The sequence below is a fragment of the Pseudophryne corroboree genome, chromosome 10 (genome assembly GCF_028390025.1).
Source record: "Pseudophryne corroboree isolate aPseCor3 chromosome 10, aPseCor3.hap2, whole genome shotgun sequence".
Lineage (NCBI taxonomy): Eukaryota > Metazoa > Chordata > Amphibia > Anura > Myobatrachidae > Pseudophryne > Pseudophryne corroboree.
The window spans coordinates 147,012,277-147,156,455 of NC_086453.1; the positions used below are offsets into that span (position 1 = coordinate 147,012,277).

At 45.6% G+C, this 144,179-nt stretch overlaps 1 protein-coding gene across 1 annotated transcript; it reads right to left on the bottom strand.

Moving 5' to 3' along the window:
- Positions 1-4,338: 4,338 nt before the first annotated feature.
- Positions 4,339-120,470, bottom strand: LOC134965099 (rho GTPase-activating protein gacU-like). The gene is made up of 4 exons (XM_063941649.1): positions 120,384-120,470; positions 6,296-6,364; positions 6,008-6,220; positions 4,339-5,107 (listed from the first exon to the last, which is right to left on the bottom strand). The coding sequence occupies exons 3-4, from the start codon at positions 6,069-6,071 to the stop codon at positions 4,389-4,391; spliced, it is 783 nt and encodes a 260-aa protein (XP_063797719.1). The 5' UTR covers positions 6,072-6,220; positions 6,296-6,364; positions 120,384-120,470; the 3' UTR covers positions 4,339-4,388.
- Between the last annotated feature and the right edge of the window lie 23,709 nt (positions 120,471-144,179).

The following is a 144,179-nucleotide window of genomic DNA, read 5'->3' on the forward strand; positions in this document are numbered from 1 at the left end:
CACTTCTACAAGTGCCTTGCTGACAGGGACACCACCCCCATGTCAGCGAGGCACCTGTGATTGGACAGCGGATCCAGTGCATGATCTGCTGTCCAATCCCACACATGCGGCGCTGGAGGCGGCGGGTCCCGGCGGTGAGTGTCGCTGGAGGTAGGCGGGAGTGCGGCTCTCCCCCGACCTCCTCCGTCTTCCTGCTGACCAAAGCGCCGTGATGTGCGGCTCTCCCCCTCCTCCACCCTCCCGCTGACCTGAGCGGCTCTCCCCAGCAGCAGCAGAGGTACTGTTTGTGTGTGTTGTGTGTGTGTGTGTCCAGCAGCAGCAGCAGCAGGTAGGGGGGGTCGTCCAGCAGCAGAGATAGTGTGTGTGTGTGTGTGTGTGTGTGTGTGTCCAGCAGCAGCAGGTGTGTGTGTGTGTGTGTGTGTGTGTGTGTGTGTGGGGGGGGGGGGGGGGGGGGGGGGGCAGCAGCAGCAGAGGTAGTGTTTGTGTGTGTTGTGTGTGTGTGTGTGTGTGTGTGTCCAGCAGCAGCCGGTAGGTGGGGGTGGGGGGTCGTCCAGCAGCAGCAGCAGAGGTAGTGTGTGTGTGTGTGTGTGTGTGTGTGTGTGTCCAGCAGCAGCAGGTGTGTGTGTGTGTGTGTGTGTGTGTGTGGGGGGGGGGGGTGGGGGGTGTCCAGCAGCAGCAGCAGGTAGACGGGAGGGGGGGGGTGTGCAGCAGCAGGTAGTGGTGTGCGTGTGTGTGTGTGTGTGCAGCAGCAGGTAGGGGTGTGTGTGTGTGTGTGTGTGTGTGTGTGTGTGTGTGTGTCGGTCTCGTGCGGGTCTCCCCAGCAGCAGGTAGGGGGGTGTGTGTGTCCTACCAGCTCAATATCTTTTCCCCGTATTTAATTAACCCCCAGCCTGCCACGCTGTCACTTGCACCTGTTACACGTGACTTCTGCACGATACCTGCTCTCATAGGTAGCCTATTGGTCCACCGCGGGCACCGTATATACGAACGTACGGGACCCATCACCTCCGATCATTAAACGATGGCACATATGCCTGGAGGTAACAGGTCCTGTACGTTCGTACATACGGTGCCCGTGGTGGAACAATAGGCTACCTATGACAGCAGGTACCGTGCCGAAGAAGTCACGTGTAACAGGAGATGCAGAAGCAACTGACAGCGCAGTAGGCTGAGGATTAATAGAACATACGGGGAAAAGACATCGGGCTGGTAACAGGTTTTACCGCTATATTACTGCTTAGTACATCCCGCCCTCACTCTCTCTCTCTCTCTCTCTCTCTCTCTCTCTCTCTCTCTCTCTCAGTTTGTAAGTATAATGTTCATTTTTACAGGTACCCCTACCCTATTGGATTCTACTGGACAAGTGGACGTGACCGGCGTGGGATGTAGGTAAGTATGTGTGAGTGTGTAAGTGTGTTTTAATAAATTTTTACTTTCACGGTGTGTGAGTTGTGTTTTTATTTGGGTATTTTTTTTGTAGAACTACAGGTACCAGCGGGCCCGTTATTTCCCCGCATGCTGGTACTTGAGGTTCTCCAAGTACCAGCAAGCGGGGGAGGCTTGCTGGGCCTTGTAGTTCCACAACAAAAAACAATATTCTTTTTTTTACACACATGACTATCAGCCCGGCACCCACCGCCCAGGGGTGCTGGGGACAGCCTCGGGCTTCACCCCAGGCCCTCGGGTGCCTGGAGGGGGGGTGACCCCTTGATTTAAGGGGTCCCCACTCCTCCAGGGAACCCCGGCCAGGGGTGACTAGTTGGGGGGGGGTAATGCCACGGCCGCAGGGACCTACATAAATGTGTCCCCCGGCTATGGCATTATGTCCCTGGCTAGTGGAGCCCGGTGCTGGTTTTAAAAATACGGGGGACCCCTACATCTTTTGTTCCCCGTATTTTTGGAACCAGGACCGGACTAAGAGCCCGGTGCTGGTTGTCTAAATACGGGGAACCCCTGTTCAATTTTTCCCCCAGTATTTAAACAACCAGGACCGGCTCAAAGAGCCCGAGGCTGGTTATACTTAGGAGGGGGGACCTCACGCATCTTTTTTTTAACATTTTTTAACCCATTCAGACCCTTCTCCATTAAGTTAATGGAAGCCCTGGACAAAAAAATTGCATTCATGCCCTCCTCCCACTCCCTTCCCAGTCCCAAACACTATTTTTATTTTTTTTCTATAAAAATGTACAATATACAATAAGTATGATGAGCAGGCAGGCAGCGGGCATTGGCGGCATCGGACTGAGATGCAAATTAGTGTCGGAGGGCTGGGTCAGTTGATGGTGGGCGAGTTTGTAAGCCATTGGCGGTGGCAGCGGGCATTGGCTCGGAGGTGGTAGGGGTCATCGGCAGGATGCGGCGTACATTATGGCTGTAGTGCCTCACCAGCCACTGACCTCACCGCACGCCACTGGTGTGTACATACGTTAGACAGAGTAGTGTACACACCAGTGAAATATTTCTGACCCAAACAGCAGTCCAGTGTGTTAACCAGTAGTGTGGTTTATAAAGTGTTGTCAGCTCGGATTCGGTTTGATATACCGAAGAACGGGATGCCGGCGGTCAGAATACCAGCAGCGGCATCCCGGCCATCAGAATACCGATAGCCCCCCAAAAAGTACCCTATACCTCCCCTGTCCCCTACCCTAACCTTAATCATACCTTGTGGGTGCCTAACCCTAACCTTCCTCTGTAGTGCCTAACCATACCCTCTCTTCTCTGCTGCCCTAACCTAACCCTCCCCGTTTGGTGCCTAACCCTAACCTCCCCTTGTAAGTGCTTCCCCTTCCCGGTACCAAACCACCCGCTTCCTTCCAGTCACTACACCCTAACCCTCCATCTAATGCCTAAGCCTAACCTCCCACCCCTCCACGGCATGACGCAAGCGCGTCCCACTGGAAGAACATTCAGGATTCCGACTGTCTGTATTTTGACGCCAGGATTTCGATCTCCATCAGTATTTTGATGCCGGAATTATGCCACGGATAGGAATTCCGGTGTCGGTATTTCGGCCACCGGGATCCCGTCTGGCGCCATTGTAACTACATCTCATAAATATAGCGGTACTCACTGTGGTTACACTGATTAAGGCATGAAGCTGAGCTTGTAGCAGAGCGGGTTTGGTTAAGCTCACCAGCCAGTGACTGAACACAGGGGGGTATATTTACTAAGGTCCCGATTTTGACCGAGATGGTGTTTTTTCTTCAAAGTGTCATCTCGGGAATTTACTAAACTCAAATCACGGCAGTGTTGAGGGCATTCGTATTTTTTTGGAAGTCAAAGGGAAAAAATACGAATGAATACACCATCGGTCAAACGCGGCTGTTTAGGTATAGAACTCGGTCATTTACTAAGCATTCGTATTTGAAATCTCTTCCGTGAAAATGCATGTGCGGCCGTGTAAAAATACTAATCGTACAAAAAGCCTAAAAAAAAGTAGACCTGCTTTTGAGAAGCGTGTTTACATGTGTTGCCAATTCAACATTACTCACACCTGACTTTTTGGTCCTTTAAAAGGGTCCCAAACACATTTTTCTCCTCTCTCACTCTGAAATGGCTGCTACTGTGTGTAGTACTGCTTTCTTGTTTGCTGGGGGATACCTGACACTGCTCCATGAGGCTACAATAAACCCAGGCCAGGAAAATGTACATGGTCAGCAGGTTGTACAGGTTCCGCGTAGGCTGGACATGGCTTGTTTTTTTAGTGTGCAAATAAACGTTAACAAATTGCCTGTTGACCAATTTATACAGATAGTCCGAATAAATGTAAATTACATTTTCTGTCTGTTTGCCCTTGTTAAACTTAACCTATACCCTGAGACAGCACTCTCTCGCTCTGTCTCAGGCCTGCACAAACTCCTGGCTGTGTTGCACTTTATGCCTACTGGCAGCTTGCAGCCTGTGACTGTCGATGTCATTAGTATCTCACAGGCCACCATTTCTATATGTTTAATTCAGGTGTGTTAAAATATATATACACGTCTATGTCTAAGTGGTGCTTCTGTAATGTAATAGAACACAGTATTGTATTGATTACAGGTCATGACACTCACCTTAAATTTGTGAAGGTCCACTCATGTTTTGTATGTCTTGGATGGCCACATAGATGCCTCTCTCTGCTTCCCTACCCAGGAGTCGCAGTGGCATGCATTCAGGGTATCTTTCTCTGAGCTTTTGGCCATGCACAATGTGCTGGGTGCCATAGATTACACACACATTGAGCTATGGCCACCTAGGGGCAGCCAATATATTTTGACCAATAGACATCTTGGCCTATACACTAATGTGCAGGTGGTTTCTGTAGCTAATGAAACAAGACACATATTCCATGTGAGCAATTTATTACCTTCAACACAGGCATTTTTTGGGTAGGAAATCAACATAATATTCTAATTCACAAAATATTCGCTGCGGGACAGATTATTATTATTATTTTTTGTGCTGGGTGCCGAGGATTGGCCTGGCTCGTTGGTCCTGGTTCTACTTGAGCGTCTAACTGGGGATTGAACTGGGGTCTGGTTTGATGTAGTTGTCCCCGAGCTAGAGCTGACTTGGTGTGATGCTAACACATTAAAGCTTTGACTGAGTATATTGAGGCTTGCAGTCAGTTGCGTATGAGATACAGTGTTGCTTGCTATTATTCGGGACAGGTTGTCGTTGATAATTTGGTTGTTTTGGATGAGCTGAATTAGTGCTTGTTGCTGCCGCTGTTGTTCATCCATAATGCGTTGGAAATTGGATTGCATTTGGTAGTTGTCTGCCCTCATCTGCTCCATTGAGTTGGCAATTCTGCCCACCTGAACGATAAGTCTGCCTGAGTTGCGACTCAGTCTAGGCAGATGATGGGGCAGACTTGCCAGGTATTGGCTGTGGGTCTTCAGGCACGCATAGTTTTGCGCCTGTTGTGTGGCCCAACTGTTCCAAAACTCAGTCTCCATTTGTGTCTGGGGTGGTGTTGTGATCAATTGGGGGCTGTGGGATGTTTGGGGTGGTTGAGGTATGTCCTGCGGCGTGGTTGGCTGGGTCGTATCTATGGCTTGCAGGTCTAGAGTGTAGGTGTCCTGCTGGTCAGTTTCCTGCTGGTCATCCACGGTCATGATGACTGGTTCTGTATGGGGTTGAAGATAGACACTATTTAGAGATTATTTTGCATTGGTCTTACTTTAGGTTTTCGTCAACATGCATTACTACATAATATTCATGTTTGAATTGAGAATTAGATTGTGGCCTAAACTATGTAGTTGCCCTTTTTGTACAAATATGTGGCTTAGTTCACTACTCATTTTGGTAAAGTTTGAGCTAATTATTGTACTATGAGCCATAATTAATGTGCGACCACGAATAACGCAAAAATATAATTAAAAAACATTTACATATTGGGTATGAAGCTTCCTTTGGAACAACACACACAATACAATAAATGTGTTGACCAATACACTCATACATTGTTCAAGCCAGTCAGTGGTCTGCCCAAAACGTTAACAAATATAGTGGTTTAAAATGTACACATTAACAATGGGTGAAAAAGTATTAAGGTGCCCTATGTTTAGAACTGGTGATGTTGGCCATGGCAAACAATTGGATGAGATTTAACATTTATGTTGGTTATTTTAGGAAAAAATTATGTCAAACAAATGTGTTGATGTGGCCAACATCACATCTGACAATTAACCATCTAAAAATACCTTAACACCATGTGGTTGTTGTTGATTATTGCAAGGATGACTGGTCATTTGTGTTACATTTTTTGCTCTGCACTAACAGTGGTGCAGATGTATAAACCTGGAGAAGGCATAAGGTTTTGAAAAACCAGTGATATGTGCAAGGTGATAAAGGCACAAGGCAAACAGATCAAATATGTAAATTAACATTTGAGTTTCTTTTGTACTGCTGCCTTTTTCACCTTGCACATATCAGTGTTTTTTCACTTCCTTATGCCTTCTCCAGGTTAATAAATCTACCCCACTGTTTGTTAACTTATTTCCACGTAATTGTTATGTTTACTCACCAGACAACTGAGGGGATTGTGGCTCCTCACTTTGTGGGCTGGCCAATAGAGCTAGTGGTGGCATGGCCGACACTGCAGAGATGCGCCGTTGGGGTGGTGATGCTGGTGCTGGAGCTTCTGCCTCAAGACGCCGTCTCTTGGGTGGCCTCGTAGCCACAGTAACCGAGCCCTGTGATGGGCGCCTTAGTGGAGAGGGATTTGCCGAAGAAGAGCCTATGTGATAAGATAAACATTAACATTTTGTGTTTCTATGTGTTTGCAGATTATGTGTTTACAGTAAAATCTTACCTGCATTGGCACCATCTGCATCTCTTGGCAGTGTGGGATGAGGCCTGGCTGTGCTGCTTCTCTGGCGTACTGTAAAAATATGAAGAATGTCCTTATGAACATACTATTTTGTGGATATGTTTATGCAAATTCCTTATTGTGATGTAAACATATGTGGTACCTGCTGAGAAGTAAACTAAACAATGCTTATGCTTTTCTGCCTGACTTCATTGGGTGTGAATCATTTAAATTTGAGTATAATTTGCAATCTAATCCATAAACTAACGCAAATAACTGTAAAAAAAAAACTACTTAAAACCAAAATGTCGTAGCTTGACACAACCACAATATTGCACGCTAAGCACCCGAATTTTGATGCTAACAATAAAACACAAGCCACAAATATCTGCGAAAACTTGGAAACATCACAACCAAATATGCCAGAAAAAAACACATGAAGCACACAAAGGACAACCCAGAACAACACACAATAAACATAAATGCTATGAAATGAATTTTTAATAATTTAAAAATACACTTCTTTAAAATATACCTACAAACATTTACTTTTGGCATAAAACACCAGAAAAAGGACAAGGCAACCACAAAAAAACAACTATACAAAGGTTTAAAAAATACATAATTGAGAATAACACTACATCAGGCCTGGCCAACCTGTGGCTTTCCAGATGTAGTGAAACTACACATCCCAGCATGCCCTGCCACAGTTTTAGCATTGCCTAATATCAAAACTGTGGCAAGGCATGATGAGACTTGTAGTTTAACAACAGCTGGAGAGCCACAGGTTGGCCAGGCCTGCACTACATCACCAACACATTAGAATAATGAACAAACTGACAACCACAATTAGCTACAAGACATTTCAGTCAACTAAGGACAAAGCACAGATGTTGTTTTTAAATAAAAAAAAACAACAACTCACCATCCGGCCTTGGCCGATCCGAATCCCGGACATAAGTGGCCCCAACCACTTCTGGCGGAATGAGTGCACACACAGGCTCCTCCCAATCACGGTAAGATGCACGGAAGGGGTGTCCATCCCCGGTTTGGCGGGCTGATTTAGCCTCCTTGGCCATCTTCGCCTTGACACGGCGCTTTATGTCGTAGAAACGCTTACGACACGTGTCCTCGGTCCGCCTCACCACACCCTCACTATTCACAGCTGCAACTACCTTCCCCCACGGAACACTCTTCCTGCGTGACGACACCTTTGCAGCATCATGGCCAAACAACTGCCGATGATGCCTCATCAGCTCCCGCACCAAAGCCATATTTTCAGCGTAGCTGAATTTTACATTGCGGCCAGTCTTTGTAGTGGTGCGTGGCTGCGGAGCCACAACACCATCACTATCACTGGAGGCCGCAGCAACAACCTCCCCCTCCTCCTCACTAACCTCCTCCACCTCACTAACCTCCTCCCTCTCACTCACCTCCTCCACCTCACTCACCTCCTCCACCTCACTAACCTCCTCCCTCTCACTAACCTCCTCCCTCTCACTCACCTCTAACTGGGACATAATCAGGACAAACAACAAATAACACTGAGAAAAAAAAAACAGTAAACACACTCCTCCACTACCACTACACACCACACACCAAACACACACACACACACACACACACACACACACACACACACACACACACACACTCACTCACTCACTCACTCGCTCACTCACTCACAAACAATGACAATAGACGTGAAATAAAAAACAATGACAAAAAACTAGACAGACTTTTAAATAGCTAGACAACAAGTATGACAAGACTACTTACATACACAGTACAGCACTCAACAATCACAAAGAACCTCCTCAAAACCGCCAAAAACTCCAAACTACTCACCAACTCCTAACACACCTTCCTCTCACCTCTCCACTAGCTAAACCCACGAGGTTCGGACGGTTTGGGGCGTTTTTATAGTAATGTGCACAGACACTTCTCCATCACGAATCAAACCAATCACGGACGAGTGACAAAAACGAAACTAAGGAAAAAAACGCGTTCGTGAACGGACAAACACTGCCGTAGCCAAAATGTGACGCATTCGTAAAAAAAACACATAACACGGCCGCAAACCCACTAAATCGGCCGCATTCTACCTTACAAAACCATGAATGACATCGACATCGTAAAACACGAAAAATACAAATACGACAGCTTAGTAAATGAGGCGTAAAATTTTCAAAAAGTTGCAAATACACACATTCGATGTCATTCGTGATGAATCTCCCTCCAAATCGGGACTAATACGAATTTTAATAAATATACCCCCGGATGTGGTCAGCGGTGCAGGATGCTGGAACTGCGGCAAAGCAGGTGAAGCAAGCAGGTTTCTTGGAGCTAAGTCCCTATCCCACTATGGGGTATATTCAATACCTGTCGGATCCTTTCCAATGGAAAAGGATCAGACAGGTCAGTATTCAATGCCGGGTTTGGCCCGTTCCCGACAATGTCAATCCGACTTTCTTTAAAGTCGGATTGACATTGTCGGAAATCAGGGCTAAAATCTGTCCGGTTTGGCCACGCTTCTGTGGCAGCCCGCTATTTGCACCAGTAATACATTGTGTCCACCTGAGCCCAACACTTATTTGCTCTGATGTCAATTGTTCCTGTCTCACTAAAGAAGCTCCCAGTTTACATAAGCATAGTGGACATGATGGCATGATGTTACATCACTGTCAGTACAGAGAAGAGAACAGGAAGAAGAGAAGCTGAAAGAATTAGATCAGAAAGAGAAACTGATAGAACAATAAGAAAGCAGAGCGAAGACTAAGAGAAGTAGAGAAAATGATACAAGAATAAGAGAAGATTAGAAAAGAAAGAGAGAAGCATAGAAAGTTAGAAGATAATCTGGTTAAGAGAAGCAAAGAAAATAGTAAGAAAAGCAGGGAAAAGTAGAAGAGAGATCACCTGGAATTTCTCTTCCTTGTTCAGGCACCCGCAACCTCGCTACTCTCCCATAATACCTGCCCTCCAAATTAATCTCACCTCAATGCTATAGCAACCCTGATAATCTCATTCACATATCTCTCACAAACTCTCCCCCTTACTGCAGCAACCATGATAATCTCATTCACATCTCTCCCACAAACTCTCTCCCTCTCTCTCACCACAGCAATTCTGATAATCTCATTCACATCTTTCCCAAAAACTCTCTCCCTCTATCGTGTGCCCTCTGGAATGCCAGATTTATCTGGAACAAATTGGTCCCTACCCATGACCTTTTAATCTCCAACTCCCTGACTCTCCAAGCCATTACAGAAACCTGGATTTCCCCATCTGACACCACTTCTCCCACTGCTCTCTCCACTGAAGGCCTCACATTCACCCCCTTCCCAACTGGGAGGTCAACATTGTGGTGGTGGTCAACTCAACCCTTTCAGTCTCTACATTTGAGGTCTATGCTATAGACCTCTTCCACCCTTTAATTTTAGAGTAGCTGTTATTTACCATCTCCCTGGCATTCCTAACAAATTCCTCATTCACTTTGCTTCCTGGCTCACTCACTTCCTCTTTTCAGACATTTCCTACATTATTTTAGGTGATTTCAACACTCTAATTGATATCACCACAAAATCCTCTGTCTCTAAACTCCTTAACCTCATATCATCGCTTGGTCTCTCCCAGTGGACCTCCTCTCCTACCCATGTGAGTGGGTACTCACTTGATCTGGTCTTCTGATCACTCACTGTTGTGATATTTCTGACTTCTTCAATTCCCCTTCCCCCTCTCTCACCATCACCTGCTCTCTTTTAACTTATCCCTCTCTTTTAACGTCTCCATTTCTACCTCCTATGGCACCCATCATTAGGCGTAACATTGAGGCCATTGACACCATTTCATTATCTTCCCGGTGGGTTGGGATTGAAATGCCGGCGTTTGGGATGCCGTTGGTCACAATCCCAACAGGGGAAGGTAAGTATACTCACCTTTCCCAACTGGCCCCCTAACCCTTACCCTCCCTTCTAGCAACCTAAACCTAACCCTCCCACCCCCACAGCCTAACCCTAACCCCCACTCGCTGCAGCCTAACCCTTCTTGGGGGTGCCTAAGCCTTACCCCCCTCCACACAGCCTAAACCTAACCCCCCGGTCTGCAGCCTAACCCTCCCCCTGCAGTCTAAACCTAACAACTTCCCCATGCTCATTCAGGATCCCGGTGGTTGGGATAGGTGACACTATTCGGGATGCGAGTGTCGGGATTCCAGCGTCAGGATTCTGACTGCCAGGATCCCTAATGCCGGGATCCTGACCGTATCCCCTCCCGGCTTAACTCACTTCTCTCTCCTATTCTTGCTGTCTCCTATTCTGAATAAGCCACCTCCCTATAAAATGCCTCCCTTACATATGCTCTTGACTCTGTTGCTCCAGCAACCACTATTCCCCAGATATCTGAAAAAAATGTCACATACTGCCGAGCAGATTTTCTTCATTTCATATGTATGCTCCCATACTACAGTGCTGCCCATTCTCTCTCTAAACAGTCACACTTCAAGAACCTCATCTCCTCCCAGTCTTCAAACCCAAGGCGTTTCTTTGAAACTGTCAACTCTCTCCTCTACCCACCCCCACCTTGACTTCCTTGTTCACACACTGCCCTTGATTTTACAATGTACTTTACGTTCAAAATTTATTCCATACGCAAGGACATCACTTTCCAACAGACCCTAAACATGCCCTCTCCTTTTCCTGACCACCCCTCCCCATCCATTTTACCAACACTGGCTTCTTTTTTCCATGTATCTGGAGATTAAGTAATGTCTCTCATTCGGTTGTCCCCCCTCCACCTCCCCACCAGACCCTATCCCCTCCTGATTCCCCCACTACCTCTCTCCTTTTGCCTGTTCCCATCTTGCCCACCTCCTCAATCTTTCCCTCTTTACAGACACTGTTCCCTCTGGGTTCAAGCATGCCTTTATCTTCCTATTCTTAAAAATCCTACCCTTTAATCCTAATACTCTCTCCATCTATCGACCCAATGCTCTCCTCCCTTTTGCTTCCACAACTCCTTGAGCGTATTGTCTACAACTGCCTAACTGCCTCTTTTTTCTTCCTTCTGCCTGCTTGAACCATTTCAGCCTGGCTTCTGTCCTCTTCACTCCACTGAAACTGCCCTCATGCAAAGTCTGCAATAACCTCTATGCTGCCGAATCCAAGGGTCACTGCTCTCTGCTTATTCTCCTTGACCTCTCTGCTACTTTTGACACTGTAGACCATCCTCTCCTCCTGCAAATTCTTTGTTTCACTGGTCTGCATGATACTGCCCTCTCCTGGCTGACCTCCTACCTCTCTGACTGCTCATTCTCTGTCACCTCTCATGACTCCACCTCTCCCACACTTCCCCTAACAGTAGATGTCCCCCAAGGTTCTGTTCTTGGACCTCTCATTTTCTCTCTCATCGTCTTTGGTGAGCTTATTCTCTCTTTCAATTTCCAATATCATCTCTATGCTGATGATTCTCAAATCTACCTGTCCTTCCCTGACCTCTTCACCTCTCTCCTTACTTGTATCTCCAACTGTCTCTCTGCTATCTCTTCTTGGATGTCCAAGTTCTATCTTAACTTAACATGTTCAAGACAGAACTGATCATCTCCCTACCCTCCCACATAACCACAATTTCTCTAACGCTCTAGTGGATGCTGGGGACTCCGTAAGGACCATGGGGTATAGATGGGATCCGCAGGAGACAGGGCACTCTAAGAAAGAATTAGGACTACTGGTGTGCACTGGCTCCTCCCTCTATGCCCCTCCTCCAGACCTCAGTTAGAATCTGTGCCCAGACGGAGCTGGGTGCATTTTAGTGAGCTCTCCTGAGCTTGCTAATAAGAAAGTATTTTAGTTAGGTTTTTTATTTTCAGAGAGCTTCTGCTGGCAACAGATTCTCTGCTACGTGGGACTGAGGGGAGAGAAGCAAACCTACTAACTGCGGCTAGGTTGCGCTTCTTAGGTTACTGGACACCATTAGCTCCAGAGGGATCGAACACAGGAACTTAACCTTGGTCGTCCGTTCCCGGAGCCGCGCCGTCGTCCCCCTCGCAGAGCCAGAAGACAGAAGCCGGCGGGTGAAGCAAGAAGACGTCAAAATCGGCGGCAGAAGACTCCTGTCTTCATATGAGGTAGCGCACAGCACTGCAGCTGTGCGCCATTGCTCCCACACTAACCCACACACTCCGGTCACTGTAGGGTGCAGGGTGCAGGGGGGGGGGGCGCCCTGGGCAGCAATTGAGTACCTCCTGGCAAAATAGGGCATATATACAGCTGGGCACTGTAATATGCATGAGCCCCCGTCATTATTTTTACACAAAATCGCGGGACAGAAGCCCGCCGCTGAGGGGGCGGGGCTTCTTCCTCAGCACTCACCAGCGCCATTTTCTCTCCACAGCTCCGCTGAGAGGAAGCTCCCCAGGCTCTCCTCTGCAGAAGCACGATAGAAGAGGGTGAAAAAGAGAGGGGGGGGCACATAAATTTGGCATAAAAACAATATATACAGCAGCTACTGGGTTAACACTAAGTTACTGTGTGATTCCTGGGTCATATAGCGCTGGGGTGTGTGCTGGCATACTCTCTCTCTGTCTCTCCAAAGGGCCTTGTGGGGGAACTGTCTTCAAATAGAGCATCCCCTGTGTGTGTGGTGGGTCGGTACGTGTGTGTCGACATGTCTGAGGTAAAAGGAGGAGATAGAGCAAATATGTGTGTGAGAGGGTGTCTCCGTCGACAACGCCGACACCTTTTTGGATATGTGTAAGTGCTAAGGTGAATTTATTGCACAAAAGATTAGAGAACAGACAGGAAATCTACCCATGTCTGTCCCTATGGCGCAGAGACCTTCAGAGTCTCACAATGCTCACTATCCAAAATAATAAACACTGATATCGACACAGAGTTTGACTCCAGTGTCGACTATGATAATGCAAAGTTACAGCCAAAATGGCAGAAAAGTATTCAATATATGATTATTGTAATAAAAGATGATTTGCATATCACTGATGACTCATTTGTCCCTGACACAAGGGTACACATGTTTAAGGAGAAGAAAGCTGAGGTAAATTTCCCTCCTCTCATGAGGAAAAAGAGCGGGAATCTCCAGACAAGAGACTGCAGCTTCCCACAAAGAATTCTCAGGCAGTATCCTTTCCCCACTAGGCCCAGGATGTGATGGGAATCTTCCCCTAGGGTGTCACGTTTGCCCAGAAGGTAGCCCTAGCTATTCTCAGGGATCCTTCAGATAGCGTGCACATTCTGGTACACTACTTAGACCGGCGATTGTGTCGGCATGGGTTTATAGCGCTGGGGCGGCGTGGACAGGTACCTTATATATATATATGTATATAGAGAGATATGTATATATATTAAAGATGCTGTCTTAAGAGATATATATAATCAAACATGCCCGAAGAGACATGAGTATACTGGGTCCTAGAGCAAAGCTATGTCGATTTCTGCTTGACGTGTCCTGTAGAATATGCAATGGACAGATGATGCCAACTTAAGTGGCATATGGAAGGCTGAGGACTGTGTGGAGAAGGGTTCTCGGACCTGGTCTCCACGGCTATAGCTGGTAATTCGGATATTTTGCCTTATATTCCTGCACAGCCTAGGAAAGCACGTCATTATCAAATGCAGCTTTTCGAACAAAGAAACAAGAAAGTCCGAGGTGCGTCCTTTCTTGCCAGAGGAAAGAAGCTGCACAACACAGCTAGTTCCCAGGAACAGAAGTCCTCCCCGGCCTCTATGAAAATCCACTGCATGTCGCTGGGGCTCCATAGACGGAGCTAGGCCCGGTGGGGGCACGCTTTCGTAAGTTCTGCAACAAGTGGGTTCACTCCCTGTTAGATCCCTGGGCAATAGATATTGTGTCTCAGGGATACAAGCTGGACTTTGAGAAGATGCCTCCTCACTGACGGCCCTGCCGGCTTCCCCCCATGAGAGGGAAACAGGGTTAACTGCAATTCACAAATTGTATCTTCAACAGGTGGTGGTCAAGGTTCCCCTCCTTCGACAAGGAGGGGGTTATTATTCGACCATGTGGTAGTCCCGAAACCAGACGGTTCGGTCAGACCCATATTGAATTTAAAATCCCTGAACATATACCTGAAAAGGTTCAAGTTCAAGATGGAATCGCTAAGAGCGGTCGTTACTAGCCTGAAAGAGGGAGATTTTATCGTGACTCGGGACATAAAGGAGGCATACCTTCATGTCCCCATTTATCCACCCCATCAGGCATACCTCAGAATTGCGGTACGGGATTGTCATTACCAATTTCAGACGTTGCCGTTTGGTCTTTACACGGCCCCGAGAATATTCACCAAGGTAATGGCGGAAATGATGGTGCTCCTGCGGAAGCAAGGTGTCACTATTATCACATACTTGGACGATCTCATAAAACCGAGATCAAGAGAGCAGTGGCTGAACAGCGTATCACTTTCTCTGGAAGTGTAACGGCAACACGGCTGGATTTTATATATTCCAAAGTCGCAGTTGGTTCCTACAGCTCATCTGCCTCTCCTAGGCATGATCCTAGACACAGACCAGAAAGGGGTTTATCTCCCGATAGAGAGAGCTCAGGAGCTCGTGACACTGGTCAGGGATCTATTAAAACCAAAACAGGTGTCAGTGCATCACTGCACTCGAGTCCTGGGAAGGATGGTGGCATCATACGAGGCAATTCATTTCGGCAGGTTCCATGAGAGGACCTTCTAATATACAACGCCCTAAGTCAAGCGGAGACCCTGCTTCGCAACCAATCGGTGCTGATCCGATCAGACAACATCACCGCAGTGGCTCATGTAAACCGCCAAGGCGGCACAAGGAGCAGGGTGGCGATGGCGGAAGCCACCAGAATTCTTCTGGTGGGCGGAGAATCACATACGAGCACTGTCAGCAGTGTTCATTCCGGGAGTGGACAACTGGGAAGCAGACTTCCTCAGCAGGCACGACCTCCACCCGGGAGAGGGGGGACTTCATCAAGAAGTCTTCGCGCAGATTGTAGGTCGGTGGGAACTGCCACAGGTGGACATGATGGCATCCCGCCTCAACAAAAAGCTACAGAGGTATTGCGCCAGGTCAAGAGACTCTCAGGCGATAGCTGTAGACGCACTGGTGACACCGTGGATGTTCCAGTCGGTTTATGTGTTTCCTCCTCTTCCTCTCTTACCCAAGGTGCTGAGAATCATAAGGAAAAGAGGAGTGAGAACAATACTCATTGTTCCGGATTGGCCAAGAAGGACTTGGTATCCAGAGCTGCAAGAAATGCTCACAAAGGACCCATGGCATTTGCCTCTAGGGCAGGATCTGTTGCAGCGTTTGACGGCATGGCGGTTGAACGCCGGACCCTAGTAGAAAAAAGGGATTCCGGATGAGGTTATTCCTACGCTGATAAAGGCTAGGAAGGACGTGACGGCTAAACATTATCACCGTATACGGCGAAAATATGTTGCTGGGTGTGAGGCCAGGAATGCCTCTACAGAGGAATTCCAGCTGGGCCGTTTCCTTCACTTCCTACAGTCGGGAGTGACTTTGGGCCTAAAATTGGGGTCCATTAAGGTCCAGATTTCGGCCCTATCCATTTTCTTTCATAAAACACTAGCTTCTCTACCTGAAGGCCCTCATTCCGAGTTGTTCGCTCGGTATTTTTCATCGCATCGCAGTGAAAATCCGCTTAGTACGCATGCGCAATGTTCGCACTGCGACTGCGCCAAGTAACTTTACTATGAAGATAGTATTTTTACTCACGGCTTTTTCTTCGCTCCGGCGATCGTAATGTGATTGACAGGAAATGGGTGTTACTGGGCGGAAACACGGCGTTTCAGGGGCGTGTGGCTGAAAACGCTACCGTTTCCGGAAAAAACGCAGGAGTGGCCGGAGAAACGGTGGGAGTGCCTGGGCGAACGCTGGGTGTGTTTGTGACGTCAACCAGGAACGACAAGCACTGAAATGATCGCACAGGCAGAGTAAGTCTGGAGCTACTCTGAAACTGCTAAGTAGTTAGTAATCGCAATATTGCGAATACATCGGTCGCAATTTTAAGAAGCTAAGATTCACTCCCAGTAGGCGGCGGCTTAGCGTGTGTAACTCTGCTAAATTCGCCTTGCGACCGATCAACTCGGAATGAGGGCCGAAGTTCAGACGTTTGTAAAGGGAGTGCTGCATATTCAGCCCCCTTTTGTGCCACCAGTGGCACCTTGGGATCTTAACGTGGTGTTGAGTTTCCTGAAATCTCACTGGTTTGAGCCACTTAAGACCGTGGAGTTAAAATATCTCACGTGGAAAGTGGTCATGCTATTGGCCTTAGCTTCGGCTAGGCGTGTGTCAGAAGTGGCGGCTTTGTCATGTAAAAGCCCCTATCTGGTTTTCCATTTGAACAGGGCAGAATTACGGACTCGTCCGCAATTTCTGCCAAAGGTGGTGTCATCTTTTCATTTGAACCAACCTATTGTGGTGCCTGCGGCTACTCGTGACTTGGAGGGTTCCAAGTTACTAGATGTAGTCAGGGCTTTGAAGATTTATGTAGCCAGAACGGCTGGAGTCAGGAAAACTGACTCGCTGTTTATCCTGTATGCATCCAACAAGCTGGGTGCTCCTGCTTCAAAGCAAACTATTGCTCGCTGGATCTGTAACAAGATTCAGCAGGCTCATTCTGCGCGGCTTGCCGCCTCCAAAATCAGTAAAAGCCCATTCCACAAGGAAGGTGGGCTCTTCTTGGGCGGCTGCCCGAGGGGTCTCGGCATTACAGCTTTGCCGAGCAGCTACTTGGTCGGGTTAAAACACCTTTGCAAAGTTCTACAAGTTTGATATCCTGGCTGAGGAGGACCTTGTGTTTGCTCATTCGGTGCTGCAGAGTCATCCGCACTCTCCCGCCCGTTTGGGAGCTTTGGTATAATCCCCATGGTCCTTACGGAGTCCCCAGCATCCACTAGGACGTTAGAGAAAATAAGATTTTACTCACCGGTAAATCTATTTCTCGTAGTCCGTAGTGGATGCTGTGCGCCCGTCCCAAGTGCGGACTTCTTCTGCAATACTTGTATATAGTTATTGCTTAAATAAGGGTTATGTTATGGTTGCATCAGGTTTGTCTGATGCTCTGTTGTTGTTCATACTGTTGACTGGGTATGTTATCACAAGTTATACGGTGTGATTGGTGTGGCTGGTATGTATCTTACCCTGGATTCCAAAATCCTTTCCTTGTAATGTCAGCTCTTCCGGGCACAGTTTCCTTAACTGAGGTCTGGAGGAGGGGCATAGAGGGAGGAGCCAGTGCACACCAGTAGTCCTAATTCTTTCTTAGAGTGCCCTGTCTCCTGCGGAGCCCGTCTATTCCCCATGGTCCTTACGGAGTCCCCAGCATCCACTACGGACTACGAGAAATAGATTTACCGGTGAGTAAAATCTTATTTTCATTATCTATTGATGGCACAACTGTCTCTCTAGCCTCCAAGTACGCTGTCTGGGAGTTATCCTTGATTCCTCCCTCTCATTCAAACCATACATTCAGTACCTCACGCAGTCCTTCCATCTCTAAAATATTTCCAAGATCAGACCCTTCCTTACATTAGATACTACTAAGACCCTCATACACTCACTGGTCATCTCCAAGTTGGACTACTATAATCTCCTCCTATCTGTCCTCCCTGACAAATGCCTCTCTCCATTCCAATCTATCCTCAATGCTGCTGCACATCTCATCTTCCTCTCCAAACATACTATGTCCATCTCCCATCTCTTACCCTGGCTCCTCTTCCCCTTCTGAATCCAATTCATGCTTCTCACATGCACTTACAAAGCCCTCACACATTCCACACCCATTTACATATTTGACCATATCTCCCTTTACACTCCCACCCACCCTCTTCACTCCACAAATACATGCTGTCTCTCCTGCCAACTAATTACTTCCTCCCATTCCTGCCTACAAGATTTTGGCTGTGGTGCGACCTACTTCTGGAATTCTCTACCTCTCCATAGGAGACTCTCCACCTCTCTACAAAACTTAAATGGACTCTCAAGCCTTAATTTTTCATCATCAAAACCACCCATCTCATTCTAACCCTCTGTTCCATGTTCACTGCTATCCCATCTGTGTCACCCCTGTCTGTCTGCCCCTCCCCATTACAATGTAAGCGCTCACGAGCAGGGGCCTCTCCCCTCATGTGCTTTTCCCTCTCTTAGACTATTTTCTACTCCCTACACCGGCACCTAACCCTCAGTTACTGCCAACAAGAGGATTATTTTACTGTCATGTCCCCTGATGCAGAAATGTATATATACCATGTACTTGTTTTACATTATCTTGTACTGTAAGTCACTGTTTTCCTGTTTGGCTCATTTATTTAAGTTCTTTGTTAGTCACTGCGGAACCTTTGTGGCGCCATGTAAATAATCGATAATAATAATAATAGTAGAAGAGAAACTGACAGAATAATACGAGAATCAGGGAGTAGTAGAAAAGAAGCGGAGAAGAGTAAGAGAAGCAGAGAGAAGTAGAAGACAAACTGGGAGAACAGGAACTGAGAGTATATGTGCATCTCTGACTTAGGCCCTGTGTGCAGCCACAATGACAGCCGGATCACAGCCACATCAACGGAATCAGTACGGAAAGCCGGCAGGCGGGATCCCAACGTTCGAAATACAGACATTGGGATCCCGATTGTGAAGAAGCCCTCCTAACCCTAACCTTCGCTACCTGCTGCCTAACCCTAACCTCCCCCTTAGCACCGAACCCTAACCTGCCCCCATCAGTGCCTAAACCTAACCTCCCAGTCCCGCTGCCTAAACCTAACCCTCCCAGGCCGCAGCCTAACCCTAGCCCTCAGAGGGGGGTGCCTAACCCTAACCCCCCTCCCTGCACCCTAACCCTTCCGGGGTGCTGTCTAACCCTATCCCTCCGCCTGCAGCTTAAACCCAACCCTCCCTTCCCGCGGCTTACCTCCTCAGCGGCGTGGTGTGAGGACATTCTGCATCCCGGCTGTCAGGATTCCGACGCTGGGATGACTACCTGTTCGGGATGCCGGTGTTGGCATTCCGAATAGTGTCGGGCTTCTGGTGGTATCCCGACAGGCAGGATCCTGACTGCATCCCACATCAACTACTGTACCACCAGGGCTCTGTGGAGGAGGCAGCCTGATAAACTAGGTAGTGGTGTGTACCGGGGGCCCATGTCACCCTGACCCTCCTTCCCCCCCAGTCCGCCACTGCCTGTGTGGTTTTAGAGTATGTATTGATTGTGCTTGTGTTTTTAGAATATTGGTGCCCGCAATTCGATATTGTGTTCTTTATCAAAATTATTTTTTATTTTATCTTGTGTCTCATTCATAATTGCTGTATTATTATATGTTTTTCATTATTGATGTTCTTATGTGTTAGTCATTATCAACTTTCTTATGTCTTCGGGGGTCATTGAGATCTGATTGCTGGTGGTCATTCCGAGTTGTTCGCTCGTTGCCGATTTTCGCTATATTGCGATTAGTCGCTTAATGCGCATGCGCAAGGTTCGCAGAGCGCATGCGCTTAGTTATTTTACACAAAAGTTAGGTATTTTACTCACGGCATAACGAGGAATTTTCATCGTTCTGGTGATCGTACTGTGATTGACAGGAAGTGTGTGTTTCTGGGCGGAAACTGGCCGTTTTCTGGGCGTGTGCGTTTCTGGGAAAAACGCGGGAGTGTCTGAAGAAACGGGGGAGTGTCTGGGCGAACGCTGGGTGTGTTTGTGACGTCAAACCAGGAACGAAACTGACTGAACTGGTCGCAATGGCTGAGTAAGTCTGGAGCTACTCAGAAACTGCTAAGAATTTTCTATTCGCAAATCTGCTAATCTTTCGTTCGCAATTCTGCTATGCTAAGATACACTCCCAGAGGGCGGCGGCTTAGCGTGTGCAATGCTGCTAAAAGCAGCTAGCGAGCGAACAACTCGGAATGAGGGCCGCTGTTCTGAGATTTTTGCTGACCTGCGATTTTTGCTGACCTGCGTTCAGATATTCGCCGCCTGCAGGAGGAGTGTATATTCGCTGTGCAAGTGTGCGGTGCTATGTGTACGCCTAGCTGCTAAAATTCAGTGTGTGCAGTCTCTGCGCAGCCCAGGCATAACCACTCTATCCCAAACTCCTCTGGATTTCCCCCTGACTGTATTCTCCTTCCATAACTCTAGACCCTCTTGACCTTGCTATTAACTCCTGGACGTTTCCTGAATTACTACCTTACTGCTGGTAATCATCCTCTCCTCGCGCATGAACAAAAATGGTAGTACATTATAATAATTTAACAGTGGCATGCAACAATGTTGCAAAAAAAGGAGTATGTTAGCTTTTTTTGCAACATTTCTACATGCCACTGTTAAATTGTTATTTATGGAACACAGAGGCTAATTCAGACCTGATTGCTAGGGTGTGCTTTTTGCATCCCTGCGATCAGTAAGTCGCCACCTACAGGGTAGGGGGAAATCGCTGTGCAGGGGGGCGATCACATGTACAGGAGAGCTGCATAAACAGAAGTTTGTGCAGTCAGTGCACAGCCCAGGACTTACTCAGCCGATGCAATGATCGGGGCCGAAGCTGACGTCAGGAATCCTCTCTCCAAACGCCTGGTCCCTCCTGTGTTTTTCCAAACACTCCTCAAAACCAGTCAGTTGCCACCCACAAAAATACCCTCTTCCTGTCAATCTCCTTGCGTTCTCTGGTGCAATGGGATTTTTCGCACCATCCCATCGCTGCCCAGTGCTCCCCGTCGCTGCGGACCATCGCGCCTGCACATTGCAGTGCATACGCATGCGCAGTTCAGACCCGATTGCCGACTGTGCGAAAACGCTTAGCAGCGATCAGGTCTGAATCACCCCACAGTACACTAGTACTGTAGTACAGTATGCTACACTTAGTACTTTACTGTTCACCTGCCCCTGCAGGACACACCTCTGAGTGTAAATAGATACACCGATAAGTGGAGCTAGACACACCCTTTTGGGGGAAGCATGACACGCCCCCTCAATGGTGCTAGTCATGCTCCGCAGGCTGCATTATACTGCAAACTGGAATCTCCCTGAAACAAATTTTCAAAAGTAGGCAGGTATACCTCTACGGCACGTGCCTTACCCTGACAGTATACTGACACCGCTGTTGAGTACAGACTAGGTGGCATTAGAACTGGCGATGCAAAATCATGGGCGTTCTTGGGTGGTGACTGGGAGGTGTCCTGAGGTGAACGCAAAGAGGCCATCTAATGGGAATGTTAGGGGAGGACTTTTTTCTTTTATAGGTATCACATACTCTGGATGGTCAAACTTAAAGCTGTGATATGTATCTCCCACTGAAAATGGCATTAATTGAATGCAAATTTTTTACTGAATAAAAAAAAGTCACTGGTTCAGGTTGTACTCATGATAAATAGTTGCACAACCTAATATCACGGCTAATTGAATCTTGCTCTATACAGTATGTGATAGGCAGTTATTCATCCCAAGAGACATTAGCCGATTCCAGAGAGGAATTTGAAATAAAGAATACAGGAAGATTTTTGGGGGGTAATTAATCTAATGCAATTAATATCATAAAATAATATTTAATAACACTGCTTTTTTTATAAACAATTAAATGTAATTGGATTAACTTCATAACTTAATGTTGCCCAAGCAGCCATAGCCTATGTCAGTGAACATGAGGAACAGTGACTGGTGTAATATGTTTTACCGGTGTTTGTTATGCCAGCGGTCATAAGATAGGGGTTCGGTAAGTATACTTACCTTTCCCACCAACCCCCTAACCCTCCCAGCATACGCACCCCCAGCCTAACCCGAACTCTCCCCAGTGGTGTCTAAACCTAAACCCCCTTCCCGCAGCCTTAACCTAACCCTCACCCCACAGCCACAAACGCTAACCCTCCCCGGTGGTGCCTAAACCTCACCCCTCCTCCCAGAGCCGGCCCTAACCAATATGATGCCCTAGGCAAGATTTTGGCTGGTGCCCCCTAGCACCACCGCTGGTTCTGCCTCTGACCTTGCACCTCTTTCCCAGCACCATCACCCCTCACCCATAGCAGTCCTAATTTTGGTGTTTGTACCCCCTATATTTTAAATAGGAACAGTTCGCACATTTGGCACACAGCCCAAAAAGGGGTGTGTTTTTCCTGGCAAGGGGCATGGCCACAATAGTAACCTCAATTCAAATTACGCCACACAGTACTGCAACTTTATTCACATTTGATCATGCGATAGTGTCAATAGTGTCAATAATTCACATTACATCCCACAGTAGTATCACTTTACCTTATAAACGTTACTCCTCATAGTAGAGCCCCTTATTCACATTACATCACACTGAATTGCTCCTTATTCATATTACACCACACCCTATTGCTCTTTATTCACATTAGACGACACAGTAGTGCTCTTTCTATACGCAATGCCACATAGTAGAGCACCTTATACACATAATGCCACACATTAGTAATGCATTTATACACATAATTCCACACCGTAATGCCCCTTACACATATGAGACACATTATTAATGTCCTTATAAACATAATGCGCCTTACACATTATGATGACCTTTATTAATGCCCTTTTACACATAATGTCCCTTACACATATGCCGTACATTATTAATGCCCTTATACACATAATGACACAAATTGTGCCCCTTACACATTTGCTGCACATTATTAGTGCCCCTATACACATAATGACACACATAGTGCCCTTATACATATGTTGCACGTTATTAATGCATTTTTACATTACACACATAATGCTCCTTACACATATTCCGAACACTACTGCACAACCAACCAACTCACATGCACACTGCCGCTAACACTGTGACCTCTGCCTCTGATTGGATACAGATGTGTCCTCATAATTCTTGCCTCAATGTTAACGTCGGCACCTTTTTTATGAAAATGCATCTTATTTGCATTGCTATGTGGCTAGGATGCACAAGCTGCTTCTGCTGTTTAAAATGATATGCAGCCTGCCTATATACTGTGTGAGACTGTGGCTGTATCTGCATATGAAATGCTACACACAGAATATAGGCATGCCGCATATCATTTTAATCAGCAGAAGCTGCTGATGCCCCTGGGCATATCAAATGCCCTAGGCAATTGCCTAGTTTGCCTATGCCTATGGCCGGCTCTGCCTCCTCCCCGCAGCCTAACCCTTCCAGGTGGTGCCTAAATCTAACAGCCCCCCACCCTCCCGCAGCATAACCCTAAATGTCATACTTACGATCGGGATGCCGGCGGTTGGGATTCCAGCGTTGGGATTTCCAGTCATGTTGGAGTCCTGGTGCTGGTATTCTGGCAGCATGCCAGGATTCTGGCGCTGGGATTTAGACTGCATCCCGAATGTATCCCACAGTGACACCTGTAGGCTGTAGTGTAAGCATTGACATGTCATTGTATTTCAAAAGAGGGGCATGTAAATCATGCCAACATAAGATACACAATGAAGTCTTTTTTTCTTGTTTAGAATAACTGCTCCATTTCATGCACCTGAGAAGTATTACTAAATTGATTAGCTGCTCCCATTTTTATTGCTGTTCTAAGAGGCATGGATGGGACTAACATTTGGGGGTAAGCTGGTCTTTGTAGTGCCATTTGGTTCTCAATTTAGATATCATTTTGTATGTGCTATTATCATGTAGCATAATAATAAGCAACTATATTGAGTGGTGCTATTATAATGTAGCATTAGGGACCGCCAGAACAGAGATGCCTTGACGCGGCATGGTTGCTTAATCATATCTTTGCAAATATATGCAACTAAGATCTCTGAATTTCTATTATCATGTAGTGTGCTGGGAGAAAAATGGTTTCATTGAAATTAGATCACATGCATGCTGCATCTCTGCAGTTGTTAAAATGCATGCAGTAAATGTGAACTAACAGCAGGGCAGCTTTGCAGCATGTGCATTTCACGGAATACATACAAAATGTTGGTGTATGGGATACTGGCAGTCAAATGGCATCCCAATGCACAGGATCTGGACAGGGGTTAGGTAAGTATGTTTACCCTTTCCCTTACCCCTCTCACCCCCCGCAGCCTAACCTTCCCCAGTGGTGTCTAAACTTAACCCCCCATCTCCGTGGCCTAAACCTGTCAAAGTCGAAAAATATTGCAGTACACACATCACGTACAAACTACACACAGATGGCCTCCGTGCGTGTACCTGTTCTGCCGTGCGTGTGCATATTCGCAGTTTCCGTATGGTCGCTCCCGCGGTCCTGCGCATTAGCGTGTAGTATGAGTATTTACGGTAGAGTTTGTGGACGCATGGAAAAGCTATCAAAACACATTACATAATAAATCCAAATAGTGCAATGGACACACAGTCTCCCTGCACCACATCAGCAAGTTACAACAGTTTAAATGGTATCAGAACAAAGGGATTCACCTTTACAGGATAGGAGGGGACAGAACAAGGTTATAAGGTGGTGTTTGGTATCCAGCTGTAGGGTATTTTAAGGGTAATATTCCGGTGTTGGTTTGCAGAAGATCGCACGTTCCTGCGAATAGTTATGTGCAGGAGCAGAATATAGATATAAACTGTATTTACTGTACATTAGGTATGTGGCGGGAATCCAGAGGAGACCACCCACAAGTGCATCTAGAACAGACATCGCCACCTGTTCAAACCAACCTATGACCTCTCCTGTACAGTAAATCACCATCCTTGTGTCCAATGCACAAAGAAATTACAGTATCCATTGTGTTAAGTTTTGGAAGATTGTATAAAAGGAGCCAGCTGCAGGCCTGGTCACACAAGACTCTAAAAGTTATCTATCTAGATGACCGAGGACCAGACTGGGTAGCGCGGCGAAAACCAAACAAGTATGTACCATTGACTGTAGCCATTATTCTTTGTATTGTATTGCTTTGTTATTGTAACCCCCTTTCAGTGATAATATGTTGTGGTGTCGGAACCCGGCATTTTAAATACAATCTGGTGTCGTGTTCTCCTTTCCCTGCTAAGGTTTAAAGTGTATTACTATCCCATGCATTCACGGTGTATCTTTGGGTGTGTACGCACTGAGTGTACTTTGTACAGCCAGCGCGGTGTTTGTACGCAAAGTCCGTACACGGTACGGGACTCTGTACGCCAATGGTGTAATAAGTACGTAGGTTGAGGATTAAGTATTGCGGCCGCAGCGGCTCCATTTAAAGTGTATGAAATGTCTTTTTAAAGTGTTGCTTTTAGTCCTGTATGCAAATCAGCATTTACAACCTAATCATCCCTTCCCCGCAGTCTAACTCTAACCCTCATCCCGCAGTCTAGACCTATCTCCCTTCCCCAGCTCCCATGGCTAAAATCCAGGTATACTTACGTTTAAGATGCTGACGATCAGGATTCTGGTGTCGGTATTCCAAGTGTTGTTGGAGTTCTATCACCAGGATTTTGGACATCTATCAGGATTCCAGCACTGGTATTTAGAGCGCCAGCATACCGAGTGCTGGCATCCTGATCGCATCCCGTATTTCATATGTACTTGGCTTCACAAGGCTGTTCTGGTTTACCCTAATCATGTCTAAATAAATGTAATATGTAAGGCTGCAGTCAACTTAATTTAAAATGATATTGATGATCGCATGCATAATATATCTAATCTTAAATCACTGTATTATGACATTATTTTAAGTTAGCTGCTCTTGCCTGCTATATTTTAAAGTCTATCAGAGGTCAGATGACTAGAGCCATTATAGGAACCGTGTGCCTAAGGCGGCACATGTGCAGTGATAGTAAATGTCCCTTCATGTTCAACATGCTTTCTCTCCTTAGGTGTGATATGCGATGCCAGTGGTCACTTGACCAACCACAGCATCCCTGTTAGAATGCAGACAGGGGATAGTGTAAGTAATTTACCCCTCCCTGTCCCCTACCCTAACCTGGCTGGGGTGGCAGCTAGGGCTAAGGACATAGTGGGTGTCAGCTACCGCTAATCTCAGGGGGTGGCGACTAGGGCTAAATACACAGTGGGTATCAGCTACGGCTAACCCCCTCTCTGGTGTGCAACCCTAACCTCTTCCCCCCTCCCCAACCCTCACCCCAATACTTACATTTGGGATCCGTCGGTCGGGATTCCGGCGTCGATCCCCTGACCACCGGCATTCAGAGCAGTGGCAAGCTGAGTGCGTCCCTTCTATTCAGTACATCTACTACTCTGGAACATACATGCCTTCTTTTTGTTGCTCCTTTCCAGGAGAATCCGGGAGCGGAGATGCATCTGGCCATTTCAGGGCACAATCAGGTTACTCACCTCATTAGGCTGCGTAATAAATGAATGGGGCTAAAATGATGTAAACGTAGAAAAATAGAAATTGACAGCAGATAAGAACAACTTGCCCCATCTAGTCTGCCCATGTACACACAAACACTTACACAATAGGTACAAAATAAAATTAGAGCGTTCCAGCCGCACTGGTGCAAACAAAGCCGGAAATTGTAAATACAGAAGTTGGGAGTAGTATAATACTGAGTGCTACTAAACAGAAAAATGTGTATATAATACTTTCCTTCCGGAGTGGTTCAGAAAAAAAGTTTCTTCCACTTCTTGCTTTGGTCTTTCAAACGTTTTACCACATATTTGGTAACTGCGTATATTTTATAATACTATATCATTAAAATATAAATACAGTATTTTAAATAAGCAACACTGGGCCTTTTTCATGTTTGTTAGCAAACCAAAAAAAGCACACTTATGGCCAAAACCATGTTGTACTGCAGGTGGTGCAGATGTAACATGGGCACAGAGAGTTAGATTTGGGCGGGGTTTGTTCAAACTGAACTCTAAATCGTAGTGCAAAAATAAAGCAGCCAGTATTTACCCTGCACAGAAACAATATAACCCACCCAAATCTAAATCTCTCTCTGCACATGTTTCATCTGCCCCACCTGCAGTGCAACATGGTTTTGCCCATTAGTGTGCTTTTGTGGATTGCTAACAAACCTGAATAACCCCCACTGTCCTTAACAAATTCATTCATAACATGAAATTATCTTATTACAACTGTAGTTTGCAATGAGAGAATAGTAGGCAATAATAAATAAATAAATTACTATTATAGGAATTCTTTAAACTAGAGATGTGCACCAGACACTTTTCAGGTTTTGTGTTTTGGTTTTGCATCTGGATCTCCGTACGTGATCTGGATTGGTTTTGCCAAAACCACCCTTTCGCGTTTTGGTTTTGGTTTTGGATCTGGATTTTTGAAAAAAACAAAACAAAACAAAACAAAGCAAAACATAAAAACAGCTAAAATCACAGAATTTTTCTTTTATTATTATTATACAGTATTATTAACCTCAATAACATTCATTTCCATTCATTTCCAGTCTATTCTGAACACCTCACATCTCACAATATTGTTTTTAGGCCAAAAGGTTGCACCGAGGTTGCTGGATGACTAAGCTAAGCGACACAAGTGGGCGGCACAAACACCTGACCTATCTAGGAGTGGCACTGCAGTGGCAGACAGGATGGCAGTTTTAAAACTAGGCCCCAAAGAGCGCATAACGCAAAGAAAAAAAAAAGAGGTGCAAGATGGAATTGTCTTGGGCCCTTCCTCCCATCCTTATGTTGTTTAAACAGGACATGCACAGTTTAATAGACCCATCATTTCAGCGACAGGTGATCCCCCTGGAAAAAGCTCACCAAGTTCTCCGAATCATAGCTAGCTACAAACATATCACCTCCATATTTGATGACTTTTCACATTATGAGAAGAGGCAAGAAGAAGAGGACAGTGTCAATAAGGTGTTTAAAAATTAGAGAGGCACACGCAATCAGGAACAACACACAGGCTTTCACCTCCACTCCTATCTTGGGGCCCAATTTAGACCTGAATGCTGTGCAGTGATTTTTGCAGCCCTGCGATCAGATAGTTGCCACCCACTGGGGGAGTGTATTTTAGCTATGCAAGTGTGCGAACGCATGTGTAGCAGAGCTGCACAAACTGATTTTGTGCAGTCTCAGCGCAGCCCAGGACTTACTTAGCCTGAATTGACCCCATGGTGTGGAACAGAAAGGACTTCAACCAAGCAAATATATAATTACCACATTACTGGACAAACTGAAAAACTAGGGGCCAAACCTACGAATTTGTACCCCTTCTCCATTTTCAGGGATTACGATAATCTTGGATAAAATGCTGGGATGCAAATAAACTGGTGTATACCACAGGATCAAGATTGGATATTTTCCCCTCCACGGAGTCTGGAGACTTATTATGTGGAAATCCTGTGGGTTTCTTTTTTCCCATTTTTTTTATTGCATTTTTATTGACATATTTTGTGGCAGATGCCTTATTTTGTTTTTCACAGCTCCCAGTTACACGCATGTGAGCATACCTGTATGTCCCAGTTACACGCATGTGAGCATACCTGTGTGTCCCAGTTACACGCATGTGAGCATACCTGTATGTCCCAGTTACACGCATGTGAGCATACCTGTATGTCCCAGTTACACGCATGTGAGCATACCTGTGTGTCCCAGTTACACGCATGTGAGCATACCTGTATGTCTTGTTTATTTTATTCATATTTTACTTTGAAATAAAGCAGCCCCTTAGATGTTTAAGCAGCCCCTCGTGAGCTCCCACAGCAGCCCCGGATCAGGCAAGCTGAGTTCGGGTGGGTATGGTACAGTACTAATCAGGACTGTGAGGTACATTTTTTATTATTGAGCCACTACTGTAGTGGAGCATACAACTCTAGTCCAAACTAATTTCATATTACAAGTAGGACTGTGGGAGGAAGCAATGCTAACCTCTGTGCCACCAGCCTGGCGAGCCAGATATCTTCCTGGCTGTAAGCCACCATAAAACTCCATACTGGGCCCTTATTCAGTAACTGTTTGTGCCTCACAGGAGCTCCTGGCCCATCTAGTGCTGCAGTGCAATAGAAAGCTGATGCAATGCAAGATCACTGAAACTCTGTTCTTCTAACACCACGAGGTCTTGCGATAACCCTACACAGCCATTATGTTGTACAATTATTAAGGAGAAAACATTTACAAAATAAAGGAAAAGAACCCTGTACAACAAATGTGCATCTTGTTAATAATCCCAAAATGTGGAAATTAATAATAAATCAAAATTAAGGTTGACTAATTGGCGCCATTCATTTGAGTCCCTAAGATGAAGTAATTGAGAAGAACCTCTCTACTGGGTACACAGTGCACACTAGAAGATATATCTACTAGAGATGAGTGGGTTCAGACAGGACAGCCCTGGAATTATATGGCAGTGCCTCTGGACTTTTGCAGAAGATAGACAAGCACCCCTGGACTTATACAGCAGATAGGCAGCACCCCTGGACTTATACAGCAGATAGGATGCACCCCTGGACTTATACAGCAGATAGGATGCACCCCTGGACTTATACAGCAGATAGGCAGCACCTCATGACTTATACAGCAGATAGGCAGCACCTCATGACTTATACAGCAGATAGGCAACACCCCTGGAGAATTACACAGTAGGCAGGCAGCAGCACCCCTGGACTTAAATGGCAGTGGGGCAGCACCCCTGGACTGATAGGGCAGAGGGACAGCCCCCCTGGAATGATGTGGCAGACAAAGAAAAGAATTGCAAGATGGAAGTGTCCTTGGGCCCTCCCACCCACCCGGGCCCTCCCACCCAGCCTTATGTTGTATAAACAGGACATGTACACTTTAACAAACCAATCTTTTCAGTGACAAGGTCTGTCACACAACAGTAACTAAAATGATTGGTTTGTTTGGGCCCCCCCAAAATAGAAGCAATTAATCTCTCCTTGCACAAACTGGCTCTACAGAGGCAAGATGTCGTCCTCATCCTCTGATTCTTCACCCACTTCAGTGTTAACATCCTCATCCTCACAGAGAAATAATTCCACACCGAAGAGGTGGATTTTTAGTTTTTTGCCCAGGCATGACAATGGGCTTTTTCATCCCATGGCCAACAACTGTCTCCACTGGTGCCTTATTCAAACAAACCACATCACCATCACAATCCTCATCGTCAACTTCCTCCTCAGCACCAGCGACACCAATATCCTCCTTATCCTGGTGTACTTCTACAGTGACATCCTCAATCTCAATATCAGCGACTGGGCTGGGGGTGCTCCTCCCAGCACTTGCAGGGTGTGTTAAAATCATGGTAGGAGCCTCCTCTTCCCATACAGTCTTGGGAAGGTCACGCCTAGATATCGCAACCGCGGACACACTTGGACTCTCTTTGGGGATTTGTGATATCTCTGAACGCACAGTTGTTTTTTTCTGTGCTGTAACAAGCATTATTTTTTTATTTTCTAGAGGGAGGAGGGCTTCCATCTTTATAAGAACCTGAACCACCAGTCATGAACATAGGCCAAGGCCTTAGCCTTTCCTTGCCACTTCATGTCGTGAATGCCATATTGCCAATTTTACATTTCTTATCAGATAAATTCTTTTTTTTTTTTTTGGGGGGGGGGGGGGTTATTTTTGCTTCTTGGATTTTACATTAACATTGGCCATCGGCCTTAGCAGACAACATTGATGGAATTTTATCGTCAATGTCATGACTGGTGGCAGGAGCAGCTTCACCACTAGTTCTAGGAACTATTTTTTCCTCCAAGTATTTGTACTCCATTTCACAGGACAGCACCCCTTTATTATTACAGCACACAGAACACTGCCCCTTTATTTTCACAGCACCCCTGTATTTTTACAGCATACAAAACAGGGCCAGTGTACCTTTATTTTCACAGCACCCCTTTATTTTTTACAGCATACAGGACAGGAGCAGTGTACCTTTATTTCACAGCACCCCTGTAATTTTACAGCATACAATATAGGGCCAGTGTACCTTTACAACACCCCTGCATTTTTTACAGCATACAAGACAGGGCCAGTGTGCCTTTATTTTCACAGCACCTCTGTAATTTTACAGCATACAAGACAGGGCCAGTGTACCTTTACAACACCCCTGCATTTTTTACAGCATACAAGACAGTGCCCCTGTACGGCACAGTGACAGGACAGCAACACCCATGTACAACACCCCTAACAGCACAGGACTGCACAGTAAGAGGCCATCACCGCTAACAGCACACAGGACAGCACCACTAAAGAACATACACTGAACCTACCCAACGCCACCACCCACAGAAAGACAGAGGTCTGTCTCCCTCACTCTCCAAGTCCGGAGTGAAAATGGAGACGACGCGCGGCTCCTTATATGGAGTCTAAAACCCGCGAGAATCCGACAGCGGGATGATGACGTTTTCCCTCATTCTGGGATCCGAGTCTGGTGGGAAGTCCGGGGGGGTTTCGGATCTCGCTCATCTCTAATTTGTACATTTATGTGCGACTGAGTCTGAATCTCTGATATGAGAATTTGCGGATTTTTCTCATGCAAAGTCCCATTGTGCTTAATCTGCACAATTTGTATATGTGTAAAACCAATTCCTGTGTGGTTATTGTCATAGCCCAGTGTCAAAGCGCGTTTTTACAGAGGGGGGAACTCGTGTGCAGACTCTGGGTGGGCCCCCTCCTCTTCATGGTGCTGCAGACTCTGGCATTGTGCCAGAGTCTACTATGCACATGCAGGTCTCCGGAAACATGGACCCTGCCGTGTTGCAGAGACTAAATTGCTACTGCGCATGCATGGCGGCCATTTTGCCGGCAATTGTTTACTGCAGCTGGAGATAATAGGGAGCAGCGCGTTGTGGTTAATGGATCTTTTTCAACTTGGACTGAAGTGCTAAGTGGTGTGCTGCAAGGCTCAGTATTAGGACCACTATTGTTCAATATTTTCATTAACGACCTAACAGAAGGTCTAGAGAGCATGGTGTCAATTTTTGCAGATGGTACCAAATTGTGTAAAGTTATAAATGCGGAGGGGGATGCTGAGTCGCTTCAGAATGACTTAGTTAAATTAGAAGCTTGGGCAGCGTAATGGAGAATGAGCTTCAATACAGACAAGTGTAAGGTAATGCACTGTGGTAACAAGAACAAAAATAACACCTACCTACTAAATGGGGTAAAATTAGGGGATTCTGTACTGGAAAATGACTTAGGTGTCCTCATAGATAGCAAACTAAGCAGTAGTACCCAAAGTAGGACTGCAGCAAAGAAGGCTAATAAGATATTAGCATGAATAAAAAGGGGAATTGATGCTAGGGACGAGAGTATTATACTCCCGTTATATAAATCACTTGTGATGCCACACCTTGAATACTGTGTACAATTCTGGGCACCTTACTACAAAAAGGATATCCTGGAGTTAGAAAAGGTTCAAAGGCGGGCGACCAAACTAATTAAGGGTATGGAGACGCTGGAATACGAGGAAAGGCTTGCAAGACTAGGCATGTTTACACTGGAAAAGAGGAGATTAAGAGGGGACATGATCAACATTTACAAATATATAAGGGGACAATATACAGATCTTGCGCAGGACCTGTTTTTGGTTAGATCAACACAGAGAACTCGTGGACACTCGCTCAGGTTAGAGGAGAGGAGATTCCGCACAATACGGCGTAAAGGCTTTTTTGCGGTAAGGACGATACGTGTTTGGAATTCCCTGCCTGAGGGAGTTGTAATGGCCGACTCAGTCAACACCTTTAAGAATGGATTAGATAAATTCCTAATGGATAAGGATATCCAGGGTTACGGGGCATAGTCACGCACTATGGTTATTATAAAAAAAGAGGGGTTAATCAGAACGGCAGTCATCAACTTCAGTCAATATTTTATACAAAATAATCGTGCATAGGAGACCACAAATAGGTTGAACTCGATGGACAATTGTCTTTTTTCAACCTTAGATACTATGTTACTATGTTACTCCGTAATGGTAAGGAATAAAACATGAGTGCAATGTGTGCGGTGTGGGCTCCCCTGGACTAACACATTGCACCGACTATAGAAACATCAACGCCTGTCTCTCTCTCTCTCTCTCTCTCTCTCTCTCTCTAGTACACTGCAAGTGGATTTTCCAGGCATCCAAGGTGTGTACAAGATACAAACTTACAAGAAAGATAATGTATGCTACTCCTCTCAGTTATGTTGGGCATCTTGTGCCTTATGGTGTATTAGCACTAGGCGTATGGGGACACATCATTATGGGTGCATTGTGTGTATGGTGTTGGCACCCCTGGACCCAGGGGCCCGTGTGCACTGCGCACTATGCACCCATTCAATATGCTTATCTCCACGGGCATAGCTATACCTTTGGAGGACCCATAGCACAATTTCCACAGGCCCTCCAGCGCACCCCCCCCCCCTCCCTCACCGCGCTATACTACTCTTAGATCTAAATCTAAACCACTCAGGCAGAAACAACTTCAAGCTCAACTCCCCCCCCCCTCCGCTTAGTAAACTCCCTGGAGTCGGCAGGCGGACACTCACCTTCAGTCCCCGTTGGCTGCTTTATGTGCACTGCAGGCTCATCTCTGCTCTCCCGGGCTTGCTCCTCTCTCTCCTCACTGACACGTAAAGGAGGCATAGCCATGGTCCGGGGATGTCCCTGACTCCCTGCAGGCTCAGCCATGCCTCCTTCCAGCATCAGGGACAGTGATGAGAGATGCGCTGTCCAGGACAGCAGATGTGCCTGTAGTACACTGCAAAGAAATAAAAAGCAGCTGGCAGCACAAATAGGTGCAGGGGGAGGGCCAAATAGGTGCACGGAAATCACTGGGAAAATTGCGCACCTGACATTTTCACAAGGTCTGTGCACATGCAGTAGAGAAATCATCTGAAACATGTTCTTGGAGACCTGGGCAGTGCCAGTCTACTCCATAACTGCGCTGGCAAGAGGAGGGGTCACATGGATACTGTATGTGGGCCTCCTCCATTTCTTAACCACTTCCCTGACATGTTCACATCTCCTGTGTAAAATAAAAAATATTTAAATCGTATATAACTATTTCTTAAAAAATGTCCCCAAAGTTGTTAATGTTTTAAATGACCAAATTATGTAAATGATATCTATTTAATCCGTATTCAGTATGAATCTGCATATTTGTTATAACATTATACTGAATCAGGTTTAAATAGCTATTTGTTGTAGACAATTTGATAACACAGTTTTTGGAAAAAATATGCTAGCCAGTTAAGTGGTTAAACCACCCCTGTGTAAGGGTGTAACTGAAAGGTATCTTTTATGTAAAGAGGCTTTAATAAAGGTTATTTTCACCTGATAGTAGTGGTGCCATTTATAGTTAATAAATAACTCCATAAGATGTAACAGAAATAGACGTTACTTTAGTGGAGAGGTCTAGGCAGTTTTTTGTTTGAATAAAAGATAAAATTATTTTGAATGAAATAGCTAACTAAGAAAGAATCAATGCTTAGCTGATATTCTGGAATTCTTGACCTACTACCATGAATTTAACCTCTGTATTACTAATGAAAGATTCTACATTGGGCCTAACTCAGGCCCTCATTCCAAGTTGATCGCTTGCTAGCTACTTTTAGCAGCCGTGCAAACACATAGTCGCCGCCCACGGGGGAGTGTATTTTTGCTTTGCAAGAGTGCAAACGCCTGTGCAGCCGAGCGGTACAAAAACATTTTCTGCAAAACAAGACCAGCCCTGTAGTTACTTATTCTGTGCCTATGATTGCTGCGACGAAGGCCTAGGAATTGACGTCAGATACCCGCCCTGCAAACACCTGGACACGCCTACGTTTTTCCAAACACTCCCAGAAAACGGTCAGTTGACACCCATAAACTCCCACTTCTTGTCAATTTCCTTGCGATCGGCTGTGCTAATGGAATCGTCGCTAGAAGCAGTGCAAAACAACGATGCTCTTTGTACCCATACGCCGCGCCTGTGCATTGCGGCTCATACGCATCCGTAGTTTTGCCATATTTAAAAATTATCGCTACGCAGCTAGCTATCAACTCAAAATGAGGGCCCCAGACCTGATCGTAGCAGCAAATTCGTTAGCAGATGTTTTTGTACCGCTCGGCTGCACAGGCGTTTGCACTCTGCTACGATCAGGTCTGAATTAGGCCCATTGTCTTAAAATATGTGATCATCATCACAACACGAGTAAAGAAACTCTCATTAGACCCCATCCTACTTGCAGCTAATTAAATTTGTCCCATAGACACACCAGTCCATAAGTCCATAAGTCCATAATATGCATCAAGCTTATTCTACCTGAACAATAAGCCCATGTGCCCAGAACAAAACCAAAGGATGGTGTAATTCATGAGTTAGATTGCCACCATGGCCCTAACTGTGTGGCGTTTACAGGGGCGGATCCAAAAGAAAATGATAGGGGGGGGCACCATGGAAGGGGCAAATACATTTGCGTGCGGCTTCGGTGCATGTGAGGTGGCGCTTCTTATACAATGCCCACAGTTGTAGCGCTCATTATGCAATGTCCACTGTACTGGTAGTGCCCCTTATATAGACCCCATAGTAGTGGTGCCCCTTATGCAATGCCCGTATTAACCCCAGTAGTAATGTTGCCTGTAGTAATGCCCGCAGTCATTTAGTGAGTGTGGCCAATTAAAATGAGACGTGATACACAGACATATGCCCCCAATAGTGCAGTGCCAAATCCACAATTGCACCCACAGTGCCAGATCCACAATTGCCCCCACAGTGCCAGATCCACAAATGCCCCCACAGTGCCAGATCCAAAAATGCCCCCACAGTGCCAGATCCAAAAATGCCCCTACAGTGCCAGATCCAAAAATGCCCCCACAGTGTCAGGTATACAAATGCCCCACAGTGCCAGTTAAACAATTGCCCCCACAGTGCCAGGTAAACAATTGCCCCACAGTTCCAGGTATACAATTGCCCTCACAGTGCCAGGTATACAAATGCCCCCACATCAGGTATACAAATGCCCCCACAGCAGGTATACAAATGCCCCCACAGCAGTGCTGCAGCTGCTTACTGCTGCTGCTTCTCTGCCCGGCTCTGAGGGTGTCAGGAGGAGAGCGCGGCTATGTCTGGCGCCGGTGGCGTGTAGGACTTCAAACTAGCCGCCGGTTCGTGAGAAAATCCTGATTGGCTGCCGGTCCGTGAGTTCTGATTGGCTCACGAACTGGCAGCTGGTTTGAAGTCCGCTACACGCCGCCAGATAGCCGCGCTCTCCTCCTGACAGCTGAGACACGCTGCTGCCGAACTGAGCGGCAGCGTGTCTCAGTGACACAAATGACAGGGGGGGGGCACGGGCCCGAGTGCCCCCTTCCCCCACCTGGATCCGCCACTGGGCGTTTATATATCCTCCTCTTGTTTGCGTGGGGTTACTCAGGATACTCTGGTTTGCTCCTACAATCCACAAATTTACTGGTACAGCGAAGTCCGACTGCCCAGTCTCAGTTAATCCTATTAAAGGCCAAGATAAACATGGACCCATCTGTAGGTTAATTGGCTCCTGACAAAAAATATCCCTAGTGTGTGTGTGTGTGTGTGTGTGTGTATATGTACATGTGTTTGTTTAGGGTAGGGGTGTGCACCGGGCCATTTTTCAGGTTTTGTGTTTTGATTCTGGATCTGGATTGGTTTTGCCAAAACCACCCTCGTGGGTTTTGGTTTTGAATCTGGATTTTTTTTCTCGAAAAAATCATCAAAACAGCTAAAACAACAGAATTTGGGCCTGTTTTTGTTCCTACAGTATTATTAACCTCAATAACAGAGGCGGATTGGCCACCAGGTTTACAGGGAAGATTCCCGGTGGGCCGACGCACCTGTGGGGCCTGTTTTGTTTGAGGACATGTGGTCCTTTTTATAGACATAATGAATAAGATGCAAAATAATTTGCATATATGAAAATTACTTTGCCACTTAGCCTGTGATTGCAGATGATCTAGTGCACAGGTTCTCAAACTCGGTCCTCAGGACCCCACACAGTGCATGTTTTGCAGGTCTCCTCACAAAATCACAAGTGAAATAATTAGCTCCACCTGTGGACCTTTTAAAATGTGTCAGTGAGTAATTAATACACCTGTGCACATGCTGGGTTACCTGCAAAACATGCACTGTGTGGGGTCCTGGGGACCGAGTTTGAGAACCCCTGATCTAGTGTATGCTCTGTCTGCCCGCTTGGCTGACATATAAGATTGAGTGAATACGGTTGGTGTAATAAGCAAGAAAATATATCTTTCTAAAGAATTATATAGTTTCCTAAATTCTAAAGGTGTATCATATAATGTGCTCATAACATTTAATTTTATTTCTTTTTAACTTCCCCCTTGATGCTGGACATGCCCACTATCTGGAAAGTCTTGCGGGGAGAGTGCTGCTGCCATGGCCCATGGCTAGACTTACACCTCTGGTGCTGCCCATGTGTGGCCACTAGTACAAATTTTTCCAGGGCCGCTTTTTGTTCCCAATCCGCCCCTGCTCAATAACATTAATTTCCACTCATTTCCAGACTATTCTGAACACCACACAGCTCACAATATTGTTTTTATCCAGTTTAGGCCAAAAGGTTGCACCGAGGTAGCTGGACGGAGCAGCAGCAACCCTTGCATGTATATACTGGGAGGACAAAATATTAAAAAAAGAATGTTTAAAAAAAAAGACGCATTAGGCAAGGCTCAAGATTTCAGTTCACAAAAGGATGTTTAAGGCAAAGAAGAATAAAAAAGACAATATTTTAGATTACATTTATTTTAATTTATTTTAATTTCATTTATTTAGAATAATATTGTTCATTTCCTCAAAGATATCTTCGATATGCAGAAACTTCACTATATGATTGTGGAGAGTTTATTTATATTCATTTAATTTAAATGTATCTAATTTAAATTTATTACTAATAATATTAATTTGAATTAATTACAATGTGGTGATAAGAAGAGTTATGAAAATAGGACAATAAGTTATAATAAGAATATGAGCTACAGACACCATACCCTGAAATTGACGGAGCATGCCTGGATGTATTCTGGGAGGATACAGCACAAATATAAAAAAAGTTGTATTTTATTTTGGGTGGACTGACAGAACACCCCTTGATGGACGGAGCATCTGCAGTCCATGGATGTATACTGGGATGACACAGCACAAAATATTAATCAAAACTTATATATTATTTTTATATCACACACTGCGGTTACAGTGTCGCACAAATGAGTTAAAAATATGTAGAAGTATTATTTATATCACACACCGGCGGTTACAGTGTTGCACAAATGAGTCAGAAATATATATAATAATTACACACTGCGGTTTACTACACTGACAGCGTCTTACAATGCGTTTATGAGTAGGAAATAATATACTGCGGTCTGACCGGCAGTGTCACAGTACTTATGAAATAAAAATAAAAATTGTATAGTACACTGGGGTACAGCACAAACAAAAAAAAGATATATATATATTTTTATAATTATAATTTTAGGATTTTGCTTTTAGCGTTTATTATTTTAATTTTACACTCGGGTGAAGCCTCTGGATGGACGGACAGATCACCCCTTTTTGATACAGCAGACAGAGCACCCCATTCAAATACATAATAGAAATATATTTTTTGCTCTGGATCACACACAGAGGATATATAGCAGTAGTGTAAGGCAGTACTGGTAGTCGTCACTGAGTGACGCACCAATAGAAATATATTTTTTGCTTTGGATCACACAGAGAGGATTTATAGCAGTAGTGTATGGCAGTACAGGTAGTCGTCACTGAGTGAGGCACCCATAGAGATATATTTTTTTGCTCTGGATCACACACAGAAGATATACAGCAGTAGTATACAGCAGCCACACTACTAGTAGTCAGAGTGATGAACCAATAGAAATATATTTTTTGCTTTGGATAACATACAGAGGATATGTAGCAGTAGTGTACAACAGTACACAGCCCCTTAGACAGAGAACACCACCTGGCCCTTTACACAGCCACTGTATGCTATATGCAGTGCACTGTCTACTATGCAGAGACCTAACACAGTGACAGTCACAGCACACCTACACAGGCAGCACCCCAGGTTAACTCAACTCTCCTGCTGCAACCCCTTTGCTCTCTCCTGCCCCCCTTCCCTATCCTGCCTATCCAATTACATCACAGAATATAGCACAGAATACAGCACAGAAAGAACATGTCCTTACTGTACACTCTCCAAGTCCGGAATGAAGATGGCGCGATCATCAGGACTGTATATAGAATCCAAAACCCGCAAGATCCGACAGGGGGATGTTGACGTTTTTCCTTGTTTTCGGATCCGAATTAGGCATTAAAAACCGAGCCTGACTCGGATCCGGGCTCGGATACCCAAGTTCGGACAGGTTCAGTTCTCACTGAACCGGCTCATCCCTAGTTTAGGGCAGACTAAATGGGCCAAGGGGTTCTTATCTGATGTCAAATTCTGTTTCTTTGAAATGTCATGTGTCTGTTCTTTCCCCATCTATTTCAAACTGACAATGCATGTATTATTGTAGCAATACAACATCCGTTGTGAGATGAGCATATTTTTTTTCTTTATTATGGGCACAAATGGATAGATAGCAGGGACATGCAGTCAGGGGAGGCAGGGGAGGCAGTGCCTCCCCTGTCATAATGATTAAAATAATAAAAAGAAGATATTTATAACAGAGTCTGTTATAAATATCTTCTTTTATTATTTTAACCATCCCCCCCCCCCTCCCCAGAAATAGAAAATCCCTTCATCGTAGGGTGGGAGGCAGCGGGAGAGGTGCCTCCCGCTGCTAACATTAAAGTCCGGGCAGCGGGGGGTGGGCAGGGGGCAGGACGAATCAATGGGCTGTAAAAGCCCATTGAAAATGTATGGGGAAGCGGCACCAGTACAGGTGCCTCCGAGAGGATCCAGCCCCTGCCAGCCACTCTGCAGAGTTTGGCAGCGGAGAGCGGCTTCCAATTTCAAAAATGCGCCTCAGCGTAATTTTTGAAATTCAAGATGGCCGCCGCTAGCCAATCGCGGCTCACCGTGTCATCGCCCCGCCCCTCAACTGGCTTATATAACCCAGCGGCGAGGTAGCGGCGGCCAGTCCTGCGGCGGGGAGGGAGCAGTCAAGAGCTCCCGAAGACCGAAGACGCCGGAAGCCCTGGGGAGGCGGCGCCCATGCAAAAGAGCTTAAAGGCCACTGTCCCCCCAGGTGAAGATGCCAGAAGTCCTGGAGTGGGCGCGGCCATGCAAAAGAGCTTAAAGGCCGCCTCCCCCAGGTGAAGGTCCTGCACAATAAAATACTAAAGCATCAGGTGTTGTGTTTTTATTTTAATATTTTCTTTACAGGTGGACAACGGGTGCTAGCGGGCCCTTAATGTCCAGGCATGATGGCACTTGTGGTTCTCCAAGTGCCGACATGCTTGGGCAGGCTTGCTGGGACCTGTAGGCCGACTGTAAAGAATAATATTAGTGTGCCATGAACCCCGCACCCACCGCCACCAGGGGTGTGGGGCATAGCACTGGGTTTTCAGGCCAGTGCTGGTTGTTGCTCAGGAGGGGGGACCACATTTAAATTTTTGGGGTCCCCACTTCCTGAGGAATTCCAACCCTGGGCTGGTTTGGGGGGGGTGTTTAATGCTATGGCAGGGGGACCCCACACTGAGTGTCTCCCCTGCTATGGCATTACTCCCCCTGGCTGGTTCAGCCTAGTGCTGGTCTTTATAAAAGAAGGGGAACCCTGTGCTTTTTTTTTTCTGGGGGGGTGGGGGGGGGGGAGAGAGGTGGCGCCAGTGCCTCACCAGTGCTTTTTTTTTCTGGGGGGAGGGGGGGGAGAGAGAGGTGGCGCCAGTGCCTCACCAGTGCTTTTTTTTTTCTGGGGGGAGAGGGGGGGAGAGAGAGGTGGCGCCAGTGCCTCACCAGTCACTGCCCTCCCGCACGTCACTGATAGATACTGTATGGATGGAGCAGGATGGTCAATGCAGTAAGAAGGGTATTAGAATAGTATTTTGGTTTCTGGACTGAGGTATTCTAAAGAGCTTCATAGGAGGATACCTCGCATTTCATTCACAATCTGATAACTGAGCGTAATATAAGCCATGCATAACAGCCAGACGCTTACCACACTTCCCCTTATTTCAATGTGATGACTTTTGCTTTAACTAAGCACATTTTTGGATTATGCTGTTCCTCCATTAACTGTGCTGCACTGCAAAAGGTTTTACAGCTTAATGGAAGCAGTGTTACAGCTAAGGGGTATATTCAGTTAGTACCAAGTTTTCCGACAGTCGGAAAATCGGCACTAATTCGACCTGTGGCTATTCAATAGCAGGCGTTTTCAACAGTTTTTTGGTCCATTTTTGCCATGTCTTTTTGTTGTTGTTTTTTTTTGTCGAATCGGCATGGGTGAAAACGGTCCAAATAACTGTAGAAAACGCCAGCAAATTCAACAAAACAAGTGGATTGGCGGCGAATTCACTGATCCATGTGGTTTTCGCCCGTGCAGATTTTTTCACTAGTTGAAAAAATGGCAGGGGCATTGAACAGGTCGAATGTCAATTCAACCTAAAAACGGACGAAAAGTGCAGTTTTTTTGACTGGTCGAAAAATAAAATGGCACTAATTGAATACCCCCCTAAGCCATGCCACACTCCATCAATAATAGTAGAACTGTAACAATGATACATTATAAATTAAGATATCACCAATGTCCATATACTGTACTGCAGGGGCGGATTGGTAACACAAAGCGGCCCTGGATAAATCTGTACTAGTGGCCTCGCATGGGTAGCACGAGGGGTGTAAGGTCTAGCCATGGGCCATAGCAGCAGCACCCTCCCCCAAGACTTTCCAGATAGTGGGCATGTACAGCATCAAGGGGGAAGTTAAAAAGAAATAAAATTAAATATTATGAGCACATTATATGATACACCTTCAGAATTTAGGAAACTATATCATTCTGTAGAAAGATATATTTTCTTGCTTATTACACCAACCGTATCCCAATCACTATTCACTCAATCTTATATGTCAGCCAAGCAGGCAGACAGAACATGCACTAGATCATCTGCAATCACAGGCTAAGTGGCAAAGTCATTTTTATATATGCAAATTATTTTGCATATTATACATTATGTCTATAAAAAGGACCGCATGTCCTCAAACAAAACAGGCCCCATGGGTGCGTCGGCCCACCGGGAATCTTCCCTGTAAACCCTATGGCCAATCCGCCTCTGCTGTACTGTCATGTGCTGCTAAAATGGTAATTGAGATCCAACTAGCAGTATTTTTAGAAAATAGAATTAAGATGTGTGGGGGAGGGTATTTTTCAAATATGACAATAGGCAGCTCATTGGTTGGATTTCCTACGAGGCACTTGCTGGGAACGGTATAGCTGGCCCCCCTACATCAGAGCCCCAGTAGGATGCTGGCTGTCAGTGATGTGATAGTGGAAGGGGGCCACCAATGTGTGTGTGTGTGTGTGTGTGGGTGTCCATAATATTGTGCCTAGGGGCTCTGATCCATAAAGCCACCCCTGAGGCAGCTACTACAGCGACTTTTCAAACTCAGAACCCAAAAAATATTTTGGAAAGGGTATGCTACGATGAATCAGTGACGTGCGGTGAGCTAAAAAGATGAGGGTATTTTTCAGGGATATTGAATGGGAAGGTTTGTTTTTAGGAAAAAATACTACAGAGAAATGGGAGGTACTAAAATTCCTGCTAGCTAAAAATACACTCAAATTTATTCCTACGAGCAGCAAAAAAAGGAATAAAAATCATATGTGGCTTAACAAAAAGATAAAGGAACTTATGGGCAAGAAAAGGCGAGCATTTAAAAAATACAAATCTGACGGGGAAGCAGAGTCATTTCAGCACTATAAGGAATGTAACAAAATATGCAAAAAGGAAATAAGAGCGGCTAAAGTAGAAACTGAAAAACTAGTAGCAAAGGAAAGCAAAGCTAAGCAAAAATTCTTTAAATACATTAATAGCAAGAGATTAAAGAAGGAGAGTATAGGCCCTTTAAAAGACAAGTTGGGAGTCTTAAGCAAAAATGATAAGGACATAGCGGACACACTAAATTAGTTTTTTTCAACAGTATTACTAGAGAGGACCCAATTCAGGGACTAACACATAATCTCAATAATGAGAATATCCCACTGATAGGTACTTATTTAAGCGAGGAAGTAGTCTGTGAGCGATTAAAACATTTAAAGATTAATAAGTCACCAGGTCCCGATGGTATTCACCCATGGGTTCTAATGGAGCTTCACTCTGAACTTGCAAAACCGCTATTTTTGATCTTTAAGGATTCAGTAATATCAGGTATGGTTCCCAAAGACTGGCGTATAGCGGAAGTATTGCCTATATTCAAAAGGGGAAGTAAAGCTGAACCAGGTAATTATAGAGGCAGTTAGTCTTACATCTATAGTGGGGAAAGTATTGGAAGGTATTCTAAGAGATAGTATTCAGAAGTTCCTTGAAGTCAATAATGTCATTAAAAGGAATCAACATGGGTTTATGAAGGACAGATCCTGTCAAACCAACTTACTTGGCTTTTATGAAACAGTAAGCGCAAACCTAGATCAGGGTAAAGAGGTGGATGTAATCTTTTTAGATTTTGCCTAAGCTGTACCACACATGAGACTTATCTACAAGCTACAAGAATCAGGGCTAGGAAGCACAATATGCACTTGGGTCAAAAACTGGTTAGATAATAGGGAGCAGCGCGTTGTGGTTAATGGAACTTTTTCAACTTGGACTGAAGTGCTAAGTGGTGTGCCGCAAGGCTCAGTATTAGGACCGCTATTATTCAATATTTTCATTTACGACCTAACAGAAGGTCTAGAGAGCATGGTGTCAATTTTTGCAGGTGATACCAAATTGTGTAAAGTTATAAATGCGGAGGGGGATGCTGAGTCTCTTCAGAACGACTTAGTTAAATTAGAAGCTTGGGCAACGAAATGGAGAATGCGCTTCAATACAGACAAGTGTAAGGTAATGCACTGTGGTAACAAGAACAAATATAACACCTACCTACTAAATGGGGTAAAATTAGGGGATTCTGTACTGGAAAATGACTTAGGTGTCCTCATAGATAGCAAACTAAGCAGTAGTACCCAAAGTAGGACAGCAGCAAAGAAGGCTAATAAGATATTAGCATGCATAAAATGGGAAATTGATGCTAGGGACGAGAGTATTATACTCCCGTTATATAAATCACTTGTGAGGCCACACCTTGAATACTGTGTACAATTCTGGGCACCTTACTACAAAAAGGATATCCTGGAGTTAGAAAAGGTTCAAAGGCGGGCGACCAAACTAATTAAGGGTATGGAGACGCTGGAATACGAGGAAAGGTTTGCAAGACTAGGCATGTTTACACTGGAAAAGAGATTAAGAGGGGACATGATCAACATTTACAAATATATAAGGGGACAATATACAGATCTTGTGCAGGACCTGTTTTTAGTTAGATCAACACAGAGAACTCGTGGACACTCTCTCAGGTTAGAGGAGAGGAGATTCCGCACAATACGGCGTAAAGGCTTTTTTACGGTAAGGACGATACGTGTTTGGAATTCACTGCCTGAGGGAGTTGTAATGGCCGACTCAGTCCACACCTTTAAGAATGGGTTAGGTAAATTCCTAATGGATAAGGATATCCAGGGCTACGGGGCATAGTCACGCACTATGGTTATTATAAAAAGAGGGATAAAACGTAACGGCAGACATCAGCATCAGTCAAAATTTTATACAAAATAATCGTGCATAGGAGACCACAAATAGGTTGAACTCGATGGACAATTGTCTTTTTTCAACCTTAGATACTATGTTACTATGTTACTATGTAAATGACTCAGGGGGCACTGGCTAGCCCCAGAGCCATATTTACACACAATACATACTTTAAATACAACTTTAAAGGGGCAGGAAGAGGGACCCCTGCACGGTGAAGCCACGAGCGACCCGAAAAGGGGGCGTGGTGTGCCATGGAAGGGGCGTGGCCTCAACCGAGTGGGCGTGGCTGAGCGCCACAGGCCCGTTTTCGGCATTTTGGGGGCGTGCCCAGCGCTTCCGGAGCAGCTGGGCAGCCCCCTACTCCCCTCCCAGCACTGAATAGATGCCGTGCTCTGCAAAGCAGCGGGTGATCAAAGCCTCCCCCAACTGCCCCCCCGCCCGCTGGACACTGCGACCCGCGGGAGGGACAGCGGGACAGTGTCCGAATAGCGGGACTGTCCCGCTGAAATTGGGACAGTTGAGAGGTATGACAATATATGAGCCATAGGGAACATCTGGGTATTATACACAAGTGCAGCAGTATAAACTCCTGGAAATATGACGAGTTTTGATCAGAGATGAGCTGATGTGCCTCACCTGCCATAGACTTTTGGGTATAAAAATGATTGGAATAATGCAAAGGAAATATTCCTAACATATTGTTTGTATCTTTTTCCAGATACTTTCACCATGGATCTTCAATCTGTGGCCTTCCAGTTGCTGTGGAACTACACATCCCAGCCTGCCCTGCCACAGTTTTGCTATTAAGGCATGCTAAAACTGAGGCAGGGCATGCTGGGATGTGTAGTTCCACACGGCTGGATGGCCGCAGGTTAAAGAACGATGCTTTACAAAGTCAAAACTCTGGCACAAACGTTAGTATGACAGGAAAGGCTCTGCCTCACCTGCCTCTCCCACTACACGTCACTGGCTATGATGTACCCCAAATAATAGCATAGAGGTGCAGTCTAGTGTATGTAAATAGCATAAAATTTATATATTTCCACATCATAAAATATGCTCATTGACAAGGTCGCTTGCTAATACAGTATATACATATTGGTTACTTTTATCTTCAACTATTAATATACTTTAATGTTTACATGTTGTGTGCATTAATATTACTGTGTTATATGATTTAGGATACTATTTAAATCCGAAAAATATACAAATGGAGTAGACTTCATGGCAATTTATGTGCTGCACTGTGGTGCTGCAATGTACAGTATGTGTGCTTCTTATACATTTATAAATAGTACTGTACTATTCTGCAACACCACTAGGTGGCTATTTAGTTTAATATCACATATTATCCTCTTATCGTTTGTTGTTTATTTGTCACATGGTATTTATTGATTTCTAATGTTTATAATTGACCGACTATTTCTGATCTTCTGTGCTTATTTTTAAATACATTTCGGATCCGGTAGGATTTAATATTAATGTATGTATTTAATTATAGACATAAAAGGTTATGGATATTAAGGATATGGTTTTGTATTACTATAGAGCAAGAATTACATAGTTTTCAAAGGAAATGGAGCTAACCCTATACTTCTAGCGGGATATCCGGACTCTGGGTCGACACCACTTAGGTTGACACCCATTAGGTCGACACCCATTGATCGACAGTGACTAGGTCGACACTAGAAATAGGTCAACGCGACCATTAGGTCGACATGAACAAGGTCGACATTCAAAAAGTCGACATGGAGTTTTTACATTTTTTTTCTTTTTTATAAAAACTTTTTCATACTTTACTATCCATGTGGACTACGATTGGGAATGGTAGCCTGTGCTGAGAGCAGCGGTAGCAGAGCGAGGCACCTTGCCATAAGTATGGCAAGCGAAGCGAGCCATGCGAGGGGACATGGTGGACTAATTGGGGTGCCCGGTCACTTTACGAAGAAAACCATGAAAAACTCATGTCGGCCTTGTTTATGTCAACCTAATGGCCGCGACGACCTATTTCTAGTGTCGACCTAGCCACTGTCGATCAATAGGTGTTGACCTAATGGGTGTCGACCTAGACACTGTCAGCCCTGAGTCCCGTAACCCTTCCAGTATGCAGAATAAGAAGAGTAGTTGCACTGGGTCTGGGACTCCAGGTCGACAACAAAAAGGTCGACACACCTTAGGTCAATGCCAATTGGTCGACACACCTTAGGTCGACATGGACAAAAGGTTGACAGGAACAAGGTCGGCATGGAAAAAGGTCGACATGAGTTTTTAATGTTTTTTTGGTGTCGTTTCCTTCGTAGAGTGACCGGGAACCCCAATTAGTGCACCGCGTCCCCTCGCATGGCTCGCTTCGCTCGACATGCTTTGGGCATGGTGCCTTCGCTCTGCTCCGCTTCGCTCGGCACAGATTACCGTTCCAATCGTAGTCCACGTGGATCGTTAATTATGAAAAGGTTCCAAAAAAGAAAAAAATTGTGAAAAACTCATGTTGACCTTTTTCCATGTCGACCTTGTACCTGTCGACCTTTTGTCAAAGTCGACCTAAGGTGTGTTGACCAACTGGCGCCGACCTAAGGTGTGTCGACCTTTTTGTTGTCGACCTGGAGTCCGGATACCGTTGCACTATGCATACAGAATCCAAAACCAGATACAGGCACTGTGGCATGAGAACTCCAGTTTATTCAGATTATATACATGCTAGTCCTTGCACAATAGCAATGGCGGAATTGTGGGAGGCAGTGGAGTCGGCTGCCGCCGGGCTCCTGACCGCAAGGGGGCACATCTCCACTGTCTCCCGCTGCCTGAGGACCGCGCTGCTATTGCAGACGGAGGAGCTGTGTCAGTGACACGGAAGCTGCCTCCTGTATTTACAGAGAGATGGCACTGGCTGCAGCTAGGGGGAGCTCCAGAGCACAGCTCCTCGCGGGCCCTTCTAGTTAAGTAAGCCAGCCGAGGGAAGCTCTCTGCTCCTCCGTGCTCCGTGAGCCTGATGATAGACAAAGGTAGGCACTGTGTGGGGGGTGGGGGAGAGGTAGATTTGCGGGGAAGCACTGTGTTTTGTGTGTGCTTGTTTTTAAGTGAGGTGTGTGTGTGTTTTTAAGGAAAGTTGTGCATTCAAGTAAAAAAGGCATGTGTGTGTGTGTGTGTGAGTGATGTGAGTGAGTGATGTGAGTGGCATGTGTGTGAGAGGCATGTATGTGTGTGTGTGTGTGTATAAGTGAGAGGCATGTATGTGTGTGTAAGTAAGAGGCATGTGTGTGTAAGTGAGAGGCATGTGTGTGTGTGTAAGTGAGAGGCATGTATGTGTGTGTAAGTGAGAGGCATGTGTGTGTGTAAGTGAGAGGCATGTGTGTATGTAAGTGAGAGACATGTGTAAGTGAGAGGCATGTGTGTGTGTGAGAGGCATGTGTATGTAAGTGAGAGGCACGTGTGTGAGAGGTGTGTGTGTGTGCGTGTGTGTGTGTGTGTGTGTGTGTGTGTGTGTGTGTGTGTGTAAGTGAAAGGCATGAGTGGGTGTTTAAGTGAAAGCGGCGTGTGTGTTTTTAAGTAAAGGAGGTGTGTGTGTTAAAGTGGTGTGTGTGTTTAAGTGAAAGAGACGTGTGTGTGTTTAAGTGATTGAGGCGTTTGTGTGTTTTTTTTATATATATCTAGTGTTCACGCTGTCTTTCACAGGGCGCTGCGCCCTGCCCCTTAGACAGCTGAATCCCGCCCTGCCCGTTTTTTGCGCCCTGCCGTTTGCTGCCTGCCGGACCCCGCCACGCCGCTGGACCCAGCCGCGCGCCGCAGGACCCGGTAAGCACATGAGAGTCCCCCTGGGCTAAATTAACCTTGTAAGTATTTTGCAGCTATAAACTTCAATCTCAGTGCTCTCTACCTGGTGCAGTGTGCCTCAGTGCTCTCTACCTGGTGCAGTGTGCCTCAGTGCTCTCTACCTGGTGCAGTGAGCCTCAGTGCTCTCTACCTGGTGCAGTGTGCCTCAGTGCTCTCTACCTGGTGCAGTGTGCCTCAGGGCTCTCTACCTGGTGCAGTGTGCCTCAGTGCTCTCTACCTGGTGCAGTGTGTATAATGTGCTCTATCTGGCGCAATATGTATAACGTGCTCTACCTGGTGCAGTGTGTATAGGAGGTTCTACCTGGTGCAATGTGTATTAGGTGCACTACCGTGTGGTGTAATGTGAATTGCCACTATTATGTGGCCACGCACCTTCCCCACAAAACAACGCCCCTAGATTTTTGCTGCGCGCCTTCGGCGCGCACTGTCCATGTTTTAGCCTATAGGACCGGGAGCACCAAGCATTATAGCATGTACCTAAGTTTGCCCATCTAACTTAAAAATGTGCCCTGTCGAATGGAAAAATGTGCCCTCCCTGTGATCAGCACCTAGTGTTCACTCTAGGCTGTTTTAGCAGGGCGCCGCGCCCTGCCCATTTTTTAGCAGGCAAAACCCGCCCTGCCCCTTTTGCGGCACCCTGCTAGAACAGCCGCCCGCTTCCTGCCCTCCAGGCGTGTATAGATGCCGTGCGCATGCGCGCGGCATCCATTCACGCATTGGGAGAGGGCTGGGGGAAGCCCAGCACCGACGGAGGTGCTGGGCACGCCCCCAACAGTGACGTCGCCGGCCACAGACGCTCTCTATAGTAGCGTCTGTGGGCCGCCCCGCCCCTAAAATGACGTAGGCGTGGCCACGCCCCCTAATTTGCGTGGCCGCGCCCCCGTTTCGGGCACGCGCGCGGTTACGCCGTGCGTGCGCACATGTGCCCCCGGAGTCCGGCGCCCTGCCCCTTTTCACTCCTAGAGTGAACACGAAGCACCCTGCCCTAAAAAAAATCCCAGAGTGAACACTAGTTATATCGGCACACCGCTGCGCCAAAGCATCTCCATCGAGACCCGCTGGCGGGTGAGGGAGCACTGTAGGTGTACTATAAAGGTATGCTGGTGTCTGTTTTATTGTAATGACTGACTTGGTGTGCGTTCACTTTGTATGTGTATCTATATTACTATTGGGAAAGGTACCTGAGCACGCTGCTACTGTTCACCCTTAGTGCCGGATAGCTACATATGGTATGTGTGTGTATATGTAGGGGGGCACCAACATTTATCATGCCTCCGGGCGACTGGGACGAACTTACGCCACTGCACAATAGTAACACGTAACACTGCCCTTACTGTAAATCATGTTCAGCAATGAGCATACAAAACAAGGAGATGATGTGCAAATAACTATACAAGTGTCGAGTCAATATTAGCGCTGCTACAATCAGTGCCGTTTGGTTATAGCTGGGGAGTTGTTTCCTGAGACTGCAAAAATTGTCTGTTTGCCAGTGTCATTTGTTTGTGTTCCAGGAAGATTGCTGATGTGACTCCTGTCTATAGGTAACTGAGGGTCATCCATTCTAAATGAGTTAGTTTCCAGACAGGCTGCCTTATTTTTGACTATTTATTTCTTTCGTTTGCACCTGCAAGGAAAAATAATGTTGGTTCTGGGCAGACGTTGGAATGGTACAATATGTAAGGGTAGTTTAAATATGTGAAGTAACTTAAATATAGTAATTTAAATATAATATGGATGGCTGAGAGATGTTTTCCTGAAATATAAGAATGTAATGGACTGTGATGAGCTGCAGATGTCCAAGAAACACATTGACCTTTAATTCAGAGGTCAGCAGCTGTGTATGTAGTAGGATTATGTGTACTTATTACCTTTTTAAAATGTTGCTTCAACATGATGGTTATTAAAATAATCCAAGAAGATATGCTTTTTACAAACTAAGGGGCATATGTACTGAACCTAATTCAGAGATGTAGGGAAACCCAATGGTTTACATACGTCTCCGATGGTGGGGCACCTGTGTATACATAGGACCTGTTCTGGGCATGTGCAGAACAGGTCCTGCAATGTTGCACGCAGTGCCCCCTGACCATGCAGACTGATTGAGAGGTTGCCGCTGTTTGTAACATAGTAACATAGTTTATGAGGTTGAAAAAAGACCATTTGTCCATCGAGTTCAACCTATTCTGATCTCCTGCTCTGTATTATTTTCAGGACTAGTTTTATCTGTTTGATAAAGTTGGCCGTTGTGTTGTATTTCCTCATTTTATTATAAACTATAGTACGTGATCTATCCTCCATAACCCTGTATATTCTTATCCATTAGAAATTTATCTAGCCCACTCATGTGGTTGGTGGTCCGTGCCGACCTCAGTTCTGTGAGTTCAAAGGCAATGGTCTGCATCTTCCTCTTAGCTGGATTAATTGGGGAGCTCAGAGGACACTGTACCCCGGCCGGAGCACACTGACATCGCCAGCTCTTCCTCTTGTGCAGCAGCAGAAGGAAGCCTGAATGCAAGCAGGACAATGTACAGTGCAAGCAGAGACACAGGAGTATCAAGTTTCATGAGCTGCTGACTGAGCTTCCCGACAAAGGAGAGATATGAAGGAGAAGAAAACTGTAATTGACCCAGGGATACCAGCTTCTCCCCCATTCCCCCCATACACAGCAGGCTAGATTGATGTGTCTGGATCTTATGTAATCTGTTATCTGATGAGAGCATTCAGGACTGGAGAGAAAAACACACAGAGTGTCCTCGAGTCCTTTTCCAGTGTGTAAGTAGTACAGAGGCTGCTGCTATTCTTGCATGTGGCAAGATAGATGATACTGTAGATTTTATTTTTCCTATGTGTATTTTAAGGTTAAGTTGTCTTTGTTCCACTGCAAGAAAACTTTATAAAATAGTTGTCTCTTAATTACATGGAGCTATAAACAGTACCCAGGCATTAGTAACTATTAGTTTAAATCTAACAAATACCACTGGTTTAAATTTAATATACACAATGTAATATATACACTTGCCCCAGAGCACACTGCTGCATTTGCAGTGCACTGTACAGTCCCATAGTGAGGGTGGGCAGGATGACAAGGGCTGCAGTGCTGACAAGATGTAGAGGGCCGGAGGAGTGGGGGTGGACCCCCCTATCTTAAGTGCCCCGGGCCCACCAAGGCTTATACCGGCAATGTTTTTTATTGAAATATTGCGGCCTTGACATAAAACCATCTTTTTAATACAAAAATTATTTACATTGGTAATAATAATAATAATAATAACAATAACAATAATAATAATAAAAAATAATAAATATTTTCAATTTTAACAAACCTAGGTGATATGTTCAAAGACACATAAAAAATACTTCTTTAATCACCAACAACATAAACCAAAACTGTTTTTACATGTTTAATAGTTTCATTCACTCTCCCAGTCTAACCTCAACTCATACCCCATTCATCCTCATTCTCTCATTCTTTCATACCTGGACAAACCAACATAAAATAATAAATGAACAGAGGATACTCATAGCTCGTAGACCGTATGCAAACAATTTTTCAAAATCTTCAAACAATCAACATCTAATCAATAGAAAGAAAAAGTGGAAAGACAGCTAGCCACAAAACTTAAGCCACAAGGCTTAATCCGGCCCTGGTCTTCCTGGCCTCAGCTATGGAGCTGTGAACTGTGTTCATCTCTGAATCAGGACCCAAATAACCATACTTACCTATAATTTTCTATGCAGAATAACGAATAATTAAATATATTGAAATACCTGAAATTATGCATGTGAATATGTTGTAATTGGTTTCTCCATTTCTGGTTATCCAGGACGTGGATGACTTATATCTTGCTTCACCCTATTTTGAATTATGTAAAGTTGACTATTTAATTGCTAGGATTGTTCAAAAGAGTCGTATCGATATATACTGTACTGTATAAATGCGAAAGCCCTCACTGACTGACTGACTGATCACTAATTTTCTTACTTCCCGATATGTTAGGAAGCGGAAATTCAACATAGGTATTCTTCAGGTGGGAAATAGGAAAACAACGTAATGAGAATTTTAATAAATCTCCCCTAAGGGGATGAAAAGGGGGTTGACATAATGACATAATTAACGATACGTGGCTTGCGTTGCGTGAACGATAAAGCCCAAACGGACAATCGAATCAAAATTGCTAGGGGGAGGATTTCAAAATGCAGAGAGATTTATAGTTAAGAAGTGTTTGTCCTAGATTAATTCTCAGTGTAAAAATAATGTATACTACGTACCAGGGCCGTTTCTTGGGGCAGGCGAGCAGTGCAACTGGGCGCCCGCCGCGGCACTAACTGTGGCTTCCTGCTTCCCCCTCCTATTTCTCCCAGAGTAACCTGCTCGGGGGGCGGAGTTTCACGGAATGATGCGGTTGCGTCGTTACGTCACGATGCAACCCCGTCACTCAGCGAAACTCCCCCCCCCCCCCCCGAGCGGAGTACAGAGGGGGATCCTAGTTAGGAAGAGGGAAAGGCCGGCGCGAGGAGCGACTGGTGAGGCGGGCCGAAGAGCAGTAATCGCCTCTGTAAGTATTCTCTCTCTCTCTCTCAATGTGTAAAATGGGGACACCTGCCGTAATGTGTGAAATGGGGACTCTTGCCTGCCGTAGTGTGGGGATATAATGTATCAAGGGCATTGCAGTGTGTGGTATAATATGGTGCAGGGGGCATTACTGTGTGGGGCTTAATATGGTAGAATTTTTTTTTCCTGTGGTGGTCGTGATCTGTTGGAGCAGGGTCAAAAATTGGATTGTGAGGTAGTCTTTTCAGACGAGGCCATGCCCATCTAAATGAGGCCACACCCATTTAGATGAGGCCATGCCCCTTGCCGGGTGCGTGCGCAAGGTTGTTTTTTTTATCTAGGTGCGTGTGTGTGTGGGGGGGCACATTTTTTAATGTCATGGGGGGGGCGCATTTTTAAATCTCGCACTGGGAGCCAAATTGGCTAGAAACAGCCCTGCTACGTACATTCAAAAGCAGTCCGTATTTTCACTGCATACAAAAGAAAATAAAAATGTATCCCTTGCATTGCAACATGGTTTGGTAAATTTTCTCTTTAATCTCTATTTGCTCCAGACTCTGCAAAAGATGCTTAAACAGGAGCTTCTCACGCTCAAACCTACACGGGTCTATTCATGTAATAGTCAACTATGGCGAGTGTCCTCTACCCATATATCATATTGATACAATATGTAATAGTTCTAAGGGCGTTACCGAATAAGTCACGATCCGTTTTCAGCTGACAAAAACAGCTGGATATTGTTGTTAATGACCGATGGTCATTATCACAATATCCAATTAGAGGGCATTTTCATTGGGCAGAAACGGACCCACGATCGTGCGATTACACATGGGATCGGGGATAAGTCCTCTGCGCATGTGCTGTGAGTTCTATCCACCGGGAGGAGTTGGGAGGCAGAGCAAATCTGCTGTGAAGGGGAGTGGAAGCAGTCAGACTCTGCATGAAACAGGAAGTGGGCATCCAATACTGAGTTGGACCAGTCTGGTCTGGGTGAGGGAGAAGACACATATGGAGGGGAAACCCCATTACCCATCCACTGCTAGTCCTGCCAAATTCAGCATACAGTGCATCCAGAAAGTATTCACAGCGCCTCACTTTTTCCACATTTTGTTTTATTACAGCCTTATTCCAAACTGGAATAAATTCAATTTTTTCCTCAAAGTTCTACCCACAATACCCCATAATGACATGAAAAAAGTTTTTGTTGAAATATTTGCAAATTTATAAAAAAACAACTAAGAAATCACATGTACATAAGTATTCACAGCCTTTTTTCAGTACTTTTTTGATGCACCTTTGACAGCAATTACAGGCTCAAGTCTTTTTGAATATGATGCCACAAGCTTGGCACACCTATCTTTGGGCATTTTCACCCATTCCTCTTTACAGCACCTCTCAAGCTCCATCAGGTTATATGGGAAGTGTCGGTGCATAGCCATTTTCAGATCTCTCCAGAGATGTTCAATCGGATTCAAATCTGGGCTCTGACTGGGCCACTCAAGGGCATTCATAGAGTTGTCCTGAAGTCACTCCTTTGATATCTTGGCTGTGTGCTTAGGGTCGTTGGCCTGCTGAAAGATGAACTGTCGGCCCAGTCTGAGGTCAAGAGCACTCTGGAGCAGGTTTTCATCCAGGATGTCTCTGTACATTGCTGCATTCATCTTTCCCTCTATCCTGACAAGTCTCCCAGTTCCTGCCACTGAAAAACATCCCCACAGCATGATGCTGCCACCACCATGCTTCACTGTAGGGATGGTATTGGCCTGGTGATGTGTGGTGCCTGGTTTCCTCCAAATATGACGCCTGGCATTCACGCCAAAGAGTTCAATCTTTGTCTCATCAGATCAGAGTATTTTGTTTCTCATAGTCTGAGAGTCCTTCAGGTGCATTTTGGCAAACTCCAGGCAGGCTGGCATGTGCTTTTTACAAAGGAGTGGCTTCCGTCTGGCCACTCTACCATATAGGCCTGATTGATGGATTGCTGCAGAGATGGTTGTCCTTCTGGAAGGTTCTCCTCTCTGCACAGAGGAATGCTGTAACTCTGACAGAGTGACCATTGAGTTCTTGGTCACCATCCTGACTAGGGCCCTTCTCCCTCGATCGCTCAGTTTAGATGGCCGTCCAGCTCTAGGAAGAGTCCTGATGGTTCCAAACTTCTTCCATTTACGGTTGATTGAGGCCACTGTGCCCATTGGGACCTTCAAAGCAGCAGATATTTTGCTGTACCCTTCCCCAGATTTGTGCCTCAAGACAATCCTGTCTCAGAGGTCTACAGACAATTCCTTTGACTTCATGCTTGGTTTGTACTCAGACATGCACTGTCAAGTGTAGGACCTTATAAAGACAGGTGTGTGCCTTTCCAAATCATGTCCAATCAACTGAATTTACCACAGGTGGGCTCCAATTAAGCTGTAGGAACAGCTCAAGGATGATCAGTGGAAACAGGATGCACCTGAGCTCAATTATGAGCTTCATGGCAAAAGGCTGTGAATACTTAATGTAAATGTGATTTCTTAAGTTTTTTAATAAATTTGCAAAAATCACAAAAAACTTTTTTCATGTTGTTATTATGGGGTATTGTGTGTAGAATTGTGAGGGAAAAATGAATTTATTCCATTTTGGAATAAGGCTGTAACATAACAAAATGTGGAAAAAGTGAAGCGCTGTGAATACTTTCCAGATGCACTGTACCATTACCAAGCCACTGCCATTGGCTCCCTCCGCCCATCCCCTGCAACCAGCACATTATTACGTGAGAACCACTAGTGTCCTCCCCAGCCATCATGTCAATACACGGACACTGCTCCCCCACCACTGCCTGCCAAAGTCTGCTTCTCTACACAGAGGTATCTATGATTGGCAGCTGTGAATGGAAAGTTCAAGGAGGAGGTTGCGAGAATTCAGTCTCTTCTCCCCTCTGCAGTCTCCTTGAGCCATCCTAAGGTGGAGATTTCTTTTGAAGCGAAACTGATAAAGCAGATTTTTTCTTGCTTCTATGAATCGATCTCCACGCCTTTTATATTTATATTATATGGAAGGTGTAAGTTTACATTTGGAGAAATGTATTTGCACTGATTCTTAGAATTATGCCATTGGACTGCTGTGGAAAAATGATGTGCGGGAGGAAGGATCGCACTAATCGCCTCTGCCGCCAGATCTGCCTCAAACTTAGGAGCTGTTATGAACCACAGGTAGTGGTTCATTCCTATTTTATGTTTATAAAGTTGTCTTGCATGCCAGGATTTCCTGTTGCTCTGTTTTAGAATACTCTTGTCTGCTGCCGCTGGTGAGTCTGTGTAATTGCAGCTTGTTCCCATGTGTTCAGCCTCACCTGGCTGCTAATTGCATTTTGTCAGTTTGGAATCATGCAACAGGGCAGCTGCATGGGATTATTAATTAGGCCTCTCTGTTATATGCTGGCTGACTGCAATTCACAGATGCTGGTGATAATCCTTGGTTTGCAGTCTGCTTGAAGTTTGAGCTGGTTCCTGTCAGTCCCTGTGTTGATTCCTGTGTCAGTCCCTGTGTCGATTCCTGTGTCTGATCCCGTGTCCTGCTGTGAGGCGTTCCTACCCTGAGTTCCAGTGGCTTTGCCTGTCCCTGGTCAAGTCTTCTGGCTTCCTGGTGTCCACCGGTCTGTCGTTTGGGATTCTGCCTGTCCTCCAGTTCTGAGAGTCGGTGTCGGCAGCATTAGAAGTTCCTGTCCGTTTGCCAGTATTCGTACCGGTTCCGTGAGTAGCGGCTCTCCCGCGTCCGTTGGCCTAGGCCGCTGTATTCCATTATTGTTTCTGTCCCTGGTGTTTTGCAGAGGGTTCTGCTTATGCTGTCACCGCCGGGACACAAAGGTATTGTGTCGGCGTGTGATCAGCATTTCCTTTGTTGTTCTTTTCCTTTGGCGGTTTCCCCGCACATACGTTAGGTTTTTAGTTAGCTTGTAGCCCCTGGCCTGTTTGCTTAGTTAGAGGTCCTCTTGTTATCATTCTGCCTCGGATTTCCCTTTGTCTCTCATTAAGACCGGGGGGCACCGGAGTTGGGCAGACATAATCCGCCCTTCAAACGTGGCTGCCAAGGGCTCAAGAAACCATAGTCTCGCAAGGGATTTCCGATAGAACGGGTGAGACAACAGAGTTAGGGCGCCAGGGGCTATTCCCTTTCCATTCCCCTTTCCCAGCGTTACGTCCTGGTGCTCTGGACTCACTTCATGAACATCTCCCTTGTTCTGAGCACCAGGAACCTAACAGGAGCACATGGTTCCCACCCTGTGCAGTGCCTGTCAATTTTTTGATGGGGTAGCATGACCATGTCTCCATGATTAGGCCATACCCCCTAGAGTACCTGAGGATGGGGCTTGCTCTATACAGCCCTGGCCTTACTCTCAAAACAATACAAGTAGTGTGCAGGATGCATAGGCACACACCTGCGATTACTCAAACTACAGACATCCCAGTTACTTAACCAGTGGTGTTGGTTTATTGATAGATAGCAAGTATAGTTATACCCACTGTCACTTGGCACTGGTGATGGAGCATATCGTCCTACAGCTCACCAGTCAGAAAGAGTACACTGAAGACCAGTAGCGGTATAGGTTGCTTGAACATCTTTATAGCAGGTACTGTATTAACCTCTCATAGGAGCTAAGCAGAAGACTACTCTCTCCCACCATGTCACATTACACAGTCTCACATACTCCGTAGAGATCTCAGTGGCCATCTTGGAATAGGGCATAAAGTCTCCCAGGAGAACAGGAAGAACAGGAACACTTAGTAAATTTAAATAATTAAACATGCAACCTGTTCCAACTAATAAAGTCTCTATCCTTACTTGGCCTATGTTGCTCTGAGTCTAGGAATTTAGGTATATGGGAGCGTGAGGGAAGATGAGCCAGTTGGCAAGTGTACATTTTTGCTGTCATTTGACCATAACTTTAGGATGCACCCATCATTTCTATATGACTCTGATTGAGAGAAGCACAATGCCCAGTGGTAAGCATGTTTTGTGTGTGTGTGTGTGTGTGTGTGTGTGTGTGTGTTTTTTTTATTTTTACAAGAAGGAGTTTTTAGCATGTCAAAGTAATTTTTCTACATGTTAGGTATAATAAGTGTAATGTCAAAGCAAATTTATTCAGGTCTGAAAATATACCGTAGATAGTATACATGTTATTGATTTGCTAATGTGTAAAACCATGTGAATCATATCAAGATTAGCCTAAATTACTTATACCGCTTTTATACCAAATACCACGGGTCACAGCCGGGAGCCTGAAATGGGTGCTACCCGGCTGTGACGAGCCTCATGCCCCCTTCCCACCATAGATTCCAACCCGGCATATTGCTGGGTTGGTGACATTGCCGATGATGCCATAGGGGTGGCACTTTGAGATCACATGATCTTCAAGCTCTGCCCATACATACACTGTAAACGGGAAGCCGGGTCAATGCGACCTGGCTCCCGTTTACACAGCACAGTTTGCCCGGTTTAACCCGTGTTCAACCCTGCAAACTATCCGAGTTGGAATACGGGGTCACTCAACCCGGATTATTCCAACTCGGCCCTCTTACACCAGCCAGCAACACGGGTTATGCACGTTCATGTGCAATATCCTGTGTTTTATGCTGGCGGTGTAAAAGGGGTATAAAGATAGGTAGTTTTCCTAAAATAGCGGCTATGGGTTAAATTGAGCCAGTTGGAAATTGAGGGTGACAAAGTGACTGCAAGATTTCTCAGAATAATCTGGGCGAGCACGGAAACAGAGACCCTCTTTTGCATTTAGGGAAAGTAATATGGCATTTTCCAACAAAGGGGGAAATTTATCAAAGCTTAAAATAGATAAAGTGGAGAGAGATAACGTACTAAGCAATAAGCGTCTGTCATTTTACTGGCTCTGTTTGAACATTGACCGTTAGGCGCTGATTAGTTTGTACTGTATCTCACTCCAATATATCACTCTAGCAGCTTTGATAAATCTTCCATTTGTGATTTGCTGAAGAAACTACCTCAACTTCAAAAGGCTGGAGGAACGGCAAGGAGAGAGCACAACTTCATATTTCCCTACATTTATGGGTGGAATGTTACTCCAATTTATCACTCCAGCAGCTTTGATAAATCTTCCCTATGTGATTTGCTGAAGAAACTACCTCAACTACAAAAGGCTGGAGGAACGGCAAGGACAGAGCACAACCTCATATTTCCTACAACGTTTATGGGTGGACTGTTGAATAGTTGTTGTTACCTTTAAGAAAATAAATAAGACTGTTTGGAAAAGGAAAAGGCAAAAGTAAATATTTTTTTCAATTATGCTCATGTTTAAATTTGAAAAAAATCAATAGGCCAATTTAGCACCAGATAGTTCAATTTACCCATTGACTTGGATAATACGTGATATTTTCACCAGATCTTTGTCATAGATGCATTCTCATCATTTCTACTGACAAAAGACATCCTACAATAAATGTATATGTTTTTGTTTTACTACTGTCTCATCTTTCCTTGCCTAGGGGCAAAATAAGTAAAAATTGGCTCATCGTACCCCCCTCTCTCCCCTTATGTAGGAGACCATCAACAATCTTGTTTGTGCTTTCCTTATTCTCATGATTCCCTTAAAATCTGGTATTGTATGTGCTTGAAGTAGCTTAATGGACTCAATGGGCTAAATTTACTAAGTGGCAGTTTTGGTGTCATTTAGAAACCGCAGGAAATTGCCATTGGATTCTATGTCTAATTGATAGCAGTTAATAATAGAGATGTGCACTTGAAATTTTTCGGGTTTTGGTTTTGGGTTCGGTTCCGCGGCCGTGTTTTGGGTTCGACCGCGTTTTGGCAAAACCTCACCGAATTTTTTTTGTTGGATTCGGGTGTGTTTTGGATTCGGGTGTTTTTTTCAAAAAACACTAAAAAACAGCTTAAATCATAGAATTTGGGGGTCATTTTGATCCCAAAGTATTAACCTCAAAAACCATAATTTCCACTCATTTTCAGTCTATTCTGAACACCTCACACCTCACAATATTATTTTTAGTCCTAAAATTTGCACCGAGGTCGCTGGATGACTAAGCTAAGCGACCCTAGTGACCGACACAAACACCTGGCCCATCTAGGAGTGGCACTGCAGTGTCACGCAGGATGGCCCTTCCAAAAAACACTCCCCAAACAGCACATGACGCAAAGAAGAAAAAAAGAGGCGCAATGAGGTAGCTGTGTGAGTAAGCTAAGCAACCCTAGTGGCCGACACAAACACCTGGCCCATCTAGGAGTGGCACTGCAGTGTCACGCAGGATGGCCCTTCCAAAAAACACTCCCCAAACAGCACATGACGCAAAGAAGAAAAAAAGAGGCGCAATGAGGTAGCTGTGTGAGTAAGATAAGCGACCCTAGTGGCCGACACAAACACCTGGCCCATCTAGGAGTGGCACTGCAGTGGCACGCAGGATGGCCCTTCCAAAAAACACTCCCCAAACAGCACATGACGCAAAGAAGAAAAAAAGAGGCGCAATGAGGTAGCTGTGTGAGTAAGATAAGCGACCCTAGTGGCCGACACAAACACCTGGCCCATCTAGGAGTGGCACTGCAGTGTCACGCAGGATGGCCCTTCCAAAAAACACTCCCCAAACAGCACATGACGCAAAGAAGAAAAAAAGAGGCGCAATGAGGTAGCTGTGTGAGTAAGATAAGCGACCCTAGTGGCCGACACAAACACCTGGCCCATCTAGGAGTGGCACTGCAGTGTCACGCAGGATGGCCCTTCCAAAAAACACTCCCCAAACAGCACATGACGCAAAGAAGAAAAAAAGAGGCGCAATGAGGTAGCTGTGTGAGTAAGATAAGCGACCCTAGTGGCCGACACAAACACCTGGCCCATCTTAGGAGTGGCACTGCAGTGTCACGCAGGATGGCCCTTCCAAAAAACACTCCCCAAACAGCACATGACGCAAAGAAGAAAAAAAGAGGCGCAATGAGGTAGCTGTGTGAGTAAGCTAAGCAACCCTAGTGGCCGACACAAACACCTGGCCCATCTAGGAGTGGCACTGCAGTGTCACGCAGGATGGCCCTTCCAAAAAACACTCCCCAAACAGCACATGACGCAAAGAAGAAAAAAAGAGGCGCAATGAGGTAGCTGTGTGAGTAAGATAAGCGACCCTAGTGGCCGACACAAACACCTGGCCCATCTAGGAGTGGCACTGCAGTGGCACGCAGGATGGCCCTTCCAAAAAACACTCCCCAAACAGCACATGACGCAAATAAAAATGAAAGAAAAAAGAGGTGCAAGATGGAATTGTCCTTGGGCCCTCCCACCCACCCTTATGTTGTAAAAACAGGACATGCACACTTTAACCAACCCATCATTTCAGTGACAGGGTCTGCCACACGACTGTGACTGAAATGACGGGTTGGTTTGGACCCCACCGAAAAAGAAGCAATTAATCTCTCCTTGCACAAACTGGCTCTACAGAGGCAAGATGTCCACCTCATCATCATCCTCCGATATATCACCGTGTACATCCCGCTCCTCACAGATTATCAATTCGTCCCCACTGGAATCCACCATCTCAGCTCCCTGTGTACTACTTTGTGGAGGCAATTGCTGCTGGTCAATGTCTCCACGGAGGAATTGATTATAATTCATTTTAATGAACATCATCTTCTCCACATTTTCTGGAAGTAACCTCGTACGCCGATTGCTGACAAGGTGAGCGGCGGCACTAAACACTCTTTCGGAGTACACACTTGTGGGAGGGCAACTTAGGTAGAATAAAGCCAGTTTGTGCAAGGGCCTCCAAATTGCCTCTTTTTCCTGCCAGTATAAGTACGGACTGTCTGACGTGCCTACTTGGATGCGGTCACTCATATAATCCTCCACCATTCTTTCAATGGGGAGAGAATCATATGCAGTGACAGTAGACGACATGTCCGTAATCGTTGTCAGGTCCTTCAGTCCGGACCAGATGTCAGCATCAGCAGTCGCTCCAGACTGCCCTGCATCACCGCCAGCGGGTGGGCTCGGAATTCTGAGCCTTTTCCTCGCACCCCCAGTTGCGGGAGAATGTGAAGGAGGAGATGTTGACAGGTCGCGTTCCGCTTGACTTGACAATTTTCTCACCAGCAGGTCTTTGAACCCCAGCAGACTTGTGTCTGCCGGAAAGAGAGATCCAAGGTAGGTTTTAAATCTAGGATCGAGCACGGTGGCCAAAATGTAGTGCTCTGATTTCAACAGATTGACCACCCGTGAATCCTTGTTAAGCGAATTAAGGGCTCCATCCACAAGTCCCACATGCCTAGCGGAATCGCTCTGTGTTAGCTCCTCCTTCAATGTCTCCAGCTTCTTCTGCAAAAGCCTGATGAGGGGTATGACCTGACTCAGGCTGGCAGTGTCTGAACTGACTTCACGTGTGGCAAGTTCAAAAGGTTGCAGAACCTTGCACAACGTTGAAATCATTCTCCACTGCGCTTGAGACAGGTACATTCCACCTCCTATATCGTGCTCAATTGTATAGGCTTGAATGGCCTTTTGCTGCTCCTCCAACCTCTGAAGCATATATAGGGTTGAATTCCACCTCGTTACCACTTCTTGCTTCAGATGATGGCAGGGCAGGTTCAGGCGTTTTTGGTGGTGCTCCAGTCTTCTGTACGTGGTGCCTGTACGCCGAAAGTGTCCCGCAATTCTTCTGGCCACCGACAGCATCTCTTGCACGCCCCTGTCGTTTTTTAAAAAATTCTGCACCACCAAATTCAAGGTATGTGCAAAATATGGGACGTGCTGGAATTTGCCCATATTTAATGCACACACAATATTGCTGGCGTTGTCCGATGCCACAAATCCACAGGAGAGTCCAAATGGGGTAAGCCATTCCGCGATGATCTTCCTCAGTTGCCGTAAGAGGTTTTCAGCTGTGTGCGTATTCTGGAAACCGGTGATACAAAGCGTAGCCTGCCTAGGAAAGAGTTGGCGTTTGCGAGATGCTGCTACTGGTGCCGCCGCTGCTGTTCTTGCGGCAGGCGTCCATACATCTACCCAGTGGGCTGTCACAGTCATATAGTCCTGACCCTGCCCTGCTCCACTTGTCCACATGTCCGTGGTTAAGTGGACATTGGGTACAACTGCATTTTTTAGGACACTGGTGAGTCTTTTTCTGACGTCCGTGTACATTCTCGGTATCGCCTGCCTAGAGAAGTGGAACCTAGATGGTATTTGGTAACGGGGGCACACTACCTCAACAAATTGTCTAGTTCCCTGTGAACTAACGGCGGATACCGGACGCACGTCTAACACCAACATAGTTGTCAAGGCCTCAGTTATCCGCTTTGTAACAGGATGACTGCTGTGATATTTCATCTTCCTCGCAAAGGACTGTTGTACAGTCAATTGCTTGGTGGAAGTAGTAAAAGTGGGCTTACGACTTCCCCTCTGGGATGACCATCGACTCCCAGCAGCAACAACAGCAGCGCCAGCAGCAGTAGGCGTTACACGCAAGGATGCATCGGAGGAATCCCAGGCAGGAGAGGACTCGTCAGAATTGCCAGTGACATGGCCTGCAGGACTATTGGCATTCCTGGGGAAGGAGGAAATTGACACTGAGGGAGTTGGTGGGGTGGTTTGCGTGAGCTTGGTTACAAGAGGAAGGGATTTACTGGTCAGTGGACTGCTTCCGCTGTCGCCCAAAGTTTTTGAACTTGTCACTGACTTATTATGAATGCGCTGCAGGTGACGTATAAGGGAGGATGTTCCGAGGTGGTTAAAGTCCTTACCCCTACTTATTACAGCTTGACAAAGGCAACACACGGCTTGACAAATGTTGTCCGCATTTCTGGTGAAATACTTCCACACCGAAGAGCTGATTTTTTTGGTATTTTCACCAGGCATGTCAACGGCCCTATTCCTCCCACGGACAACAGGTGTCTCCCCGGGTGCCTGACTTAAACAAACCACCTCACCATCAGAATCCTCCTGGTCAATTTCCTCCCCAGCGCCAGCAACACCCATATCCTCCTCATCCTGGTGTACTTCAACACTGACATCTTCAATCTGACTATCAGGAACTGGACTGCGGGTGCTCCTTCCAGCACTTGCAGGGGGCGTGCAAATGGTGGAAGGCGCATGCTCCAGTGTTGGGAAGGTCAGGCATCGCAAACGATACAATTGGACTCTCCTTGTGGATTTGGGATTTCGAAGAACGCACAGTTCTTTGCGGTGCTTTTGCCAGCTTGAGTCTTTTCATTTTTCTAGCGAGAGGCTGAGTGCTTCCATCCTCATGTGAAGCTGAACCACTAGCCATGAACATAGGCCAGGGCCTCAGCCGTTCCTTGCCACTCCGTGTGGTAAATGGCATATTGGCAAGTTTACGCTTCTCCTCCGACAATTTTATTTTAGATTTTGGAGTCCTTTTTTTACTGATATTTGGTGTTTTGGATTTTACATGCTCTGTACTATGACATTGGGCATCGGCCTTGGCAGACGACGTTGCTGGCATTTCATCATCTCGGCCATGACTAGTGGCAGCAGCTTCAGCACGAGGTGGAAGTGGATCTTGATCTTTCCCTAATTTTGGAACCTCAACATTTTTGTTCTCCATATTTTAATAGGCACAACTAAAAGGCACCTCAGGTAAACAATGGAGATGGATGGATACTAGTATACTTATGGATGGACCAGCGACTGCCGACACAGAGGTAGCTACAGCCGTGGACTACCGTACTGTGTCTGCTGCTAATATAGACTGGATGATAATGAGATGAAATTAATATATATATATATATATATATAATATCACTAGTACTGCAGCCGGACAGGTATATATATTTATTATGTAATGACTGATGACGGACCTGCTGGACACTGTCAGCTCAGCAGCACCGCAGACTGCTACAGTAAGCTACTATAGTAGTATGTATCAAGAAGAAAGAAAAAAAAAAACACGGGTAGGTGGTATACAATTATGGATGGACCAGCGACTGCCGACACAGAGGTAGCTACAGCCATGGACTACCGTACTGTGTCTGCTGCTAATATAGACTGGATGATAATGAGTTGAAATTAATATATATATATATATATATATATATATATATAATATCACTAGTACTGCAGCCGGACAGGTATATATATTTATTATGTAATGACTGATGACGGACCTGCTGGACACTGTCAGCTCAGCAGCACCGCAGACTGCTACAGTTAGCTACTATAGTAGTATGTATCAAGAAGAAAGAAAAAAAAAAAACACGGGTAGGTGGTATACAATTATGGATGGACCAGCGACTGCCGACACAGAGGTAGCTACAGCCGTGGACTACCGTACTGTGTCTGCTGCTAATATAGACTGGATGATAATGAGATGAAATTAATATATATATATATTTATATATATATATATAATATCACTAGTACTGCAGCCGGACAGGTATATATATTTATTGTGTAATGACTGATGACGGACCTGCTGGACACTGTCAGCTCAGCAGCACCGCAGACTGCTACAGTAAGCTACTATAGTAGTATGTATCAAGAAGAAAGAAAAAAAAAAAAAACACGGGTAGGTGGTATACAATTATGGATGGACCAGCGACTGCCGACACAGAGGTAGCTACAGCCGTGGACTACCGTACTGTGTCTGCTGCTAATATAGACTGGATGATAATGAGATGAAATTAATATATATATATATATATATATATATATATATATAAAACATCACTAGTACTGCAGCCGGACAGGTATATATATTTATTATGTAATGACTGATGACGGACCTGCTGGACACTGTCAGCTCAGCAGCACCGCAGACTGCTACAGTAAGCTACTATAGTAGTATGTATCAAGAAGAAAGGAAAAAAAAAAAAACACGGGTAGGTGGTATACAATTATGGATGGACCAGCGACTGCCGACACAGAGGTAGCTACAGCCGTGGACTACCGTACTGTGTCTGCTGCTAATATAGACTGGATGATAATGAGATGAAATTAATATATATATATATATATATATATATATAAAACATCACTAGTACTGCAGCCGGACAGGTATATATATTTATTATGTAATGACTGATGACGGACCTGCTGGACACTGTCAGCTCAGCAGCACCGCAGACTGCTACAGTAAGCTACTATAGTAGTATGTATCAAGAAGAAAAAAAAAAAAAAAAAACACGGGTAGGTGGTATACAATTATGGATGGACCAGCGACTGCCGACACAGAGGTAGCTACAGCCGTGGACTACCGTACTGTGTCTGCTGCTAATATAGACTGGATGATAATGAGATGAAATTAATATATATATATATATATATATATACAAACAAATATAGAAAACCACAGCACTCGCCACCCCAGAAGCGGGGTGCAGTGTCTGCACTCACCACTCATAGGGTGGGGTGCGTGCAGCCCATGGCCACCTACCCAAATACATACAAAATAGAGAATTCAGCACTCACCATAGCAAGCTCACTTGTCCTCACAACATCAATAAATAAATGATGGGGGTTTAGTTGGTGGATTGGCCAATGCACGGAAGCCTGCATACCGATTTTCAAGGTACCCCACCTTCATGCAGGTCCTACACTATCACAAAGCCTAAAGAATTAAAACCTGGCAACTGTATCACATATAATAAAACTGCAAATATGCCCACTAGGTTTAATGTATGCCTGCCACATATCTAGTGGCTTTTAAAGGCATACTAGTCACCTGACACAGCCGATAAATTACTAAGGAGCAGCTGACACAGGTTTAGAACAATTAAGATTACACAGGGGTGCATGAACAGGCCTGTGACCATGGTTAATAAGAGTTAACTCTTATTAACCATGGTCACAGGCCTGTTCATGCACCCCTGTGTAATCTTAATTGTTCTAAACCTGTGTCAGCTGCTCCTTAGTAATTTATCGGCTGTGTCAGGTGACTAGTATGCCTTTAAAAGCCACTAGATATGTGGCAGGCATACATTAAACCTAGTGGGCATATTTGCAGTTTTATTATATGTGATACAGTTGCCAGGTTTTAATTCTTTAGGCTTTGTGATAGTGTAGGACCTGCATGAAGGTGGGGTACCTTGAAAATCGGTATGCAGGCTTCCGTGCATTGGCCAATCCACCAACTAAACCCCCATCATTTATTTATTGATGTTGTGAGGACAAGTGAGCTTGCTATGGTGAGTGCTGAATTCTCTATTTTGTATGTATTTGGGTAGGTGGCCATGGGCTGCACGCACCCCACCCTATGAGTGGTGAGTGCAGACACTGCACCCCGCTTCTGGGGTGGCGAGTGCTGTGGTTTTCTATATTTGTTTGTATATTTTGGGGTTAATCTTTGGTTAACTCTTATTAACCATGGTCACAGGCCTGTTCATGCACCCCTGTGTAATCTTAATTGTTCTAAACCTGTGTCAGCTGCTCCTTAGTAATTTATCGGCTGTGTCAGGTGACTAGTATGCCTTTAAAAGCCACTAGATATGTGGCAGGCATACATTAAACCTAGTGGGCATATTTGCAGTTTTATTATATGTGATACAGTTGCCAGGTTTTAATTCTTTAGGCTTTGTGATAGTGTAGGACCTGCATGAAGGTGGGGTACCTTGAAAATCGGTATGCAGGCTTCCGTGCATTGGCCAATCCACCAACTAAACCCCCATCATTTATTTATTGATGTTGTGAGGACAAGTGAGCTTGCTATGGTGAGTGCTGAATTCTCTATTTTGTATATATATATATATATATATAATATCACTAGTACTGCAGCCGGACAGGTATATATATTTATTATGTAATGACTGATGACGGACCTGCTGGACACTGTCAGCTCAGCAGCACCGCAGACTGCTACAGTAAGCTACTATAGTAGTATGTATAAAGAAGAAGAAAGAAAAAAAAAACGGGTAGGTGGTATACAATATTATATATATATTATATACAATTATATATATATATATATATTAAACTGGTGGTGATTATTAAACTGGTGGTCAGGTCACTGGTCACACTATCAGCAACTTGCAAGTAGTACTCCTAAGCAGACAATCACAATATATATTATACTGGTGGTCAGTGTGGTCACAATGGCAGTGTGGCACTCTGGCAGCAAAAGTGTGCACTGTACGTTATATGTACTCCTGAGTCCTGCTCTCAGACTCTAACTGCTCCCCACTGTCAGTGTCTCCCCCACAAGTCAGATATACATTATACAGTCACACTATCTATCTATCACTTCAGCAAGTAGTAGTACTCTTCCTAATGCTCCCCAAAATTACTACTGTGTCTCTCTCTACTCTAGTCTCACTCTCTTCTTCTCTTCTCTATAAACGGAGAGGACGCCAGCCACGTCCTCTCCCTATGAATCTCAATGCACGTGTGAAAATGGCGGCGACGCGCGGCTCCTTATATAGAATCCGAGTCTCGCGATAGAATCCGAGCCTCGCGAGAATCCGACAGCGGGATGATGACGTTCGGGCGCGCTCGGGTTAACCGAGCAAGGTGGGAAGATCCGAGTCGCTCGGACCCGTGTAAAAAAAAATGAAGTTCGGGCGGGTTCGGATTCCGAGGAACCGAACCCGCTCATCTCTAGTTAATAAGCAGCGGTTTTGGGGGGTAATTCAGAGTTGATCGCAGCAGCAAATTTGTTAGCAGTTGGGCAAAACCATGGGGGTAATTCCAAGTTGATCGCAGCAGGAATTTTTTTAGCAGTTGGGCAAAACCATGTGCACTGCAGGGGAGGCAGATATAACATGTGCAGAGAGAGTTAGATTTGGGTGGTTATTTTGTTTCTGTGCAGGGTAAATACTGGCTGCTTTATTTTTACACTGCAATTTAGATTGCAGATTGAACTCACCACACCCAAATCTAACTCTCTCTGCACATGTTATATCTGCCCCCCCTGCAGTGCACATGGTTTTGCCCAACTGCTAAAAAATTTCCTGCTGCGATCAACTTGGAATTACCCCCCATGTGCACTGCAGGGGGGCAGATATAACATGTGCAGAGAGAGTTAGATGGGATACAGTCATTAGGTCGACACAGCTTAGGTCGACAGTCATTAGGTCGACCACTGAAGGTCGACATGCATTAGGTCGACATGGTCAATAGGTCAACATGGTTGTTAGGTCGGCGTGTGCTAGGTCGACAGGTCAAAAGGTCGACATGAGTTTTTCCCATTTTTTCCCATTTTTTAGATTTTTTCATACTTAACGATCCACGTGGACTACGACTGGAACGGTAACCTGTGCCGAGCGAAGCAGAGCTAGGCACCTTGCCCGAAGCTCGCTCGCCATGCGAGGGGACACGGTGCACCAATTGGGGTTCCCCGTCACTTTACGAAGAAAACGACGCCCAAAAAAGTAAGAAAAAACATGTTGACCTTTTGACCTGTCGACCTAGTACATGTCGACCTAATGACATGTCAACCTATTGTCCCTGTCAACCTAATGCATGTCGACCTTCCATGGCCGACTTAATGACTGTCAACCTATGTTGTGTCTACCCAACGACTCATACCCAGTTAGATTTGGGTGGGTTATTTTGTTTCTGTGCAGGGTAAATACTGGCTGCTTTATTTTTACATTGCAACTTAGATTTCAGTTTGAACACACCCCACTCAAATCTAACTCTCTCTGCACATGTTATATCTGCCCACCCCCCTGCAATGCACATGGGGGGTCATTCCGAGTTGATCACTAGCTGCCGTTGTTCGCTGCGTAGCGATCAGTGAAAAAAATGGCTAATCTGCGCATGCGTATGCACCGCAATGCGCAGGCGGATCGTATGGGTACGAAGTCCATTGTAGTTTTGCACTGGTTCTAGCGATGATTCCAATTGCACAGCCGAACGCAAGGAGATTGACAGGAAGTAGGAGTTTCTGGGTGGCAACTGACCGTTTTCTGGGAGTGTTTTGAAAAACGCAGGCATTTCCGGGCGTTTACTGGGTGGGTGTCTGACGTCATTACCGTGTCACTCGTCGCAGCAATCATCGCACAGAATAAGTAACTACAGGGCTGGTCTTGTTCTGCACAAAATGTGTTTGCTGCCGCGGGCCTGCACAGGTTTTCGCACTTGTGCAAAGCGAAAATACACTCCCCCGTGGACGGCGACTATGCGTTTGCACGGCTGCTAAAAGTAGCTAGCGAGCGATCAACTCGGAATGAGGGCCCTGGTTTTGTCCAACTGCTAACAACTTTGGTGCTGCGATCAACTCTGAATTCGGCCCATGGTGTCTAATCTGAATCTGCCATTTCTAAATGACAATCTGCCATGGTGTGTTCTATTTGACAGTAGTTTAAAATTAGAAGATATTCTATTCATATTCATGTAATGGTGTTTTTATAGAAACAACATTCAGCTGACATAATAGAAACATACCACTGTTAAATAGAAGCTATTCCATTCACATTCATTTACTTGTGCTACTCGGTTATAGGAAGAACCATTCAATTGATTCATAGAAGCAGATCACAGTGGACTAGAAAGTATTCTATTTATATTCATTTTTTTGTGTTACTGTATTTGTTACAGAAAGCACCAATCAATTGATACCATAGAAACAGACCACAGTGGATTATTCAATTGATATCATAGAAACAGACCACAGCGGATTATTCGATTGATATCATAGAAACAGACCACAGCGGATTATTCGATTGATATCATAGAAACAGACCACAGCGGATTATTCAATTGATATCATAGAAACAGACCACAGCGGATTATTCAATTGATATCATAGAAACAGACTACAGTGGATTATTCGATTGATATCATAGAAATAGACCACAGTGGATTATTCGATTGATATCATAGAAACAGACCACAGCGGATTATTCAATTGATATCATAGAAACAGACCACAGTGGATTATTCGATTGATATCATAGACACAGACCACAGTGGATTATTCAATTGATATCATAGAAACAGACCACAGTGGATTATTCGATTGATATCATAGAAACAGACCACAGTGGATTAGAAGCTATTCTATTCACATTCATTTAATGGTGCTTTTGCAGAAACAGTCACCTAACATAGAAACAAAAGTTGTCTTGTTTCTCGATCTGTATTTGTCTATTTGAGGTATTTTTTACATTTAGTCTTTTATTTTTTTAAATGCTGTATGTGATTTTTGTGTGTAGTGTTCACTCTAGGCTGTTTTAGCAGGGCGCCGCGCCCTGCCCGATTTTTTAAGGGCAAAACCTGCCCTGCCCTTTCTGCGGCACCCTGTTAAAACAGCCGCCCGCTTTCTGCCCTCTCAGCGTGTAAAGATGCTGCGTGCGGCATCCATTCACGCTGTCAGAGAGCGCTTGGGGGAGGCCCAGCACCTCCGTAAGTGCTGGGCACGCCCCCAACAGTGACGCCGCCGGCCGCCCACGCCCCCGTCTGTGGACTGAACCGCCCACTTGCATTATATGCACGTGACCATTCCCCCTATTTGCATGGCCACGCCCCTTTTGGCGCACGTGCGGGGCTTTACCGTGCGCGCTTGTGCCCCTCACGGACCCGCGCCCTGCCCTGCCCGTCCCCTAGAGTGAACACTAGTGTGTGTGTGTGTACTGTGATTGTGGTTTTTTTTGTGATTTTGTTCTATATTTCTGTTTATGTATTACTGTTGAAGACCAGTCATGTCTAGTTAGAGACATTATAATCCTACATATCTCAATTGGAGGATATTCCTGTCGGTCAATTGTTACCTGTCAAAATTAATCCATTTGTCTATTATTTTAGCAAACACACCTGTCTGATGCTAGTCATTTGTTTTTGACATGTTTCCTGGCAGTTTTATGGCTGTTTTCAAAACTGCTGCTTGATATTCTATTCTTTCTGTCCTCTAAAACATTGACGTTGCTTTGATATTCAATTCTGTTATATTCTATTCTAAAGTGCTGTATGGTTTGACACGCAAATCAGTGGATAGCAAAAACCGCCACTAAAATGCAATGTAGTTCATCATGTCTGCGATGCTGGCGGGAGTCAGTTCCTGACAGTGTTCTGGACATAATTTAATATGCTGCAAAGCTGCTGTTCAGTGGAGAGTCATTCCGAACAGGTGGTGAGGGTGCAGTACTAGTACTACTCTGTACTTGGAGACGAGGTAAGTGGCAGCACGAAGCAGGGGCTAAGTGATGGCAGCCCTGGTCTGCATCCTCTTGAGTGTGTGAGGAACTAAGCAATCTTCACAGCAGTGGTGCTCACATAGCCAGCTCGTCATCGACAGTGGGCGGAGAGTACAGGTCTGTGCCCACAAGTTAGTTGCCCCAGGACCCCCACTAGCGTTTATCTGGCACGGATGGTGCATTGTACAATATATACACATTACAGTCACAGATTTTGCAAAAGCCTTAAGCAGATACTGAAGGAATTATTTTTTCTGCGGAGACAAAATATGTCACTACTAACTTATAGACCAATCAGTAAGTTGCTATTTTGCATCTACCATCAGGAAAGCGCAAACCTTACCCCTGTCGATATCAAATGTCCGATTAGCTTCTAGCCACCATGTATCGAGCAAAAGTAGTATATAAAATGACATTTAGAAGCTAATTGGTTACTGTGGGCAATTTCTCCCCTTTATCTTTCTGAAAGGTCTGACAAATCTCCCACTAGTAGGAGTGCTACAGTAATTTATATACTAGCTAGACTTTGTATCATACAGACTGCTTTCCTGACCTTTCTGATCATACAAACCTCCTCAAATTGGTTTACTCATTTCTATCACATTTAATAAAGGGACAGTTGAAATGCTGTAATATTGGAAATTACTTCCAGTGTGAATTATAGGAAAGAAACAAAACCTACACAATCTTAAAACCTGTTACAGTTTGAATACCTCTCGATAGTTACATTGTATCAAAAGAACCACAGATGATTTATTAATTGGTAAAGATTATTTACATCTAAAATAACCTAAAGGATAAAAAGGAGCTGTACATGAATAGTAATTATATCTTAAGTGATGATTGCTTCAAGAAATGATGTAAAGGTTTATTTTGGAAGTCAGCAAATTCTATTAATTAGAAAAAGTACTGATAATTATCATTAATATGAATTATGGATGCGATAGTTAGAAAACTTGTTAGAATACTTATTGTTACAAAATAAACATGCATAATATACATTTTATAGTCACATGGCAAACATTGTTAAAACATATATAATTTAAAATACACATTGTAACATAATTATACCTTTTTTTTAAGGGAGTGCATTTGTTTTTTAGATTCACCAACTTAACTGGCACCAGCTGAGCTTTAACTGACATGGTTGCATATCATGTGACTTTGCCGTTTAGCTGCGTCACCCAGTTTTTAAAACAGAAATCTATTTTGCACATGTGAACAACGGATTTCTTCTATCATCCGAGCCCCCCAGGCAGGTATGTAACAGTCTGTGACTGCCAACATCAGTGGCAGAATATTGCCCTAGAATGCTGTGCAAATGGCACCAGTGACAACAGTTTTCTTTAATTATCTAATACAACAACCTTTACACTTTAATCTACTGATGCTGGAAATGGGATACACTTCATATCTGGTACTAGGTGATTCATAGCGCCCTACGGGCGCTCTTCACACCGTCGTATGGAGCTACGCACACTTAACCCTTGCACACCCTTGTGGCATGCAATATTTGTTATTATATGGAGTATTACCTCCAATCATAATTGTGTGAGTGGTTATATATTGCACAGACAAAGGGCGTGAGATGGTTAAGGGGTTGTATCTACTTGCAACAGCGTGAACAGCGAACGCAGGGCCTGATGAATCACCTAGTAGGTGCTGTGGTTGGGGCAGTGGCGGGTGCAAGGGAGACGTGGATGGGGGTCCGGGGGTGCCGCGGGTGGGGGAGGGGTAGTTGCGGGGATGCCATGGGTGGGGGAGGGGCTGGTGCGGTGGTGCCATGGGTGGGGGAGGGGCAGGTGCGTTGGTGCCACGGGTGGGGATACGGAGCCACCGTGGTTGCGGGGGTGCCGCGGGTGGGGTAGGGGCGGGTGCGGTGGTACGGCAGGAGCAGGGATGCGGCAGGTGGGGAAGGAGGTCCAGAGCCACCATGGGTGGTGGAGAGGGGGGGTGTAGGGGTGCTGCGGATGGGGCCCAGAGGTACTGCGAGTGGGGGAGGGGCGGGTAATGCTTCTCCTGCTTCTCCTCCTGGAAGCACCTAAGCTGCTGTCCTCCCTTTGGCAGTGGCTCTCCCGGAGACTCGCACAGCAGCCACGCAGCCAGTCACTATTGTTAGCACCAGTGTCCCAACGCGCCGCATTACAGAGAAGAAGATGCACTCAATAAACTACAGATCCCAGCAGGCTTTAGCGCCGTAATACTTCAATAGTGAATGCCTGGCAGAACTGACTAGCTGAATCAATGTAAAAGGTGAGAGTGCTGTGTAGTGTCAGTGACACTGCACACCCACTGCACTGCACAGCACTGTCACTTTTTACTTTGATTCAGCGTCCAGACATTAGCTTCCACAATTTCACCCACTCTATCCATTACATTAGCCATCTCGGGGCTTCCATGTCGGAAGCCCAGGAGCTGTGATGTGGAGTCAGGGCCTCTGGGGATCTGGGCGCAGCTGTGGCGGGGAGGCACTTCTGGGACATCACACGCAGAGGAGGCTCCGGGGCTCAGAGAGTATGTGGCGCAGGCAGGGCTATGAAAGCCTTCCGCTGCGCCGCTTTTATGCACATCTATGTCGGTGGCCGCAGCAGCTTTTGTTCCACCTGCGCTGCAGCTAGGGAGTGGGAATTGTTGATGCCGGAGGGTGCAGGTGGACTGGCAGCAGGATATAGGACGCTGCAGTAAAAGGATTTGTTTTTTCCCTATCTACAGCGCAGAGACTTGCTGCAGATGCAGTGGCATACCCTCCAACGGTACCTTTTTGGCAGGTACAGTACCTTTTTTTTATGTTCTGTACCGATTTTTGGCTATCCAAACTTCCATTGAAAGTATAGGAAAAGTGGTGTGGCCACGCCACTTTACCCATGGGCACACCCCTTTTTGAATTTGTAGCGATTTTCATGTGTAAATTGTTGAAGGGTATGTTGCTGCAGATACAGTGGGGCTATTTTGGGCTGTGGACCTGGAGCTACAGCTCCATCAGCCCCATTGTTAATCCAGCTCTGGGAACACACAGCAGCCAAAGGGCAGAGCCTCCCATTGGATGTAACCTGTGTGGGAGGGCGTTTCTCACCCAATCAGCTGTGGACTGGCTGTGATACACCTGCTGCTTACCCAATGAGAGCTCCTAGCCACGCCCAGCATTGTCCACACAGCCACAGAGTGACAGATCTGGGTTATTATTTCAGCAGTGTTTCCCCTAGAAAATCCTCAAAGCCAGATGAAATGATGAAGCAGCTGTAGGGTGGGAGCACGGACTGGGAGGTTTGTGTACCAGACTGAACCAATCCCAATCACAGGAGGCAAGCTGCAGCCCACCGCGCAGACTCCCCTGTACCAATGTTTGGTTGGGGAGGGGTGGGAGGGCTAGTCTGCAGGGCGGGGCTCCTTGCTTCAGTTGGTTGGCTGGGGCCTGCATTATTAATGGCTGTGTCTGTGCTGTCACTTTCCTCCTTGCTTAGCTAGCGCTGGCCATCTCAGCAGCATTCCTGGGAATATCATGCCCAAGAACAAGTCCAGGTCCAGGCTCTAGGGGGAGCTTGCCTCCAGTGCAGGGTGGGTCAGGGACTAAGTGTACCTTCTGCTGGTATGGCTCTGTACAGTCAGCATCTCCGCTGCACACAGTGCCCCCCACTGGCCGGTGCCAGTGTATCCGCAGGAGACATGGGCACTCTAAGACTTTAGATGTGTGTGAACTGGCTCCTCCCTCTATGCCCCTCCTCCAGACCTCAGTTATAGAACTGTGCCCAGAGGAGACGGACAGTACGAGGAAAGGATTTTTGTTAATCTAAAGGCAAGATACTGATAAAGCCTAATGATATCCTCAGAGGCGGAACTACCGGCAGTGCAGGCAGTGCACTGCACTGGGGCCCGCCTCTGTCCAGGGGCCCAAGCATGTAATGAGTCAAACTGACTCATTACATGCCGCTGTGCGCTGCAGGCAACCGCTGCCCGCAGCGCACAGCCGCCCGGAGATAGGAGCTGAGCAGCGGTACAGACGGGGGAAGGAGGAGGGAGCCGGAGGACGGAGCCGCAGAAGCGCTTTGTTACTGGTGGAGGCGCTGCTGCTGCTGCTCCTCTGCTTCCCTATAGGCTGTCTTCCGAGAACAGCCTATAGGGAAGCAGAGGGGCAGCAGCAGCAGCGCCTCCACCAGTAACAAAGCGCTGCTGCGGCTCCGTCCTCCGGCTCCCTCCTCCTCATTCTCTACTGCCCGGGAATCGTCGTCTGACGCAGCTGCACCGAGGAGCCTGAGGGTAAGTATAATTCTTCTTTCTTTCTTTCTTTCTTTCTTTCTTTCTTTCTTTCTTTCTTTCTTTCTTTCTTTCTTTCTTTCTTTCTTTCTTTCTTTTTCTTTCTTTCTTGTGCCTGCCTTCCGCAATGTGTAAAAAGGGGGGACTACCTGCCGCAATGTGTAAAAAGGGGGGACTGCCTGCCGCACTGTGTAAAAAGGGGGGACTGCCTGCCGCAATGTGTAAAAAGGGGGGACTACCTGCCGCAATGTGTAAAAAGGGGGGACTGCCTGCCGCAATGTGTAAAAAGGGGGGACTACCTGCCGCAATGTGTAAAAAGGGGGGACTGCCTGCCGCAATGTGTAAAAAGGGGGGACTGCCTGCTGCACTGTGTAAAAAGGGGGGACTGCCTGCCGCAATGTGTAAAAAGGGGGGACTACCTGCCGCAATGTGTAAAAAGGGGGGACTGCCTGCCACTATGTGTAAAAAGGGGAATCTGCCTGCCGTAATGTGTAAAAATGGGGACGCTGTCTGCCGTAATGTGTAACAAGGGCACGCTGTCTGCCGTAATGTGTAAAAAGGGCACGCTGTCTGCCGTAATGTGTAACAAGGGCACGCGGTCTGCCGTTATGTGTAAAAAGGGGTAATCTGCCCGACGCTATGTGTAAAAATGGGGAATCTGCCTGCCGTAATGTGTAAAAAAGGGGGGCTGTCTGACGCTATGTGTAAAAATGGGGAATCTGCCTGCTGCTATGTGTAAAAAGGAGGAATCTGCCTGCCGTAATGTGTAAAAATGGGGACGCTGTCTGCCGTAATGTGTAACAAGGGCACGCTGTCTGCCGTAATGTGTAACAAGGGCACGCTGTCTACCGTAATGTGTAAAAAGGGCACGCTGTCTGCCGTAATGTGTAACAAGGGCACGCGGTCTGCCGTTATGTGTAAAAAGGGCACGCTGTCTGCCGTTATGTGTAAAAAGGGCACGCTGTCTGCTGTAATGTGTAAAAAGAGGAATCTGTTCGCTGTAAGGTGTAAAAGGGTCTCTACCTGGTGTAGTGGTGCTACTGTGCGGCGTAATTTGAATAATGGAGACTACTGTGTTGGTATTATTTTGTGGCCACACCCCTTCCCCACGAAGCCACGCCACTATGTATTTTTGCGCGCGCCTACGGCGCGCACTGCCCCCGGGGTGGACTTGGATGGGGGGGGGCCCAAAGCATTTTGTCGCACCTGGGCCCACCGCTTGCTTGTTCCGCCACTGGATATCCTATATTATACACGCTAAAAGGTTAATGAACACAGTACGCAATTGGCGTATGGAATACCGTAAGAGTACGCACGTAGCGTAACAAACGCTTAGCCGTGGACGAGACGCACGAGCGGCACGTTCGCTCACGGCTTAAAACTTAAAGGCAAGCACGCTATAGGCTGCCGGTTACCGTAATGATACGCTATCAGCGTAGCGGACGCTCGAGACCACGAGGAGATCACGAGCGGCGCTGACGCTCACAGAGTTAAACCTTTGTAACAGTGATAAGGTGTAAATGCAACACAGTGTAACCTTGTTAGTTTAAAAGCTGTATGATCGACTCTTACGCTCTGAGAACCCTTTAGCAATATAATAAACACTCAAATACCGGTCTAAGGGTCTAACACCTTTTAAGGGAATGAATGAACGTTCAATCGCAAAAGAATACACAATACAAGTTATACACTACCAAACTAACATAAAATACCTAACCGAGTTACTACACATTAAAATACAACAAAGACATAATTACATTTAAAAGGGGGAAAGGAGAGAGAGAATGGCTTACAACAAAATAGGAGATAAATATGGTTGCAGAGAACTTACGCACAAGGGGAACAATCGCAAGTGCCTTTCTGGATATCCAGCTCCCGATTATCAGTGATGAGAACCGTTGAAAAGAGTAGAGAGCTGGCCCAGGTCGGCTTGTCTTTATATACACTTACACACAGGCCCTCATTCCGAGTTGATCGGTCGGTATTTTTCATCGCATCGCAATGAAAATCCGCTTAGTACGCATGCGCAATATTCGCACTGCGACTGCGCCAAGTAATTTAACAATGAAGATAGTATTTTTACTCACGGCTTTTTCATCGCTCCGGCGATCGTAATGTGATTGACAGGAAATGGGTGTTACTGGGCGGAAACACGGCGTTTTATGGGCGTGTGGTTGAAAACGCTACCGTTTCCGGAAAAAATGCAGGAGTGGCTGGAGAAACGGAGGAGTGGCTGGGCGAACGCTGGGTGTGTTTGTGACGTCAAACCAGGAACGACAAGCACTGAACTGATCGCACAGGCAGAGTAAGGTTGAAGTTACTCAGAAACTGCAAAGTAGTTTGTAATCGCAATATTGCGAATACATTGGTCGCAATTTTAAGAAGCTAAGATACACTCCCAGTAGGCGTAGGCTTAGCGTGTGTAACTCTGCTAAATTCGCCTTGCGACCGATCAACTCGGAATGAGGGCCACAGTACAGTACAATGGTCCCTACATTCTTATTGTTCATTAGACACAGGAATCCGTCTCCGCATTATAACAAAAGGTCACAGGTTGGTTCATACAGGTGGGCTGTGACTATTTCAAACTGCTCAGGTGGGAGGGAAACTGGGTTTCCCGCCGCATGGGTAATAAAGTGCAAATATAGTAAATGTCCATAAACTTCTTATGTCCATAACTATACGCACGAGCGAGTAATCCGCATCAAACCAACACCGGAATATTGCTAATTATATTCTCTTCCGATGGATACTAAACACCACTGTGTAACCCCTGTCTGACCCTTCGTATCAAACAAAGAGGAATCTCTTTGTCCCCGAACATGCTATATTAACTAAACTTTCAGATTCTATCAAAGGGACCATAATCTACAAAATACATTATATGACTAAATTATGTTACGATTGAGTCGCCCGCTAGACGCACACAAACTCTACCGTAAATGCGCATACCGCGCGCCTGCGAGTGCACGCGACCGTGAGTATACGCACGCACGGGAGAGCTCATGCTCGTGCAGCGGGCACACGCATGAGGTGCATATATGGCAATGTGCAGCGTGATATTTTTCTGACTTTGACAGTCCACCCTTTGGCAGTCACCAATAACTGCCACTTCCTAAAACAGTTCAAAAAGAGAAAAATATATGTCATGTATAATACATTTCTATGATTGGGTAGGGGAGAAGAGAAGAAGGTGGGAAAACGGTATGACCTAGTGAGATAGTAGAAGCATTTGTGTATGAATCCATGTTTGGGGGGTCATGTATCATCATGCCGTACGTGTTTTAAATCAAGCTTCGAGGTATTGCGAAGTATACATTTGAATTCCTTCTTATCCCGTGGTACGGGTCTGTGGATGGGCTGTCAAACTTTACCGAGCTCTTTTCGGCTTTTGGTTGCAACAAAATGGGGGGGCACATTTTAGTTGATGATACATGAATGGGGGGATATGTGAGAGCTGATATCTGTGCCTATATTCCCTATCGACTATGTGTGTTATTACCTGAAGGTTGTAGAAATGAAGATAAAGAGCAATTATGGTAAATGCAGTCATAAACTATGTGAGTTTAATATACATTTGCCGATTGAGGTCTTGTCTTGTGTCTTGTCTTGTCTCGATGTACATGTTGACTGTAGTCTCCCGATGCTTTTGCTATAAACGGTGTGCAAAAAGCTTTTTCAATGTCCATAGACTTACAAAAAATGCTGGGCTAGCGTAAAGTTAAAGTTACTAGGGATATGGGGGGTCTATGGCATAGTCCATCAGTTGTCTGTGTAAAAGGTTGTCAAATTCTTCATCCAAGCGGATGTCTTTGTACCTTGGAGAAAAACAAAGGAGAAACGGGTGAAAGAAACGGACCGTGGAATCACATTGTCATCACAACATTGTCTCAATGGTTGGGTCGTAAATCAAATCAGTCGTTGTTATTACAGTATCTTCACTTCTTAAACTCATCACTCGGGCGCTACGTTTACACTTTGTTAAAACCCGAACGCATCTAAATATCAGACCGACCAATATGATGACACCCAGAATACACAAAAGAAATTTCCCTACATCCATGATAATACCTTGGGTCCATTCTCCTAAACCAGAGAACCAATTTCGTGGGTTCAACCATGTCACCCAACCGGTCAGCTCATTACCCACAGCGGCAAGGGTGAGATTGTGTTTCCTTTGGAACTCCCATTTTAATTGCAAAATGTCATCCATCTTTTGGTCTATGACCTCGGCTGGGTCCTCTGTGCTGTTTGTAATATACGTGCAGCACTTTATTCCATACTGAGTCGCTAGGGTAACACAATACCCGCCTGTCACAGCCGTGAGATAATTGAGAATCATCCTATGCTGAACCAGTTCTGTTTTGTAGGCTTGTAACTCTCTCCCAGTATACCTGAATGTGTCATCATACATTTCAGTGATATTGTCTAATAAATTTGCAAGCGCAGATATATATTTATAATTTATCACTCCTCTGGCGGTACGAGTGATATCTAACGCGATTAGGAATTGAATCCCGGTGGATTCATGGATCATGTCAGAAGCCGGATGCTCTGTTCTTTCTATCAGGTGCCGTTTAACGATGTGTTCGTAATGAGTGTGAGTATAAGGAGCTTGGGCACTGCGGTGAATATCCTTCATTTTAGTGTGGGATAAAGTCATTACCTCAGGCAGTACTTTTCCAATATAACATAACCCTTCTGAGTTTGGGGCAAGCCACTTATACGCCTTCCTCCCGCATATGAAGTATGCATCATCGGGGAGAACATATGGGACGGAATAGGACATTACCATATTACAAATTTTCCATATGAAATCTCCTAACCCTAATTCTCCCATCTGTTTAGTACACGTATCTGTTTGTACGATATGTGCACAGTATCCTGGTGATACTTCTCCAACTCTCATGATCCTACTTCCTAGGGTATACCTATATCGGAAATATTTTCCACTACCGGCTATGTGGCGTATAAGTTCTGTATCTGTAGGCATTCTATCGGCTCTGTATGAAAAGGTCATGGTTTGGTTGTTCCATGACACTTCCCAATTTCCCGGCTTTCGGGGATTGGAAATGTTAAAACATACTAGGGATCTATCCACACGATATTGGTGGAGCTTCAAACTAGGAGGACTGGAGATATTAAACCTCCTGTCCACCGGCCTCCCACCACTTAGCTCAAGTACCTCCCCTATAGTTAGAGGGAATGGTACTAACCCTGATTTGCTATGGCCTTGAGGTACTTGAGAGCATACCCAACAATCTGTCTGATTTAACACTTTACCCACTAAGGAGTGATAGTCACTCAATGGATGCCGGTCCATGTGGATATTAAAACTGGATTGGCATTTCTTGATACACCCATCCTCAACTACACTGTCACAGAGTCTACAGATACAGTTCTCTTCAGCTAACAATCCTTCACAATTCCTTCTATTGTCAATGCTACCAGATCGTTTTCTGATACTCGCCTTTACTTGGTGATTATGTTGTTCTTGGAAATCTACGCCTCCATCTCTGTCATCAGAACCCATTCCAGAACCTCTCTCGACCTCCATGGTACTCTCGCCGGAACAGACTGCTCTGGTCAACATCATGGTCAACAGGAAAATCCGGATCACAGTCTCTTGGGGCAAGTCCATCTTATAGGAGGAAATGGAGAAGAATGAGAAGGGGGAAAGAAATAATTGAGGGAGATGGGATGGGAAGTGGAGAAAAACAATAAAAGGGATCAGGGAATCGACAACTGCCTCCGATCTTATTATTCTCAATGCTCAGGTGCCGTCTGAGTCCTCCAGAAACAGACACTCCAGTGATACAACTTCCTCTACCGTCTGTTCTTTATCACGGGACCTCTCTGGATCAGCAACCTTCTTACAATGGGACGAATGAACCCAAGTCTCTCTCTCGGCAACCTTCAATGCTGTCGTGCTAATCAATAAGACTTGGTATGGTCCTTCCCATCTGTCAATAAGGCAACCTGAGCGTAGAAAATTCCGTATCATTACATAATCCCCAGGTTCAATGTCATGACAAATACTATCTGGCAGATCAGGAATCACCAACTTCAAATTGTCATTCTGATTCCTTAGCTGTTTACTCATCTTAACCAAATACTTTACAGTCACTTCATTATTACACTTCAAATCATCCTGAGGGTTAATCATAACATGCGGTTGTCGACCAAACAGAATTTCAAAAGGGGACAGATTAAGAGGGGACCTGGGAGTGGTTCTGATGCTGTATAATACAAGGGGCAAAGCTTCTGGCCATGTCAATCCTGTTTCCGCCATAACTTTGCTCAATTTATTTTTAATAGTGCTGTTCACTCTTTCTACTTTCGCACTCGCCTGGGGGCGGTACGGAGTGTGCAGCTTACTATCAATTCCCATCAACTTACACATTCCTTGAAAGACATCACCTGTAAATTGGGTACCCCTATCACTTTCAATTATTCTAGGGATACCGTATCTACACACAAATTCCTGTACAATTTTCTTAGCAGTAAACATTGCGGTATTTGTGGCCGCAGGAAATGCTTCGACCCAATTTGAAAACACATCTATACAAACTAGTACATACTTCAAATTTCGACAAGGGGGTAATTGTATGAAATCAATTTGTATTACCTGAAAAGGGCCGCCTGTAGGTGGGATATGAGATGGTTCTGTTGGTATTGCCTTTCCGATATTCTTCCTCAAGCAGGTGAGGCATGTCATTGCCCTTTTTCCCGCATGGGAAGAAAATCCTGGGGCGCACCAATATGCTCTTACCAACTTGCACATCCCTTCCTTGCCTAGATGAGTCAGCCCATGTGCTGCTTCCGCTAAACTTGGAAGGTATGCTCTGGGTGCCACTGGTTTACCCTGCCCATCTGTCCATAGTCCTGAGGACTCCTGGCCATATCCTTTTGCCCTCCAAACTGCCTTTTCCTGTGTGGAACACAAATTTTGCATTTCACACAATTTCTGTGTGTTGACGGTATTAAATACCATCAGTTGTGTGGTGTCTGTCTGTCTGGGGGTACCAGCTGCTAACTTAGCAGCTTCGTCTGCTCGGCTGTTACCAAGTGATACCGGGTCTTGGCTATATGTATGTGCTTTACACTTGATAACAGCCACTCTGTCAGGTTCCTGTATCGCTGTTAGAAGCCTTTTGATGTGAGCTGCATGCGCTACCGGTGTACCAGCTGCCGTCGTGAAATTTCTGAGGCGCCATAGGGCTCCGAAATCATGGACTACCCCGAAGGCGTATCTAGAGTCGGTATAGATATTGGCTGTTTTGCCCTTAGCCAATTCACATGCTCTGGTTAGGGCAACCAGTTCAGCAACCTGGGCTGAGTGAGGTGGGCCTAGCGGTTCTGCTTCTATGGTGCCTTGGTCATCTACGACTGCGTATCCAGTACACAAGTCTCCCGAGTCCGTCTGTCTGTGACAGCTACCGTCAGTGTAGAAAGTAAGATCTACATCTTCCAGTGGGTTGTCACTGATGTCAGGCCTTGCCGTGAAATTTTGGGTCAAATATTCCATACAATCATGTGAGTCAGTGTCTGTACCAAATCCTCCTTCACCATCACTCTCATCCCCCACCCTTTGTGCCTGTCCAGGCACACCTGGGAGATACGTTGCTGGATTTAGTGCACTGCATCTCTTTATGGTGATGTTTACAGGGGCCATTAGTGCTAATTCCCACCTTGTAAACCGTGCGGATGAGACATGTCTGGTTTGGGCAGAATTTAGTAAGGCTGACACTGCATGAGGTGTATGGATTGTGAGGTTGTGTCCTAGCACTACATCTTCGCTTTTCGTTACTAGCAATGCTATCGCAGCGACACTTAGCAAGCATGTGGGGAGGGATCGCGCTACCGTATCTAGCTGAGCGCTGTAGTATGCTACCGGCCTGCTGGCATCACCGTGCTTTTGGGTTAGGACGCCTGCCGCGCAACCAGCACTTTCTGTTCCGTACAGCTCAAAGGGTTTCCCATAGTCTGGCATACCTAATGCTGGTGCCTGCGTTAGGCACTGTTTAAGTCTCTCAAATGCCATCTCGGATTCGTCTGTATGCGAAATCCGATCAGGTTTGTTTGATGAGACCATCTCCTGCAAAGGTAATGCTAGAATGGAAAAACCTGGGATCCAGTTACGGCAATACCCACACATTCCTAGAAACGTTCTGATCTGTTGCTGGGTTTGTGGCAGAGTCATGTCTCGAATTGCTTGAATTCTATCAGCGGTCAGGTGTCTCAGTCCTTGTGTCAGACAGTGTCCCAGATATTTTACTTTAGTCTGGCATAATTGCAACTTGTCTTTGGAAACCTTGTGTCCTGTGTCTGAAAGATGAAACAGGAGCTGTTTCGTATCTTTCAGGGACGCTTCCAGTGAATCTGAACATAGTAGTAAATCATCCACATATTGGATCAATACTGATCCACTCTCTGGTTGGAAAGACTGTAAACAATCATGCAAAGCCTGTGAAAATATACTTGGACTGTCTATGAAACCTTGTGGTAATCGAGTCCATGTGTATTGGACTCCTCTGTATGTGAATGCAAACAAATATTGGCTGTCAGGGTGCAGAGGTACCGAGAAGAAGGCGGAGCAGAGGTCAATAACAGTGAAAAATTTCGCAGTGGGAGGGATTTGCATAAGGATGACAGCTGGATTTGGCACTACGGGGAACTGACTCTCAACTATTTTGTTAATCCCCCTTAGATCCTGTACTAGCCTGTAACCCTTCCCCCCACTCTTTTTCACAGGGAAGATGGGACTATTGGCAGTGCTGGATGTTCTTACGAGAATGCCCTGTTGTAGCAAGCGCTCTATTACGGGGTACACTCCTAATTCCACCTCTGGCTTCAGAGGGTATTGTGGGATTTTTGGAGCTATCCTACCATCTTTTACTTGCACAACGACTGGAGCTACGTTTGCCATTAATCCAGTGTCTTGTCCATCTTTAGTCCAAAGTGACTCTGGTATTTGGGATGTCATTTCTTCTACCTGGGATGAACTCCTATTTATCATAACGGTATGTGACATTAATTTTGATGGGGAGTCTAGCATGTCTCGTACTTCCTGAGCGTGATTCTCAGGTATGTCTAAGAATACACCTTCAGGAGTACAATAAATGACGCACCCCATTTTACACAATAAATCTCTTCCCAGGAGATTAGTCGGTGCCGATGCAGCCAGCAAAAAGGAATGCTTGGTATGCAAGGGCCCTATTGTAATCTCTGCTGGTTTGCTAACAGGGTAGTGCTGTACTACTCCCGTCACTCCCATGGCTGGAATTGTCTTACCAGTGGTTCTCATTCCCACTGTCGAATTTATCACTGATTTGGCCGCCCCCGTATCTACAAGGAAATTTAATGATTTACCAGCTACATCAATTGTGATCTCGGGTTCACTTCCAAGACTTGCAATCAATTTCACTGGCTGCAGATTACAGGTGTGGCCACACCCCTATTGGATATGGTGACCTCCCTGAATCGCGCTGGCAGCAATTACTTGTGGTGGGGGTAGATGGGAACTATCAGAGATTTGCCAGTCTCTTCTTGGGGGATACCTTTTTGTTTCCCCTGCATGTGGTTCATAGCTCCGCCCTTTCGGTCCTTGATTCCAATGTCTCGTATCAGGTCGTTGTCTAGGGGATTGATATGAATTTTGTATTTGTCTTGCTTTACAATCACGTGACATGTGTCCCTCTCTGTGACAACTATAACATTTTATACCTCTTGACTTACCCACAGGGTTATTTGGCTCTGCAGAATTTCCTAGCTCCCTAATATACTTTTGACATGCAACTAAATCTTTCCTAGGATCAGGGAATTCAGACATCATGGATCTTAATTCCGCTCGGGAAAAAGGACAGTGCATGGCGATGTTTCTGACAGGAGTTGCTCCTGAAGCTTCAGTTTTCCCATTTGGCACTGCTATTACCCTAACGGGATTAAGTCCAATAACATCATTCTGAGTAGATTCTACAACATGTGGTGAAATGGTTTCAGCATAGTGTATGGTGCCGTACTTACCAGTCGATACGACCTCACCTGTCCCTCCGCTAGGGGCCTTTGCTACTAATCTTACGGGTTGGGTCGTGCCCACTGCTGTTTCTGATATGGTGGCTGCTAGGGAGAGTGCTGATATTGTTGTGGGCTCATCCTCTTGGTCACAATCCTGGGGAAAGTTCAAAACAGGGTACAACTTGCACGGATTAGTGTTAGCATTAATTACTTTGGTTACATTATCTTTAACTTCTTTACATTTAACATGACCCTGAGTGCCATTCTCTGCAACCAATTTCTCTCCAGGTATGTATGGTGGTGGGGGTGCAGTGGCTATCAGTTTCCTGATAGGGTTAGATCCAGTGGCTTGCGCCAACCCCCTTTGTATTTCACCTTCCTGTTGCCACAATGTTAAATAATCATAATGTCTAATACGCCTTTTTGAAGATTTAATCAGGCAAACTCTTCTCCTTAAATTCTGTAATACTTCTGGGTTAAAACTACCTACCCGGGGAAACTTTTCCCCGTCATGCACAGTCATCCTTTCCCATTCATTGCACAACATTTCTGTGTGATGACCATATTTCTCACACATGATATACCTTGCCGACCCGATTGGTCGGTTTACCAAATCAACCTGAACCTCGGTTGATCGCCCCTTACCTGAACAACTGGCCCCCATCTCTGCAGGTGCTGCTTTCACTACCTCTGACTTCAAATCAGGGTCTTCAGCAACCCTTACAAAAACCAAGATGTCCGGGGTAAGGCTGCGGTGGGGGTTTTGCAACGAGGTCCGCCCACTTAACTCCGCCCACGCTGGCCAATACGGCGACCAAAGTTCCCAGAGGTTCCGTACCCAACCTAGGGCACCTAAGTACGTCTACTTGCTCGGGCGTGTGGGAGTGTCTTACCCTCCCCAGCAAGTATCAGTCGCTGGAATGTCCCTGAGTGATCAGGCTACTTCCCTTAAAATAAAAAAATTACACAAATCACGTTAACAATGTGCAAGTAGCGTTCTTCTGAATTCAAGACACGCTAATGCACACAATTACATGCGGTACAATCGTATCTGCACACAAGCAACTAATCTTATGTGCGGAACGATCAGTGGAATCGAAAATTTTGGCTGCGAATTCCTTCAGCAATGAGCTTCTTTGGCCTATATGGGTCTCGCACCAACCCTCTTCGGTTGTGCTTCTCTACTTCTAGTCTGCTGTACCTGAACCTCCTGGTCCTTGACCTCCTGGTCTGTTATGTACAGCAGACTCTACTGCTCATAAATATGTCGAGATTAACAAGGGACGCCTCCCAAGCCACCCCACGCTATCACTCTCGCTGGTGTACCTCTTTCTACTGGCCTACGGTTCCCACTTCCGTAATAAAAGAGAAATCTTATATATACACACTCTTACATTCGAACACTCTTATTTCTGTACAGAATTCCTTTCATTCAGTAATAGTCTAACCCAGAAGAATTACAACAGAGAAAGTCTTTTTCTTTTAACTTTAAACTTTTTGATTTGTGATAGATTTGTGTTATTTTCGCGTTACTTCCTTATCGCCTATTAAAACGATACTATCGTGCGGTTTGTATTATGTGGGCGTATCCGTACGCTCCGTTGCGTAATATACGCTCCGTGCGACGACCCTTGCGTTGCGTACGCCCTGCCCTTGTAAGGACACGTGTACGCAGACCAAGTACGTCCACAGTAACACACTACACGTTTATCAATGTGAATGATCTTTAACAGTAATCCTTCACTGAACACCACTCAAATCTCCCTTGTATTCTAGGCGAGATTGTGTGCGTGCCTTTTACAATTATTCCCTTAAATATTACTTTTTATCTTTTAACTATTAATAACAACAAATGTCTCAGCACGTTATCACTAGTGTGTGGCAATCAGGAGAATGAGGTACGGACAAATAATGCTAAACACGAAATACAGGTGTGTGTGCTTATGCGTGCGTTCGCAAAACAGAAACTAAACAGGTTTTAAAAGACAATAACGTACTGTTTCTACCTTCCGGTTCCGGATTCCTTCAGCACTCCTTACTAAGCGAAGCAGACGCTTATCTGGTCAGCACTACGAGGAATATTACCTCCCGCCTTTTGCTGACCGATAATGTCTGCTGAAATTACCTAGTGCAGATATGTGAAGAGCGGGCGAGTCCCCAATTGATAAAGCCTAATGATATCCTATATTAAACACGCTAAAAGGTTAATGAACACAGTACGCAATTGGCATATGGAATACCGTAAGAGTACGCACGTAGCGTAACAAACGCTTAGCCGTGGACGAGACGCACGAGCGGCACGTTCGCTCACGGCTTAAAACGTAAAGGCAAGCACGCTATAGGCTGCCGGTTACCGTAATGATACGCTATCAGCGTAGCGGACGCTCGAGACCACGAGGAGATCACGAGCGGCGCTGACGCTCACAGAGTTAAACCTTTGTAACAGTGATAAGGTGTAAATGCAACACAGTGTAACCTTGTTAGTTTAAAAGCTGTATGATCGACTCTTACGCTCTGAGAACCCTTTAGCAATATAATAAACACTCAAATACCGGTCTAAGGGTCTAACACCTTTTAAGGGAATGAATGAACGTTCAATCGCAAAAGAATACACAATACAAGTTATACACTACCAAACTAACATAAAATACCTAACCGAGTTACTACACATTAAAATACAACAAAGACATAATTACATTTAAAAGGGGGAAAGGAGAGAGAGAATGGCTTACAACAAAATAGGAGATAAATATGGTTGCAGAGAACTTACGCACAAGGGGAACAATCGCAAGCGCCTTTCTGGATATCCAGCTCCCGATTATCAGTGATGAGAACCGTTGAAAAGAGTAGAGAGCTGGCCCAGGTCGGCTTGTCTTTATATACACTTACACACAGTACAGTACAATGGTCCCTACATTCTTATTGTTCATTGGACACAGGAATCCGTCTCCGCATTATAACAAAAGGTCATAGGTTGGTTCATACAGGTGGGCTGTGACTATTTCAAACTGCTCAGGTGGGAGGGAAACTGGGTTTCCCGCCGCATGGGTAATAAAGTGCAAATATAGTAAATGTCCATAAACTTCTTATGTCCATAACTATACGCACGAGCGAGTAATCCGCATCAAACCAACACCGGAATATTGCTAATTATATTCTCTTCCGATGGATACTAAACACCACTGTGTAACCCCTGTCTGACCCTTCGTATCAAACAAAGAGGAATCTCTTTGTCCCCGAACATGCTATATTAACTAAACTTTCAGATTCTATCAAAGGGACCATAATCTACAAAATACATTATATGACTAAATTATGTTACGATTGAGTCGCCCGCTAGACGCACACAAACTCTACCGTAAATGCGCATACCGCGCGCCTGCGAGTGCACGCGACCGCGAGTATACGCACGCACGGGAGAGCTCATGCTCGTGCAGCGGGCACACGCATGAGGTGCATATATGGCAATGTGCAGCGTGATATTTTTCTGACTTTGACAATACATACCAGCCCACACCATACACACCGTACAACATGGCATATACTAAACCAGTTAACAGTATGAACAAAACAGCATCAGCCAGAGACTGATCTCAACTGTAACATAACCCTTATGTAAGCAACAACTACATACAAGCCTTGCAGAATTTGTCCGCACTGGGACGGGCGCCCAGCATCCTCTACGGACTAGGAGAAAAAGATTTACCGGTAGGTTTAAAATCTTATTTTCTCTTACGTCCTAGAGGATGCTGGGGACTCCGTAAGGACCATGGGGTTTATACCAAAGCTCCAGACCGGGCGGGAGAGTGCGGATGACTCTGCAGCACCGATTGAGCAAACATGAGGTCCTCATCAGCCAGGGTATCAAACTTGTAGAATTTTGCAAAAGTGTTTGAACCCGACCAAGTAGCTGCTCGGCAAAGCTGTAATGCCGAGACGCCTCGGGCAGCCGCCCAAGAAGAGCCCACCTTCCTAGTGGAATGGGCCTTTACCGAATTTGGTAACGGCAATCCAGACGTAGAATGAGCCTGCTGAATCGTGTTACAGATCCAGCGAGCAATAGTCTGCTTAGAAGCAGGAGCGCCAACCTTGTTGGCTGCATACAGGACAAACAGTGCCTCTGTTTTCCTAACACGAGCCGTCCTGGCTACATACATTTTTAAGGCCCTGACTACATCAAGGGACTTGGAATCCTCCAAGTCACCCGTAGCCACAGGCACCACAATAGGTTGGTTCATATGAAACGACGAAACCACTTTAGGCAGAAATTGAGGACGAGTCCTCAACTCTGCTTGATCCACATGGAAAATCAGATAGGGGCTCTTGTGAGACAAGGCTACCAATTTGGACACCCGCCTCGCAGATGCCAAGGCCAACAACATGACCACTTTCCGAGTGAGAAATTTTAATTCAACTGTTTGAAGAGGTTCAAACCAGTGTGATTTAAGGAACTGTAACTGTTAAGGTCCCACGGTGCCACTGGGGGCACAAAAGGAGGTTGGATGTGCAGCACTCCCTTTACAAAAGTCTGGACTTCTGGAAGAGAAGCCAATTCCTTCTGGAAGAATATAGATATGGCCGAAATCTGCACCTTAATGGAGCCTAACTTAAGGCCCATATCCACTCCTGTTTGTAGAAAATGGAGAAAACGACCCAGCTGAAAATCTTCCGTAGGAGCATTCTTGGCTTCACACCAAGATACATATTTCCTCCAGAGACGGTGATAGTGCTTCGCCGTTACCTCATTCCTAGCTTTGATTAGAGTAGGGATGACTTCCCCCGGAATACCTTTCCTAGCTAGGATTTGGTGTTCAACCGCCATGCCATCAAATGTAACCGCGGTAAGTCTTGGAACACACAGGGCCCCTGTTGCAACAGGTCCTCCCTGGGATGAAGAGGCCACGGATCTTCTGTGATCATTTCCTGAAGATCTGAATACCAGGCCCTTCAAGGCCAATCTGGGACAATGAGTATTGTCTGCACTCTTGTTCGTCTTATGATTCTCCATATTTTTGAGATAAGTGGAAGCGGAGGGAACACATAGACCGACTGAAACACCCACAGTGTCACCAGAGCGTCCACCGCCACTGCCTGAGGGTCCCTCGACCTGGAACAATACGTCCGAAGCTTTCTGTTGAGGCGTGACGCCATCATGTCTATTTGAGGAAGTCCCCAATGACTTGTTACCTCTGCAAAGACCTCTTGATGAAGACCCCACTCTCCTGGATGGAGATCGTGCCTGCTGAGGAAGTCTGCCTCCCAGTTGTCTACTCCCGGAATGAAGACTGCTGACAGAGCACTTACATGATTTTCCGCACAGCGAAGAATCCTGGTGGCTTCTGCCATTGCTGCTCTGCTCCTTGTCCCGCCCTGGTGGTTTACATGCACCACGGCTGTGACGTTGTCTGACTGGATCAGAACGGTTAGGTTGCGAAGAAGATTCTCTGCCTGTTGCAGGCCGTTGTATATGGCCCTTAATTCCAGCACATTGATGTGTAGACAAGCCTCCTGGCTTGACCATATTCCCTGAAAATTTTTTCCTTGTGTGACTGCTCCCCATCCTCGGAGGTTCGCGTCCGTGGTCACAAGAACCCAATCTTGAATGCCGAACCTGCGACCTTCTAGAAGGTGAGCACTCTGGAGCCACCACAGGAGAGAGACCCTGGCCCTGGGAGACAGGCTTATCCTCCGATGCATCTTTAGATGGGACCCTGACCACTTGTCAAGAAGGTCCCACTGAAAAGTTCTCACATGGAACCTGCCGAACGGAATGGCCTCGTAGGCCACCACCATCTTTCCCAATACTCGAGTGCATTGATGAACTGACACTCTTTTTGGTTTCAGCAGGTCCTTGACCATGTTCTGGAGTTCCTGGGCTTTTTCCATTGGGAGAAAAACACTCTTTTTTTCCGTGTCCAGAATCATGCTCAAAAATGACAGTCGAGTTGTCGGAACCAACTGCGACTTTGGTAGATTTAGAATCCAGCCATGTTGTTGTAGTACTCTCATGGAGAGAGACACGCTTTTTAGTAACTGATCTCTTGATCTTGCCTTTATCAGGAGATCGTCCAAGTATGGGATAATTGTGACCCCCTACTTGCGCAAGAGCACCATCATTTCCGCCATTACCTTGGTGAAAATTCTCGGGGCTGTGGAAAGCCCAAACGGCAACGTCTGAAACTGGTAATAACAATCCTGTACAGCAAATATCAGGAACGCCTGATGAGGAGGATATATGGGGACATGAAGGTATGCATCCTTTATGTCTAATGACACCATACAATCCCCCCCTTCCAGGCTGGAGATCACTGCCTGGAGAGATTCCATCTTGAATTTGAACCTCTTCAAATATAGGTTCAGGGATTTTAGATTCAGAATTGGTCTGACCGAGCCATCCGGCTTCGGGACCACAAATAGGGTTGAATAAAACCCTTTCCCCTGTTGCACTAGGGGAACCCTGATAATCACTTGCTGTTAACACAGCTTTTGTATGGCAGCTGAAACTATTTCCCTCTCTGGGGGAGAAGCTGGCAAGGCCGAATTGAAAAATCAGTGTGGAGGCACATCTTCGAACTCCAGCTTGTAGCCTTGGGATACAATTTCGACCACCCAAGGATCCAAATCCGACTGAACCCAGACTAGGCTGAAGAGTCGAAGACATGCCCCCACTGGTGCGGACTCATATAGCGGAGCCCCAGCGTCATGCGGTGTGCTGTCGGGGAACGTAAGGCAAAAAAAGAAGACTTACCCGCGGTAGCTGTGGAAACCAGGTCCACGAGGCCCTCCCCAAATAAAACTTCACCTTTGTAAGGCAAAGCCTCCATATGTCTCTTTGAGTCAGCATCACCTGTCCATTGATGGGTCCACATGGACCTTCTAGCAGAAACTGCCATGGCATTGGCTCTTGAACCCAAAAGCCCAATATCTCTCGCTGCCTCTCTCATATATAACGCTGCGTCCTTGATGTGACCTAAGGTCAACAAAATACTATCTTTATCTAGGGTGTCAATGTCAGATGACAAGTTATCTGCCCAAGCTGCAATTGCGCTACCCACCCCTGCCGACGCTACTGCAGGTCTGAGCAGGGCTCCCGTAGTCGCATAAATTGATTTTAAGGTAGTTTCCTGCCTGCGATCCGCAGGATCCTTTAGGGCCGCCGTGTCCGGGGACGGTAGTGCCACCTTTTTGGACAAGTGCGTCAAAGCCTTGTCCACCGTGGGCAAGGATTCCCACCGTAACCTGTCCTTTGAGGGAAAGGATACGCCATAATAATTCTCTTGGGAACCTGCAATCTCTTGTCTGGAGTTTCCCAAGCCCTTTCAAATAAAGCGTTCAGCTCATGAGATGGGGGAAACGTTACCTCAGGTTTCTTTTCCTTATACATGCGCACCCTCGTGTCAGGGACAGAGGGGTCCTCTGTGATATGCAAAACATCTTTTATAGCAATAAACATATATTGAATACTCTTAGCCACTCTTGGGTGCAACCTTGCATCATCATAGTCGACACTGGAGTTGGAATCCGTGTCGGTATCAGTGTCTGCTATCTGGGAAAAGGGACGTTTATGGGACCCTGAAGGGTCTTGTGACACAGTAACAGCCAAGGATTGACTCCCTGCTTTGTCCTTGGACTCTGCTTTGTCCAATCTCTTATGTAATAAAGCCACATTAGCATTTAAAACATTCCACATGTCCAACCAATCAGGTGTCGGCTGTGCCGACGGAGACACCACCACCATCTGCTCTGCCTCCTCCCTAGACGAGCCTTCCGCTTTAGACATGTCGACACACACGTACTGACACCCCCACACACACTGGGATATATGAATATGGGGACAGACCCACAATAAGGCCCTTTGGAGAGACAGAGAGAGAGTATGCCAGCACACACCCAGCACCACTAGATACTAAAACAAAGTCCCAGCCTGTACAGCGCTTTATATATAGAATTAGCACCAAATAAATGTGCCCCCCCCCCTCGTTTTTGCCCCCTGTTACTTGTTCAGCAGGGGAGAGTCCGGGAGCAGCTTCTCTGCAGCATGCTGTGGAGAAAATGGCGCTGGTTAGTGCTGGAAGATCCAGCTCCGCCCCCTCGACGGCGGGCTTTGGTCCCGCTATTTTTATTATACTGGCAGGGGATTTATTATATACTGCCTCCGCAGTATCTATATACGTGTGCCAGTCTTATGTGAGGTAAAAATTGCTGCCCAGGGCGCCCCCCCTGCGCCCTGCACCCTTGCTGTGCCTGTGTGTGTTGTGGGAGCAATGGCGCGCAGCTCGACCGCTGCGTGGTACCTCATGAAGATCTGAAGTCTTTTGCCGCCTTTGAAGTCTTCTTGCTTCCTATACTAACCCGGCTTCAATCTTCCGGCGCTGTGAGGAGGACGGCGGCGCAGCTCTGGGACGAACAGCAAGGACGACACCTGTGTTCCGACCCTCTGGAGCTAATGGTGTCCAGTAGCCTAAGAAGCAGAGCCCATCAGTCCAGGAAAGTGGGTCTGCTTCTCTCCCCTCAGTTCCACGAAGCAGGGAGCCTGTTGCCAGCAGTGCTCCCTGAAAATAAAAAACCTAACAAAAGTCTTTTCAGAGAAACTCAGTAGAGCTCCCCTATAGTGCATCCAGTCTCCTCTGGGCACAGGATCTAACTGAGGTCTGGAGGAGGGGCATAGAGGGAGGAGCCAGTTTACACCCATCTAAAGTCTTAGAGTGCCCATGTCTCCTGCGGAGCCCGTTTATACCCCATGGTCCTTACGGAGTCCCCAGCATCCTCTAGGACGAAAGAGAAATTGGGCATGGGGGGGGGGTAGTATCCTTCTTTAAAAAGCTGTCTGTGGGTAGAGACGTGATCTTTGAAATATTCTATTAACAACAACAATGTATCTGTATTTGCTGAAATTGTCTAGAATTGAAACCAAAACACAAAACATGAAAAGTGCCCGCCACACATCTCTACTTATGACCTTGTGCTGTATATTGTCACTGTACGACTTGCTCACTTCTTATATTCTTATTTTGTAGTAGTGGGTATCTTGCTGCATATAATCATAATTTCATTGTACACTCTTGAATTCCAGGCTCCCCCCATTTAATCTATTTACATATATGTGTGTGCATAGCATACTACTGCTATGTTTTATTACACACTTTCTTTAATTAGTTTCCACATCTTAATTTTACTCAATCAATCCTAATACACCATCATAATCCAATTGAAGATCATTTGACAATAGATGGTGAAATGGGACAACACCTTCAGTAGACTTCACACCTTTTTGTGCATTTTGCATGTCACGCTTCACCTATAGTGATGTCTATGTAAAGCAGGGGTGGGCAATTATTTCAGCTGAGGGGCCACTTGACATTTCCTGTCAGTATCCGAGGGCCACATACAAAATAGCAGCTCGCCCCACTTGCCAAAAATATAGGGATGTGGCTTCATGTGGAAGGGGTGTGGGCAAAAAATAATACAGATTCATATTAGGCTGCACAATAGTCTCCATTATTCAAATTGCGCCACACAGCGCCACTTACACACATTACACCAGGTAGAGCCCCTTTTACACACATTACGGCAGGTAGAGAGCCTTTTTACATGTCACGCTTCACCTATAGTGATGTCTATGTAAAGCAGGGGTGGGCAATTATTTCAGCTGAGGGGCCACTTGACATTTCCTGTCAGTATCCGAGGGCCACATACAAAATAGCAGCTCGCCCCACTTGCCAAAAATATAGGGATGTGGCTTCATGTGGAAGGGGTGTGGGCAAAAAATAATACAGATTCATATTAGGCTGCACAATAGTCTCCATTATTCAAATTGCGCCACACAGCGCCACTTACACACATTACACCAGGTAGAGCCCCTTTTACACACATTACGGCAGGTAGAGAGCCTTTTTACACATTAACATTTTATTTAGGATAATTATTGTGCAGCAAGCAAATTATCCAGTGTCTTATGGCCCCTGGGGAAAGGTGTGACACGGTGACAGAACACGGTGGGGGTGACACGGTGACAGAACACGGTGGGGGTGACAGAACACGGGGGGTGTGACACAGTGACAGAACACGGTGGGGGTGACACGGTGACAGAACATGGGGGGGGTGACACGGTACCAGAACATGGGGAGGGGGGGTGACAGTGACAGAACACGGGTGTGTGACACGGTGACAGAACACGGTGGGGGTGACACGGTGACAGAACACGGGGAGGGGGGGTGACAGTGACAGAACACGGGTGTGTGACACAGTGACAGAAAACGGTGGGGGTGACACAGTGACAGAACACGGGGAGGGGGGGTGACAGTGACAGAACACAGATGTGTGACACGGTGACAGAACACGGGGGTGTGTGACACAGTGACAGAACACGGATGTGTGACACGGTGACAGAACACGGGGGGTGTGACACAGTGAAAGAACACGGGGAGGGGGGGTGACAGAACACGGTGGGGGTGACAGTGACAGAGCACGGGGGTGACACAGTGACAGAACACGGGGGGGTGACATAGTGACAGAACATGGGGGTGACATGGTGACAGAACACGGGAGGGGTTGGTACAGCGAGAGCTAAAGATCTCTCCCCCAAACCTAAAAACAGTCTGACGCCTCTGCCCGCACACACAAATATACACACACACACACACACACACACACACACACACACACATACACACACACACACACACACACACACTTTCTTTCACTTTTCCCATTAACTTACTGATCTGGCTGGCAGTGGCAGGAAGGATGGATCTGTAGCAGGGTAGAGGCTAGATCCAAGTGGCCTAAGGGACCTTTTCCGTCAGGGGGAGGAGCCACGACACAAGGGGGGAGGAGCTATGCCAGCGGTACAGTTGGTCTAGTATCCACACCACCAACTATTACCTTTAGTAATTAGGTGGCGAGCGAATCGGAGCGGAGCGAGCCACTGTGCCCGAAGCGTGGCGAGCGAAGCGAGCCCGCGAGGGTACTTTTCGGGTACCTTGTTCGGCCGCAGCTCCTCCCCCTGGTGACGTGTCTCCTCCCCTAGGTACGTCAGAAGGTCCCTTCTCCCACTCCAATATAGAACCAACCTCTGTAGCAGTCTGGCTCTTGTCCCGTGTAGCTCCGCCCCCTGAGGTCCCGTGTAGCCCCGCCCCCTCATCTGCACGTAACCCCGCCCCCTTCTCGGCTGAACACAGCCGTTGTCACTGGGGACTCTGGAGGAGGCTGCTACAACGCAGCAGCAGGGGAGAGAGGCGCCGCTGGCAGTTTGGAGGTACTGCAGTGCAGAGCAATGACAAGCAGCTCAGCCGGTCGGGCCGCTTGTCATTGCTCGCTGGTGGGAGGCAGTGGGCCGGGCAGGATCGGTTTGCCCACCCCTAATGTAAAGGCTTCTTGTACTGCGTTATACTTATTGGAAGAGTCCTTATCACAGGAAAAAAAAAGATCTTCCCCATAGCAGTTGACAATAATAAATCATTCAGTACTCAGCAGTCTTTTGTATACAGGGCAAAACTAGAATTGCAATCTACTATTACCAAGATGCTCCTCTAAATTAGCCAAATGGACAACTGCCAATTGTACAAATCTCGGCAATCACATTGAATGGGCTTGGTTTGGGTGGACCAAGGGCTTGTATATCTTGTTAGACATTTTCCAATTATATTGTTGGCACATATGCAAATTTTCCCAATCATTGAGAGAGAGGAATGAATTTAAGGAAATGGTGAGCATTTGCATTATCTTCCTTTGGGAACTTTGATATAAAAAAATACACAACCCTGTGTAATGTGTTATATATTGCTGATAACAGAGAGCTTCAAGATGTTCGCGTTTCCACACTTGGGCCTGGAAAGTAAAAAGAACTGTAGAATTCCCTAATAACCATTCAGCTGTTTAGCGCCAATGATAAGGAAGAAGATTTACTTATTTATTAACAGTTTCTTATATAGTGCAGCAAAGTCTGTTGCGCTTTACAAGTGGAAACAATGATAAGAGAAAACTGGATAATAACTAAAGTAGGAAGGCCCTGCTCGCAAGCTTGCAATCTATAGGGAAATAGGCATTGATGCACAAGGATAGGTGCTATCTATTGAATAATTGTCCACCAGGTTGCAAAGGTTCTTGGTGGGCTGCATGATATTATTATTATTATTATTATTATTATTATTATTATTATTACAGGTTCAGTATCCTTTATCCAAAATTCAAAATCACACATTTTTGGTTCTTGTATCATCCTTTATTTATATGGCGCCACAAGGGTTCCGCAGCGCCCAATTACAGAGTACATAAACAAATAATCAAATAGGAAAACAGCAACTTACAGTTGATGACAGTATAGGACAAGTACAGAATAAATAAACATAGTTACATCAGCAGATGACACTGGAATATGGCCACACAGCAATGATGAACCAGGGTCAGGAGGAAGGAGAAGTGAAGAAAGAGAAAATATGTGAAGATATGTGTGTACTGTAAAGTGGGGATGTAATTGTATATGAAAGCTTATGAAGGTTATGTGAGCGGTCCTGGAATTTGATAAGCTTGCCTAAAGAAGTGAGTTGACAGGGAATGCTTGAAGGTTTGGAAATTAGGGGAGAGTCTTATTGTGCGTGGTAGGGCATTCCACAGAGAGGGTGCAGCCCGAAGAAAGTCCTGTAATCGTGCATGGGAGCGAATGATGAGTGTGGATGAGAGACCTAGATCTTGTGATGAACAGAGAGGTCGTGTTGGGAGATGTTTTGGGATAAGTGAAGAGATGTATGTTGGTGTAGTTTGGTTAACTGCATTGTGTGTGAGTAAAAATATTTTAGATGTAATACAGTAAAATACAGGTAACCAATAAAGGGACTGACAGAGTGGATCTGCAGCCGGTGAACGTCTGGCGAGGAAGATTAGCCTTGCCGCTGCATTCAGAATGGACTGTAGTGGTGAGAGTCTCTTAGTGGTAAAACCAGTAAGAAGACTATTGCAATAATCAAGGCAGTAGATTATGAGAACATGGATTAGAGTATTTGCAGTGTCTTGTGTAAGGTATGGTCATATTTTTTCATATGTTTTTAGATGCATTTAATGTGATTTTGATTTTTCCAGACTGAATGTGGGGATCAAAGGACAGTTCAGAGTCAAGAATGACACCTAGGCAGCGAGCTTTTGTGGTAGGATTGATTGTAGAGTTCTCAACAGTGATAGCGATATCAGGTTGGAAACTACTATTGGGTGGTGGAAATATAGGGCCTGTTTCATACCTGATCACTGCTGTGCGTTTTTGCACAACGGGCGATCAGGTACTAACTGTGCATGCGTATGCACCACAATGCGCACGCCTGTCGGACAACAACAAAGGGCATTGCCGGTCAGCAACGGGATGGTGCAAAAAATCTGATCGCACAGGCGTTCGCAAGGTGATTGACAGGAGAAGGCCATTTGTGGGTGGTAACTGAGCGTTTATTGGGAGTGTCCGGAAAAATGCAGGCATGCCCAAGCTTTTTCAGGCAGGGTGTGTGACGTCAGCTCCGGCCCCAATCAGGCTCTTCTCATCACACTGTAGGAGTAAGTCCTGCGCTGTGCACAGACTGCACAACATGGATTTTTGCAGCTCAACGTTCACATGGGATCGCACACTTACATGGCAAATTTACACTCCCCCTGGAGATGGCATCTATCTGACCGCAGGACAGCAAAGTTAGCAGCCCAGCCATCAGGTCCGAATCACTCCCCTAACTAACTCTGTTTCGGAGTTCAGCTAGCATCCCGCACGCCGCCGAACTTGGACTTCATTACATCCCAGCACAAGTTTGAGGTGGCGAGATGACATCCAAGATGAAATGGCAGAGATACCAGTAGAGAAAGATTACAGATGTTAGTTAAGGTTGGGATTAGGGAAGCCAATCCCAGGCCATTTTTTCAATCCCGGGTATCAGGATTGAAAAATGGGCAATCCCGGGATTCCCGAGATACCTGAGATAGGCTTTTAACTATGTTGCCACTCCCTCACCCCACCATGCCCACCCCGCACACATAACTAACCGTATAGCGCGAGCGGGCGGGTGGGGAACTCCACATTCTCTCTCCCCAGCGGAGGCTGATGGCACAGCGTGACCTCATGCTGCGCCTGGAGAGCCAGAAGGAGGAAGCAGGGCAGCGTCTGAGCGTCCTGTGGACGCACAATGCTGATCCCTCAATCCCCTAGATTGCAGGTTCCAATCCCGGGATTGAATCACGGCAGGATGAGAAGAGTGTTGATACTTCACTTCATTTGTGGAATCAAATGAAGAGAATGTGCCAGAAGGTTCAGGTAGGGAAGTGCACTTGTCAATCTCAGGACACACTTAAGCAGATTATTGTATAAATAGGTATATTGGCGGTAATATGTTCTGCTGCAGGAAAAATATCATGTCATGTACTATTGGTGTAATAGTTGAGGTCCACTTGTTTTTTGTATTGAGGCCTATTACTGTTATGCCTGCAATGAGCCAGGACAATAATAAATCTTTGTTTCTTTCTTTTATTTTACAACATTCTGGATAACAGGATTATGGGTAACATATCCCATACCTGTACCTATTTTTGGTCAAAACGTATACCTTATGTATAATGTTGTTTCTCTAACTTTAATTCTTAAAGTATTACAGACTAGAAAACGCTGTAGTCAGGTAGGAATAATGCATTTAAAACATTCTTACGTCACAAACAAATCTTTTTTTTTTTTTATTACGTTTTGATTCTCGTACCATCATGCTCAGATGGACCAGCAAAACAAGCCAGTCCGTCGCACAAACACACTGTTCACACAATGATCAATAGGCCTCTATAGTACTGTATATCCAGCACATTTTTCTCTTGTTACCATCCAGAAAAACATATGATCTTGCGAGTGACAATTTCAGCCCTGATTTAAAGGCCCAAATATAATACAGGCAATTCTGGTAGTTGCTGGATTTAATGCAGAATTGTTTTTTTAAGAGAAAACCAAGTAGATTTTTTCTTAAAACTAGTCACCTCTTTAAACCTAGTTTCTGTATTGGCAAAATCATACCAGTGCCAGACAAATTGCAGGCTATGTGGCCATAGTGGGTTTGATTTGAGCCTGAAGTTTAGATGTCTTGGGATTTTCTGCATTACATTTCAAAACTTCTGAAAAGATTAGAATTTGTCAGTATGGTAACACTCATCTGTCCAGAACACATCCTTATTCCTAAACCTACAGTGACGCACAAGGACGGCTTTTGTAGTCTGAGGAAAACATATTGCCAGTTCCTGCAAGTGTCTCTTTATGTTACAAATGCTACCATGCCAAAAATCACCTGCATGTTCTCTAGTCGGTCTTTTATCAAGCAAATAGGTCATCATCACTGCACATATACTGTATTATACAGGCAGAAATAAATATAGTCAGCCAAGCATGAAAAAAGAAATACTGTACCTCCAATTGTGGACCCTATTTTATAGTGTGATAGGATGATTTTATCAAGGCATGCTGTGATTCTGCACAGGTTTTTTAATGTAATCTAATAAATGGTCAAAAAGAAAGTATTCATAGCCAGCTATGCTGGAACAAGGATGTCTTCAACCAAGACATTTTTTTTGACTAGTTGGTGGTGCTATAAAAATAGGATAAAACAATCGCAGTGCGCTACCAATGGTGGAGCAGCCTACCACTGACACAGAAACCTTCACCAAAATTCCAAGGTATACATAAACAAAGAAAAATGGAAAGTGGTGGGCGCAACACCATATAATCTTACATATAAAATAACGATGGACTGGAGGATTCTCTCTTAGTCCAGCAGCAAGGGCTTAGTGGGTCTGAGGTGAATTCTCTCTGTATGTCTTCCCAAGGTATGGTGTTTATCTCGGTATGAAGAGACAGATCATAGAGCAGACCAGTTTGACAAACGACAACAGATTTATTCACACTAAGCACTCACAATTTGACAGATAAAACGAGCATGTAACCACATCAAAGTGGATATAGGGGTAGCTGGCATCTGGTATTCAAGTTACCCTCCCAAAAGGTACTGGAAACTCCGGAATCCACAGCACATCGGGGGAGAAATGACAGCCCAGGTCAGACAGCAACAACCCTTCACAACCAAACGCCACCAGCTTAACGCGTTTCGGACTATACAAGTCCTTCCTCAGAAGCATAGTGGCAGTCTCTAAGTTGGAGGTATTTATACCCACACTAAACATCCTTAATTGGCTTGAAAAACGTCTCCTTGCTGCCGAAATCGCGTCCGTCACCCGCGGCCGGAAGTTCATCACCGGAACCGGAAGTGATGCGTTCCACCGGTAAAACAGGAAGTAGTTTATGCGTTCCACCATCGTAAATGCGGCGGAAATCGATGTAACACATCAGGAAGTTGATTTTCATCATTTCAAACAAATGTTGAGAGTTCATAATTCATTAAAGTCCCGCATATATAAAAACAAAGAGACATAAGAGACAAAAAATTACAATAAAAAATATATTAAAAAGTTACATTAAAAAAGGAATAAATAAAAAGTTATTTTGAATATAAAAGTATATATAAATAAATATATACAAAAATATAATTAATATGGCAGCGAAAGGAGCATAAAGAGAAAGAGGTACAGTACATAGCAGCATAGAACTTCACAGGAACCATTTTAATTCAAATTCCCCATTCAGTCCTTCAGGGGTTAAAGTTTTTAAGGTATGAATCCATTTCATTTCAGCCTTAGCTAATCTGATGTCATCATCTCTATTTCTCCAAGATGGGAGAATAGCTTGAATGCCCTATAAGGATTTAATAGCTCCTGGACTAGAATTGTGTACCTTTTTGAAATGAGCTGATAATGTATGGGTTTCTAAAGCTTTTTCTTATATTATAGGTATGCTCTGCTAAACGAACCTTCAGGTTCCTGCTGGTTTTACCAATGTAGACTAAACCGCATTTGCACTCTATGGCGTATATGACGTTTTTTGTGTTACAGGTTAGAAACTCATTTATAGAGTAGGTCTTATTTTTAACACAGAAATCTTTAATTTTACTGGGGCCCTTAACGGTTTTGCACATCGTGGATAAACCACATCTGTGGAAACCTATGGTTCTAATACTAGATCTTTTTACGTCGTCTATAGCACTTCTTACAAGTTTATCCTTAAGACAGGGAGCACGTCTATATATAAAGACTGGCATTTTTGGAAGTATCCCACCTATAACTGGATCTTGTTGTAAAATCTTCCAGTTTTTCTTAAAATGGTTTCTATCTCTATATGCTGGGAGTTAAAATTGGTAATAAATGCAAAGTTAATATCATTTTTCTTGTCCTTCGTGTTATTCAATAATACACTCTCTCTTTCTCTATTAAGGGCTTTTTCCTTAGCTCTTTCTATATGTTCATTATTGTAACCCCTTGCTAAAAATCTTTCGCCCATGTCTCCCATTTGTTCCTTACAGATAACTTCTTCCGTATAGTTGCGTTTAATCCTCAAAAACTGGCCATACGGAATCCCGTCAAGCCAGTTTTTGTGGTGGAGACTCTGTCTGTCTATATAACTATTGGAATCGGTCTCCTTTCTAAACATTTTGGTTTGTAGAACACCTTCCTTAATATATATATCAATAAGTCCAAAAAAGAAAGTTCGGACTTACTGATATTAAATGAAATGTTAATGTTAAACATATTAGTATTTAGTGTATCACAGAAAATAGACAGATCACTCTCTGTTCCACTCCAAACCATAAATACATCATCAATATAACGATTCCAGGACACCAGACCCACACCCAGCCCGCCGCCCTGCCACACGGCGCCCTCCTCCCAAAATGCCATGAACAGGTTGGCATAGTTGGGCGCGAATCTGGTGCCCATCGCAGTACCCACCAGCTGTAAGTAGTAGGTACCATCATAATAAAAATAATGGTTGGTTAGGATAAACAGGATACTTTTCAGTAAAAACGTTCTAATTTCCAATTATAATTCTGATCTGTCTAAAAAATAAGAGACAGCCTCCAAACCATGATTTGTATCGATTATAGTGTAAAGAGTGGAAACATCTCCACTAGCCATTACAAAATTCTCTTTCCACTCTAGATTACCTAACATTCGTAGGACATCTCTGGTATCCTTTAAGAAGGCTTTCGTCTTTTTCACTAGATGTTGGAGATATGAGTCCACTACTGCAGATAAGTTTGAAGTAATACTGTTTACCCCAGACACGATAGGTCTATCCGGTGGGTGGAGGGGGTCCTTATGGATTTTGGGCAAGACATAGATGGTTGGCACTGACGGATATGCAATATTAATGAAATCTGATTCTGATTGCCTTAAAGCCCCACTTTCTACCGCTTCCTTAGTGAGGTCGGCCAAATATTTTTTTATTCTCGTTGTGGGGTCATTCCTTATTTTTTTATAGGTATTACCACTCGATAGTTGCCTCTCTATCTCTGCCATTTAAGTACATTTATCCATAAGGACCACCGCACCACCCTTGTCTGCCGGTTTTATAATAAGGTCTTTGTCGTCCCTTAATGACTTCAAAGCTAAACGTTCTTTATGGGTAAGATTACATCTTTTTCTTTTTTTCTGTAACACATTTTACACCTCTTCATTAACAATTTTTCCAAAGCAGTCTATAAAACTGCCCTTGCAGTGTCTTGGATAAAATGTAGACTTGGGCTTGAATGCTGAATGGGAAAGATCTCCATTTTCGGCATCTGATGAGTTGTAACCTTCCCTCCCCACAAATAATTTTTTTACTGTTAATTTCCGAGTGAATTTCTCGAGATCAATATAGAACTGGAAGGGGTCATTTTTACTGGACGGGGCATATTTAAGGCCCTTTTTTAAAACACTTGTTTCGTTTTTCGTAAGTTCCTTTTTACTTAAATTAAAAATTTTCATAGTAAGCTCTTCCTGATTTTTAACAGTAGTGGTTGTGGAGATATTCTTAGTTCTCTTTTTAATCCCAGCCTTTTTTCCTCTTTTAGATCTTTTTTTCTTCAAAACCTCCTTCTGTCCCCCCTTGGTCCCCAATCTAAAAAAGGGGTATGTACTTCCTCATCATCTCTGACAAGGGGTTGATATCTATTTCTACTCAGAGGGGAATCTTCCTTCCCCCATCTATCCCTAACATTTCTTTCACCCTCTCTCCACCTCCTATTAGATGGTTGATCTGATCTCCATCCATCCATCCCTCCTATTTGGTCTCCAATTATCCCTTCTAAAAGGTTTTCTTTTTCTCTCAATTTTTCTCCATTGTGGGGGAGGGGTATTCTTTTTAACTTCAATCATCCCACCCGTTTCTATGTTATTCGTATCTGTAGTTGTACTATTTTTCACATCCTCCCTATCCCTCCTAAATTTCTTTACTTTCTTGAAAAATAGTACAACTACAGATACGAATAACATAGAAACGGGTGGGATGATTAAAGTTAAAAAGAATACCCCTCCCCCACAATGGAGAAAAATTGAGAGAAAAAGAAAACCTTTTAGAAGGGATAATTGGAGACCAAATAGGAGGGATGGATGGAGATCAGATCAACCATGTAATAGGAGGTGGAGAGAGGGTGAAAGAAATGTTAGGAATAGATGGGGGAAGGAAGATTCCCCTCTCCGAATAGAAATAGATATCAACCCCTTGTCAGAGATGATGAGGAAGTACATACCCCTTTTTTAGATTGGGGACCAAGGGGGGACAGAAGGAGGTTTTGAAGAAAAGGAGATCTAAAAGAGGAAAAAAGGCTGGGATTAAAAAGAGAACTAAGAATATATCCACAACCACATCTGTTAGAAATCAGGAAGAGCTTACTATGAAAATTTTTAATTTAAGTAAAAAGGAACTTACGAAGGACGAAACAAGTGTTTTAGAAAAGGGCCTTAAATATGCACCATCCAGTAAAAGTGACCCCTTCCAGTTCTATATTGATCTTGAGAAATTCACTCGGAAATTAACAGTAAAAAAATTATTTGTGGGGAGGGAAGGTTACAAGACATCAGATGCCGAAAATGGAGATCTTTCCCATTCAGCATTCAAGCCCAAGTCTACATTTTATCCAACACACTGCAAGGGCAGTTTTATAGACTGCTTTGGAAAAATTGTTAATGAAGAGGTGGAAAATGTGTTACAGAAAAAAAGAAAAAGATGTAATCTTACCCATAAAGAACGTTTAGCTTTGAAGTCATTAAGGGACGACAAAGACCTTATTATAAAACCGGCAGACGAGGGAGGAGCGGTGGCCCATATGGATAAATGTACTTACATGGCAGAGATAGAGAGGCAACTATCGAGTGGTAATACCTATAAAAAATTAAAGAATGACCCCACAACGAGAATAAAAAAATATTTGGCCGACCACACTAAGGAAGCGGTAGAAAGTGGGGCTTTAAGGCAATCAGAATCAGATTTCATTAATGTTGCATATCCGTCAGTGCCAACCATCTATGTCTTGCCCAAAATCCATAAGGACCCCCTCTACCCACCGGGAAGACCTATCGTGTCTGGGGTAAACAGTATTACTTCAAACTTATCTGCAGTAGTGGACTCATATCTCCAACCTCTAGTGAAAAAGACGAAAGCCTTTTTAAAGGATACCAGAGATGTCCTACGAATGTTAGGTAATCTAGAGTGGAAAGAGAATTTTGTAATGGCTAGTGGAGATGTTTCCATTCTACACTATAATCGATACAAATCATGGTTTGGAGGCTGTCTCTTATTTTTTAGACAGATCAGAATTATCATTGGAAATTAGAACGTTTTTACTGAAAAGTATCCTGTTTATCCTAACCAACAATTATTTTTTATTATGATGGTACCTACTACTTACAGCTGGTGGGTACAGCGATGGGCACCAGATTCGCGCCCAGCTATGCCAACCTGTTCATGGCATTTTGGGAGGAGGGCGCCGTGTGGCAGGGCGGCGGGCTGGGTGCGGGTCTGGTGTCCTGGAATCATTATATCGACGATGTATTTATGGTTTGGAGTGGAACAGAGAGTGATCTGTCTATTTTCTGTGATACATTAAATACTAATATGTTTAACATTAACATTTCATTTAATATCAGTAAGTCCGAACTTTCTTTTTTGGACTTATTGATATATGTTAAGGAAGGTGTTCTACAAACCAAAATGTTTAGAAAGGAGACCGATTCCAATAGTTATATAGACAGACAGAGTCTCCACCACAAAAACTGGCTTGACGGGATTCCGTATGGCCAGTTTTTGAGGATTTAACGCAACTGTACGGAAGAAGTTATCTGTAAGGAACAAATGGGAGACATGGGCGAAAGATTTTTAGCAAGGGGTTACAATAATGAACATATAGAGAAACCTCAGGAAAATGCCCTTAATAGAGAAAGAGAGAGTCTATTATTGAATAACACGAAGGACAAGAAAAATGATATTAACTTTGCATTTATTACCAATTTTAACTCCCAGCATAGAGAGATAGAAACCATTTTTAAGAAAAACTGGAAGATTTTACAACAAGATCCAGTTATAGGTGGGATACTTCCAAAAATGCTAGTGTTTATATATAGACGTGCTCCCTGTCTTAAGGATAAACTTGTAAGAAGTGCTATAGACGACGTAAAAAGATCTAGTATTAGAACCATAGGTTTCCACAGATGTGGTTTATGCACGATGTGCAAAACCGTTAAGGGCCCCAATAAAATTAAAGATTTCTGTGTTAAAAATAAGACCTACTCTATAAATGAGTTTCTAACCTGTAACACAAAAAACGTCATATACGCCATAGAGTGCAAATGCGGTTTAGTCTACATTGGTAAAACCAGCAGGAACCTGAAGGTTCGTTTAGCAGAGCACACCTATAATATAAGAAAAGCATTAGAAACCCATACATTATCAGCTCATTTCAAAAAGGTACACAATTCTAGTCCAGGAGCTATTAAATCCTTATGGGGCATTCAAGCTATTCTCCCATCTTGGAGAAATAGAGATGATGACATCAGATTAGCTAAGGCTGAAATGAAATGGATTCATACCTTAAAAACTTTAACCCCTGAAGGACTGAATGGGGAATTTGAATTAAAATGGTTCCTGTGAAGTTCTATGCTGCTATGTATTGTACCTCTTTCTCTTTATGCCCCTTTCGCTGCCATATTAATTATATTTTTGTATATATTTATTTATATATACTTTTATATTCAAAATAACTTTTTATTTATTCCTTTTTTAATGTAACTTTTTAATATATTTTTTTATTGTAATTTTTTGTCTCTTATGTCTCTTTGTATTTATATATGCGGGACTTTAATGAATTATGAACTCTCAACATTTGTTTGAAATGATGAAAATCAACTTCCTGATGTGTTACATCGATTTCCGCCGTATTTACGATGGTGGAACGCATAAACTACTTCCTGTTTTGCCGGTGGAACGCATCACCTCCGGTTCCGGTGATGGACTTCCGGTCGCGGGTGACGGCCACGATTTTGGCGGGAAAGGAGACGTTTTTCAAGCCAATTAAGGATGTTTAGTGTGGGTATAAATACCTCCAACTTAGAGACTGCCACTATGCTTCTGAGGAAGGACTTGTATAGTCCGAAACGCGTTAAGCTGGTGGCGTTTGGTTGTAAAGGGTTGTAGCTGTCTGACCTGGGCTGTCATTTCTCCCCCGATGTGCTGTGGATTCCGGAGTTTCCAGTACCTTTTGGGAGGGTAACTTGAATACCAGATGCCAGCTACCCCTATATCCACTTTGATGTGGTTACATGCTCATTTTATCTGTCAAATTGTGAGTGCTTAGTGTGAATAAATCTGTTGTCGTTTGTCAAACTGGTCTGCTCTATGATCTGTCTCTTCATACCGAGATAAACACCATACCTTGGGAAGACATACAGAAAGAATTCACCTCAGACCCACTAAGCCCTTGCTGCTGGACTAAGAGAGAATCCTCCAGTCCATCGTTATTTTATATGTAAGATTATATGATGTCCATTTTTCTTTGTAGTTGGTGGTGCTCCCAGAAGTCAGTGAATACAATTGTAAAGAAAAGAGAAGGAATGGTGACCTCTTTGTGGGATGCTCTTGCAAAAATATATAAATAGAAACAATATCAGATAAAGCAGTATATGAGTCCGAGTTTAAGAGAATACTCTAACTAATAAATTTTTTTTTTATCTAAGATAAAACATTTTAGGGTATATATAATAGGGATAGAGTTTGCCGGAGGTGTGGGATGTCAGCCGAGAATGGCCGTATTTATAAAGCGATAATCATTTACAAGATAAAAATACGGACATTCTCTACTGACATTCCTTACCATCGGCAAACTCAGATCCTATTACATATACCCTAAAATGTTTGTATCTCTATAATAGGCGGGATGTGATGACATCTAAGATCGCCAGAGGTTCGGGATGCTGGACAATCTCAGACTTTTTTTTAAAGGGCAGTCACTTACAATGCATGGTTTTGACTGGTGATAGCCCCTTCATAAAACATCTGAGTTCGGCCTGCACTCCGCACCTCTAGTGATCTTGGATGCAATTCCCACCAAAAAAACTTTTTAAAACTATTTTCTAAAATATAATAACCTTACTGTTACAGTGACGAACAACACAAACACATCACACCCTAATGCATAATCAGCTGTGTATTTAAAAGCATATGTTCAGTGAAGTATAATTTATGGAGCATACATACTTTACTCAACACAGGGAAATTTAAATCCTTTGATTAGATATATATTTGGCTTGAGCTGTAGCCTTTTTTGTTATTGAAGCAAAAACACTGTATACTTTTTGCAACACATAGGCATGAATCAAGCATAAGAAACATTACACGCAGTAATAAGCAACACACAACAAAACATATCCCAGCACACTTCCCTGATTATCCACTACAATATATACTGTAGGAGTTCGTATAACTCAAGATTTGTGTAAAATACAAACATGTACTATTTCTTTGCATTCAGTTAAGAAGCTGGTTGGCTAAGGTGGAAGGCAAATGGCTGTGGTTGAAATATAGAAAGATTTTAAATAACAGTTAATCAAACAGTTGAAGAAACTTTGAACAACACCTGAGACATTGACAGTTTCTTCTGTACTGACTGACCATGTCTAGGAATAAGATATAAACAAGCAAAACTCTTATAGCTACAGTATGGGCAGGATTCAATTCTTTTCACTGCTTTCCACACTCGTTCTGTTTCTGCCCTCAGGGACGTTGTATCATTATTTCAGCTTGCTACCCCCGGAGTAGCGAGGCACCCAACCCTTTACACAGTAAACCTGATTACTATGGGTGCAATATGCGCGATAACGGAGAGCATTTTATAAAGGACATTGGGAGTGATATATCATTTGAATCTCACCCTTAGTGTGCTAATGCAAGGAGCTTAGGAGATACAATTCCAGAACTAATTGCAATAATGACAAGATATGATCTAGATATTGTGGCAATTACAGAGTCATGGTGCATTGAAAATCATGACTGGGCTATACTCTATTTATAAAGGACAGAATGGGAAAAATTGGAGGAGGAGTAGCATTGCAAAAAACAGCATTAATACTACTTTAACACAAAATATTTATTAAAAAACTGAGGCCCTTTGGGTGACCATAGAAATAGGGACAAGGGCATAATTTGCATTGGGGTGATCTGTAGACCACAGGATAGGGAAAGGAACTGGACAGGTACCTATTGAAGAACATTACTAGAATGGTTTTAAATTGAGAGGTCATAATCATGGGAGACTACCTGATGTAAACTGGGAGGTGTCTGTTGCAATTCACTAGAAGTGGCAACTTTCTAAATACCCTGCAGGGAGCATCCCTCGAGAAATTGGTGAGCGAACCCACTCACAAAGATGCTATTTTAGACATGATACTCATAAATTGTGACACAATATCAGATGTAAATGTGGGTGAGAACCTAGGATCGAGTGATCATCAAGCAGTATTGTTTATTATTAATGTATTATTAAGACAAGGTCCAACTCATGCCATACGAAAACAAAGGTGTTAGATTTGAGGAATGCTTACTTTGCAGAAATGGGGAGAAGTGTTAGTGATTCATTGGCAGATTGGAGGAACTTGGAAGGAATGCAGGAGAGGTGAAAAAAATTTAATACTTTGTATCAAAAGGTTAGGAAAAGCTACAGGAAAAGGTTATAAGGGTTTAACCAAGATTTTTAACCTTAGTAAAGCAAATTTCACATTGCTGAAACAAGCAATGACGGAGATTAATTGGGAAATTGTATTTCATGGTAAGAATACTGCTGAAATGTGGGACGTTTTTACAACTGCACTCAATAAGTACACTAATTTATATATTCCCAAAGTCAACAAAAACAGAAGTAGGAAATCCAAATCGATGTGGCTTAATAAAAAGGTCAAGGAACAAATGGATAAAAAGAGGCATGCTTTCAAAGCATTTAAGTCTGACTGAAAGGTGGAATCATTCCAGTTCTACCAGGAATGTAACAAAAAATGCAAGAAAGCGATTAGAGCAGCTAAAATAGAAAACGAAAAACAAATCGCAAAGATGAGTAAAACAAACCCCAAAAAGTTCTTTAAGTATACAAACGGTAGAAGGTTGAAAAGGGAGAATATTGGGCCCTTAAAGGGTAAGCTGGATGTCTTGATTAATGATGATAGGGAAAAAGCAGATTTATTTCATAAATTCTTTTCATCAGTATTCACGAAAGAGCACAGGTTGACGAGAGTAGAGCATAACATAAATAATAATAATGACCCATTGCTTGGTACTTGCTTAAACGAGGGAGTAATCTGGGAGAGACTAAGTAAAATTAAGATAAATAAATCTCCTGGGCCGGATGGACTCCACCCCAGGGTTCTTATGGAACTCAATGTAGAGATATCGAAACCTCTATATTTGATCTTCAGCAAGTCAATTAGATCAGGAATGATACCAAAGGACTGGTGTACAGCAGAGGTAGTCCCAATATTTAAAAAGGGTATTAAAACGCTCCCCGGGAACTATAGACCGGTTAGCTTGACATCTATAGCGAGGAAAATACTAGAAGGTATATGAAGGGATATCATTCTAGAGTACATGGATACCTCCAAGGGTATTACTAGGAATCAACATGGATTTGTGAAGGACAGGTCATGTCAAACTAACTTAATAAGCTTCTACGAGAAAGTGAGCGATAATATAGATCAGGGTAAAGCAGTGGATGTGATCTTTTTAGACTTTGCTAAGGCCTTTGACAAAGTTCTACACAGGAGACTAATTCTCAAACTAAGAGAGCTTGAGGTAGGAAACACTATCTGTACTTGGGTGAGTAATTGGCTGTTTTATAGGGAACAGTGAGTGGGGGTTGATGGGATGTACTCTGAATGGGCTTCAGTACTCAGTGGAATACCGCAGGGCTCAGTACTCAGGCCATTGCTGTTTAATATATTCATTAATGACCTAGGAGAGGGACTGGAAAGCACAGTGTCAATTTTCGCAGATGATACTAAATTATGTAGAATAATTAATTCAGACAAGGATGTTGAGTCTCTACAGAATGACTTATCTAGACTGGAGGGCCTGGGCAGACAAATGGAGAATGAGGTTCAATATAGACAAATGTAAAGTTATGCACCTTGGGACTAAGAACAATCAGGCAAATGGGGAAAATGTAGGAATAATGGTAGTTGAAAGGGATTTGGGTGTGCTCATCGATAATAAACTTGGTAGCAGTACGCAATGTAAAAATGCAGTAGCAAAGGCTTATAAGGTGTTATCATGCATAAAACGGGGTATGGAGACAAGGGATGAGAGTGTAATCCTGCCTCTGTATAAATCATTGGTGCGGCCACACCTGGAATATTGTGTACAGTTTTGGGCACCATATTAAAAAAAATATATCTTGGAACTCGAAAGGGTTCAGAGGCGAGCCACTAAACTGGTTAAGGGGTTAGAGGCACTGGACTATGAGGAAAGACTTAAAAGGCTTGCTATGTTCACACTGGAAAAGAGGCGACTGAGAGGGGACATCATTAATATTTGTAAATTACGGGACAATACAAGGATCTATCAAACGATTTGTTTACCAAAAAAACACTACATAGGACACGAGGACACCCCCTAAGGTTAGAGGAGAAAAAATTCCATACCCAATGGAGAAAAGGATTCTTCACAGTAAGAGCAGTAAGGATTTGGAATTCTCTGTCAGAGAAGGTAGTAATGGTGGACTCAATCAATAAGTTTAAAAATGGATTAGATAAATTCCTAACTGAAAAAAATATCCAGGGATACAGCATTTAATTAATATAAAAAAAGAAATAAATAAAAAATGTAATGTACAATAGGTTGAACTCGATGGACATTTGTCTTTTTTCAACCTCAACAACTATGTAACTATGTAACTATGAAGCCAGTGTGGTTTACGAAAGAAGTCGCAAGTATTGTGAAAGCAAAAAAGATAACCTTTATGAAATATAAGCAGACTCAAAAGAATGAGAACGAGGCATATCTTGCCAGACAAAAGGAGGCTAAGAAGGTAATCAGGCATGCAAAGGCACAAGCTGGAGAGATAATGGCCCAGTCAGTAGGGAAAGGGGGCAAAACTTTTTTTAAGTATATAAATGAAAGGAGAAAATCAAACAGAGAAATAAAAAGACTTAAGGCAGAGAGTGAGTGTCTGATCGAGGGAGACAAAGGAATAGCAGATCATCTGAATATTTAATTATTATTTAAGGGAAAGGGAAAGTTAAGTTGCAAGGACATTCATAAAAATGAGGCAGAAAAAAAGTACATTTACAGAGAAGAAGGTCCTAACAAAACTCCCAAAATTGAAAGTGGAGAAATCAATGGGTCCATATGATATACATCCAAGGATACTAAAAGATCTTAAAGAGTAACACTATTAACATAATTATTCAACCATACCTCCCAACATGACCCTCTCCAGGAGGAACAAACTTGCTCTGCTCCTGAACTTTTCTCTTAAGAAAGGGGCATCACCACAGGTGATGGCAATCATAAATTACGAGGGTAGTTCAGGAGCAGAGCGTTCTGTCCCTCCTGGAAAGGTTAATGTTGGGAGGTATGCTTCAACCAGTCACTAGTTACAGGAGAATATGTAATCCCACTGCACAAAAGTGGAAGGAAGGAAGGAAGAGGCAAACAATTACTGACCAGTATACCTTACATCAGCAGTAAAGAAAATAATAGAAACACTATAAAAGAAAAGATTTATGGAATATCTCAAATGCAACAATTTACAGGATACCAAACAGCCTGGATTTACTGGGGGGAGATCATGTCAAACAAATCTTTTTTGACTGGGTGACTAAAGTAATAGATCAAGGGGGAAGTAGATGTAGCTTACCTAGACTTTAGTAAGGCTTTTCACATGGTACTGCATCGCAGATTGCTTGGGATTTGATACTATGATGGTTGAATGGATAAGATCTTTAGGGTAGGAAACAGAGAGTTGTAATAAATGGAGTGTATTGACAGAAGGGAAAGGATACTAGAGGAGTACCCCAGGGATCTGTACTTGGGTCAATGCTTTTTATTATCTTTGTTGGCGACATTGCAAATGGTATTGAAGAAAAAGTATGCCTTTTTGCAGATGGCACAAAGGTAAGCAACAGGGTATATACACCAGGATGGGTAAAACAAATGATTGAGTATCTAGGTAGACTAGAGGAAGGGGCAAGAATGTGGTAATTACAGTTTAATGCCAAAAAATGCAAAATCATGCACTTGGGTCTCAAAATTCCAAAGGCTAAATATTGTATTAAGGGAACCATGTTGGAAAATACTGAGGAGGAAAGGGATCTAGGAGTCACTATTTCAGGTGACTTAAAGGCAGTTAAGCAATGTAACAAATGAGGAAGGCTAGTCAGATGCTTGGCTGCATAGGGAGAGAAATCGGTAACAGGAAAAAATAAGTAATAATGCCACTGTATAGGTGATTGGTACGGCCTCATCTAGAATAGGCCTGACATGAAAAAGGTAGACAGTACAAAAGGTCGACAGGGTCAAAAGGTCAACATGAAAATGGTCGACACAAAAAAGGTAGACACCATGTTTTTTGCATTTTTGTGGTTTGTGTGGATAGTTTTGTCATCTGGGACCCACAATTGTAGAAAGGCCTGCGCTCGCCCGAAGGTTTATAGCCAACTCTGTGCTGACATGGATAGAGAAGGTATGAAATAGTCCAAAAACATGTGTCTATCTTTTTTCATTGCGACCATTTTCATGTCGACCTTTTGACCCTGTCGCCTTTTTGACCCTGTCAACCTTTTTCATGTAGACCTTTTCCATGTCGACATTTTGACCCTGTCGACCTATTGTCTGTCTTACATATAGTGTCTGTCTATTGACTGTCAAACTAGACACTGTCCATCTATCAACCGGATACCCTCCAGGTGGAACAACATGAATACCATTATTTCAAATGACATGAAACAAATGAATACTGAAAAGTTCTCACATTTGCGTACAGTAATTGGGCTAATCTATCACCACCTTTGTCATCCCGTTCAATTATTTTGATACTTTTATAATTTAAATGAATAGATCTTTTCTAATGGCATGGGATGTGCTTTTGCATCTTTTTGAATTGTGGGTGTTTATATTAATGTTCTTTGAAGAGCCTCCTTGTAGAACCCTAATACTGGAGATTATAAGAGCATGTTATTATGCAAATGACATAAGAAGTTCAGCATGCAGTATCACCCCTACTGATAAAACATTTTGCCTACTGGAAGAGGATTATGGTCCTATCTACATAGACCATACTGTATTTGCAATGCACCATTTACCATTTTTACAGCCTCCACTTCCTCTAGGGAAGAGGCCAGTTTACTCTTTGGGTTGCTGGAACAGGATTACATTAAACTGCGTTTATCCAACATTCAGTGTTTGTCAGGCTCTGGAGCATTTCCTCCGGCGGGTGCTCCCGCAGGTTGCCGTCCCACTGGTTGGTGTGGCAGTGGCGGCAGGGAGCTGCTGGCGGCGGGTCATCCTGGACAGTTGTGCGGCTGTCAAGGGCCGGGGGCCGATTGTCTAGAGAGCCGGGCGCTGCAGCGGGGATCACTGCGGTAGGGTCCTCTAGTGGTGACACAGTATAGTGTGTCAGAGACAGAAGCTGACTAAAGCTGTGTGCTAACAGCTAAGTATGTCTCCTGTGATGGGGGCAGCCGCAGCCATGTTGGAGACCAGAGTATTACCAATGAAGTTCCCAATCTGTGTCCAGCCAATCCTGCGTGTTCTCCCCTTACAAAAGGGGGCTGGCTCAGAGGGAGAGTGCCAGTGCTTCAAGTTACCTCCTTGTGAAAGGTTCTCCAGCTCTATGCTCCCAAGTTACTTCTGGTTCTCTGGTCCTGATTGCTCTCATCTATATTGGTAACCTAAACGCTGCTGCAGTCCTCCTGTCTAAGTCCGTTGCCAATCGTGGTAGCGCTCATGGGGTCCCAGGTCGTAGAGAAGCTCCAGGTGCTAACGGCGGTTCCCGCAGACGTCTTCATTTCTTCAAAGACCAAGTTCTTCAGCCTCATCTTTCAGTCACAAACCACAGTCTTCATTTCTTCAAAGTCCAAGTTATTCAGCCTCGTCTTTTAATCATAAAACACAGTCTTCAGTTCTTTACTGGAGTTCTTCAGCTTCACTCTTCAAGTCATTTAACCATAGACTCTAACTCTTAAAGTTTCTTCTATTTACCCAATATTCGTATTCAGCCTGATTATTCATTAAAGCTACAGTTATCTTCCTATGGAGTCCTCCTTTTCTTTACACCCTCCGACCAACGTTAACACTTAGTTTGGCTTCCACCCCATGAGGAGGAATTACATTCAGCCACCTCGTTTACTCTCCTCACAGGTAGCTGTCCCTTCAGCCAAAACTCGGTTGTCGGAACCCCAATTTACGCCGAGCGTGACCGTGTTGGACTGGCGCATGAAGGACAATCAGGGGAGTACAGTGGTAGGGGCTCATGATTAGGGTGGTGTGGGCAATCAGCATAGAGGCTTGGCTAACCATCAGAGTGTGCATGGTTTGGGCCCCTTGATAAATATGTATATGGTAAATAGTATACTGATAGTCCATGCATGATAATGGGAGAGAATAATAACAGCAATTTACGGTAGAAAATACACCATAGTCCTGTGCAGTATAATATAAAATATGTATAATGTATAATTCAAGTGCACAGTCTGGAACCTGATCCCTAGAGGAGTGGGTGGGCCCTCAGGCAATGGGATCCACTGTGTGCCCCCCCCCCTATTTTTGTACCCCAGTGGGCCAGTCTGACCTGCCAACAACATTAGAGGGGCTACTGCTGGATTAAATTTGAAGATTATCTAATTCTTTCTTTCTATTATTATTATTATGATTACTTCTGTTATTATTATTACAACCTAATATTACATTATAACTTCAGTTAATATAATTTTGGTTATCAGTCCTTGTATCCAAACACATACTATCTGCCGTATAATACTAGCATCACTTGTTATCTTGTTTAATAGGGAAATGACATAACCCTCAACATTGATCCTTGTATTAAATAAATTATCCTGGATCTGGTAATCTCCTTTAGTTTGATTTTATGCTAATATTTTGATTAGTACAGTATGATAGAAAGGCAGCTTTTCTTTTGTACATTTTTAGCATCCAAATAAATATTAGTATTATCACTTCTTTCAAATTCATCAAGGTAGTAAGAATCCCAGAATTAGACTTAAATAATAAGGTCAGGAAAATTTCATAATCTTATGAATTACCTGTGATCAATTATTTATAGTAAAATATACAGCTGTTCTTCTAGCAGAGAAAGGTAGAAACACTTGATGGTAAATTAAATAATGACAGAGCATCAATATATAGATGTGTCTTATCTCAATATGTTACATAGCAGAAGGTGCCTGGTGTGAGCAAGCTGACAGCATTCTGTTAGCGTCGAGCAGTGGTGGGCTGGCATGGGGAGCTGTGTGACATTTGCCACCCCCCACCCCCACCCCGGGCCTGTACGACTTTAAGCATTTAGGGCCAGCTGGCCAGAAGAAAGGCTGGTGCTTTGGTCACACTGCTCTGCAGGATTCTAGGGAGGGAGGTCACGCTGTGGTGCAGCCAATGTGATTTCCAGTGGGCAGCGTGGCAGCTAAATCAGCCTGCTATCACCAACAAACCATTGGCACTTTAGTGTGTGTGACATTGGGCTTGGGGAGGAGAAAAGTACACCACAGTAAGGAGCAGCAGTTCAAGTGTGCAGAAACTGCATCAGTAGGAGGAGGGTGTACTGTATATTGGGTCACCCAAATAGATCTGAGTATGTGTATATGGGACTCTAACTGCCATAATGTGTAGATGGGGCTTTACCTGGCATAACATGTATAAGGCGATGTATAAGGTGATCTACCTGGCATAACATGTATATGGGACTTTACCTGGCATAATGTGTATAAAGGGATCTACCTGACATATCATATACATATGTAGCCACGCTTGTCAAGGCTACATCTGCTGGATACGTGCACTCCGGCCTAGTTGCGCTGAGCTGTGTCTTTTGCCGCCCCATTCAAAGTGAATAGGGTGCATTGCGCGTCTAAGGGGCGAACAAGTCTTAGATGTGAAAGTGGTCATGGCAAGTTAGGCACCTATATGTAGCCATGATGAGTGTGGCTATTTTTGTAAGTGGCTCTAACTGGCATAATATGTATACGGGCTCTACCTGACATCATGTGTATAAATGGCTCTACCTGGCATAATGTGTATACCGGGCTCTATCTGGAAAGACTGTGGTGGAACAAGTATGAGCAGCTCTACTGTGATGTAACATGTATAAGGGGCTCTACCATGGCATAATGTGTAAAATTGCCCTACTGTGGCATGGTGTAACATGTATAAGGGGGTCTTCTGTGGCGTAATGTGAATAAGTAATACTGTGTGGTATAATGTGTACATTATAAGGGGCTGTACAGTGGTGTACAGTGTATAAGGGGCTCTACTGTGTGGCATAATGTGTATAACGAGTACTGCTGTGTGGTATAATGTAAATAATGGACACTACTGTGTAGTGTATTGTGACTAACAGACACTAGTATGCAGTGTAATGAGAATTGGCACTACTATGTGGTGACACCCCTTCCACATGAAGTCACACCCCAATATTTTTTGTAAAGTGGGCACTATTTTTCTGAAATTGTTGTTATATATGTGTCAGATTATTTGTTTTAAGGGTTAAATAAATACTTGTTTTAATGCCATGTTAGTAATATTCAATGTTGTTTTTACCTATAGACTGCAAGTACAGTATTAATCACACTTTTTATTTTGCTTTTTTCTTTTCATACAGGGAAAATACTGGTTGCTTTTGCAACAAACAGACAATGGACATCTTTGTTTTTATGCTAAACTAGAACACACCCTTCCCAACTCCAAATTTCTCTGCACATATTCTCAGTTACTATTATGAGCAGGTGAAAGTGAAGAGTGTAAAGGTATACATGGACAAATAGTGTAAATACAATTTTGCACTCAGAGGAAATATTGCCTATTTTGCATGTAGCAAACAATTACTAGACAACCCATAATTTATGTTTACACTGTGATTTAGAGTTGATCTTTGAATTGCCGTCCACCAACCTTAAATCTGTCCACACATCCCCCCTCCCCGAGTGCAACATTGTTTGCAAAAAGTACAGAATCGTACCCCCTAGCCAGCAAAACTTGTAACTCTTTAAGAGACAGAAACATATAGTGACAACTAGATCTGGTAGAGTAACAGGTAAACACAGTCCATCACCATTTATCACTTCCATTTCCAAGTTGCTACACAATGTACATTCTGTGTTCAGGTTTATTTATTTTAAATAATTTCAGTTTACTTAAATCAGATGTAGTTACCAACCTTTTACAGTGGACTGTTGAAGCTCCGACAGTTTTCATATGTTACAAATGCAGGTTTATATATGTCAAGCAACACCTATGCATTCGTCATTCATATTACTTTCACTTTCTTGACAGTAAATCATCTACACTACTCTCACAATGAGCTCAGGGCAAAAATCATCTCAGCGAGTTGGCGAAAGTGAAAGTATTAGAAAGAGTAACACAAAGCAGATTTTCCCCAGCACACCAAGGGGCATTAGCAATATGATATGAAAAACTGCATGGCAGTATATAATTTGGAGATCTTGTATGTGTGTGTGTGTGTGTGTATATATATATATATATATATATTGCACTACAGGGACCAGCATGCTCTCCAAATGTAGGTCCCATCTATGCCTCTCTAAACTGAGGCATAAAATGGTAGCTGCTCAACAAAATTAGTAATGCACCTCAGGTGCTGAAAGGGATGGGTTGTTCTAAACTAAAAGGATACACAAAACAGATTTTCCCCAGCACACCGAGGGGCACTAGCAATAAGATTTAAATAACTATATGGTAGTAGAAAATTCAGAGATCTTAATTACATACAGTAATGTGCAACATTTTTAGGCAGATGTGGAAAAAAATGCTGCAAAGTAAGGAGGCTTTCAAAAATAGAAGTGTTAATAGTTTATTTTTTATTAATTAGAAAATGCAAATTGAATGAACAGAGGAGAAATCTAAATCAAATCGAAATTTGGTGTGAGCACCCTTTGCCTTCTAAACAGTATAAATTCTTCTAGGTACACTTGCACACAGTTTTTGAAGGAACTCGGCAGGGAGGTTGTTCCAAACATCTTGGAGACCTAACCTCTTCTGTGGATGTAGGCTTGCTCAAATCCTTCTGTCTCTTCAAAAAAAACATCCAAGATCGGCCGGCATCCTGCACCTCCAGCGATCTTGCTCTCCATTACAGTCTGCCGTTTATCTGATTACTAGCTGTTCTACCCATTCTGCACATGGGATTTTCTGATTTTCATGGTTGTAAATATAAATGAGTGTTAAAAAACTGGTAAATCTATAGAGATGTAAACATTTATCCATGGTTCTTAGTGTTACCCGAGAAGCACCAGTAGCAGATATGGTAAAAAGTGACAGGACCATTTTTGTAGTTTATGAAATTCTACACACTGGAGGTGCAATCCAAATTTTGATCCAGTTGTTCATTGGGCGTTATTGTTCAAGCAACGCAAGCCACGCATCTGTAATGATGTAATTATGTCAACCCCTTTTCATCTCCTTAGGGGAGGTTTATTAAAATTCTAATTATGTAGTTTTCCTGTTTTCCACCTGACGAATGGTATGCGGCCTCTAGGTCGACAAGACTTAGGTCGACCACTATTGGTCGACAGTAAGTATGTTGACGTGGTTTCTAGGTTGACAGGGACTCTAGGTCGACATGAGTTGTTCACTTTTTTAATTTTGTTTACTTTTTCATACTTTATGATCCACGTGGACTACAATTGGGAATGGTAACCTGTGCGAGGTGACACATTGCACTAATTGGGGTTCCCCGTCACTCTACGAAGAAACCGACACCAAAAAAAGTAAAAAGTAATGTCGAATTTTTTTCATGTAACCTAGTACATGTCGACCTAGAGTCCCTGTCAACCTAGAAACCATGTCGACCTACTTACTGTCGACCAATAGTGGTTGACCTAGACACTGTCGACCTAAGTCTATTCTATCTAACATACCACACCCCTGGAGAATACCTATGTTACTTTTCAGCTTCCTAACATATCAGGAAGTAAGAGAATCAGTGACAAGTCAGTGAGTGAATGAATGAATGAGTGAGTGAATGAGTGAGTGATTTCACATTTATATATATATAACTTAATACCAATCCCTTAGCAATGTTAATAGCCAAGGATTCCTGACAAGGGTTGAAATAGAAGCCAAGAAAATTAATAGTTGCATTGCAAAACTGCAAACTCCAAATCAGCCTATCTTACAATAACAAATATTAGGAGGAGGACCTGCTGGCCATACTCCTTCCACACCCTGTTTCTTCCTAATTGGGTAACACACCCCTGTAGTACATATTGTTAGGAGCCGCCGCTGCAGCTCATCCCTCCGGCGAGTCCCGATTGTTGCTAGGCGACCAGGACATTGCATCACTGGACTCCTGATCAGCTGTTTCCCGCTGGTTGCTAGGCAAGTCAGACGCTGGGTGGCCAGGGGAATTGACAGCCGGCTTGTGTGTAAACATGCAGGACGGCAGCTGCACCTGCACCTGATTGTTCATTAAGGGTCCTTTCTCCCCTGACACTGCTGATTGGGTGAAGGATCTCTTATAAGCCTGTCACTCCTGTTATGCCCTGCTGGTTATAGCTTGTGCCTGCCTGCAAAAGCTACTGGTCTCTGTCCGCAGATCTTGACTGTCCTGTGGATACTCTGCCAGTTTATTGACTGTTTGAGTCCAAGTCCTTGCCCTGCCTGTGTCCACCCCCAGTTCCAGTGTGTTAATCCCCTGCACAGTGTCTGCACACCATCCATGCTGTGTTTACAAGTACCTGCTAAGTGCCTGCATTCCACCTCTTAAGGCCTCCTCTGTTCAGGCTGAGATCTTGATCTAGTCCTGACCTTAACCCTTGGTGTTCTTGTGTGTTATACTCTAGTGGTCACTAGGCTATTGTTTGAGCCTCTACTACTTGAGGTTTAACTCCAGGTGGCAACTTAAGTACTGGTGTGTGTATCGAGCAATCGTGGAACAACAGGGGCAGTTATTGGTGGAAGACCCTCACACCGGCTCTAGGGGTCTCACATGAATAGTGCTAGAGTTCCACAACACATTTATAAAGTGCTCCAGAGAGTATGAGGGATAATACCATGTTTTTTTCTTCTCAATCTAGTCCAAAAGCAGAAAGATTTTCTGGTTATCCATGATCTACAAGCAGGGTCACAGAGAGTGGCCCCAGGCCTGGGTACTAAAGTCGGCATCATGGCTTAATCCCTACAAAAAAATATTACCAAAAATTATTTTCACAAAGCTGCCCTGCAAGCTCAACGGGGGGCGCCATGCAGATCTGAAGAGGAGGGGCATCAGTATCCTACATTGCTTAATCCGGGAAGTGGGTAACTCCTGCTCGACTGGCACCATCTACCCAGTGATATTCAGGGAGATGGTGAATGTGCACTAGAGAGCTATGACTCTGGGGGTCATTCCGAATTGATCGTAGCTGTGCTAAATTTAGCACAGCTATGATTATCTTCCCTGACATGTGGGGGGACGCCCAGCACAGGGCTAGTCCGCCCGCATGTCAGTCCGGCTTCCCCCGCAGAAGTTCAAAGGCATTGCACAGCGGCGATGCCTTTGCACTTCAAGAGTAGCTCCCGGCCAGCGCAGCTTTAGTGTGCTGGCCGGGAGCTACTCATGCTCCCCGGCCAGCAGCGGCTGCGTGTGACGTCATGCAGCCGCTGCGGCCCACCCCCCATTCGGTCCGGCCACGCCTGCTTTTGCCGGACCGCACCCACGAAATGGCAGCCGCCGTTCTGCCCCCTCCCAGCCAGCGATCGCCACTGCCTGTCAGTCAGGCAGAGGTTTTTGCATCCCTGCTACGGCCTTCGGCCGTCTGGCATGCGCCAGCGCACTACGGCAAATATTAATAATTCTGGGTGCAGGCAAAAGCCATAAGTTTGCCTTGGGTCATACCCTAACCATGTTGAAATTAACGCACGTGCTCACGTATCCTGTAACGGTGTCACATGGCAGGGATTCCCAGATTGGCATATCTGGGTAATCGCCATGCCTAGGATCGTGACAAACTGGTGGCAGCGGTGGGTACATAAATAACTGGTAATAAATAATAAAACAATTATTATTTTTTTCTAATTCATTTATTATATGCAGTCAAGCTCGCAGCATGATAAGAATGAAGTATGAGCTGGTAAAGGATTGACTAGTGAAAAACAGAAGACCATCGCCAATTTCTACAAAAATACATCTGCAATAGGCATTCTAGTGCATGAAACAGCAGTTGTACTAGCTTTACCACCACTCATAAAGGAAGATCATGGCCTGATCCCTTCCTTCCATGTGGTGTATGGCATGTTGGCAATTTTATGTTTTTCAGCAGAAAACTTTCCCCTTTATTAGAAGTGATGTTTTCTTTAACATTGTGAAATATTTTTCAGATTTCAGATGACCTTTCTTAAACCTTCTTTCTATCATGATCTGGGACTTCGGATTCCTTGAGGCGGTTCTAGATGCCTGCTTGCCTGGGGTTTTGATGGGCTGGAAACAGGTGTGGCTCTTCATAGAGCAAACAGATTATAGTAAGCAGGAATGGTGCCGGACAGGTAAGAGTTAGTTGATAGTGGTAGCTTTGTGCTAAAACAGACTGGTCTTTGTTACCAGACTTGAACTAGCTGGAAAGATAAACATTCTTAGTAATGGTACCAAACTTGAACTAGCTGGGGAGAGATAAGTCTTTAGTAATGGTACCAGACTGGAACTGTCTAGAGATCCACAGGTACTTAATAGCAATACCGGACTGGGGCCCGGCTAGTGATATACAGGTGCTCAACAGAAATACTGAACTGGAACCGAATGGAGATACACAGGTTCTTATAGTATTATTGGACTGGAACCAGCTGGAGATACACAGGTAGTTAATAGTAATACCGGATTGGAACCGGATGGAGATACACAGGTAGTTAATAGTAATACCGGATTGGAACCGGATGGAGATACACAGGTAGTTAATAGTAGTGATGAGCGGGTTCGGTTCCTCGGAAACCGAACCCCCCCGAACTTCACCCATTTTACACGGGTCCGAGGCATACTCGGATTCTCCCGTATGGCTCGGTTAACCCGAGCGCGCCCGAACGTCATCATCCCGCTGTCGGATTCTCGCGCGATTCGGATTCTATATAAGCAGCCGCGCGTCGCCGCCATTTTCACTCGTGCATTGGAAATGTTAGGGAGAGGACGTGGCTGGCATCCTCTCCGTTTATTCATTGTTGAGTTGATGCAAATATTTGTGCTTGCTTATATCATTGTGGGGACTGGGGAGCAGCTTTATATTAATATAGGAGGAGTACAGTGCAGAGTTTTGCTGATCAGTGACCACCAGTTTTATCCGTTCTCTGCCTGAAAAAAACGCTCCTTATCTGTGCTCAGTGTGCTGCATATATCTGTGCTCATACTGCTTAATTGTGGGGACTGGGGAGCAGCTGTATTATATAGGAGGAGTACAGTGCAGAGTTTTGCTGACAGTGACCACCAGTATACGTTGTCTGCCTGAAAAACACTCCATTTCTGTGCTCAGTGTGCTGCATATATCTGTGCTCACACTGCTTTATTGTGGGGACTGGGGGCCACCAGTATAATATTATATAGGAGGAGTACAGTGCAGAGTTCTGCTGACCAGTGACCACCAGTATGCGTTGCCTGCCTGAAAAACACTCCATATCTGTGCTGCATTGTGTAGTATATAGTAGTACAGTCATAGGTGTGCGCAGGGGGGGTGCCTGGTGCGCACAGGCACCCCCTAATGTCTGGCACCCCGATCTCACATGCCTGATGCTGCGATCGCCGAGCAGGCTGATTACTGTCCCCTCTGCGTTGCACCCTGTCAGGACTGCATTACTGACCGGATGCCTGGGTTAATCAAGGGTGCCACTGCCACCGGCTTTAAAACTCCCGGCTCCATTTCCATGTACAAAAACAGCGTGATGTGATTACGTCATGCTGCTCGCACGCCCACCTGCCACGTGCCCATCTCTCTCCTTCTATGCTATGCCAACGCTAGCCACTGATGAGGAGCAGCATGCAACCAGCGTTCCTCTTAGGAAGACAAATTCAATACTGGCAGGTGGTCGGCAGCAGCATTGACACGTCACTCGTTTTTCCAGCAGCGGCAATACTAGTCTGCGACTGACAGTGTCAGTGAGTGACTGACTTGTAAGTAAGCTGCTGCAGCTTGCAGGGGAAAGAGAAGGGGAGCCAGACCAGGCTGAGGAGGAGCAATGTAATTACAGTGAGTGCCATCAGGGGTGTTTGTTTGGTGCACACCACAACATCTGAAAATGTATCTGCTTTATTAGGATTGGTACAAGGGTGGATATTTTATATTGCGTTGACCGTCAATAGATGGTGCTAGACACGCCCAAAAGGCGGTGCCAGACACACCCCTCCAACGGTGCACCCACTAATAAAATGTGCTGCGCACGCCTATGAGTACAGTGCATAATTTTGCTGACCACCAGTATATAATATATAGGAGTACGGTACAGAAGGCCACTGCTGTACCTACCTCTGTGTCGTCAAGTATACTATCCATCCATACCTGTGGTGCATTTCAGTTTTGCACAGTTTGCTGACCACCAGTATATAATATATAGCATTACGGTACAGTAGGCCACTGCTGTACCTACCTCTGTGTCGTCAAGTATACTATCCATCCATACCTGTGGTGCATTTCAGTTTTGCACAGTTTGCTGACCACCAGTATATAATATATAGCATTACGGTACAGTAGGCCACTGCTGTACCTACCTCTGTGTCGTCAAGTATACTATCCATCTACATTCTATACCTGTGGTGCATTTCAGTTGTGCAGTTTGCTGACACAGTGACAACCAGTATATATAGCAGTACGGTACGGAAGGCCACTGCTGTACCTACCTCTGTGTCGTCAAGTATACTATCCATCTACATTCTATACCTGTGGTGCATTTCAGTTGTGCAGTTTGCTGACACAGTGACAACCAGTATATATAGCAGTACGGTACGGAAGGCCACTGCTGTACCTACCTCTGTGTCGTCAAGTATACTATCCATCTAGATTCTATACCTGTGGTGCATTTTAGTTTTGCAGTTTGCTGACAGTGACCACCAGTTTTGCAGTTTGCTGACAGTGACCACCAGTATATATAGCAGTACGGTACGGAAGGCCACTGCTGTACCTACCTCTGTGTCGTAAAGTATACTATCCATCTAGATTCTATACCTGTGGTGCATTTTAGTTTTGCAGTAGTGACCACCAGTATATATAGCAGTACGGTACAGAAGGCCACTGCTGTACCTACCTCTGTGTCGTCAAGTATACTATCTGTGGCCGGAGAGGCCCCAGCCACGAGGAAAATGGCCGCCGTGGCACTGAAGGGGTTAACCCCTGGTGCCCGGCGCCATTTCAAAGACAATGGGCACTTGGCGCCATATTTAAAAGACTGTGGGCGCTAGGCGCCGTGTTTATAAATATGAAAAAATAATGTATTTATGTGTGCCGTGGTCCCGGACCTCTCCGGAGACCACGGCTTGTGAGGGCAGCCCCCGGCACGCTGAGCAGTGTGTGCGCGCCGGGGGAGGGGGGAGCCGCTGACTGCCGGAGTCCGGGAGCTCCGCTCCCGGCAGCGGTCAGTGCTGCCCCGGGCGCACTAACTGTGTGCGCGCCGGGGAGAAGGGAGAGCCGCCACTGCTCCCGGCGCCTCAGCCCGTTGGAGGTGGCCAGCCGCGGCAGCCGGGACGAACGTCCCGGGCTGCTGGGCGGCAAGGGGGGTGCGTCCCGGCTCCCTGCCGGACGCTGCTGCGAGGACACCAGAGATCAGCACCGCATACAGGGGACCGGGCTAGTCGGCCCCCTGCGCGGCGGGGCCACCAGAGTGCGCCGCTCATGGGGTACCGGGCTAGCCGGCTCCCTAGCGGCGGGGGGATGATCAGGTTGGTAAGTGCTGGGGTCCGGGAGCTACGCTCCCGGCACCTCAGCGCTGCAACAAGCCAGAGTCACGGCGGCCGGGACAAGTGTCCCGGGCCGCCGGGCTTCGGATCAGGGGGGTGCGCCGCTGCGTGCGGCGAGGCCATGAAGTGAGTGCCCCACTGGGGGGGCAGGGAGCGCCAGCTCCCTGGACCCCAGAGGCAGGCAGGCTGGAGGATGGGGGAAGCCAGCCCCATACCTCCAGCGCAGCACAGACAGAGTCCTAGCAGCCAGGCTGCAGGACTAGGGGACAGTGTGTAAAAAGAAAAACAAACAAAGACATTGTTTTAAATGAAATAACATGTACAGTGTGATTTAAATGTGATGTATTTAAAGGTAAATTGCACTTACTTGGTTGTGTGTCCCAGGAGGGGGGAATCCATGGCTGTGCAGGCTGATGGATTCTCCCAGACCTTTTCCCCAAAAACGGAATACTTTCTCAACCAGCCTCACACTTTAAAGGGCATTGGGAGAAAGAGAAAAAGCTCAGCTATGAAACAAGCTGAGTGGTTTCTTAGAGCTCCATGGAGATCACCCGTAGTGGTCTGGAAACCTGGACCAGGGAGCCAGGCTGCCCAGCTCTGGAGCCCAAATCCAGGCTGCAGGCAGTGAGCTGGGTCCCGGGCAGGTTTCTGGAAGTCAGTTTAGGAGGGAAAACTTCCCCCCAGCCTAGACTGGACGGCACCGGGGTGTATCCTGATCCTCCAAGATGGGATAGTCAAAGGAGACCGACCACTCCCCACTGTCCATAGGGAACAATGTAGCTGTGCATGTGACCAAGGCATGCACAGCTCATGGGTAAACATTGATTGGTTGTACACCACAGGGCGGGCTTACCCCCTGTGGTAATGGGTCTTGGAGAGGGATAAAAGGAGGGTAGTTGGCCCATAGGATTGTGTATTGTACCATCTTATTCTGCTGAAACATCTGATTGTATGCTGTTGCCCCTAGCAATAGGGAGGAGCCTTTTTAAAGGTTATTATCATTGAGCAAATAAACATCATTGCCTCAAGAAGACTGCTTCATCTTGTGACCAACAGGGTTAGGCCAAACCTAGCCCCGTCCACCGGCTGTCCAGGGAAGCTCCTAACGTCTCCAAGCTCCGCCTTCCGCCAGCTACCGGTAGAGGCCTAACAAGTGGCTAGTGGGGATTCGTCAGCACCACACAGGTGTGGTAAGGCAGTGCGTCGGCACATACAGAGCAGAACCGTGGTTCCAAACGCCACGGCAGGTTAGGAGTTTGGTGGTGGCAGCAAAACCCGCCCACAACGCAGTGGGTGGAGTCAGTAACAGGCGGTTACTGACGGTAAGCGGGAATCCCCTATGTGGTCAGGCCTCGTGTGACTTGACCTTCCATTCTGTGCGCAGCCAACGGGACGCGAAAGCGGCGAGTGCTTTCGTACAGGACCGTCCTGTCACAGAAATTGGTGGCATAGTGGTGGGATATTCCCAGACGGCTTTTCATCACCCGATTGGAGAAGCCGAGTTACTCAGGAGAGGAGTAACTGCAGCGCAGGAGAACGCACAAGATGGCGGAATTAAGCGGAATGTCCAAGGATGATCTGGAGATCGTGTGCCAGGAGAAGGGTGTGGATATCCCTTCCAACGCATCCAGAAGCGTCATGAAGGCGGCGCTCAGGAGCTGGGAGGAGTCCCATCGGGCGGAGGTGGAAAGCACTGACGGCGTCAGCATCGCAGAGGACGGCCCAACAGTGGACCTTCGTAAGGAACCGGTGAGAACCACAAGCCCCGCCCTCTCTCACAGCAGCAATGTTTCCCAGCAATCCCTAGCAGGGCCAGGATCCCAACGTCCCAGGGGGGGCAGTACGGATAGCCTAGCAGATCGGCTAGCGGAATTGGGGGAAAGGGCAACGGAGCAAGAGCGCTTGATCATCATCCAGATGTGGCGTGATGAGCGGGCACCACAGGCCGTGATACCCCGGGAGCCGTTGTCAGCTGTTGTACACAGATCAGGACGTATTCAGTTTGCCAAGTTTGCAGACAGTGATGGGGACATTGATGGACATTTACAAGTTTTTGAAAGGACTTGCAAACTACACGATCTACCCAAGTCAGAGTGGGTTAGACACCTTGTGCCCACTCTGCATGGAGAGGCCTTGGAGGCCTATCGAGGAGTGGACACGGAGGTCTGTGGGAACTACGACGATGTCGCGAAGGCCCTCCTCCAGCGATTCTTCATCACTCCAGAGTCTTACAGGAAGAAGTTCAGAGACTTGCCCAAGAATTCTAGCAGCACCCATGAGCAGTTCGCCAACCAGCTGCGGCAGTACGTGGTGAAGTGGGTGAAGGATTCGGTAGCCACTACATGGGACACACTGATCGACCTGATCTGCAGGGAGCAGTTCTACCGCAGGTGCGCCCCAGAAGTGAAGGAGTGGGTGCTAGATCGGGAGCCACCCAGCTTAAAGATGGCTGCCCAGTTAGCAGACAAATATGTGGCAATTCGGCCACGGGGCCAGAAGCGCCCAGCCAGCAGCCAGCTCCAAAAGACTGCACCACCAAGGGGACCCCCCTCTTCAGCTCATCACCCCCAAAGACAAGCATCTTCCAACCCGGGTGCTCTTGGCCAGCAACCGCACCGCAGCGTCCCTGCAACTGATCAGAGATCATCGGTACCACGACTGGAGAAGAAGTGCTACGGCTGTGGGAAAATCGGACATCTGAGGATGAACTGTCCTGCATCCCAAGCACCCCAGACTCGTGCCCCAAATCCGAGTGCTGGAGCCCGGATCGCTTGTTTGATGAGAGGAGATGAGCCTACAGAGACTGTTCCCCCTCCAGTCAGTCCGATGGAGTGTGGCGAGAGACAGGTGCACTCTGCGGAGAGAGTCACCTGCATGGCCAAACAGCCCCTACACAACATGTGGAGGCACCTGCAGCCAGTCCACGTGGGACCCCTGCAGGGGGAAGGCCTAAGAGACTCTGGGGCCTCAATCACTGTGGTGAGCCCCCACCTTATAGATCCTGCTGCAGTATTGCAGGGTCGCACTGCCAAGGTCACCCTGGCAGATGGAACAGAGAAAGCGGTTCCCATGGCAAGAGTCTACCTGGACTGGGGAGCTGGACCAGAGTTGCGAGAAGTTGCCGTCATGGATGGTCTCCCAACTGATGTGGTTCTAGGAAATGATCTGGGTGGTGGGATCGTCACTACGTTTGTTGGCGCCATTCCCCGGAGTCAAGTTCCAAAACCACCGTTGACATCAGCTACTCCAGCACAGCCCAGCCCAGAGGAAAAGACTACAGCTGCTACACAACTGCCAGCACAGCCAACCACAGCATCAACCAGCCCAGAGGAAAAGATTACAGCGGCTAGATCAGTACATCGACCCCGCATGCCTTTTGCCTTTGGTATGCCTACGTCCACTAGCAACGCAGAGGATGTCGGTTCCAGCTCGTTTGATCCTGTGGGGGTGCCAAATGATGCTCCTCACCCCAGTGGTTTTCCAACTCCGGCGGTGAGTATGAGAAACCACACTGACTTTTCCATGACTGACCCCTACCAGACTGACCCTAGTAGTCCCCACCTAGATCCCCCTGTAGAGTGTCCCAATTTAGGAGAGATTGAGGGCCACAGGCAGGAGTTTAGGGAGGCTCAACTCTCTGACCCATCCCCGAAAGTCATGAGGCGCCACTCTGGCAGCGGCCTTGACAGGGTTGGGGCAGGAAGTTTGACCTGGCGGGAAGGGTTAAGGTACAGGGTAGCCAGGAAAGTGGGAGGGGATAGACCAGATAGGGAATGTGTCCAACTGGTCCCCTCAGGGAACGTTCCTGCGCAACAGGTGTCGGTTGCCAGCGAAACCCCTTTGGACAGTAACCCGGAGACAGACCGTACCCTGAAGTGCCTGACACAGAGCTTACCCTGGTCTGGAATGTCGGATGACGCCCAGACCAACTGTTAGGCTGGTGCCATGCGTTGGCAGCTGGGGCACTCCAGCGGTTGTGTTGTCTCTGGGCCTCTGCCCGTAGGAGAACCCTTGCAGCAAGTTGCTGTGAACATAGCAGGTCCCCTGCCTGTGCTCAGTAGATCGGGGAAGACACGCAGCCTCCCTGTAGTGGATGCCACTCAGGATCCAGAGGCTGGTGGTCTGGCCGCCATCACTGTGGCACAGGTAGCGGACGAGGAGGAAGGAGTGGGCCTAGGTGACAGGGTAGGTTTCCCGAGTCATAGGCCGACGGAGGAGGATTGGAGGGCAGGTCTGACAGTTCGGGCAGACAGTTGCCAGATAGGTATGACGGAGGTGCAGTGCCTGGGGCACCATGTGGGAGGAGACAGGGGTAGGCCCAAACCAGAGGGGGTGGAGGCAACCAGAGGCTGTCCCCGACCCACATCACCCAGACCGGTACTGACCTTAGAACCTGTAAGGCCCTACGGACACGCTGTCATTGACTTTAGTCCTGTAGTGAACCCCTTGACAGAGATGGCTAGGAAGGGCATTCCCAAGTCAGTGGACTTTGCACCCGCTTGCGAGTTGGCATTCCAGTCATTGAAGGAGGCTCGGGTACCCGCTCCAGTGCTGACGGCGCACATTCTTGACCAGGACTGTGTGTTACGAACTATTGCGCCACTGCACGGACTGGGAGCAGTACCGAGCCAGAAAGAGCCATATGGGCAGGAGCACCCTGTGGCCTGGTTGAGCAGTATACTGCTATTGTGGGAGGTGGGGTATGCCACAATTGGGACACCTTGGGTGGCACTTGTTTGTAACCGGCCCCCCACCGTGGTGACTTACCACCTACCTGTTAGGTGGCTGCAACCTACCTTGGGGAAATTTGACAGACTTTTGTGGTGGAGCCTTGAACTTGGACTTCAGGTGGACTATTTGAACATTGTGCACCCACGAAGAGAGGCCCACTACACTATGGATGAACTGTCTAGGCCGGAGCCTACACCCCCCAGGTAGCGTCCCCTTCACCCCAACGGACTGCGGGACCAGGACCCAAATCGTTGGGACACGGGTCCCTGGTTGACCCGCTTGAATGGGGGGGAGGAGTGTGGCCGGAGAGGCCCCAGCCACGAGGAAAATGGCCGCCGCGGCACTGAAGGGGTTAACCCCTAGTGCCCGGCGCCATTTCAAAGACAATGGGCGCTTGGCGCCATATTTAAAAGACTGTGGGCTCTAGGCGCCGTGTTTATAAATATGAAAAAATAATGTATTTATGTGTGCCATGGTCCCGGACCTCTCCAGAGACCACGGCTTGTGAGGGCAGCCCCCGGCGCGCTGAGCAGTGTGTGCGCGCCGGGGGAGGGGGGAGCCGCTGACCGCGGCTCAGTGCAGCCCCGGGCGCACTAACTGTGTGCGCGCCGGGGAGAAGGGAGAGCCGCCACTGCTCCCGGCGCCTCAATCCGTCGGAGGTGGCCAGCCGCGGCAGCCGGGACGAACGTCCAGGGCTGCTGGGCGGCAAGGGGGGTGCGTCGCAGCCCGGCTCCCTGCTGGACGCTGCGGCGAGGACACCAGAGATCAGCACCGCATACAGGGGACCGGGCTAGCCAGCCCCCTGCGCGGCGAGGCCACCAGAGTGCGCCGCTCATGGGGGACCGGGCTAGCCTGCTCCCTAGCGGCGGGGGGATGATCAGGTTGGTAAGTGCTGGGGTTCCGGGAGCTACGCTCCCGGCACCTCAGCGCTGCAACAAGCCAGAGTCACGGCGGCCGGGACAAGTGTCCCGGCCACCGGGCTTCGGTTCAGGGGCCACGAAGTGAGTGCCCCACTGGGGGGGCAGGGAGCGCCAGCTCCCTGGACCCCAGAGGCAGGCAGGCTGGAGGATGGGGGAAGCCAGCCCCATACCTCCAGCGCAGCACAGACAGAGTCCTAGCAGCCAGGCTGTAGGACTAGGGGACAGTGTGTAAAAAGAAAAACAAACAAAAACATTGTTTTAAATGAAATAACATATACAGTGTGATTTAAATGTGATGTATTTAAAGGTAAATTGCACTTGTGTGTCCCAGGAGGGGGGAATCCATGGCTGTGCAGGCTGATGGATTCTCCCAGACCTTTTCCCCAAAAACTGAATACTTTCCCATCCAGCCTCACACTTTAAAGGGGCATTGGGAGAAAGAGAAGAAGCTCAGCTATGAAACAAGCTGAGTGGTTTCTTGGAGCTCCATGGAGATCACCCGTAGTGACCTGGAAACCTGGACCGGGGAGCCAGGCTGCCCAGCTCTGGAGCCCAAATCCAGGCTGCAGGCAGTGAGCTGGGTCCCGGGCAGGTTTCTGGAAGTCAGTTTAGGAGGGAAAACTTCCCCCCAGCCTAGACTGAACGGCACCGGGGCGTATCCTGATCCTCCAAGATGGGATAGTCAAAGGAGACCGACCACTCCCCACTGTCCATAGGGAACAATGTTAGCTGTGCATGTGACCAAGGCATGCACAGCTCATAGGTAAACATTGATTGGTTGTACACCACAGGGCGGGCTTACCCCCTGTGGTAATGGGTCTTGGAGAGGGATAAAAGGAGGGCAGTTGGCCCATAGGATTGTGTATTGTACCATCTTATTCTGCTGAAACATCTGATTGTATGCTGTTGCCCCTAGCAATAGGGAGGAGCCTTTTTAAAGGTTATTATCATTGAGCAAATAAACATCATTGCCTCAAGAAGACTGCTTCATCTTGTGACCAACAGGGTTAGGCCAAACCTAGCCCCGTCCTCCGGCTGTCCAGGGAAGCACCTAACGTCTCCAAGCTCCGCCTTCCGCCAGCTACCGGTAGAGGCCTAGCAAGTGGCTAGTGGGGATTCGTCAGCACCACACAGGTGTGGTAAGGCAGTGCGTCGGCAAAAACAGAGCAGAACCGTGGTTCCAAACGCCACGGCAGGTTAGGAGTTTGGTGGTGGCAGCAAAACCCGCCCATAACGCAGTGGGTGGAGTCAGTAACAGGCGGTTACTGACGGTAAGCGGGAATCCCCAATGTGGTCAGGCCTCGTGTGACTTGACCTTCCATTCTGTGCGCAGCCAACGGGACGCGAAAGCGGCGAGTGCTTTCGTACGGGACCGTCCTGTCACACTATCCATCTACATTCTATACCTATGGTGCATTTCAGTTGTGCAGTTTGCTGGCACAGTGACCACCAGTATATATAGCAGTACGGTACGGAAGGCCACTGCTGTACCTACCTCTGTGTCGTCAAGTATACTATCCATCTACATTCTATACCTGTGGTGCATTTTAGTTTTGCAGTTTGCTGACAGTGACCACCAGTATATATAGCAGTACGGTACGGAAGGCCACTGCTGTACCTACCTCTGTGTCATCAAGTATACTATCCATCTAGATTCTATACCTGTGGTGCATTTTAGTTTTGCAGTTTGCTGACAGTGACCACCAGTATATATAGCAGTACGGTACGGTAGGCCACTGCTGTACCTACCTCTGTGTCGTCAAGTATACTATCCATCTAGATTCTATACCTGTGGTGCATTTCAGTTGTGCAGTTTGCTGACACAGTGACCACCAGTATATATAGCAGTACGGTACGGAAGGCCACTGCTGTACCTACCTCTGTGTCGTCAAGTATACTATCCATCTACATTCTATACCTGTGGTGCATTTTAGTTTTGCAGTTTGCTGACAGTGACCACCAGTATATATAGCAGTACGGTACGGAAGGCCACTGCTGTACCTACCTCTGTGTCGTCAAGTATACTATCCATCTAGATTCTATACCTGTGGTGCATTTTAGTTTTGCAGTTTGCTGACAGTGACCACCAGTATATATAGCAGTACGGTACGGTAGGCCACTGCTGTACCTACCTCTGTGTCGTCAAGTATACTATCCATCTAGATTCTATACCTGTGGTGCATTTCAGTTGTGCAGTTTGCTGAAACAGTGACCACCAGTTTATATAGCAGTACGGTACGGAAGGCCACTGCTGTACCTACCTCTGTGTCGTCAAGTATACTATCCATCTAGATTCTATACCTGTGGTGCATTTTAGTTTTGCAGTTTGCTGACAGTGACCACCAGTATATATAGCAGTACGGTACGGTAGGCCACTGCTGTACCTACCTCTGTGTCGTCAAGTATACTATCCATCTACATTCTATACCTGTGGTGCATTTCAGTTGTGCGCAGTATATATAGTAGTAGGCCATTGCTATTGATACTGGCATATCATTCCACACATTAAAAAATGGAGAACAAAAATGTGGAGGTTAAAATAGGGAAAGATCAAGATCCACTTCCACCTCATGCTGAAGCTGCTGCCACTAGTCATGGCCGAGACGATGAAATGCCATCAACGTCGTCTGCCAAGGCCGATGCCCAATGTCATAGTAGAGAGCATGTAAAATCCAAAAAACAAAAGTTCAGTAAAATGACCCAAAAATCAAAATTGAAAGCGTCTGATGAGAAGCGTAAACTTGCCAATGTGCCATTTACGACACGGAGTGGCAAGGAACGGCTGAGGCCCTGGCCTATGTTCATGGCTAGTGGTTCAGATTCACATGAGGATGGAAGCACTCATCCTCTCGCTAGAAAAATGAAAAGACTTAAGCTGGCAAAAGCACAGCAAAGAACTGTGTGTTCTTCTAAATCACAAATCCCCAAGGAGAGTCCAATTGTTTCAGTTGCGATGCCTGACCTTCCCAACACTGGACGGGAAGAGCTTGCGCCTTCCACCATTTGCACGCCCCCTGCAAGTGCTGGAAGGAGCACCCGCAGTCCAGTTCCTGATAGTCAAATTGAAGATGTCACTGTTGAAGTACACCAGGATGAGGATATGGGTGTTGCTGGCGCTGGGGAAGAAATTGACAAGGAGGATTCTGATGGTGAGGTGGTTTGTTTAAGTCAGGCACCCGGGGAGACACCTGTTGTCCGTGGGATGAATATGGCCATTGACATGCCTGGTCAAAATACAAAAAAAATCAGCTCTTCGGTGTGGAATTATTTCAACACAAATGCGGACAACAGGTGTCAAGCCCTGTGTTGCCTTTGTCAAGCTGTAATAAGTAGGGGTAAGGACGTTAACCACCTCGAAACATCCTCCCTTATACGTCACCTGCAGCGCATTCATCATAAGTCAGTGACAAGTTCAAAAACTTTGTATGACAGCGGAAGCAGTCCACTGACAACTAAATCCCTTCCTCTTGTAACCAAGCTCCTGCAAACCATACCACCAACTCCCTCAGTGTCAATTTCCTCCTTACCCAGGAAAGCCAATAGTCCTGCAGGCCATGTCACTGGCAAGTCTGACGAGTCCTCTCCTGCCTGGGATTCCTCCAATGCATCCTTGAGTGTAACGCCTACTGCTGCTGGCGCTGCTGTTGTTGCTGCTGGGAGTCGATCGTCATCTCAGAGGGGAAGTCGGTAGACCACTTGTACTACTTCCAGTAAGCAATTGACTGTCCAACAGTACTTTGCGAGGAAGATGAAATATCACAGCAGTCATCCTGCTGCAAAGCCGATAACTAAGGCCTTGGCAGCCTGGGCGGTGAGAAACGTGGTTTCCGGTATCCACCGTTAATTCAGAGGCAACTAGAGACTTGATTGAGGTACTGTGTCCCCGGTACCAAATACCATCTAGGTTCCATTTGTCTAGGCAGGCGATACCGAAAATGTACACAGACCTCAGAAAAAGAGTCACCAGTGTCCTAAAAAATGCAGTTGTACCCAATGTCCACTTAACCACGGACATGTGGACAAGTGGAGCAGGGCAGACTCAGGACTATATGACTGTGACAGCCCACTGGGTAGATGTATTGCCTCCCGCAGCAAGAACAGCAGCGGCGGCACCAGTAGCAGCATCTCATAAACGCCAACTCGTTCCTAGGTAGGCTACGCTTTGTATCACCGCTTTCCAGAAGAGGCACACAGCTGACAACCTCTTACGGAAACTGAGGAAGATCATCGCAGAATGGCTTACCCCAATTGGACTCTACTGGGGATTTGTGACATCGGACAACGCCAGCAATATTGTGCGTGCATTACATCTGGGCAAATTCCAGCACGTCCCATGTTTTGCACATACATTGAATTTGGTGGTGCAGAATTATTTAAAAAACGACAGGGGCGTGCAAGAGATGCTGTCGGTGGCCCGAAGAATTGCGGGCCACTTTCGGCATTCAGCCACCGCGTGCCGAAGACTGGAGCACCACCAAACATTCGTGAACCTGCCCTGCCATCATCTGAAGCAAGAGGTGGTAACGAGGTGGAATTCAACCCCCTATATGCTTCAAAGGATGGAGGAGCAGCAAAAGGCCATTCAAGCCTATACATCTGCCCACGATATAGGCAAAGGAGGGGGAATGCACCTGACTCAAGCGCAGTGGAGAATGATTTCAACGTTGTGCAAGGTTCTGCAACCCTTTGAACTTGCCACACGTGAAGTCAGTTCAGACACTGCCAGCCTGAGTCAGGTCATTCCCCTCATCAGGCTTTTGCAGAAGAAGCTGGAGACATTGAAGGAGGAGCTAAAACAGAGCGATTCCGCTAGGCATGTGGGACTTGTGGATGGAGCCCTTAATTCGCTTAACCAGGATTCACGGGTGGTCAATCTGTTGAAATCAGAGCACCGTGCTCGATCCTAGATTTAAAACCTACGTTGTATCTCTCTTTCCGGCAGACACAAGTCTGCAGAGGTTCAAAGACCTGCTGGTGAGAAAATTGTCAAGTCAAGCGGAACGTGACCCGTCAACATCTCCTCCTTCACATTCTCCCGCAACTGGGGGTGCGAGGAAAAGGCTAAGAATTCCGAGCCCACCCGCTGGCGGTGATGCAGGGCAGTCTGGAGCGAGTGCTGACATCTGGTCCGGACTGAAGGACCTGCCAACGATTACTGACATGTCGTCTACTGTCACTGCATATGATTCTCTCACCATTGAAAGAATGGTGGAGGATTATATGAGTGACCGCATCCAAGTAGGCACGTCAGACAGTCCGTACGTATACTAGCAGGAAAAAGAGGCAATTTGGAGGCCCTTGCACAAACTGGCTTTATTCTACCTAAGTTGCCCTCCCTCCAGTGTGTACTCCGAAAGAGTGTTTAGTGCAGCCGCTCACCTTGTCAGCAATCGGCGTACAAGGTTACTTCCAGAAAATGTGGAGAAGATGATGTTCATCAAAATGAATTATAATCAATTCCTCCGTGGAGACATACACCAGCAGCAATTGCCTACAGAAAGTACACAGGGACCTGAGATGTTGGATTCCAGTGGGGACGAATTAATAATCTGTGAGGAGGGGGATGTACACAGTGAAAGGGGTGAGGAATCGGAGGATGATGATGAGGTGGACATCTTGCCTCTGTAGAGCCAGTTTGTACAAGGAGAGATTGATTGCTTCTTTTTTTGGTGGGGGCCCAAACCAACCAGTCATTTCAGTCACAGTCGTGTGGCAGACCCTGTCGCTGAAATTATGGGTTCGTTAAAGTGTGCATGTCCTGTTTATACTACATAAGGGTGGGTGGGAGGGCCCAAGGAAATTCCATCTTGCACCTCTTTTTTCTTTCATTTTTCTTTGCATCATGTGCTGTTTGGGGACAATTTTTTTGAAGTGCCATCCTGCCTGACACTGCAGTGCCACTCCTAGATGGGCCAGGTGTTTGTGTCGGCCACTTGTGTCGCTTAGCTTAGTCACACAGCGACCTTGGTGCGCCTCTTTTTTCTTTGCATCATGTGCTGTTTGGGGACAATTTTTTTGAAGTGCCATCCTGTCTGACACTGCAGTGCCACTCCTAGATGGGCCAGGTGTTTGTGTCGGCCACTTGGGTCGCTTAGCTTAGTCACACAGCTACCTCATTGCACCTCTTTTTTTCTTTGCATCATGTGCTGTTTGGGGACTATTTTTTTGAAGTGCCATCCTGCCTGACACTGCAGTGCCACTCCTAGATGGGCCAGGTGTTTGTGTCGGCCACTTGTGTCGCTTAGCTTAGTCACACAGCGACCTTGGTGCGCCTCTTTTTTCTTTGCATCATGTGCTGTTTGGGGACAATTTTTTTGAAGTGCCATCCTGTCTGACACTGCAGTGCCACTCCTAGATGGGCCAGGTGTTTGTGTCGGCCACTTGGGTCGCTTAGCTTAGTCACACAGCTACCTCATTGCGCCTCTTTTTTTCTTTGCATCATGTGCTGTTTGGGGACTATTTTTTTGAAGAGCCATCCTGCCTGACACTGCAGTGCCACTCCTAGATGGGCCAGGTGTTTGTGTCGGCCACTTGTGTCGCTTAGCTTAGTCACACAGCGACCTTGGTGTGCCTCTTTTTTTCTTTGCATCATGTGCTGTTTGGGGACTATTTTTTGGAAGTGCCATCCTGTCTGACACTACAGTGCCACTCCTAGATGGGCCAGGTGTTTGTGTCGGCCACTTGTGTCGCTTAGCTTAGTCACACAGCGACCTTGGTGCTCCTCTTTTTTTCTTTGGATCATGTGCTGTTTGGGGACTATTTTTTGAAGTGCCATCCTGCCTGACACTGCAGTGCCACTCCTAGATGGGCCAGGTGTTTGTGTCGGCCACTTGTGTCGCTTAGCTTAACCATCCAGCGACCTCGGTGCAAATTTTAGGACTAAAAATAATATTGTGAGGTGTGAGGTGTTCATAATAGACTGGAAATGAGTGGAAATTATGGTTATTGAGGTTAATAATACTATGGGATCAAAATGACCCCCAAATTCTATGATTTAAGCTGTTTTTTAGGATTTTTTGAAAAAACACCCGAATCCAAAACACACCCGAATCCGACAAAAAAATTTCGGTGAGGTTTTGCCAAAACGCGTCCGAATCCAAAACACGGCCGCGGAACCGAATCCAAAACCAAAACACAAAACCCGAAAAATGTCCGGTGCACATCACTAGTTAATAGTAATGCTGGATTGGAACCGGCTGGAGATACATAAGTACTTAGTAGTGACACCGGACTGGAACTGGCTGGACGTACACAGGTAATTGGTAACAGTACCAGACCAGAACCAGCTGGTGATACACAGATACTTGGTGAATGATATCAGATTGGAACCGGCTGGAGGTACACAGTTATTTGGTAGTAATACTGGACTGCCAGCAGCTTGAGGTGCACATGTACTTGGTGGCGATATCGGATTGGGACCGGCTGGAGATGCACAGGTACTTGGTAGTGAATATCAGACAGGAACCGACTGGAGATACACAGTTACTTGGCAGCAATGCCAAATTGGAACCGGCTGGAGACACACAGGTACTTAGTAGTGATAACGGACTGGAACTGGCTGGAGATACACAGGTACTTTATAGCGATACCGGATCAGAACCAGCTGGAGATACACAGATACTTGGTAAATGATATCAGACTGGAACTGGCTGGAGGTACACAGTTATTTGGTAGCAATACTGGACTTTAAGCGGCTGGAGGTACACAGGTACTTGGTAGCGATATCGGATTGGGAGCAGCTGGAGATACACAGGTACTTGGTAATGAATATCAGACAGGAACTGACTGGAGATACACAGTCACTTGGCAGCAATGCCAGATTGGGACTGGCTGGAGTTACACAGATACTCATAAATAGCGTCTGAGAGTCTGACCACCTGTAGTCAGGAGACTAATATGTGGCTGGTGTGCAACATTGTTCAAGTGACTTTCCAGTACACTGTTGGGCCTCTTATTCTTTGCACTGAGCTGGGATTGGCAGAGACATTCGACAGTCAGCTGAACAGTGGACCAGCTCCCATTGGTGGATCGGCGGTCAGCTGATAGAATCCAACATGGAGGTACCCAGTGATTGGAGCTGGCGGGAATGCCGCAGGACCCCGAAACCCTTGGTGACACCACTTTGCTGAGAAGCCACCAGAGACACGCCACTTGCGATACCTGACACTTTCCCCTTGACCACCAGCTTTAGTAGAAGTTGAAGTACTATCATGACTAGCAGCACAACTCCTGCTCTTCTATCGACTTATCCATTTATTTATTAGTTATTAACAGTTTCTTATATAGCGCAGCAAATTCCGTTGCGCTTTACAATTGGAAATAACAATGGCCCTCATTCCGAGTCGTTCGCTCGGTATTTTTCATCGCATCGCAATGAAAATCCGCTTAGTACGCATGCGCAATATTCGCACTGCGACTGCGCCAAGTAATTTAACAATGAAGATAGTATTTTTACTCACGGCTTTTTCATCGCTCCGGCGATCGTAATGTGATTGACAGGAAATGGGTGTTACTGGGCGGAAACACAGCGTTTTATGGGCGTGTGGATGAAAACGCTACCGTTTCCGGAAAAAACGCAGGAGTGGCTGGAGAAACGGGGGAGTGTCTGAGCGAACGCTGGGTGTGTTTGTGACGTCAAACCAGGAACGACAAGCACTGAACTGATCGCACAGGCAGAGTAAGGTTGAAGTTACTCAGAAACTGCAAAGTAGTTTGTAATCGCAATATTGCGATTACATCGGTCGCAATTTTAAGAAGCTAAGATACACTCCCAGTAGGCGTAGGCTTAGCGTGTGTAACTCTGCTAAATTCGCCTTGCGACCGATCAACTCGGAATGAGGGCCAATGATATAACAAAACTGGGTAATAACAAACAGTCATAGAGGTAGGAAGGCCCTAATTGGAAGCTTACAAACTATAGGGAAATAGGCATGGATACACAAGGATTACTGCTATCTATTGCATGGGATCAGTACGAAATCCCGTCGGATGGGATCCCGGCAGTAGGAATACCAACACCTGGATCCCAACCAGCACAATCCCGACAAGGGAGCGAGCGCAACACAACCCCTTGTGGGCTCGCTGCGCTCGCCACATTGCAGGCACGGTGCCTCGCTACTCTCGGCACACTAATTTATTCTCCCTCTATGGGTGTCGTGGACACCCACAGAGGGAGAGTATGTCGGGATTGTGCCTGTCGGGATCCCGGTGTCGGTATTCCGCAATTCTTCGGGCCACCGACAGCATCTCTTGCACGCCCTGTCATTTTTTAAATAATTCTGCACCACCAAATTCAATGTATGTGCAAAACATGGGATGTGCTGAAATTTGCACGCACAATATTGGTGGGGTTGTCTGATGTCACAAATCCCCAGGAGAGTCCAATTGGGGTAAGCCATTGTGCGATGATGTTCCTCAGTTTCCGTAAGAGGTTGTCAGCTGTGTGCCTCTTATGGAAAGCGGTGATACAAAGCGTAGCCTGCCTAGGAACGAGTTGGCGTTTGCGAGATGCTGCTACTGCCGCTGCTGTTCTTGCTGCGGGAGGCAATACATCTACCCAATGGGCTGTCACAGTCATATAGTCCTGAGTGTGCCCTGCTCCACTTGTCCACATGTCCGTGGTTAAGTGGACATTGGGTACACTGCATTTTTTAGGACACTGGTGACTCTTTTTCTGACGTCTGTGTACATTCTCGGTATCGCCTGCCTAGAGAAGTGGAACCTAGATGGTATTTGGTACCGGGGACACACTACCTCAAGAAATTCTCTAATTGCCTGTGAACTAACGGCGGATACCGGACGCACGTCTAACACCAACACAGCTGCCAAGGCCTGAGTTATCGGCTTTGCAACAGGATGACTGCAGTGATATTTCATCTTCCTCGCAAAGTACTGTTGGACAGTCAATTGCTTACTGGAAGTAGTACAAGTGGTCTTCCGACTTCCCCTCTGTGATGATGATCGACTCCCAGCAGCAACAACAGCAGAGCCAGGAGCAGTAGGCGTTACACTCAAGGATCCATCGGAGGAATCCCAGGCAGGAGAGGACTCGTCAGACTTGCCAGTGACATGGCCTGCAGGACTATTGGCTTTCCTGTCTAAGGAGGAAATTGACACTGAGGGAGTTGGTGTGGTTTGCAGAAGCTTCGGTACAAGAGGAAGGGATTTAGTTGTCAGTGGACTGCTTCCGCTGTCACCCAAAGTTTTTGAACTTGTCAATGATTTCTGATGAATGCGCTCCAGGTGACGTATAAGGGAGGATGTTCCTAGGTGTTAACGTCCTTACCCCTACTTATTACAGCTTGACAAAGGCAACACATGGCTTGACACCTGTTGTCCGCATTTCTGTTAAAATAATTCCACACCAAAGAGGTGATTTTTTTTTGTAATTTGACCAGGCATGTCAATGGCCATATTCATCCCACGGACAACAGGTGTC

Excerpts from the sequence above, each read along its gene's own strand:
- LOC134965099 (XM_063941649.1), bottom strand. The coding sequence starts at position 6,071 with ATGCCACCACTAGCTCTATTGGCCAGCCCACAAAGTGAGGAGCCACAA. Across the intron at positions 5,108-6,007 it reads ACAATCCCCTCAGTTGTCTG|AACCAGTCATCATGACCGTG; the intron begins GTGAGTAAACAT and ends AACCCCATACAG.